Raw genomic sequence first — 121,896 nt, 5'->3', positions numbered from 1 at the left:
GTCACCCCAAGTCATAGGGCCTCTGAGGAGAGCGTGGGGAGAGCCCGTGGGTCTCATGCTGTGTGACGTCACCCACTCCAGCTTCTGCTGATCCCCAGCACGCATGGGAGCCCATGGTGGGCACTTCCCCATTTCTTGGCGTACCCTCCAAGCCAGTGTGGGTCCTGTGGCCATGCATCTGTGGGACGCGTGTTGCCCAACCGTCCTGCCCTGCCAGCGGGCTGAGAATGACCCTGCTCTGGGCTGAGATGGCTGAGGACCACATCAGCCGCTGTCTCTCTCCGCCCCACAGGGACTGTGGTTTCCCAGTGGGCACAGTGGCTCCAGGCTGCTGGTCACAGCAACTGCTGTCCGAGTATGTCCTGTACGCCTGTCAGACTCTGGCGAACGCTGGGCTGCACCAGGTATAATTTCTCATAATCTTATCTCTTGCCGGTCATGAGGTGCTTAAAATATCTTGGCAGGATGAATTAAAAATAGTAAGAGTGGTGGTGACCCAGGTCAGCAGAAGTGTCCCGAAGCGTTGGCGTTTCCTCCCTTACACTGTGACCATGGGGCCAGTCCTGGTGGTAGAGTGGGAGGTGCCAGCTCTGAGGCTATGCATGGTGGTCCTTTGAGGGATCGGAAGGGCCAGGGGCATCAGTATTCAGTGGCCGGGGTCCTGCAGTGACCGAAATGGCAGCAGCCTGGGGTGGAGTACAGTCACCCCTACTAGATATGGCACCTGGGAAGCCGCTGACCCTGGGCTAGTGAAGTGAGGTGAGCTCAGGCCTGTATCACAGAGGAGAAGCCAACACCTGCCTCGACCTTCCCATTTCATGCTTGTGACCATCCCAGATGGGTCTTGTCAGGGCCTCCTGGGGAGGAAATGAGCAGGAGGAGCCCAAGAAAGTGGCCTGCTGGGAAGGAGGAGGTCTTGGGCCGGTGCTGCATGGAGCCCAGGAGCAGAGCTGAAGCCACCAGGCGGCATCGTGGCCTCAGGGGCCGCAGGGAGATGGGACGACTCAGGAAGTCAAGTCAGGGAGCCCGACTGGTCGCTCCACACCGACGGTCCTCTCGCCGATCCCGCTCCTTCCGTGGGCCTCATCTCTCAGGCCAGCATTCAGAATTCCCTCCCCTTGGCCCGCCATGCAGGTACCGCCCTTTCCTCCTTGGCCATTTCCTGGTCCAAGCCTCTGCCTTGCTCTGTGCCTCCCTCCCACACACAGGTCGAGCGAGAAGCAGCAAGCAGCCCCCGAGGGGAAGAGAACTCCAAACTTTGTCTCATGCTGGCGGGTCCAGAGGCGATCAGACGCCAAATTCTGAGCACTCATCACCAGTTTATCACAACAGTTATGGGCTATCTAGTGTCATAAATTTTCGACAAACGGATACATAGTTGTGCGGGGATTTCAAGCAGGAAGCATGTTTACAGAGCAGAGTGAGATAAGGAGAAGAACTGGCTCCTTTTATAAATCTCCCGCCTTGGGCCTGGAGCCCCAGGGGCATTTACACTTCAAGGGAAGTAGTTAGACCCCAGGGGAAGTCCTTTACAATCCAAAGGTAGGAACAGGGTGCTAATCAAGTTCCCTGAAGCCAGAGCTGACCAGAAAAGGGGAGAGGACTGTCCCTTTCCCGGGCACTAATTCTCACGCAGTGTTCTTGATTTATTTTGCTTCCAGGTTGGGTTAGTTACCCGTCACACCCCCACCCGCAGGCCGCCTGCACCCAGCAGAATTCGAGAAGGACTGAGATTAGTTTAGGGGCACCAGTCTCTGAAGTCACCTGGCCTGCTTTGCAACTTCCTGCTTTCTGCTCTTAGGGGCTGCTGTGATAGTCAAACTTGGCTGTGCAGCCAGTGCCTGCGCAGCTCGCCCTGTGTGGGAAGCAATCGCAGCTGGAGCGCTATGGGGTGGTGGTGATGGCCGAGCTCCCTGAGGCTTGTGGGTTCGCTGGGGAAGAGGGCTCAGCCAGGGCCCTGCACTTGGGGCTACGCAGACCCGTGTGGCGCACGCAGCAGTTGCCAAACCCAGCTCTCCTGACTGCAGACAGGCCGAGGCAGGAGGAGAGGAACAGAGGAAGGGCTCTGTGAAGATTTGGTGGCAAGCCAGGGACAGTGCGGCTGCCTGCACTCGGCCTGTGGGGTGGTCGGCCACAGCACCGCTCCCCATTGGCTCCTTTCTGGGGAAAACATGTGGATTTGAATCCGGATTCTGTCTTAGAGCTCTGTGACCTTGGGAAGTTCTTCAGTGTCTGACTCTTATTCCTCAGATGATGGGCCTCAGAGAGCCGGGGTGGGTGTGGGAATACTGCGTGCCCAGTGCTGGCTGGGACTTGCTGCCCTCCTCTGGCTTCCCCTCACAGAGTGGACAAAGGTGGGTGTCTCCTGCAGTCTTCAAGTCCAGGGGTGTTGTTTGTCAGCCAGTCCCCAGGTGGGAGAGGATTTGCAATTCAACACTCTGCTCTTTTGCTGAGCCTTGTGACTTGGCCAGGGCTCGGGTCTGGTGTAAAGGGAAGCACCGCCTGCCCTGGGCTCCAGTGTCCCAGCCTCCCTGCTCCTGAGCTGGTGTGGCTGAGGCCATTCCTTTCCTGACACTGGGAGAGAAGGTGGCCTGCTCCCCACTGGCCCAGCCATGGCAGAGCAGGACCCCATCTGCAGCTCCAAGTGGGAGGCCCCACAGGGCAAGAGCTCCCCGGATTCAGCGTGGTCGTGGGTAAGGGCTCGCCCTGTGGCCTTCCGCTAGCAAGGCCTCTACTTTTCTTCCCTCCCTCTCAGTTCCCAGGTGCTGATGGGGCCACGGGGTCATGTTCCCAGGGGGTCACCTTCAGGAAGTTTCCTGCGTTCCTGTTATCTAGACAAATGTCATAAGCGCTGGCTTGCTCCTTGGGGCTCCTGATCAGGTGGCCAACTGTGGGTTGGGGGCTAGCGCAATTGAAGAATTCAAGTCTGTGCTCTTGGCCTTGGGTGGCGGATGCATAGTGGCTGCTTTGCTCCTGGGTGTCCTGAGGGCTTCCACCTCATCAGAGAGGGGAGGCGAGGGCATGGGGGGACTTGGCCATCTTATCTTGCCAACAGTGTGTGTGCTGTGTGTGCTGGGTGGCCCTGTGTCAGCAGCCTGGTTTGGACCTCGTCCTAGATGCCAGGGAAGGGGAAGGTCGTTATTTTCACCGAAAACCCTGAAGCGAGCTCCTGAGGCTGTTCCGACAACCCCGGGTGGCGAGACTGAGGGCAGGATCTGGGCTGGAATGCAGGGCCAGGGAGTTTGGCTGCAGCGAGGATGCGTCCAACTCCCTGGCCTGGGCGTGCATTCTGGACACCTCTGTGACACTCTGCTCTCAGCTGCAAGGCCGGGCCAGCAGGGAGGGAGGGTCGCGTGACGGGAGCGGCAAGAGCAGGGCTCTGCGTCCCCCAGGAGCCAACCCGGCTGCCCTGGAGCACTGCCGCCTGTCCCTTGGCTCAGCCTGGTCCTCAGGCAGCGTGGTTCCCCCCGGGGCAGGTGGCCTTGCCGGGGGTCACTCGGGGGCTCAGGCTGAAATGCAGTGAGGGAGCTGGAGGAGGAGAGGGACCTGGATTCTGCTCCTGCTTCTACCCCACTAGCTACTTGGCCCCTTGGGCAGCTATTTCCTGTAGGGACCAGATGCTTGCTGAGGTGTCACCTCGGCTCATCGCTGGCCTCCTCTGAACATTGAAGACAGGAGTGGGACCTCCCTTGGGAGCGCTGTGCTGATGGCTGACCTCCACACTCTGATTAAACAGACCTTTTGTCATTAGTCAGGAATACAGTGGCTCTGTCTCGCTCCCCTCCTGAAGGTGTCCCAAACGGCACACAGCCTTGCGTGGAGCTGACCTGCACTTCGCGAGGTAGGCGGGTGGGGGAGACTGTGGAAGATGGGCGGGGACCCAGGCCGCCTGGTGCCCAGCTGAGCCTCAATCTTTCCTCCCGTGCATCTCTACTGGCTCTAACCGGAGGAAGCTCTGGTTTAATATTGTTTTTCTTCTTCTTTTTGATTATTAGTCATTTTTCTTGACAATAAAAGCCTGATCAATATAGAACATTTGCACACGAGGAGAGGTGTAAATAAGATGAGGAAGTTTGGTCGTTCCACTGCGCAGGGAGCCTGGGAGCTTTGTAGGCAGAGGTCTCGCTACATTCCTTTTATGGTTTGGTCTTGGGGATTGAACCCAGGGGTGCCTAACCACAGAGCCACATCCCCAGCCCTTTTTGATATATTATTAGACATAGGGTCTTGCTGAGTTGCTTAGGGCCTCACTAAGTCACTGAGTCTGACTTTGAACTCAAGATCCTCCTGTCTCAGCTGCTGGGATTACAAGGGTGCGCCACCACGCCCAGGTCATACTTCATTTCTTGAGGGCTGTTTATAATTAAGCTGCAGAAAAGATTTGAATCCACCTCTTGTCCCCTTTTATTCCATCCCACCCCCACTCCCGCTTGCGTGCTGGATACGTACTCACTGTCGTGGGAAACTCTAAAACCCCAGGCAGGGCCTTTGGCTGCTCCACCGTGGTCTGGACACTTCTGCTGACCACCTCCATGCAGAAGGGGCCTTGGGAGGCTGCAGGTCTGCATGGCCTGGTGGGTATTGGGGTCACTGAGTCTGGCCTGCTTCTACTGAGGCTGCAGCACAGGCTGCCTGTGAAGGTGGCAACCCTGGGTGTGGGGCCCGAGGGGCCTGGGGCACCTGGGCTTGGCTTGGGCACTGACCACCGTCTGGAAGAATCTGACTCGCTGTGCTGATGGGCTGAAGCAAGGTGATACCAGGAGCCTAATGGGTAGCTCTGTGAGGCCAGTGGCCTCCCTTCACTGCGGGACGAGTCCTTGCAGGGTAAGGGAGGCCAGGCCAGGGTCAGGCCAAAGCAGAGGAACTGGACACAAGTCAGGAAACTGAGGCAGAAGCCCCGATGGTCTGACTGCAGTGTGGGGAGGCTTGGGGAGGCGGCGGGGCCTCTGGTGAGCAGGATGGGATAGATGGGAGCTGCAGCGCCTTGGCTGGTGGCCCAGGTGTGGCTGGCTGGATGGCTGGCTTCTGGGAAGGATGAAAGTGACTCAGCCATGAGGGCTGGGAAAGGGCAGCTGGCGGCAACATGAGCCTTCAGAGGCACCTGCTAAGTTGGCACACCCACCTGCAGCGTTGACCAGAGCCATTCTCAGAGACTCTGGGCTTAGTCTCTGGCCCCAGGCATTTCTGGGCCTCGAATGTATGCAGAGCCCAGTGGGGTGGGGAGATGGGTAGGCCTGGTCCCCCAGGAGGAGGTCAGGCAGGGTGGGAGTAGATGAGATGCAATGTAGTGGATCAGCCAGAAAGTTCCCGGAGCACAGATCAGGAGCAATTTGCCTGAAAGGGCCAGAGAAGGCGTCTCTGGGAAGCTGGCATGTGAGCCAGGCCATGGGGGAGGAGTAGGATTTTAATAACAGAGCAAAAGGGAATGGAGCCCTCTAGGCTGTGGGAGGAACTTGAGCAGAGGCGGTGCGAGAGTACAGGGTGTTCCCCTAAAGCTAAGTGTGTTCTTGGGCCACTGGGGATTCTATTCTTCCTTAGTTTGCACTTGTACAGTGACACTGATCTTGGCCAGGCACCCAGCCTATGAAAGACAGCAAGCCGTCACAGGCCAAGCAGGAGACCTGAGTGAAGGCCAAGACGTCGGAGCCAGAGGCCTGGACTGGCCCCCCAGCTGTGCTGCTTGCAGGTTTTGATATTCTGGAGGGTTAGTTTCATCTGTAAAGAAAGGGTCACACGCCTGACAATATAACTCTCACAGGTGCGCCATTAAGTGGTAGCTGCCATTAATACCAGCACTAACCCTAAGCAAAGGTGGCCTGTGGTTACAGGTTGGGCTGTAACCCAACAAACAGTCACACCCCTTCACACTTGGACACTGTCACTAACATGGAGGAGGACTTTGTCCAGATGTCTAGTGTGGCACTCAGGCCTCTCTGGCCACATACTCCCCAGAGCTGCGCCTTCCTCAGGGGCCCTCAGCCTCTTGCGATAGCTGAGGCTCAGGTAGGTGACCAGTCAGTACCCCAAATCTCCCTCCAGTCCCTGTAGGCTTCTTGGGTCCAGGCTGGTCAGAGCACGTTTGCTGCCTAGACTTCTTTGGCTCCACTGACCAGAGCTGGATAGAGGCTGGGTGATACTTTCTTGGGCTCCTTTCTTCAGGGCCATCTGATGGCCTCCGATGGTGACCAGGCATGGAAAGACGTACTCAGGTAAAGGGTACACCTCTGTCCAGAGCCTGAGTGGCCTGAAGTGCCCGTGTTGGTTGCCCACCAGGTCCTGGGAGGGCCCTTGAGGCCACCACCTTAGGGCAGCCTAAGAGCTTCCACATGTGGGCAGGTATGGGGAGGGTGGAACAGCAAAGAGAAGAACCATAGGAGGAAATGGCCGGGGCCGGGGTTGTCGGTGGGAAACAACCAAGCTTTTTGACCTATTCGCTCCCGTCCCAGCATCCTGGGCCCGCTGAGAACAGCCTCCCTGCCGGGGCGCAGCCTTGGGCTCCCTCTCCAGGTGGTACTCTGCCACTACGCACCTGAAAACCAGATGCTCTGTAAAAGGGCCGTGCTGTCTTAACTTCATCTTAACAAGAACTTGGTCACTGTGGGTGAGCAACCAGGCCAAGCCTGCTTGGTGACTGACAGATCACCTTCTGCATCTTGCATGGACCCAGGTCTTGGATCCACTCTCCCCATTTCCCCATAGCCCTCCCCCTCCTGCCAGGCCCAGTTCAAATGCTAGAGGCCTGGGGGTCCTGTCGTCCTTCCTGAATTTGCTTCAGGTTTGTCATGTTTCTGACGTAAATAGATTTTGTTTCCCTTTACAGAGTCATAGTGCAGGGGACAAGACACTGGATACTGCTTTTAGATGACCCAGCTGCTGCCTGCTTTTTGGCCTGTGATGTTCTAGAACTTCTTTATCAGTCCCCCAACCCCACCGTGAGCTCTGAGGGCAGAGAGGGAATCCCCATTGTGAGGTTCATGTGGCACGTAATATGCAGTTGCCCAGACTGCTTGACTCACAGCAGACCCTTGCTGCTGGCACGGGTGTCTGGTTTGCCTGTCCATGAGGTTTACACATGTTTTCCTGGTGTGATTATTTATAGCGTCCCCTTCAGCTCTAGAAGATTCTGGAATGCCCCCTCCACCACTCTTCCCCAGCACTCCCATATAGTTCAGCAGGAGAGTCTGGCTTTGGAGCCTCTCCCTCACCTGCTGCTTGTTCCTACCGGGTCCTTCCTCACCAGCTACTTGGGGGTCCTTCTGGTTTTCCCTGCCACCAGACTACAGAGGCCATGTTTAAGGTCCTCTCTGAGAGACTCAGTTTCCTTGCCTGTGAGTGTGAGTCTCAAATGGCTCCTTGAGTCAAAGTATTTTACAAACTGTGGTGCTCCCCATGAAGGAACTTAGCCTGGTCAGTGTCTGCTCTGCATCTCTCCAGGGCCTGTCGGGGCTCTAGAAAGAACACATAGTCTGGAATTGAAGTCACAGCCAGCAAATTAAGAACTACACGAAATAATGTAGACCACACAAAATGTATCACGTGGGTTTTTGTGCTCTGATATTTTAAAATGCTAGATTGGATGATGGGAAGCATGAGATGACATCCAGGCCAGGCATCCTTAGAGTGAAAAGGTTCAGACCTTTGAGACATGGGAGCTGTCCCAGGGAGGCCTGGCGAGCTGGCCTTTGCCGCAGAAGGCCCGGGCTGAACTCCAGGGTGGGAATGAGGGGCTATGAGGGAGGAAGAGGGCAGAGGCCTGAGATGGCTTTGATCTCAGAGTTACAGCTCCTCCCTGCTTTGTCCCTGATTCCTCCTGGACTGCTGATATGCAGGCAAGGTGACCAGATTTGCCCTGAGCTGCACCTCCCCTCCCCTTCCCTGCAGCAGGGCTGGAGTCTGACATTAGCCCGTTGTACCCAGAGACGGAGCTGGGTCTGGTAGAACCCAGGCCCAGGGTCTCTGGAGCTCAGGGTCTCTGGATTGGATCCCAGCTCTGCTCCCTATAAACTGAGCTTCTGCCCTTGTCCAAGATGATTTTTGCCTTTCTGAGATCTGGATTCTTTTTTTATTTTTATTTTTTTGAATTCATTGTACACATATGGGGCACAACTTTTAATTTCTCTGGTTGTACATGGAGGAGAGTCCCACAATTTGTGTAATCATACACCTACATAGGGTAGTGATGTTTGTCTCATTCTATTATCTTTCCTTCCCCCACCCCCCTCCCCACCCCTCATTTCCATCTATGCAATCCATCCTTCCTCCATTCTTCCCTTATCCCTTCCTTATGTATCATCATCCATTTATCAGAGAAAACATTCGACCTTTGGTTTTTTGAGATTGGCTTATCTCACTTAGCATGATATTCTTCAACTCCATCCATTTACCTGCAAATGCCATAATTTTATTCTTCTTTATGTCTGAATAATATTCTTTATCCAATCATCTGTAGAAGGGCATCTAGGTTGGTTCCAGAGTTTAGCTATTGTGAATTGAGTTGCTATAAACATGGATGTGGCTGCGTCACTGTAGTGTGTTGATTTTAAGTCCTTTGGGTATAAACTGAGGAGTGGGACAGCTGGGTCAAATGGTGGTTCCATTCCAAGTTTTCTAAGGACTCTCCACACTGCTGAGCTCTGGATTCTTGATCTTTAAAAGTGAACTGAGAAGATTCACTAGGCCAGCTCAAGCTGAGGGTTAATGCAGGGAGTCTCCTCCTCCTCCTCCTCCTCCTCTTTCTCCTTCTTCTTCTTCTTTTCTCTTAGGAAAATGCTTTCTAAGATCTTAGAAAAATTTTCTCATTAAAAAGTGTGTTAGAAGTAGTCATGGGGAAAGTATATGTTCATTGAAATCCCACGTGAACGGTGGTCGGTGAGCCCTGGGCCGGCGCCTCATCGCTTAGGCTGATTTGAGAGGAGCCCTGGATCCCAGCAGGCGCTGCGGCTGGAGCCCCACTACTTACTGCCGGAATGATCCCGACGGAGGCAGGTGCTGGAGACAGGGCCCGCGAGGCTGATCGCTCTTGGCCTTTTTTGTTTTTCCAGGACGAACCAGAGGGACACAAAGCTGGATGGTTGCGGGTGGGAGAAGGGTGGGCCAAAGCTCCCGCGGATCCACAGTGAAGGAAAACAAGACAGTGTTGTGTGGTAGACATGGGATGTGTCCCCGCCCACATCTGAGAGAAGGCACTTTCCATTTGGGGGAGGTTGAAGTGTCTTACTTTTATAAAATGATTATTATAGAAGATGTCTCCTTCCTTTATAAAATTAAAGTTGACAATTTTATGTCACTTACCACCCACTCTCCCAAAATGAATAGATGAATGTCTTTGTATTGATTTATTCACACATGTCGGCTGGCAATACAATCACGGTCCCTGAATACAGAGTTTTAGAACCTCAGATCTGGTGCAGTCCCTTGTTTTACAGATGGGGAGTCCTTTGGTTAATGTGCTCAGAGGGGCCCTGTGGGCCAGCAGTGGTCCAGGAGCAGAACCTGACCATGACCTTCGACACCTGCATTCCCCAACAGGGAGCCTCATTATAAAGGGAGATGTCCACAGTCCCCTCTCTGAATATGGAATAAAACTGGGGCAACTTCTGCAGGTGCAGGGATGGAGAGCTCGGGCCCCCTTACAAAGCTCCCTTTTCGTTCCCCACATCGGCCCGGCCACCTTCATGCCAACACCCACCACCCTCTCTCCAGTCACGTGGGCTCCGTCAGCAACCCTGGAAGCCCTGGAGGAGGCAGCCTCCCAGGGTTCCATCGCTGCATGCTGGGGTCAGAGGTCAGACTTCTTTTGGGAGCAATATGGAGTGACAGCCTCCAGACTTCAGGCTGGAGGACCGAGACTTCCCATGTGACCCTGTTTCCATGGCCTTTCATATTCTGCAGGACCTGCCTGTTCCTCATTTACCCAAGAAGCACAGCCCTGCTCAGAAATGACTTAGGAGTCCCAGCGTTCTGGCCCAGAGATACCTTCCAGTGGGCACTGTCACACCAGCACCTGGGACGGGGCACACCTGGACCTCTGTCCCCAGGAAAGGGGTGTGAGTGTTGACAAGTGAAAAAACGAGTTAATACATAAAACACTTCTGGCCAACAATAATTCTTTAGTGGTTTTTTTTTGGTCTAAGAATTCTTTTTATCAAAGAGTAAGGCGGTTTGAATATCAGTGCAATTCAAAATAAAGGAGAGAGCAACTTGGTTAGTTGGTGTCTTCACCTGATTTGACCTAGGCAGAAACTGAGTTTATTAATAGCTATCTGATAGACACTTTTCAGTTAATGGCAAAGCAAGATGGGATCAACTTTCTTGTTTCTATCCAATTGGAAATGTCCCGTGGGTGAGAGAGGTCACTAGATAAAAAGAGAAGGAACAGTAAGTCTCCTATGCTGAATGTCGGGTCTGAGTAGCCAACTCGTGAAATAGTATTTTTCAATATGCTTATTCCCAATTTTTTTGATAATTCTAAATGCTTTCAAAATGATAAATGGTCATATTTATTATTTTTGTGTACTGAATACTCTCTAAATGCCAGACATCTAAATGGCCCTGCATGCCATTTTCTATATTTTGCCCTATGAGTCCTCAAAAGAACCATGCAGGTAGATTATTCGCCTCAGTTTGCACATGGAGGAGCTTAGGGAGGCTTGTGAACTGGGCTGAAGTCTCACATCTAGCAGGGAAGCCCTAAATTCAGTAAGGGCCTCCTCCTTCCAGTGACCCTGCTCTCTCCACTGGAAATGTGTCCCCATTTCTCTTTGGACGGCACTTGTAGGATTGAACTTTCATAGAAGGTGGTTCTCCTAGCATTGATTAAAATCTGATTCTCCAGCAGGTACCATCTCCCTGAAATAATTGTCATTTTCTGGCTGATCCCAGCATTCAGAGCCTCTTCTTAGGGGTGATGGGTCGGGGGAGGGTGAGAGAAGTAGCAGAAGTGTCGTCCTCCAGGAACCCCATCTTCGGAAACTTTCTGGGTGAAAGAAGACTTGATGGCTATGGGATCCTCAAGCGTGTTGACACTAAGAAGCCTTGCCGGCTGGCCATCAAACCAAGCCTTACTCGGTCTCAAAGGTCTCAAAGGTCTGGTCTTCTCCATTCACGAGGGAATCGTCCATTGGCTCTTGGTCCTGAACATGAGGATCACTTACAGAGATTCCTTAGGTGGGGCCCAAGGCAGCTCTTTTTCTCACAAATTCCATTTGGTCAGGACTGAAAAGATTATTTGAATCACACAAGTTTTCATCCAAAGATGCCTCATGCCTGGGCCTCTTACACAGTGGTCCCTGCCACCTCTTAATCCAGTGAGTTCTTGCTCATCTTCAAGACCATGTCCCTTTTCTTTGGGAACCTTCTCTTCTACCCTGAGACCACATGAATTCCACATTGTTCTCTGCGTATCATAATTTGCCTCCATCCGTCGTAGCACTTCACTATTGTATGGTGACTGCGCAGTGTTTGGTTTCCCTACTTGGACTGAGGGCAGACGCTAAGCCTGTGTGTCTCTAGTGTCCCAGCACCAAACAGCATCTGCTTAGAGACAGGGGGGCAGTAAAATCAAGCAGGAGGTTGAGCAGCTTGACTGGAACTAGTGTAGCCTCATTAGGAAACAGAATGTGCCTTTTTGGAACCCAGCCCTTGATCCTATTTAGACTCTCCGGTGCTTCCCAGAATCCGTCTGGTGTGTGTGTGACCACTCTCCTAAGATATGCAGAAAGTGCTCATGACCCTTTCTTCTCCAGGTTTACCATGCCCAGCCCCTCTTTGTCACAGAGACATGGTTTCTGGTTCTAGTGACATCCCACTTGCAAAGTTTTGTCTGACCTATGCAGAGGAGAGTGGCCACTGGTGTTCCCCGCTGTGGAAATCAGGCATCTCCAGCGGCTTCCTAAGATGAAAGCTTTCTGGTTTTTTCACATAATTGTGCAAGTTAAGGCCGCCACATCGAGGAGTTCTACAATTGACATTTTGAGCCTTGCTGCATGTCTGAAGTGTCATCTTGTTGGCTTTAGACCTGCCCAAATCCTTTCAGATCTTGACCCTGTCATCATGCATCTTGATTTCTAAAGACATGACCGACTTGCTTTCCTCTTCTGCCTTCTGTTGAATTGATAATCAAGTGTATTTTCCCTTCCCTCTTCTCTTTTCCTCAGTGGCTTCCCTGACTATAGATTGAATTTCTTTTCTTTCAGTGGTTCTCTTCAACTTCAAAAACATACCTACAAAAATATCGTTTAATGTAGTTAAAATTATTTATCATCTCTATTCTGCCGATTAGGACCTAGGCCTCAGCCACTTCAGCAACCACTGGATCTGCTCCTATCTTGGTGCGACTGTTCAGAGTTTTAGTTTTTGTCTGAAAGGAAACCTAAAGACCTTTGTTGTTATTTTTAAATAGAAGCCTATTTTATTAAAACGCCCAGTGCCTTGTACGCACTGTCTGTGCTCATGCTGTTCGTTGTACCCCACACCTTCCATCTGGCCAATGGTTCTTTTGCATCATTTGAAGTTTCTTCTAGAGAGGGGACGTGGGCATTCTCTTTGTATATTAGAAAATGTCTTCCTTTTGCACTTTCTTTTTCTTGAATGGTAGTTTAGCTGAGTATAAAATTTTAGATTGCCAGTTGTTTTCCCCTGATATATATATATATATATATATTTTCACATTTATTTAATTATACTTATATTTATATATATTTACATATATATATTTAATTAGTCTTTTGGGAGACATTTAACTTTTATCCTTTGCCTTGTATGAGCTGATGTTTTACTATACTGTGAGTAGATGTTGACTTATTTTTATTTATCCTTCTCAGTGCTTGAAATTTCCTTGTACTCATCGCTCATGTCTTTTATCCATTCTGGAAGATTTCTGAGCATCTCTTTAAAGATCTTTGGCTTACCTGATTCTTTTTCTGGAAGGCTTGGATACAAGTTTTGGACTTTCTTTATCTTTCAAGTCTTCTAGCTGCTTTTTTATTTCTTCCTTTATGTCTTCAACTTGCTATTCTGGTTGAATTCTTTTGCTGTATTTCATTTCATTTCATTCCCTATTTCACTGCCTCTGGATAGGTTTTATGTACTATGTTGATTTATATTTTAATTTCAAGGGGTATATTTTTCACTTCTAAGATTTCCAGTTGGTTCTTTTCCCTAATGACTGGCTATTGTTTGATTTTGGTTATCTTTCTGCTTTATAATTTTTCTTCATGATGGAAGTTATTTTAAACTATGTCTCTGTGCATCCTAATCATCCTTATTTAAGAGTCATTGTCAAGTGGTTCACTGAGAAGACTAGTGTGCCTCTTGTTTGCTGTCCTTTTTGGAATTAGATGACTTCCCAAGTATAAGGAGTTTTGCTTTAGGGATCCTTTTGAGTGGATTTTTAAATTTGATATAGATTTTCCCCCTTCTTTAAAAAATTTATAATTCACACATAAAAATCCTACATATTTATAGGATTACTGGAGACTAGGTAGGTAGAGAGGAAGAGACAATGGGGAGAGGTTAGTCAATGAGTACAGTTTGGAGAAATAAATTCTGGTATTCCATTACATAGTAATATGACTGTGATCAACAGTACTGTACTGGTTGTTTTGAAATAGCTAGAACATAGTGTTAAAGGGCTTTAACGTCTCCCCAGTGCTCTGTTTCACAGTAGCAAGGCTGGGTGATTGGAGACACACCCCCAGTCTAGCATTTTTGCTGTTGCCTTTTTAGTATGGACCCTGTAAGTGATACTGAGGACATTTTCCATGCAGGCTCTGAGCAAGGCAGCCCTTGGCATGGTTCTGACCTGAAAGACTGCAGGGGCCTCCCTCAACAGAAACGTTTATGTCTCTTTTCACCAGCAGAGGAGACCTCTTGCAAAAACTGCTTCACCTCAATTGCCCTGTCTTGGGTGTTCTGCAGGGACCAACCCCTGAATTCCTCCTGCCTGGAACCAGAACCCACTGGCCTGTGACACCTGTCTCCTTCACCTCTTTACATGTTTAATCTGTGTTTGAATCTCACTAGGTCACTTTTGTGTCATCCATTTATATACTATGAGTTCTGGGTGATAGAAGTACGAATTCACAGTACATCTTGACTGTAAGCCACACACACTTTCCATTCTGACTCAGCATTGATAACGTGCTTAAGAAGCAGGAATAGAGCCAGCAGTATGACATTCGAGGCCTCTGTCTAAGCCGATTTCCACATTCTTCTGCAAAGGCAGTTTAACTAGCTGTACTCGTTGTCATATTACCCAGCTCAGGTTATCTAAACTATTCATTAGGGCCTCACGAAAGATGTCATCAAATGCCTCACTGAAACCACAACGTATTGTGTGTATGCCTGGGATACTTCTCTGATCTGCCAGCCCAGCTATCCTTAAAAACCGAGAGCGCTCTCTTTAGCCAGCTAGTTCCCTGTGACCGCTGGTGGCTGCCCCTCTCCTATAGGCAGCGAATGCACCTCGCTTTTCGACATTAAGAATGACTCAGTTGAGGACTCCCAGAATCAAGTCCACACACTGCTACCTGGGTATCCTAAGGAAGCGTTGGCATGTTCAAAGCAAAATGGCCTCTCTGGTCACTCCCCGCCACCCGGGATTCTGACTTGTTTACTCACTGTGAAAATACCACTATCATGTTTGGTTCCATTGCCTTGTTTTGGCTCTGGTGCCTCCTGGCCTTGTGGCTTTGGAGAGTGACTCCACCCTTCAGGGACCTTGTCTCTGAAATGGGCTGCTGTGAGGGAAAAAATTGCAGTACAGTGGTTCCCAAATACCAGCCACCCGGGAGCTTTGCCAAGTTTCTGGGTTCTGTCTGTAGAGATTTGCATTCATCAGATTTGAGCAAGGCCTGGGAATGAATGCTAGTGAATCCAGCAGATTTTGATAAGCAGCTGGGTTTAAGACTTGGTGGCGTAATGTTTGTAAAGTGCTCAGCAAACAGTTGGTGGAGCTTAGGAAGTGCCCTGCTCCCATGTGACCTCTGCTGCCCTCCCAGGCACATACAGCTGCGGGGAAGAGGGAAGCTGCTCAGCTTGGGCTGCAGAGGAAACGATAGGACAAAACCCATTTCAATTGCTCTTTGTGGATGTTTTCCTTTGATTAAAGTAGTCAGAAAAAAAGGGCAAGTTACCTCAGAGTCTTTATTCAAATTCCACCCTTATTTATTGGGTCCATAATATGGACCCTTTGCTGAATCCCATGATACAGATATAAATAAGATTCTGGCCTTGCACCTGATCTTGGAAATATATTGCAGTCCTCCAGCTGAAGTTAGGGAGAAACCATTTCTGGATGGGGACCAGCTTTGCCTATACATGTCAAATCATATCCCAGAGGCTTTCTCTGATTTATGTCAGTGTTGATTGGAAGGAAGCTTCTAGGATCTGGTGACAGGCAAAGTGGATACAGTAGGTGGCACTACAGAGTCAGAGAAATAGAGAAAAGGCAGAAGCTGAGATGACGGTCAACTGGGCCACACTTTGACCAAGACTGGTAATTTATTTATGCATAACTCTGGTCCCTCACCCCCTTCTTCCTCTATTTAAGCCGGAAGCTCATGTCAGTGCCTCAAAGACGGGGCTGAGACTTTTGATCTCACTTTGCCTTCCCAATATGACCAAGCTTGATCCCGGTTCCTTTCCTGCTTCTCACCTTTACTTTGTCAGTCTGGTTTTTGGGCGAGTGACTGGACTTGATTTGTTGGGACCCCCAGAGTAGGGCCTCTGGCCCAGGACTCCACTGACAGTTCTTTTCCAAAAGATCTGGGCAGTGGAACCACCTGAAAAACTGGACTTTCTGTTCTGTGCTCAAGCCTCTGAATCCCAAATCCAATTCCTATGGAATGAAAATGTAGTCAGGCTTGGGAAACACTGATGTAGAGATTCTAGAATGATCCATGTGATCACAGCACTCTTCTGAATGGTCCAGTCACCAGTCTCGCTGGCCAGAATCTAGAACCCTGTGCTATTCACTGTGTGGTCTTCAGGCCAGTGTCCACACAGACCCCCTTAGGAGCCAGATCTGCTGAATCAGAATCTGTACCATAACAAGACCCCGGTGGTTCCCAGGTAAATTAAGGTAGGAGAGGTTACCTGGCCCAGAGCTTGTCTGTGTCTGAACCATCCTAGGACGGGAGCTCCCTGAGCCCGGGATCGTATTTCATCCTTGGCACTTCTCTGGGACTCAATTTCCTCATCTTTCAAGGGGATTACAACAATCCTAGCCATCCCTCCTTTGGAAGTCTGTTAGGGGAACTAATGTCTGACTTCCATATTAGATTGTGAGTTCTTGGAGACAAAGGCCTTATATTTTTTACAATTTCTTCCCACTGCCTAGCATTGTGAGGTAGCCATTGGGGCACAGAACTATAGAACCCTGAAACAGAAAAGACTTTGTAGGTCGTGTAGATCAAGGTGAGGTTAAGCAATGTGGTCGGGACACTTGGTTACTCTCACATGACCCTCCCTGAGAGTTCCTGCAAGGGACCAGAGAATGCACCCCACGAGCTGGGCTCAGCTCCCCGGCCTTCGTGAAGCTCTCGGATCCCTCTATCCGCAGCCACCTCCGCCCGCTGAGCTGCTGCGGCACTAAAGCACTTTCGTTCCCCTTTGCCTGGGTCGCTGCCTGGCCTGGCATCCTTCCACCCCCAGTCTCTCAGCTTGCGGTTGGTCCTACATAGCACGATCAGGCTCTTGGAAGGCAAGGCCGTGGTGTCTTGTGCTTCCTGACTGCTTTCCAATGCCCAGCGCAGGACTGAACATATAACAGGCAAGGATGACTTATTGAATATCTACAATTTTAGAAGTACATATGCGATTTTTTCACACGCATAAAGTTATGGAGAATAATCGGGTGAACTCCTGAGTTCCCACTGCTTCCCAAGGAACAAAGAATATTATCAGAAGTGCTTCGGGTGCCAATCCTCCTCACTGGGTCTCAGTGATCATCTGTCATCTGGGACAATGTGGGGCTTATTCATTTGGTGTCCTGCCCATAAAATAAGCACCTAAGAGCCAAGGTCCATGGCAATCCTGAGGCTACGATTCATCCAGTTCAGCTATTCAGGAATGTTCAAGGGCTAATGGATGCCATTTCCCCTGCTGGGAACTTGGGCTGCACTGTGAACAGATCTCTGACCAAGGCAAAACAAATGAAAAATAAAGTCCCACTGAGTTCACCTTCCGGACAGCCCATAGCAACACATGCAATGAATATGTAAGTTGTACAACATGCTAGAATTTAAAAGCCATGGGAAAGAAAAAATGAAACAGGGTACAAAGACCACCCTGTGGTTAGCGGTGGTGTCACTGAGACCATGACATTGGAGCAAAGCCTTGAAGCGGTGGAGACACTGCAGGGAAAGGCATTGGAGGTGGAGGAACAAGTGCAAAGGCCCTGAGGTGGAGCACGTGAGGAAGGGCAAGGGTCCAGCGTGGCTGGGGCAGAGAGCTCTGGAGGCATCGAAGGTGGAGGCAGAGGATGAGGTTCTGCCGAGAGGGCACTGAGGGCTTTTCAGGCCTTTGTGAGGACTTTGTCTCGAGCCGTTGCAGAGTTTCAGCTGAGTAGTCATATTTTCTGGCCTCTTTGACTTTGGCATGGAAAGCAGTTTAGGGGCAAGACAAAAACCAGACATGCAGCCAGGAGGCTGGTACAGTAAGAAGAGGAGGGAGAGAGGTTCAGACTGGGCTGAGCACAGTGGAGGGGTGAGCAGGGAGATCTGGGTATGTCCCCAAGATAGCGCCATAGGTTGGGATTTTCTCATGAATTGCAAGAGAAAGAGATAATTTAAAGATGCTCCAAGATTTTTGTCTGAGTTCCTGGAAGGAAGAGGTAGCCTCCATCGAGATGGGGAGAGGAGTTTGTGTGCAGCATCCTGCACCACAGGGTCACTTGAGGTTTGGACTTGCTGAGTTTGAGATATCCACTAGATCTCAGAAACGAAGACGTTGGGTAAGCAGTTGTGCGTGTGAACCTGGAGTGTGGAGAAAACCTGGGCTGAAAGCACACTTGGGAGCCAGGAGCACAGGAATGGCATTGAAAGTTGTGAGACTGGATGAGGTCACCAAGGGAGTTCATCTACGTCAAGAAGAGGAAACAGGATTGATCCCCGAAGCCCAGAGATCTGCTAAGGACGAGAGCCATCATTTGAAGAAAAAGAAAGATCAAGAGATTTTGGTGACCTGGAACCCAGGTGAAGAAAGTATTTCAAAGAAGAGAAAGTGATAAATAGTGTTGAAAGCTGTTGATGGACTGAAAGCAAGATGAGGAGTGGACAGAACCACCTGGATGCCACTGGTGGCCTTGATGGGGACAGTTCTGGAGCAGGGGAGCGGAGACAGCACTAGCCTGGCTGAATTGAAAACAGGAGGAGTGAGTTGGAGAAAATGAGCTTGGACAGCTCTCTGGAGGAACTTGCTGGAAAAGGAAATAGCATTGGTTTGGAGGTGACCTGGGAATTGGGGTCAAGAGGTTCTATAATTTGCAGAGTCAGGCTGTGTTTTGCTGTAGATTGGCTCGATGCAGTAAGGATGAGAAACGGGTGATACACCCAGAGAGGAGAGTTGCCAGGATGAAGTCATGGAGCCGACAAAGGGCGGGGCTGGCTTTAGAGAGAAGCTCGGATGTTTCATTGACAGTGACAGACAGCAAGGCAGGTGAGAGAGGCCCGTGGATAGGTTATGGGAATCCTTGGAACTTTTCTTCTGGTTGTTTCACTTTTCTCACTGAAGTAGAGAGTAGAGATGGGAGGAAGGTGGTGGTATTTTCCAAAGAGAGTACAAGCTAAGAGATGATTGTTCGGAGAAGAAGTGTGAATTGATGGTTTATTGGGTCTCAGGTAGGAGCTTAGTCCAAGTCAATGACCTCCTATAGATTTTAGCTAACACTGTGAATGTGGTCCAAGTTTTTAAATTTCAATTAATACAACATGGTCCCTGTCTTGTCTCCCCAGTGGACAGGCGCCTTCCCCCTGCCCTGAAGTCTGCAAGAGCCTCAGGCGTCCTGTGACTCTGATGGTGGCTGGTTCTTGTATGAGCTCTGCATGGGAAGAATGGGGTACAATTCATTTCTGAACCTCCAGCTTCCCATGCAGGGCTGGGGACGTGGGTGCTCGTGAAATCCTGGGTAGAGTGAATTCCGTAGTCGATGTACATGTATAGCACAGGTTGCTCATGGTGAGGGTATGCTCTGGGGAATGTGTTGTCAAGCGCTTTTGTTGTTTGTGAACATCACAGAGCATACTTGCACAAACCAAGATGGCTGTGATGTCACTAGCCAGTAGAATTTTCTTGGACCACCATCGTAGATGCTGTCTGTCATCCCCAGGAACGTTGCTAAGTGGGGAATGGTTGTGCATGTATCTTCACCTCTAAGCTTAGATGTATATGACCTATGGAATATTTAAAAAAAAAAAAAAAAAACACGCTGAATTTGGACCTAAATTAGACCAAGATTGTGCCGGGGCCTCTGATGGGCCAGGGCTGGGTCTGCAACAGGACTGGTCAGGTCCACTGGCTGGCAAGGAGCCTTCGGGTCTGTTGTGTTCAGCAAACAGTGAGCTTCTGCCTCGCCCAGTGCTGGGGAGGCAGGCGACTTCCTGTGTTCACAGGCGGGCCGATAGCCATGGGTCAGCACAGCGAGAGCAGGCGCCAAAGCCCAGCCCCGGCTTCCTCCACGGCACCCTCCGGCCCAGCAGCGGCCTATGGGGCTCCCTCCTGCTCCCCTGCATGGGCCCCAGCTGCAAGGGACCACTGCTCTTGAGCCTTCACACCTTTGGGAGCCGCTCCCCACCTTGTGGAGATCTTCCCCCTTTAGCCTTGAAGATTCCTTTGCTGCGCTCTGGTGTCCTCCCTTTGGGCTGCTCTGTGCCTCTCCTGTCCTCTGCCAGTCTGCTCTTCTCTCGGGGACTCTGCCCTGTCTCTGGGTCCCCAGCCTCTGGCCCAGAGAAGACTGCTAGTTTCTATGCGTGGAGCGGCATCTAGTGAGAAGAGGCACGTGGCCACAAAGCTCAGCTCTGGGAAGCGGGTAGGCGACCTGGAGGCCACGTGTGCTCCCCACAGCCAGCCTTCTGGCTGCTTTGGAAAAAACTGCACATTCCAGACTCCTCGGTGCCTTTCCCAGCTCTTGTGTAGGGGGCATTCTGCTTTTCTGTCCTCTGAGGTGGAGCCGCAGCTCCTGGTGGCCTGTGGCCCAACACAGGGGGACCGGGAAGAAGCCGTCAGGCCCCCATCGTGGGCTTAACCAGGAGTGGGAGGCGCCGGCCTCCCTGGAGGCGTGCTGATCACAGGGAGCTGTGCAGGCCTGCTAGTCAGACTTAGGAAGTCGCCCCTGGCTGCCACACAGGGTGCTCCAAGTCTGCTGAACTGTGCTGACCTGCCATCCTCTGTTTGCTGCCTTCGGTAGTGTAGGACCTGGCCTGGGGCAGGGGAAGGACACCACTCATGGCAGGATTGAGGGGAGAAGTGCTTGGGAGGCTGGCTTTGCGGCCACTGAAAGCCTGAAGCATCCCGACTCGGCCTGCTGACCTTGCTAGCGCCTGGGCACCAGCCTCGGGCTGCTCTCAAGCACCCCTCCCTCCCATCTCAGCAGGCCAGGGACTGAGCCATAACTCACATTGAAGAGACACGAATGTGCTCAGAAACAGGTTCTGCGGAGAGGCACCTCCAGGAGCAGAGGACAGGCCCCGGTGTCACCCAGCCCAAGCAGGAGTGCCCAGCTTTGCCCACAAGGCAGTGGAGTCCATGGTGGTCACAGAGCCTCACTCTCCCTTGGGCCCTGCCTGCTGGAATGTGGGCACCTGAGCCTCAGTCAGCCCGGGAGGGCCTGTCCTCAGGTCCTGGCAGGTCTTGGCTAGGCTGTGGCCTTTTGCCTGCTGTCAGCCTTCCCCTGACAGGGGACCAGCTGGCTGCAGGCGGCCTCGTGCCTGACAGCGTCAGGGCCACAGCCTCGGGAGACCAGTGGCTCTCGTAGAAGGGACTGGACGTGTGGAGGTGAAGGGGCTTTCTCCGAGTTCTTTATGCGCTCCCCGCCCCACACGCCCCACTGCCCGCCAGGATCAGGCGCTGTGACTGGCTCCCCAGCACCGCCTCTTCTGAGAAATGCAGAACGTTTCAGCAGTGCAGAACAGCATCACGCGGTCTAGTGTTGCCAGAAAGAGCCATTTCTTCATGTTCTGGGTTGCTGTTTCCACAGAAAAACTCATCGCTTTTGAGTGGATGGAGCAGGGCCAGGTCATTAACAGCTGGGCTTTTCTGTGGCTGGTGTTGTGTAGCCATGTTGTGACCACCCAGCCCAGTCCTCTCCTGTGCCAGGAAGTGCCCAGTCTTGGGGTGGTGCGACTTCTGGGCTTGTCCACTGAAACAGAGGGAACCTGGGTCCCCAACTCTGCAGCTGGAATCTGTGGAATTTAGGGAGGCCAAGCTGTGCACATTTTGTGTACAGAAGGCTTGTCATGAAGCGTAAGAGCGTAAGTGACATGTGTCAGCTGCCACTCTGGGTGGCCAGCCCTATGCCAGTAGCTGTTAGTCTCACCGGAGTTCTTACTCCTTCTGTTCCTCCCGCTTTCAGGCCTTGGGGAAAATATGTAGCAGCTGTAAATTCAGAACAGATCCTCAGATACTTTTGAACCCTCACTTACACGCAAAATGGTATCTTTGTTACAGTAAATCCACATGAAGACCTTCCCAGGGGACCCTTTCTTGCTTAGGACTTAAGAGCATTATGAGTTGACTTCAGCTCTCTCCGGCACAAATTAATGTTCGACTTGATGGGACCTGTGGTGTCCGGCCATCTGGGAAGCCCTGCAGGTCCAGCCTTACCTCATAAAGGACCAGCCAACTTGCCGGGGTAGGGAGTCCCTGGGGCTGGGAAGTGCAGGGGGAAGACAGCAGAAGAGGGAGGAGACAGAGGCCAGTGCTTCCCAGCCTTGGCTGACCTGAGTCAAGTCAGGAGAGCTGCCCTCCTGCTGCAGGGCTTTGACAGCTGTGGAAACGCAGCTCCTCAGGTGGAGTCAACTCACATACACTGAGGAGCTAGAAATAAGGTCTTAACTACCTGCCAACCATATGCAGTGGGTCACCTGCTCATTTTGTCCCTTCAACGTTCGGCACTCCACCCAGTGTCATTGAGTGGCCAGGGAGCGTGCCCAGCTCTAAGGCCAGAGTCTGGTACTGCTTGCTGGTCTATCGGGGGCTGATGAGCCCTTTTCCCCTGGGTGCATGTGGGTTTGGTTTGGCCAGTGCCTGTGCCAAGACTCCCTGAACTGTTTTGTACAATCCCCTGGTTATTAACATGCTGTGCTATCCTGGTTGTCTCTGCTGAGCTCTGACTTCTGGTCTTATGGCCTCAAGATGCCAAGTGTTCTAAGGGTCCTCGGGATTTTCTTTCACGGGGTGTGGTTAGAATTGCAGATGTGGAAGTGACTGTCACGAAGCAGAAAGTTTGTGACGCCCTAGACACAGGAGGCTTGGTAGGCCATGCAGGACCCACGGGGAAGCACTGGGCCTGGTCAGGAGGCAGAGAGAGTGAGGTGAGGGAACTCCATGGACAGCAGCTGTTATGGTGGCTTGTGTGGGAAACAAGACAGGATCAGCAGGCTTGGCTTGAGTAATGCCTGGAGCACAGGGGCTGTCCCTGGCTGTGTGGTACCTGGCCTGGGCTGAGTAGGGCCAGTGAATGCCTCCAGAGTGTGAGATCCCCAGAGAGGAGGCGTTTGGGGCTGGGCTCTGGGTGGGTTGGTTTGGCCGTGAAAGTTTTGCTTGAGGATAAGGACTAGCCCGGGGGCACAGTCTTCCCAGGGTCAGCAAGGCGCTGGGTGTCGAAGCATCAAAATGCAGTAAGTAAGAAGCCGTGGGCAAGCCAGCAAGCAACTGGGATGCTTGAGAAAGACAAACGCTGCCTTAGTTGGCAGGGCCTAGCTGGGAAGGAGGCCATGTGTGCCAGGGACTTTGTGCAACAGGACCGCACAAGAAGTACAAGCAGTGTTAGCAGGCAGGCTGGGCCACTGTCCTCCTGCCCTGGCCTCGGTCCCTCTCATCTCTGTCTTTGTTTCTCCTTCTCTTTGTCTCTTCGTCGCTCTAGCTCTCTGTTTCCATCCATCTCTGCATCTCCTGGTCTCTATCTCTCCGACTCTGTCTCTCTCGGTCTCTTTTCACTGTGGCTCAAATACCTACTTTTATTTGCATCCATTTTTGCTGCCCTTTCCCCTGCTAACTATCACGGGAGTCCTTCCATGAGTCTCCCTATTCCTGGAAACTTCTGCTGTCCTGGGAGCAGTGTGGCAGCTGACTCCCAGGTTTGGCTGTGACTCCTGTTAATTCTGCCCCACTGTGAGTTAACTGGGTGGCCGGATGCCACCATTTGCTTAGTAAGAAAGGGGTTTCAGGATGGTGGTTTGGAAGATGCTACAACCTATCATCCCTGTTGAGATTGACAGTGAAGGACAGAGAAGTTCCGCAAGAAAGACCTTCATCTGTTTAACCTGATGTCCCTACGTTCATCTGACCCTCCATGGAACTGGGTCTTGTGTAACCCTGACTGCTGCCCCTTGAGGAGCCCTCTGGGGATGTCTCCTGCTGGGCCAACTGGAGCAAAGGTGGCTCTGAGCTGCCACTCACAGTGGCCTTGTAGTGACCAATCCTCATGCCTGGAGGCCAGTGCTTCACTGAGCCCAGGGGAGCCCGGCAGCTGGCCTGAGAGCACTGGGTCTAATCCTGGCTGCTTTCCAATCAAACCTGTCCTTGTGGAGACTCGCACCCGGTGTGGGCACACGTGGCCTGTGAGGGCACGCTGCCTTCATGGCGAGGAGGCACGTGAGCTTGGGGATTTGATTTCACGCAGGAGAGTGTGTCACTTTGCCATAAATACACACATACAGACACATGTCAACACACAGGCACAAACTGTCCTCTGGGCAAACACATTCAGCCTTGCAGATAGGCACAGTCACTCTACCCCCAACCCAGCCAAGCATACAGAAATGCCAATCCAGTCCCACCTCACCACCCCAACAAAACACCCTGTTCTAGCTATTTACTCCTGGGACAAACTGCTTCAAAACTTAGTGGCTTAAAACAACAACTATGTTACCATAACTGGTGATTTTATGGGTCAAGAATTTGGGCTGGGCTCAGCTGTGTGTCTCCTGCAGCCCACGATGTTGACTAAGGTGACCCTGGAGTAACTGGTGGGTGGGCTTGTTGGAAAGACTAGGACAAGTGCTCTCATATATCTGGTGCCTACCTGGGGGTGGCAGGAAGGTCTGGCTCAGTTGGGACTGTTGACAGGAATCTGCTCAGAGTCACTCAGGTGCGGCATCTCAAGGGACTGGGTTTTCTTAGCTGTTGGCTGGTGTCCCCAGAAGGAGCAATACAAGAGGCAGAGGAAGATGCTGTAAGGCTCCTTAGGACCCAGCCTCAGGATGGAAAATCCATTTGTCCTGTGTGTTATTGATAAAGCAAGTCCCTGGTTTGCTGAGATTCAGGGGGAGGGTCATCAGACCCTGCCTTTCAGTGGGAGGAGTCACAGAGAACTCGAGACCACCTTTGATCTAACACGCACACGCACTCACACAGTCTGCATAGCTCACGCGGACCTTGAGCCTTCCCTGTCCAGCATGCTTTCGGGGTGCAACTGGGTCTAAGGCAGTGGCACCTGTGAGGTTCTTAAGTGTGTTCTTAGAGGGGCCCCATCACCTATCGAAGTCCCCACCTTCACACCATCACATTGGAGATGGGGGTTTCAACATGTGGATTTGGGGGGCAGGACGAAGACAGTCAGTCTCTGGCAGTTACATCAATCTACGTAAGAAATGTAAATTAAAATAAGTGAATATGGGGAAGGAAGAAGTTGGGCAGACGAGTCCAGAGAGAGGCTAAGGAAGGTTGCATTTCATTGACTCACAAGAAGGCTCCGCTGCCTGACGGAGGACCTGAGCCACGACACAGCCATGGTGCAGCCAACCCGGGAGCCACCGGCCGCTCAGAAGCTGCTGGGCTCCTGACTCGGGGCTTCCGCTTCCTGACCATCTTCTGCTGTGGTGGCCAGGGTCTGCCCGGGATGCTGCTCTCAAACAGAGTCATCTCTTGATCTCACAGACCTGTGAGATACTGCTTGTCGCGATCCTCTCTTTGCAGAAGAGAAGGTGGAGGCTTGGAGAGGCTATCCTTAGTTAGCACTGGAGCTCAACCTAGTTCACTCCTGGCTCTCGCCATGACGGCTCACTGCTTGGTGCCCCCGGGTCACAGGTGGCGCTTCACATATAGTGCGAGAATTTCAAATGACAACAAAAAATTGTTGTGGGATGGAATGAGATAACTTTCGTCTTAACTTTGAAAGAAATGATTGAGGAAATACGAAGTCTCATCACGCTTGTGTTCTTGGGCTTAGACTTAATCTCTGAAGTCAGACCAAAGCCTCAGGGCTTCGGTCATTGCTCCGCCAGCAGGAAAAGCATGTATTTGGTATTTGATTTGAAATTTCATTTTAAATCAGGACCAAATGCAAGGCGTGTGAGTTTAAACTGCTGGCAGCCTTCCCGGTCTACCTCGTGGGTGCAAAATCAATCCAGCTATTGTCCGCGCTGAAGGCTGGTGCGCGTGTGACTTTGTGGCCCTGGAAGAATTTGAGTTGGATGGTCTAAGACATCTGTGTCCAAGATGCATGCCTTCTTGCAGCAGGCTGGAACGTTCCACAGGAACTGAAGGGGAAATGGCAACTAGACTCCCAAAGTGCTTCAAATCCGCTGCTTGGTTGAAACCAGGACTTAGCTGCCATGTGAAGCAGTCTATAGACGGAGAAGCCCACTGCTTTGTCCTGCTTTCCCAGAGAAGCTACAGACGTGGGTGGGATCCTGGAACACGTCCTCCTTCGTTCTCAGGACCTGCCTTGTAGGAAAATCTACCCTTTTTATTTTGACCTGGTTCCAGGGGGGGAGCTCTTCCTGCCCCTGGTATCTCCCCGTTGTCCTCACCTAGTTGATGACCCATCGCCCAGGTAGTCACCTAGGGCATCCTTGACCCACCCAGTCCAAGTTGCTTGCCTCGTCCAGACGATGTACTCAGAGTGGCCCTTCTCTCTGTCCCACTGTCACCAGCTCAGCCCACAGCCTGTCCATGGCCATCTTTTGTTGGAATAACCTTCAAACCGACCTCTCGGCCTCCAGCGCAGCCTCCACAGAGAGGCCAGCATGCTCTTGGGGATGGACACCTGGTCATCCCCCTGCTCCTCTGTGTCTCCCTGTTGTGTGCAGCAGATGCCCTTGAACCCTGTGAATCCCCGTGCCTCTGTCACCAAGACGGGGGACTCCAGGCCCTTTCCTGAAGAGACCCAGCCGTTCCCCTTTGGTCTGTTTACATCATGGGCTCCTGCAGAGGGTCTCCTTTGAGGAGGCATTCTTAAAAATTGATAAAAGGCCTGGGCTCCTCTTGGGGCAACTGGGCCTTGATCTCGCTGTGCCTTCTGTCCCCTCCCAGGGCCCCTTGGTGTCTGCCTACTCTTTTCTCTTTTCTCCAGACACTGTCCTCCTTGCTGTCTGACCCATGTTTGGGGCCCCATTTCTCTTTCCGGCTTGGAACCACCTTGCCCTTCCTCTTGTCCCCCCGTCCCAAGTTGACCATAAGAAGCAGCTCAGAGGGCACCTCTGCAGGTGGCACTGAAATCCTGTGTCCCTGCAGACAGAGCAATGGCTGCCCCTCTGTCCTCCTGCTGTTCCCAGGGCATACCTTGGGGGAGCTATGGCCACCACAACCTCTTACTGTCCTCTGCCTTGTGTAGATCATGAGCGACTCTGGGGGAGGCCCACCTCATTCATCTCTGAGCTGCCAATGCTCAACAAAGCATGTGGGCCCCAGAGCCACCCCGCACATGGTGACTGTCAGTGAGTCAGCCGCCGGGGGCTGGGCAGGGACCACAGGCACGGCCCACCCGGGATGGAACCCCAGGCTCATGTGTTCTGAGCACAATTTAAGACCTCGGGCACAACGGGTCCCTAAGAAAGGTGGGCTAAGCCCACATGGGAGCCCTCTGGGCAGTGCTAACCAGGTGGGCTGTGGGAAGGGCCAGAAAGAGTCCTCACGGCTGGTCCACGGGCTGGCTTCACCCCAACCTAAGGGGATTGGATTCATGCCTGTGGCATGAATCAGCTTGGAGGTGGGTTTGTTGTACCCCACTCTCTGGTGAAGAAACAGTCCCATGAGTGTCACAGCTAAGAAGCACACGTTCCAATCTCCAGTCCGTCATTCCAGGCTTCCTGGCTTCTGGGGCTTCACAGGGGCCCTGTGTCCTCTGGGAGGGGTGAGAGGAGGGAGAAGGAGTGAGTCTGAAGCTCGTCACCTGCCCTGTGTAACTGAGGCTTCACGTGCTGAACCTGTGCAAAGAAAAACTGCCACATCCTTATGACTAACTTCTTTTTGAAAATTGAGACATAATTTACACACCACAAAATTCACCACGTTAAAGGGCACGGCTCAGTGGTTTTATTCTATTTAGCCCCTGCCGTGAATTCCAGAGCACTTCTGTAATTAACTTAAAAAAAATCCTCTTTATTATTAATTAAATTTACTTTTTAGCCCATAAAGTAAAAAAAAAAAAGTGTGCATATGAATAGGGTGCCCTGGGATGATTGGATACACACGCATCACTAACTAACTTCTGATGTTTTTGTTTTCTAGATTCCAATAATGAGAGACCCTGGGTGGATTCGAAATGTGTGGCCTTCAAACATTAACGTGAGTGTGGTTGCTAGAGTGTGTGATTACACTTCCGTATTTCAAGATCGACCCACTACCCCTGGGCTCGGCGCATTTCCGCCGTGGATCTCTGCAGCTTCCAGAGCAAGATGGCGCCCGTAACCCGTGCTTCCTTGTTGCCCAGAGCACTTTCTCCAGGTTTCATAAGCTCCCCATGCAGCTAAAACACCTGGGCTGGTTCTAATCTCGCTTCTTGGGATCTGTACCCCGCCACCCCAGACAAGATTTTGTTACCTCCCTGATTAAAAAGCATTCGGTGGCTCCCTAGTGCCCCTGGTCTGGTTGCTCGTGTCTAACAAGAGCCCCAGCAGCTATTCCTGAGCCAGTCGAGGCCCATCTCCAGGTCCTGCTTCTTCCTCTTGTTCTCTTCTCAGAGCCCTTGCCCGGGAGCTCGGCTTCAAGCTTCAGTAGCATGCTACAGGTGCTGGGGTCTATGGTCTTAACCTGATGTCAGAGGTGGGAGGCGCCGATTTGGGGTTGGGAGGCTGTTGGAATATCCAGAGAAGAAGCAGTAAAGCCCGAGGCCTATTTGTCCTTTTCTGGCCTCCCCCCAAAACTTGTGGATAAAGACAAAGCTGGCCCTAAGTCTGTCCTCAAGGAGCTCACTCACAGATAGAGAGAGACTTTGAGAACATGGTGTGGACTAAAGATTTGCAGAGGAAGTTGAGGCCTAGCACAGTGCCTACAAGAGCGAGATGGATCCAGGGGCCTCTGGTTAAATGAACGAAGAAGGCTGCTGGAGAAGTTCAGGCCTGGGGACTCTGCAAGGAGCAGAAGTTCTGTTCCAGAGGGTTGGCAGGGATGGGGTCCAATGGGAGACCTGGAATCCTGGTCAGTGGGCAGTTAGTGGCAGTTGAGCCTGGAGTGAGGAGCCACCCTCTGTGAGGAGAAGGGCAGAAAGTTCTAGTAAGTGACCTATCCTCCTGTGGGAGGCAGACCGGCCTGGCAGTCATAGAGGTTGCCCAAAGCTGCTTCCTATGGCCAAGTTCCTGTTCTCCAGACCCTGGGCTGAAGCCACTACCACCAGGTTTCCAGGTCACTACTGGTCCCACAGGCAGGGCAATGTGCGGGAAAGGCAGGCGAGGAGAGGTAGCCCATGGGCATCTGCTACCACGCCCTTTGCTGAGCCTGTCCCTGCAGGACAGGAAGCAGTGGGCAGGAGACAGGAAGTGGACATTCCTGCTTCAAAGCATCATCACCTCCCACAACAGGGGCTTAGATTAGGAGTCCAAACTCCTGGTCACGGCTCTGCCACACTCACTGCGTGTGCTGCTGGTTGAATTGCCTGCTTCTCCGAGCTCGGCTCCTCCTGCATGCAGTAGGCATCCACTCAATCATCAGCACGCAGTGCTTGCTGTTTACAGTGCAAGCTGTAGAGGAAGGACAGAGGCCGGGAGCTCAGCTTGTGTGAGGTTAGGACAATTCTGGGGGTGTGGGAAGAGCCCCGACCGTTGCAAAGCACAGAGGTAGGGGACATCAGGGTGCATCGGGGAGCTAGGCATGTGATTGGAGAGAGAAGCTGTGGCAGATGAGGAGGAGTGGGCAGCAGGGTGCCAATGACCAGGAGGTCTCATCTGCTTTTCTAAGGACCTTGGAGTGTAGCCTGAGGTAATGGGGTGGGGGGACCTCAAAGGGCTATAAGTATGCAATGTCACATCAGAGCCAGCCTATGAGAGGGTACTCAGGGGATGTACCAGGAGCTGGGGAGACCAGCCAGCAGCTCACTGCTGGCCTGGTTGCATTTGGAGTCCTTGAGGACCATCCCTGTGGAGATGGCCAGCTGGTGGCTGGATGTTCAGTCTGGAACTGGGGGCAAGGTCTGATCTGCAAATACTGAGTTTCAGAGAAGTGCTGTCACCCGGGGCGGCGGGGGGGCAGTGTGGCATGCAGGTGGGATTCCAATCGAAACCTCTTTTTCTTGCCCAGCATTTGATGGCTTCTGTTCTCTGTCATCCTTAGACGGTAGATTCATAAATTCTGAAAATGTAGAGTGTCAAGAAAGCCAACAGGAAGGGTAAGTCCAACAAAAAAGAAAGGAAGACTCAAAGTCTCTCTGTCCTCTCCCTGTCCCCCTCTGCCTTCCTGGTTTCAGGGTCACTTACCAGGCATTAGGGACACAGAGCAGATGGTGTCGTGGTGGGTCTTTTCCATGGCTATGGAGGAGACAGGGTGCACTGTGGAGTCAGGGACACATGTGCCATTGTCGAGGCCCAGGGGAGCTGCTCGACACAGAGAAACCCATGACTCTTCCCTCATGGACCCGAGGAATGTTCCAGGGAAGGTGGCCTAGGAGACTGAGGTCAGTTCAAAGAATCTGTGGTTTGCAGAAATCCCAAGAAATACACACTCTTTAGCAGCCACACCTGCCTGGTGCATCTCACCAGATGCACCATGGCAGCCCACACCTGGAATTCTGGAGGACATAAGTTGAGCAATGGAATGTTCATGGAGGCTCCTGCGTCTCAGGCAGAGAAACAGTGGTTCAGTTTGTTATAGTTTGCAGCAATTCCTAGGTTATCCTGGTCCATTACTTGAAACCAGATTTGGCCCATTTATTTTTTGTTGTCTTTACAGTTGAGAAAGGACTGGACTTGAATTTTGGTTTCTTTCTGCATTTTGTAGGGGGAAGGTTTAGATTAATTTTTGAAAACTTTTATCCCAGTGACTCATTGTTTGGCTTCCGTAAGATCAACAAGGAATGCTGTCTCACAGTGACTGCCAGTCTCCCGATCCCACCCAGCTGGCTGGCGGGTCTCCTTCGCCTGTGGCCTAAGGATTTGGCCTGACAGAGGCTAGGCTGATGAGGCAGTAGGTCCTCCAGCTTCGCATGAGGGGCCTCCTTCCTTCCGCTCTGACGTTTGTGCGCAAGCTCCTCACGTCTTAGCCTCCCATACGTTCAGACTCTGCCCTTCCTGTCTGTGACGTTGGGGGCTCAGTTGTTCCAGCAGTGGGTCTTGCCTTTCTTTTTCCTTGTTAGAAGGGGGAACACATACTTCCCCTTCCCCGTCCTTCTCTCTTACCCCCTGCCCCATAAGAACCATCGTCCTTAAGCTTTTACTATAACCCATCACTTGGGGATCATCACTTTCTTATTTGTAGGCTCACTAACTTGGTATCATTGTGATCTATTTCTTCTATTTGGATGACCATAATTTTCATAGTCTTTAGAGTTATTTATTTAACAAACTTTATATAGTACTTACGTGTGATAGGGTTTTTTTTTCTAAGAGAACTATAAATATTAATTAAATTTCTTACAGTAGTCTTGTTAGTCCTATGATGATCTCTCTTGAAAGATAAGAAACACCACAGAGTGGCTGAGTCACTTACTCAAGGTCACACAGCTGATAGGCGGCAGGGGTAGAATTCAAATCACACCTCTGGCTCCAGAGACCTGCTCCTAAGCATTAGAATGTGCTGCCTCTAGAAGTTTCTCTCTTTCAGGAGTTTGATTGCACTTCTTGTTTCTTGTGTCTAGTGCCTTGTCCCATGCTCCAGATCTTCCAGGTTCTCTGCTCTCAGGCAGTGCCCTCTTCCTCCAAGACTCTCCGGGGAGCCCTTTCCTCCCTGTCCCCTCCTGCTGTGTCCAGCAGAGCGGACATGGAGGCCCTCTCTGCTCCAGGGTTTCCAGATTAAGTTTTCTTCTTTCTTATTTTGCCTTTTAAAAAATAAGTAAAAGGGGACACATTTCCAGGAAAGAAAAGACAGACTGGTGATGTGTTTTCGAATCCTTGCATGTCAGGGTCTCTTCGTTAATTTGGCGTTACATTTTGTTTAGGTAGGATTTTGAATTTGAGGCTGACGTTCTGTTTTCACAGACTTTTGGACACGTTGTTTCATGCCTTCTGACAGCTGTCTTCCCTCTGTGCGTCTGACTCCTGTTCCTTTTCAGGGGACCTTTGGCTTTGTTCTTCCCGCCTGGGAGGATTTGGAGTCCTCTGTCCCCCCTCAGTGTCCTAAAGCTCCTGTGCCGTGCAGTGGGCATTCCCTCTGCTCAGCCGGGTCTCCCATAGGACATGCTCTTTCAACTTGATGCCAGCAGCCGAGCGGTCCCAGCAGCCAACCTCAGGAAGACAGGATGGCGGGGTGACCGCAGGCAGTGGGCTGTTCCTCCACCTCATCTTCTCCTGCTGGCCGACATCTTTGATTTCAATCATTGCAACTTCGGTCATGGCTTTGGTGGCTGTTGTCCTCTATTTCTGTGTCACAGCTCTACTGTTCTGTTCTGAGTGAGACCCCTCTTCATTCCTACTGGTTTCTCTTCTGTCACCTTGTTTCTCTCTCTTCTGGAGTCATGGTTCCCACTTGTCACCTGTCCTTTCTCTTCCATGTGCAGGGTTTCCTCACACTGGTGACTGACTGTGTGTGTTTAGCACAGATGGGATCAGAGGGCTGCTTGGGGCTCCACCTGGCAGAGACCACTCTGGAATAGTTGGCCAGGAGCTGGCTGTCCTGCAGGGGACAGCACAGACGCCAGCAGCGCCTGCTGGAGGCGGCGTTGGGCACCCCCCAACCCACAGTGACAGCCCCGTGCAGGAATGCGAGGGCACCCTTGCTCCATCATATCTCTTTGGCAATTTGACTAACCATCTTTTTCAAAGAAGACGCCCCTCCTGTTCTCATTGTTTTGTATTCTGAGTGTCCGTGAGATTTCATGGGGTATCTGGCGTGAAGGAGCCTGTGCCTGTTGGTCCACTCGGCCTGCCCTGCCTGCCGTCCAGCCCTGTGCTTTCCTTCCCTGCCCAGCCTGGTAGCGAAGCCATCAGGCAGGTGTCTGCTGACAGTCATGCGTCCTTTATCTGGAAATGCACTGTGTTGGCTCTTAGAGCCAATTGCTTTTTTTTTTTGAAGCATGAATCATTGTAGCGTGGATTAGCAACAGGCACGCAGTCAGACACAACAATAATGCATTTAATCAGAATCTTACGTTGTACAGAGTGGCCATTTTCTGTTCAGTGGACTCTTGGGTTCTATGGAGAGGCCCCAAGCGCTGTCTGGCCTGTGAATAGGAGCACTGTGCTGATAATTCTCCCTTTTATCATCCCTTCTCGCCCACCCAGGGAGCATCTTGTCCTGTGTTCCTGCTACTCGCTTTCTCTTGCTGGAGACACTGTGAATCTGCTGGGCCCTGAGCTCCTTGTGGGCAGAGGTGTCTCCAAATCACACACCTGCCCTGGCCCAGCACACAGGAAGCACTAAAACAAGGCCTGTGACAAGAGCAGTGACATCCTTAACACCAGAACCTGCCTCATTTGTTTTATGATGTTGAGTGTTTATTTAGTATAGTTTATTCACTCATTTGCTTCTATGATGCTGAGTGTATTTTTAATTTTTATTGTATTTAATTAAGATGAATATATTTTTGCAACCAGATGTTATGACCCATGATATGATAACTTAAGTATTCATTAAAAAATATTTGTTGAGGGGCTGGGGAGATAGCTCAGTCGGTAGAGTGTGTGCCTTGTAAGTACAAGGCCCTGGGTTCGATCCCCAGCACCCCCCAAAAAAAAATCTGTTGAGCATCTACTGAGGGCCAGACATGGTGCTAGGTACTTAAAGAGAAAGGCGCGTTTCCCTTCTTCAGCATCCGCCTGCTGGGGAATGATTTTGCAATAACTGCAAACAGGAATGGAGCATCACAATTCCCAGGCAGTACTTGGAATTCAAGACCTACCAGCAATGAAGTGCCCACAGCGAGGGCCACAGCACTGGGGTAGATAGTGATGCTCAAGGTAAAGTTGAAGAATGGTGCCCAGTTGGGCACTAAGTGGACAGCAGCATTCAATCCCGGTATTGTGAGGGCAGCCGCAGACTCTCATGCCCTGCCTCTGCCTCCACTGGAACCTGAGAGGCTGCTGACTGAGCCTTCATCTGACTGCTGTTCTTTGCTCAGAGCCTCTACTAATTAGAGATGCCCACATCCTCCCTCACCCAGAGGGGTGAGGGAGGAGGAAGTGTCGGATGGACTACTTATTTTAAAATCACAGGAATGCACGTGAATTCCTTGTTCTGAAACGCACTCTGCAGAGGCGATGGGAGATGCCCTGGGGTATCATGGACACACGATTCATATGTACTGCTGTACTGTGTGTATGCACGTGTGGTGTGTATGCGTGCGTGCATGTGTGTGTGTGTGTGTGTGTGCAGTGCCTGTGTGTACAGGGAGAGAGGGCATAAGATGGTCTGAGCCCATGAAATCACATTGTAGACATGCAGAATATAGGTCAGAGCCAGCAGCTGCCCTGCTGGTCTCTCTACCCAAATTTGTCACTTCTCAGTACTCGGACTGAGGTCCTCAGGTAACTTGTGCAGAGTCTCACGATAATGACAAAGAAAAACAAGAACCCAGTTTCCCAGTTCTCTAGAACCACAACCTATCCAGGACACTCCAGATTCCAGAAATACCTGAGATTCCCCCCACCCGACCCCACTGGGCCTATATCCTGACTTTCTGGAAGGGGATGCGGAAAAACCAATTTGGTTGAGGCCTGTTGCTTTAGTGTGGGAATCTGGAACGGTCACTTTTCCTCTGTTAATTTACAGATGGAACCTGAGTTCTGACCCAGGTCTGGCCCAGATATAGCTCTGTTTCCCTCTGGACCCACTGGGAGGAAGCCTCTGTCACGTGTTCCTCTGTGAACATCAATCATGATGCTTCCTCAAGAGGGTCAGGGAGTGGGGAGCAGCTAAGATCCCGGAGGCACAGCCAAGGACGTGCAGCTTTCAGAAGACTGGCTTCCCATCTCCTCTCAGGACACCCTGGATTTCTGAGTTGCTCAGGGTGAGGAAAAGCAGAGCTTCACACAGAATTCTTAAATGGGTTTTGCCAAAGACAATGCCGTAGTTCAATCTGGAAGACAGAAAAGGAGGAGAGTGCTTGTTCACTGAGTCAGTCTAGTTCCACTTGCCGTGCTGTGTTCAGAACCCTCCACAGACCTTCCCCACTGGGACAGCCCAGGATACCTACACCCAGGCCGACTTACTCCAGGGCTTCTTATGTGGTTAACACAAATCGAGCCACTTTCATCCTTAGATCCTGTGGGATTGACAGACGAATGCCACCTGTCCTGGCAAGCCAGGCCTCACTCGGCCATCGCTTCTCCATCTCCCATTACTGCTTGGGGTATTTCTCTGTAGCTGAAACCTCTTTGGTCACTGTACCTGGAGACTCTGGTCTCCCCTTTCAGCATCTCCATTCTCTTCTAGACAGGTGGGCCCTCACTCTCGAGTCTGAAGTAGGATTGCCTGCACTGAGTGTGGCTCCTGAGTGTGCTCAGACCTTAGAGAGGACCGGAGAGAACTGCTTCCGGCTGTGACAGATGTGTGGCTGTGTGGCCCAATGTCAGAGGGTTGGGAAAACGCAAAACAACTCTGGCTTATTCTGCTGAGCCTAGCAGGGGTGTTACGTCAGCTGGAATCTCTGGTCTGTTGGCTACGTAGGCTTGAGTCACACCCGTTCCCATCTCAGTGGAATATTGTCCCCTTTTGAGCATGAAAGTCACGATTGCAAAAGCAAGTGAACTTAAAAGATTTTATTAGTGCATTGTGGCTACATATAACAGTTGGGATCATTTTGACAAAATCATGCCTGGAGTTTCATTGCACGTGAATATTTTTTTATCCCCCAGATTTTGGTATGAAAGGATTGACGTGACCTGGAGCTGAGACACGCCTAGTGCTTAGAAGAAACAATTCATAAACATATTTTAGATACAATCACATTCTGTTTACCAGATAACTGAATGTGCTGGATTTGCACGTGACTTACTAAAAAGTGCTGTTGTGTAACGACAAGTTAACAAAGAGACATTCAAATCCCCTACTGTTACTAGAAACTACTGCCTTGCCTTGGAACATCATTTGTGGGACTCTGCACAACTATACAAAGTACCACGACCCAAAGACACAGTCAAAAAGTCCCTTCCTGTCAGAACTCCTTCCTGTAAGAAATGCAGCTTTTCCCATCATAGTTCAAAAGCACCCTCCAAGGAGGGCCTGGGAAGGGGCAGACGAGCACCCCAGAGCTGGCTCTCACGCCGCGTGTCTGCAGAAACTGAGAAGGCCCAAGGTTCCCCTTCTATCTGATGGGACCGTCTGCAGGAGGCAGTCCGACCATGTCCAGGGAAGCTGAAGAAGACACAGGCCCGTTCTAATCCTAGGCGGCTACCTAAAGAGGAGGAAGAGGGCAGCTCGGGATGAGTCTTGATCTCCAGTGACAGGCCTGGGACTCCAGCGTCCTCACGCCGAGCCGACTCCTGATGTGCATGTGGCAGTACTATCCGCTTTCAAAGGGCTCCGTCACCACTGTCCCACAACTTGCCACTTTGGGCAGCTGGTCAAAAGCCTTCTATCTGTAGTTGACGGGTGGAGATTCCAGCTCGGTATCCTGTAATTCTTCACCGTTCCCCTCTCTGATCAGGCTCTCGAATGGCTCACGTGGAGCCTCAATCTCTCGGATTCCAGGGCTCTCCTGCTCACCCCGTCAGGCCCAGGACTCTGCACAGGGGCCACGCTAGCCGGCACCACGTGTCCATGCTCTCTGAAGACCGGGTGTTTCCTCCCTTAACCATTTGTCAGCTTGTCGGGGTGCAGTTTTCTGGATTCAGAGTCTAGGTAGCTTGTGACTTCAGACACCAGCGAGCGGTTGGCTCCCAGGAAAGGCCTTGGTCCTGCTGCGCTCCAGCTTCCTGGGCCTCCCGCGCCAGCCAGGCCCTGTGGTGAGCCCCATGCTGCTCCCTGCGTCCTGGGCCCTTCTTTCTTTTCTCCAAATGCTGATGTCATAACCCCAGTGGGGACATCATAATCCTGCCACCAAACAATGAGCTCTTCCTAGAGCTCTGGGGAGCGAGGAAGGAGAGGGAGGTGGAGGGGACAATGGGAGGGGCGGGGGTGGGCTGAGGGCAAGATCAGGAGGAGGAGGATGAAGGGCGCACCTGGGGGCACCTGCCATGCCTGCCTGGCCACAGCCGCAGAGGGGTGGCCCAGCCTGCTGTGAACTAGAGGACCACGGCAAAGAGGGCCGTCGACCAGGTGACCACGGTGGCCCAGGAAGGGGCCCTCGAATGGAGTCAATGAGAGCCAAGCAGGGTCCTCACAACATGCCCGCCACACTTCTTCTGGCAACTAAGGTACAGCGCAGCAGGGAGGGTGGCTTTGAGGAATGCGTCTGCAGCGCTCTGGTGACCTGGGTCAGAACCGCCCCCCTGCTGGCTTCTCAGCACAGACTCACTGAAGAGGACACTCAGTGACCGAATGTGGGGAAACTAGGTGGCGTTTCAGTTCCACTGTCTTCTCCGGAACAGGAGCAGCTTTGAGAAACAGGTGAAGTCTGCGCTGGCTCCTCCCCACCGCCCAGTCCCTCCTCTGTCCCTCTTCTCAGAGCCGTTGGCCACACACTAGTCGACAGCACCCACATGTCTAGAGCAGGCAGGGAGGCTGAGGCAGGAGGATCGGGAGTTCTGGGCCAGTCTCGGCATGTGCGTGGTAAGACTCCGTCTCAAAAAAAAAATTTTTTTTTGAAAAAGAAAGGGCTGGGGCTGTAGCTCAGGGTGGCACACTTGGCTAGCAAGTGGGAGGCCTGGGTTCCATCCCTGGCACGAGGGTAAAGAAAGTGCCCAGAGGAAGTGCAACGGCACTGGGGTTTCAAGAACCAGGCTGGCTTGTTTCTGGGCTGGGCAGGGTGGCGGTCAGAGGAGTCTCCCCACGGCCCCCCACACGGCCTGCAGGGTAGCCCCACTCGTTCCCAAATCACTTTCTTCTCACCTTCGCTTGTGGACGGATGACTGTGGAGAAAAATGGAGGATCAGTTTTCTGGAGTCCAGAAGGACACCTGGGGAGAAAGCCGCGTGGGCCCTCCTCTCACAGGGCAGTCAGGACGCGGCGGCCTGCGGGCCCGCTGGCCGGTCCCACCTTGAGCCCTCCACTGGCCGCTCTCACATAGACTCTGTGTAAGACACGGGCTCCGTGGGCTGCCATCGGAAGCCCTCCCGTCCGGGTTTCAGCTGCTTCCTGTCGTGGCTGCTCAACAGACTCACAGGGCTGCTCAGTCACCCTGCGAGCAAATCCCACAGCCGCGACCCGCAAGCTGGCGGCCCCACCCTCTCGCCTGCCCTGCTCGCTCTGCTCAGCCCTTCTGCCCATCAGACACTGTTCCTGTGAGCCCTGGGTCCACCGGCCCCTCCTCCTGCCAGCTCCTCTAGGCCTCGGGTCTGTAGGGATGGTCTGACATTAAGCTCGTGTGCCCATGTTGACCCAGTTATCTCTTGAGCCTTTTTAAGCTGAGCAGCAGTTTATTCAGATTTTTATCAGTTTTCCTACTCATGTACTCTTCTGTGCTGGGATCTCAGCCAGGAACCCTCACGCACGTGCTCGTCATGCCTCGCTGGTCTCCTCCCGTCTGTGACGGAGCCTGGCTCTTTCCTTGTCTTTCATGATCTCTTCCCCCATCTCTTTCTGTGGTACCAGGTATTGAACCCAGGAGTCTGCACGTGCTAGGCCAGCATTCGACCATTGTGCTCTGTCCCGCCCTATTTAACACAGAGTCTCACTATACTGTCCAGGCTGGCCTTGAACTTGCAAGCCTCCTACCTTAGCCTCTGAGTGTGCCATCGCACCTGGCTGATCACAGATTTGAAGAGTACTCGCCGGCTGCTTTGTTGGAAGGTGCCTCATCTGGATTTGCCTGATGTGCTATCATAACTAGATAGAAGTTGTCATGCATCTTTGGGAAGAAAGTCACAGAGACCGGGTGCCCATTTTAGTGCATCTGGATGTTAACTCTGATCACCCAGGCAAGATGGTATCTGCCAGGATTCTCCACTGTTGAGCAATTTTTCTTTGTAATGACCTCTTGAAAGAACTATTTGGAGACTGTGTGACTCCCCTGGCGCTCCTACCTTTGCCCACTAACCTTAGCTTCTGCCAGCGAATCCTGTCTGCAGCCGTGGTGACCCTGGCATTTTAAAGGGGGTGTCCTCCTTCACTCATTCTTTCTACACTTATTAATTGGAATTCTTTAGGGGAGGGCTGCAGCTTCACCTTTTACTTTTAATTTAGTCGTTATTTACATCAGTGGGATTCTTGGATTTTTAAATTGGCTTGGGTTGTAACCCAATGGTGTTACTATTGATTTTGTTGGACAAGGTCAACTTTGGTAACATTGGGGTGCTTTCAGGTTGGCTTCTGTGCACTACTGAGGCCAGTGCCCATCATTGGGGGACATTCCGTACTTTCTGGTAGCACAAAGTCCTCCAGGCTTCTCTTGGGATTTTTTTTTCTACTTCGACCCTGGAATTCATCCGTTCTCTGACAAACCCTTTCATTGGAAAATGACATTTAGAAACCAACCTGACAGCAGTGTGCTCACGCCCACAAAGGTGTCGCTGTCACTGCCAGGTTCAGAGCTCGGGAATCTATGCAGGGAGAGACCCCTGCACACACCCCTGCTACCCTTCTCTCGTCCATCTGTACTTAAGAACAAATGAGTCCTAGCTGACTCTAATTCAGACAAGGAACATTCTAGACTTTCCCCTTTCCTCGCTGTAATTCCTCTCACTCAACAGCAATACACCTTGTTCATATTAGCTACAATTTTTATCACCTATTTTCAATCCTATTACCCCTCCGAAAGCAGCTCAGCATTGCTCACCCATGACCTGTCAGAATCACAGTTATGGACTGGAGCAAGTGGGTTCAGGTCTCTCATTAGCCTGTTGGTATCCAGTCAAAATACTCTCTGCCGTTTACTTAGGTCAGTTCCTGTCTCCTTCCTCTAGTTATGTGAGTCACTTGTAACACAGATTGATTTACCAGTCTACTTTCCTCCTGCATTCCCACATCCTATTTAAATTTTTTAAAACTTGCATGTGGTACTAGTCTTTGCAGTGTATGGTTATATGAGTTTGGGCCAATTTGCAGAGCTATGTGTGCACATCAGAGTTTGGTGTCCTTATATTTAAAGCGGGTTTCCTATGGACATTCCATAGCCAGGTCATGCTTTTTTATCCAAGATTACAATTTCTATTTTTTACCTGGTATATATAATGTGATTTTTTTAATATGGTGGAATTTAAATCCATCTTAACTAGTTTTTTTCTGCTTGTGTCGTCTGTTCTGTGTGTTTTTTTTCCCTCTTTTTCTGCCTTTGCTTGGTTTAATTGAACACTTTTTATGATTCTGTCTTATTTCATTATTGACTTATTACTTATCTCTTAAACGTTGTCAGTGATTGCCCAAATGCTGTATTACAACTGTATTTAAAATGTACCCAAAAACATCACTATAGCACGTTTTGTTTAGGGTGAGGACCTTATAGTTGGCCAAATCTGGTCTGCCACCTGTTTTGTCAATAAAGTTTTATTGGGATGAAATCAAGTCCATTTGTTTATATATCATCCATGGCTCTTTCTGCGCTATAATAGCAGAATTGAGTAGTTGCACACAGATCATGGGACCTGCAAAGTCTGTAATATTTGCTAGCATTCTTACATGATTTCTGATGACAATTTGAGAATTTGTATCTTACTTCTCAACATGATTTGCTTTATCTGGCAGTAGCCTTCAAGATTTTCTCTTTCCTCTAATTTTTTTTTTTTTTTTTGGTACCAGAGACTGAACCCAGAGTTTCTTTACCACTGAGCCACATTGCCAACCCTTTTCTGTATTTTATTTTGAGACAGGGCCTCACTAAGTTGCTAAGGTTGGCTTTGAACTCAAGATCCTCCTGCCTTAGCATCCCGAGCCAGTGGGATTACAGGTGTGCATCCCTGCACCCTGCTTCCTCTCACTTCAGTAGTTGAAATGTGATCTATTTCTCTCCCTGTCTCTTTCTCTCTTTGTTGATATTTATCAACAGTTTGGTTGTTTTTGTATTCTCTGAGCTTCTTGGATCTATGGTTTAGTGTCTGTCATTAGTACTGGAAAATTTTAGGCCATTATTTATTTTAATATTTCTTCTGCCCTTCTCTCTCCCTTTCCTCCTCAGATTAATGTATATACATATTAATATTATATATAGTACATACATATGTCATTTAATATTGACCCATAGCTCTTAGATGCCTGTTCTTTACATTTTAATCATTCTTTTTTCTCTGTTTTGATTTGGGTAATTTATATTGCCTTCAGCTTCACTAATTCTTTCCTCATTATGCTGAGACTACTAATGAGCCCACAGGAAATAATGTTTATCTTTGCTAGGATGCTTATCATGTCTACCATTTTAATTTGACTCTCATACTTTTCGTGTCTCTGTTGAAAGTGTTCTTATGACCTTGCATATTGTATATGTCATCTGTGTCTGGAACATTGTAAACCTTATGCACTAGGGGATTCAATCTATTAATCCTAGTTTTCAAAAATATCCATGTCAGATAGTTCCAGCATCAGGTCATTTTTTTTTTTTTTTTTTTTTTTCAGTACTAGGGATTGAACCCAGGGCCTTGTGCTTGCAAGGCAAACACTCTACCAACTGAGCTATATCCCCAGCCCAGGTCATATTTTAATCTGGTTCTTATCACCGCTGCCTCTTGGAAGTGTGTTATTCTTGCCTTTTCATTTGCCCTGTAACTTTTTCTCGAAAGCCGGACTTGGTGTGCAGAACTGTGGACTTGGTTGCTCTTGTCTCTGGAAGTGGCCCTGTCTTGTCTTCTGGCAGGCCATTAGTGTGGGGGTTGAATGAAGCTAGGCAGAAGTTGGGTGGGTTTGAGGTTCACCGTGGTGGTGGCTGTCCTCAGTGTACCACAGCTTTCAGATCCCCATGGAAACACCCTGTGTTTTAGGGTGGAGTTTGGTTTTGCACAGAACTGTGTGCATGATCCTCAGCTGTGGACTTGCCCTTCGCCCTGTTCCTTGTGGACAGTCTCTGCCCATTACTGTTCTGTGACTCTTGCCTGCCCGCTGTTCTTGTTGCAGTTACTGGGTGGTATGGGATCGCTAGAGAGGGAGCTCTCTGTTGTTCTGATGAACCTCACTAGAAGGCAGGCCCTGTCCATGGGTCTCAGAGGTCTGACTTCCTCAGTTCTTGTGTCCCTTAGCAGCAGATTTGATAACTACCATAATTAAGTAAAATTGTTTTATTTGTTCTTTCTAGTTATATATGACAGCAGAATGTATTTTGACGTATGACACATACATGGAGTATAACTTAACTACCATAAGTTTTAAGTTACGACATGTGCATGTGATATTTTGTGATATTTGCAACAGCTTTGATGTGGCTTGAAAACATCTGTGATTTTTGCTGTTGGTAGTGACGCTGGTCACAGGTTCGGGTAATACTACTGCTGCTTCTGCTGCTTATTGCCTACATTCATAATTAAAAGAAACACTACTAAATTCCAGTTAGAAGTTAATGAAATTAAAATGTCATTTTCCCTCATTCAAGTTCATAGACTTCTGCTTTCTATCTACTGAGCCCCTTGACGCCTAGTTAAGAACCATCTAGTACAGACTAACATATCCTAGAAGTAAGGGGCTATCAGGCAGACCCAGGACTTACTCCTGGCTGCCTATTTTCTGTGTGACATTGAACAATTTGCCTCGCCACTCTGACATGTATCTCTTCATTAGTAAATAGAAATAATAAGAGTGCTTAATTAATGAGGTTACTGTAAAATCAGAAAGGATTAGATAATGTCTGTGAAGGATTCTGAAATTCCTACTCCAGAGCAGCATTCAACTAGGAAGTGTAAGCTCTCTTTATAAGTTGATATTAGGCCAGGCGACCTCCCCATAATGGCAATGTTGAAATAATAATCTTTCTGCTGGAGGGTCTGCTGAGTGTGGATATGGTCCGAGTGTGTTCCCCCAAAGCTCATATGCTGGAATCTTGGCCCCTGGTGAACCAGTGTGGCAGGGGGGCCTAGCAGGGGTAGTCAGGTCACTGGGCACGTGCCTTTGGAAGAGGTTAATGCTGCTATCTTGGAGTGAGTAGTTCTTGTAAGAGTGGGTCATTGTAAAGCAAGGCTACCTCATGTCTGCCTGGGGCCATTTCCCTTTCTGCTTCTCCACCATGTGGTGTCTCAGAAAAGGGGTCCACGCCGGAGGCTGAATGACAGGTTGCCCAGGAGTGAGCTTTCAGCCTCCAAAACTGTGAGCTAAATCAAGCTCCTTTCTTTACAAAGTTCCCTGCCTTGGGTATTTTGTTATAGCAACAGAAAATGGATGAATACCGGTCTTGAGATGGATGCGGTTTGTGCTAAATTACACTCTGTGGTGAAATGTCTTATAATCTGATAATGAATATAAACCTTTAGTTGAAAATGTACAGAAGAGCCAGTCATGGTTCTTCTTATGCATTGGATTTTGAAATGGACTGTCCCAAAGAATTCCAAGTGTCCATTAATGTGAGTGAGTTTGTGTGTGTGTGGCCACATATGTAGACAGGTGGCAATTCCAACTTATGAACTTCTGAACCAGTATCTCAGCATGCGTATTAAAGGAAAGTAGAGGGCCAGGGATCAGGACAGAGAGCAGCTGGTGACAGTGCTGGTCCTTCATTTCACTCCTTCCCTACGCGTGTTCTCCAGTCAGCAGAACACGTGCCCACCTCCTTCCAGCTCTGCAACCACCCAGTGCTCCTGAGCATGCTCCCTGTGGTTCCCCTCGGCTTCTCCAAGTGTTCCTCTCAACTCCCTAGAGTATTGTTAAGTTTCCAGGGATATTTGAGCACCTCGTAGAGACTGGCGCCTGGGAAGCTGCTCAGATGTAGCTGGCTTTGATGTAGCAGTATGTATGTTGGTGAGTACACCCGTGCACACAGGTTGGCTCACACGGTCCTCTGTTGGCACCCTCCTGTGCACATGCTGTAATCGTCGTCCACATGACCCTCACTGTGCTTCCATTCCTGCAAAAGGAGGAAGCACAGCTCGTGGGGCCATCCTTGCAGAGAAGCAGAAGCTCTCCAAGTTCCACTTTAGGAAAAGCGCTAACAGGGTGGGGGGAATCTAGGAAATTTCTTTTTAATTTGTTTGTTTGTTGTGGTACCAGAGACTGAACCCAGGGGCACTTAACCACTGAGCCACATCCCCAGCCTTTTTATTTTTTATTTTGAGACAGGATCTTGCTAAGTTGCGTAGGGCCTTGCTTAAGTTGCTGAGGCTGGCTTTGAACTTGCGATCCTCCCACCTCAGCCTCCTGAGCCACTGGGATCACAGGTGTGCGCCACCATGTCCAGCTGGAAATTGCCTTTTAAAGACTGGATCAAACTAAAGTTCAGATTGGTTAAGTGTCTTGAACAAAGTCACACAGCTGGTAAAGTGACAGGGCAGGGTCATAAAGCCATTGGTTCTGATTTCAAACCTTTGTTCTTTCTGTTACAGCACATTTGATATTCTAAACCAGTCTGTGGCACATGTGTGACCCTGCAGGATGGGGAAGAAGCAACAAGGGGGTTGAAGGCAAGTCCTCACAGTGCAGTCACCTTCCTGCCGACCCACGTTCCAGGTCGGCTCCGGAGAGCTCCCGACCCACTGCCTGTGGGAATGGGTGTGAGCCGGCAGTACTTGGTTCTTCGTGGTGAAGGGTGTTATCATTTTGGGGCATATTCAGTTCCTTCCTACTCTCCTCGTCTCTGTGGGGCTGACAAACGATTGCATCATGGGGCATTGTAGATCTTAACTGTGCAGAGCTTCCTCTGCGGAACCACCTGGCGGCTGAACAGACACCCTGGGGCTGGCTCAGATGCCTTAGCACCTCCTAACAGGTTGCACAGTATCCTCTTTGCAGGAACTGGATTTTCTCTGGAAGCCAGCTTCCCTCACGGAGGCCAGAGCTGGATGGCTCCGCACACTGATGCCTGAGCTTTGTGTTGGGGTTTTGTGGCTTCCCCGGTGAGCCCCTAGGAGGACTGGAGCACCAGCCTGCTTTCAGCACAGGTCGATGTGGACTTGCAGCTACCCGGTGTCCTTCAGGCTGCGAGCTTCTCTTCAGGTCTGTTTAGGAATCGTCTTAGGTTGTTGGTACAAATACCACAGACTGGTGGCTTAATGAAAGAAATTCCCACAGATCTGGAGGCTGCAAGAACAAGATGGGGCTGCCAGTGTGGGGGTTCTGGCTAGGGCTCACTGCTGGATGCAGACGGCTGATCCTCGCTGTCGTCCTGGGGCAGAGAGCCCTGTCATTATAAGAGTGCTCACCCCATCACGGGGGCTCCATCCCGTGACCTCATCTACCCCTGATCGCACCCAGGCCCCGCCTCTTGATGCTGTCACACTGGTTCTTAGGGCTTCGACCTATGAATCTGGGGGGACACGGACATTGAGTTCCTAGCAGATGCGTTTCTCAGTTGAAGCTCAGAAGCAATTCCAGGTATGTTTTCTTCTGGGGAGATTCTCGTTTGGCCTTGCCAGAGACTAAAGTATTAGGAATTTAGAAATGGCAGTTGTGGTCTCTGTCTCACGTCCCCTACGAGGCCCCATCCTTGCCATCCCTCACCTAGATATACCCCTACCCACGGCTCAGTCCATGACCCAGCAGGCCCCTGCTCTGCTGTGGCTGGCCTCTGTTCTGCCTGGCTGTTACTTATGTCCTGCCAAATCATTTGAACGTCATCCTTGGGTCTGGCAAAGGAGGTACGGCTCAGGACAAGGCTGCAAGAAGGCTGGGAAGAGGCCTGACGCGCACTAAGCCAAATGCAGACACGCAAATCTGAGGTGTACACCCAAGTCAAAACTTCCGAGGTGACAGCAGGGTTCCTTAAAGTACTTGGGTCCTGCAGTGCACTGCACGGCCATGGCCTCACTTGGTGTGGATGGTGCAGCTGCTGGAGATGGCCACTCTGGCTCTGCCGGGAGAGCAGTGACCACATTTACCCTCTTGTTTAGACAGTCTTGTTTGGACAAACACCTGAAACAACGGTCAGCGGATGCGGGACACCGGGCCGTGTGGGCCAGCGATTCCCGGGAGAGGAGAAGCCAGCAGGGGGAGACTTTCAAGGGCACCTGCCCTGCAAGGACAGGCAGCCCAAATGGTGCCCTGAGGGCTTGCTGAGCTCCAGAGACGGCTGGAATTCAAGGCCAAGGCAGCTGAACCTGTGCTGGCCTCCACAGGAACAGGAGGAAGCCTCCAGCAGTGGGACCAGAAGGGGAGCAGGTGGTATTTGCGTAGAGGGAGGCAGGACTCTCCTCTCTGCTGCACGGCCACGGCCTTGCTTCCGTGGCTCAGTGCAGTTTCCTGTAGGCAGAAACATCTCCAGAATCCACACCAGCCGGGGAATAGTTTGTGTTTGTGATAGCTTTAAAATAGATTCAAGAATCCTTTGATTCTCTTCCTTTTAAAAAGAGGAGCCTAATCCATTTTCCCTGAGTGTGGGCCGGACTTGCTCACTTGCTTCCGAAGGACAGAGCATGGTGGCGGTAATGGTGGTGTCTGTGGCTTCAGACGCCAGGTCGTGAAGGACCCTGTGGCTTCCACTGTGCCTGTCTTGGATCAGCCACCTTGGGGAAGCCGGAAGTAGCCCCATGGACAGGTCCATGGAGTTGGCCCCCAGGGTCAGCCATCTTGGAAGCAAGTCCTCCAACCCCAGCTGGATGACTCAGATCTAGACACCACCTTGACGGCAATCTCAAGAGCCAAAGCCACCTAGGAGGGCTGTTCCTGATTCCCGACCCCTGAGACTGTGGGATAATAACTTCCTTGTTTTAAGTCGTGGAGTTTTGAGGTAAACTTCTGCACAGCAATAGGTAACCGAAGCTAAGTGTCCCCCAGGTAGAGCGGGAAGACCCCCCTCCTGCAACGCAGAACAGGGAGAGGAGGGAAGGGGGTTGCTTCAGGAGAAGTGGCAAGTGGCAAGTCAGCACTGGACACGCTGGAACCAGGCCTGGCATCGGCCTCAGAGGGGTCCAGGGATCTCCGAGAACTTGACTGCATCTCAGAACAAAGCCTAGTGACAGTTCAAGGAGTGTGACAAAAGGCAGTCACCCGCAGGGCACACTTGACAAGGTGCTGTCCAAACTGAAACACCGGGTGTTAGGAGAAACAGGAGACCATCCACAATCTGGAGGACAGTCACTCAATACGAACGGACCCAGAAATGCCGGAAAGGACAGACTTGGTGGAGAAGGCGGTTAAAACAGCAATTATTTCTATAGCCACGCTGCCAATGGCATGAAATGTGAGCCCTCGGGGCTAGTCAGAGTCCTCCAGGGGAACAGGTCTGACGGGGCAGGCAGGCGAGAGTCACCATGGAAATGGACTTGTGATTGTAGAGACTGAGGGGTCCCCAGCACACCATCTGAAAGTGGGGGACCCTGGAAGCCAGCGGCAGGGCTCAGGTTCTGGTTTCCAAGGCCAGGAGAAGGGTGTCCCAGCTCCAGAAGAGAGAGCTCGCTTCCCTCTGCTGTTTCGCTCTATTCCGGTCCCAGCTATGGATGGTGCTGCCCACTGTGACCACAGTGGGTTTTCCTTGCTCAGCCCACTGACTCGAACGCCAGCCTCTCCCAGAAACACCCTCGCAGACACACCGGGAAGTGATGCCTTCCCACTATCTGGTGTCTCTTGACCCAGGGAAGCCGACCCCTGAATTTAACCATCACCTTGCTCCACTAAAACTCGGAAATTGTCAGATTAGGTAAAAAAAGAACACCCCACCATATGCGGCCAACAAGAAACTCGCCTTAAACAAAGAGAACAGAGAGAGGCACACAGTGCTAGCGGGGGGCCGGAGCGGCCTAGGGGGGCTCATGGACATCAGACCAAACAGGTGACACCACAGGCGGTGTTGGTGTGGTGAGGGCGGGAGGGTCACGCGGTGGTCCTAGATGTGGGCAGCTCTACCTGAGAAGAGGGTCTCTCCCTCTCGGCAGACTCCCGCTGGGTGCTGCTGTGCTTCATGTGGCCTGTGAGAATGTCCTGTCCTTATCCATGGATACAGGATTAAATTTGGGTCACACAAAAATGGAAGCCATCTTTCCAGAGATGCCAGTAACCACAAATGCCAGTGAAAAGTCAGCGAGATCCGTGACTGCTCACCAGAGGAAAAGTCAAGAAGACGTATTCTTCCCTGCGCGTTGGCTGACAGGTCTCAAGGCCCAGACAGACGGCCACGCCTGTCCGTAAACGGGTCTCACACTTCTTTAGTGAGTCGTGAGAGGTGCTGCACTCAGTTTGCTGATTCTCAACTTGAGGACAAATCTTCCTCAAGCCAGCGAGGACACAGGCCTGACCGATAGCCGGAGGACCTTCACAGTGACCAGATGGGCGCCCCCATGAGAGTCTCCTGACTGGAGGGCCAACAGGGGGCCCAAGTCCTGCCCCAGCTGTGCCACCGACACTCTGAGACCCCTGTGGACCGCGAGACGAGCATGGTCACTTCAATCCTCGACGGACCTTGTGGGCAACGAGGAAATTCTGCGCCTGTGTCACCTGTCCACAGGTAACTCTGTGAAGGTGAGCTGCTGGAAGTCAAGACCACCTGCTCAGTGGACGCAACAAGCGGGAACCTCATTCCTGGCACAGCAAGCAGAACTGCGCTGTAGTCTGTCACCCGCAGAGGTGCGGTGACCTCTGGTACCAACAATACGGTTTGGCAACTACCACAAAAGGAACAGCGGAAACTGGTTCTAAAAATACAGCAGCTCCGGGGTCAGTGATGAGTCAGTGTGAACATGAGTGGGGAGGGCTAGGCTGGGAAGCGACAGGGACATTCTCTTCCTCGTCACTTGGTCCCCAATGCCCTTGAGATAGGGGTGCTCCCCCCATTATCGGCCAAGGAGGCTGAGGCTTGAGCAGCCCCTGCCCCGCTCGGGCTGCGCCAAACTTGACCTCCGGCCTGTGAGCCCTAGACGTGTGTATCCCACCAGTTGCCTCTTGGTCATCGAAGGCCACGCAAGAACAAGGCCAGGCACCCAGAGGAGCTGGCCGCATCCCCCTGAGCTTCGGGAAAACAAGCCGAAGCATTTCCCTGCGGCCTCCTTGGGCTGGGCGGGGTCCACAGGCAGGGGTGCACAGAGAGCACAATGTGGCCACGGTCACCCAGCTGGGCTCTTGGGGCTGATCCAGGCCACAGGCCAGAGACCTGCAGTCCTACCTTGAAAAGAAAAAGCGCTGAGCTCAGCCCACCAGGTGGAATGGAAGTTGAAGGAGACGCCTGGAGAAACCCAGTGTGACGCCCCCTCTTCAGCAGCTGGAGCAGGGTGCACGGGGTGAGCTACTGCTACTGGCTGGGGGGCTTCAGTCACCTCTCTTAGTTTATCTATCAATAATATGGCACGTAATAATACGTGCCGTTTGTGAGGAACCAACGTCCAGGCGACGTCCTTAGAGGGAGGGTACCTGAGGCCTGCCGACACCGTCATGGCTCTGCTCCACTGCTGCTGGCACCTCTCGGGCCTCACTTTTCCTGTCCGTTAGCGGAACTTCTAGCCTTTCTCTGCCTGTGAACTCTCTTTCCTGTGGAGCTGTTTTCTTCTCAGCGCTGGGGAATATGAGACTTGAGACAAGTGCCCCTGACTGGTGACCCTTGTACCTGTTTAACGAGGTCGCAGTGACTCAGGATTGACGCAGGGGGACGGAGGGATGATTCTGCTCCTCCGGGGGCTGCACTAGCTGTCTCTGTTCCTAGGTAATGGGATGTTCTCCTCCTGTCCTGGGTCACGTTGAGGTTCTTCTCCACCGCCCCCTGCACCTGTCTCTCCCCACGTCCCCTGCTCTGTGTCCCAGTACGGCTCCTTGTGAATCTTTCCCATGAGGCCAGAGGAGAGAGGGGATGCAGCCCGTCTTGCTCGCTCACAGGGGGAGAGCGCCAAGGGGCTTGCTGTGCCCCTCCCCACCCACTGCCCACCAGAGATCAGCCCTTGCCCACCCCAGCCTGTGTGGTCCGTGACATTGCGGACCCTGACACCTGGCCTAGATTCACCTAAATTCGTGCCTAGTCAGGCCACCAGTGTCCCTTCAGTCCTCTTCTGGAACACTGGACAGGTCAAGCCCCACATCCCTGAGTACCTCTTGGGTTCCTGTGAGCAGCACCCAGACTGTGCATCCACTGGGGACAGACAGCAGGACTGGTCTGCTTTCTCGCGAAGCCTCAGTGCTCGGCACAGGACCCGCAGTGCCGAACGAGGCCACAGGTGTGCGTGAGCGGGGCAGTGGGTAGCGGCTGCTCCTGTGCGGACGGTGTGACAGGTGGCCCACGGGGCAGGGGTTACCACGGAGGGGCCAGGGTGAGCCCTCATGTCTCTGCCCTGGGGTTCACTGGGGTGCTGCTTCGCTGCTGAGTGTGAGGGTCCTATGAGTCCCCACTGCCCAGGTTGTGGCCAAGGGGGGCACACAGTGCTGTTTAACTCGTGCGGCTACTGGGACTAATGCTGAACACTGGGGACTTTGGATGACATTTTTTTCTGATGACATTTCTGTTGAGAATTGTCACTAGTGAAATTGAGCCACATGAGTAAGAACATACAGGCAAAGCCCTTATTGGGGCCTCCAGCTGGAAAGAGACCTCACGGAGATTTACTGGGCACCCGTGGGGGCTTAGGAGAGGGTGAAGGTGCCTGGTTCTAAGGACGCTCCTGGTGTTGTGTGAGGGCGGGTAGGGGCGGCACCTTCTAACGCTGTGGGCCCAGACACAGGTGCATTTGCCTTATGTTCCGACTAGCTCAGGAGGGACTGGGGGGCCTGCCCACCAAGACCCCCACCGGAGGTCAGTTGTCAGCCCTTCCCCTTTATCTCCCTTCTCTTGCCTTCCCAGATGGCTGGCTCTAATCTATGAGCCCTGCCCTGCTTATCAGGTGGGCCTTTGGCCAACCGCAGAGTGACTGTGCTTCTGTCCCTACCATTCAGTGTCCCCTCCGCCTACCTCAGGAATCAGCCAGCCACCGCGTAGTGTGCCATCCTGTCTTGGGTGGATTTCTAAGCTGCTCTCTCTCCTCCCCCAACTCTGCCCTAGTGAAATGGAACCAGCTTGCCCCTGGTTCCCACCTTGTTCTTTAGGGCCCCGGCTAGGGAGTGCCCGCAGTGACGTCACTTCTTTGGAGTCGCTCAGCTGTGGACTGGCCTATAAAGGGTCCACTTCTTGGAGTGGAATTCAGTGCCTTTCTTTGAGATCCCTTCTGCGGGGGCTTCACAGAGCTAAGTGCTGATGCTGGAGCTGCGAGGAGATCAGGCAGTTGTTCACCCCGCTATGGTGGCCCCGGGAAGAGGGACGCTCACTGTCCTGCCCGTTCCAGGCATCCGGGTCAGGGGGTAGAATCCTTTAACTGTGCAATGGTTGATTTAGGAAAGTTCAGCGTTCCCAGAATCCCACAGCTGTTGTCACCAGCTGAAAGAGGGAAGGTCTGGCTTTCCATTTAGGAGATGGTGGCTCACATCTTTCTCATCTGCAAAGGACAGCCTGGAATGGTTAGGAACAATGGAGTTTCCCTGGTTTATCCTACAGCAAGTGGTTCTCAGCAAGGCAGGGCCTTCTGTCCTTGAGGGATGACACTTGGATACTGATGCGCTCACGGCATCCCTCTTAGGAGGCGGGCAGTGGCCTGCTGGGTTGCCCTCTCTGTTGTCACTGCTGGGTTAGGCGGCCACCAGATCCTTGCAGGAATGGCCACTCCTCAATTTTAGAATTTAAAAGCCATCAGCAACCCTGCCAAGTGTTTTGGGTGATGCCCTTTTTATCCTGAAAGGGAACCTGTGCTGTGAGCAGCTGCACCCCATTTCCCAGATTGTGAAACAGAGTCTCTAGAATCCAGGATGCCAGTGTTGCTCTGCCCAGGTATCACTGGGCAGCTCCTTCCAACTCCCGCACCTGAAGCAAGTTTACTCAGCCTGCGGGTCCTTCTCCTCTTCCGAGTTGGACTGAACACACCAGGTCCTGGGATTGGCCCAGGGGATCACCTCAGCTCTAGGGCTGAGTCACAGCTCAGTCACCAGCCAGGTTGCTGACAACACAGCTGAGGGCCCTCCCAGGGGGACTCCAGACGGTGAGGAATTAGAAGGGCCAGGGGCTTCAGAGAATCCAATTCGGTTTACAGCCAGGGTGTGAAATCTGACCTAGCCAGTTCTCTTCTGATTGCATGTTTGTCAAAAATGTTCTCCTGTGAGTCTGGGCAGGGCAGGGTCTAACTCCTGAATCCAGCCAGATCCTGCTAATCAGAGCTGACCTGGGGGGACCGCAGCCCAGCTCCAGCCTGCAGGCTCATTGTTCACATAATGAGGGTCTGGGGCTGGGTTTTATGTTCTTAGACCAACCCCCCCCCCCCCCCCCCCCAGTCATCAAATTTGAGTTACTCAAGAATTTTTTCAAACATTGATTCATTTAAGTAAGCTGAAGCAGGACTTCCGGAAAGGCCTGGGAGCAAGGAGGGCACCTGAGAGCTTCCTTTTGTGGCCCTGCAACCCCAGTATCTGAGAACGGAAGAGAAATCCTTGTGGCTCCCTGCGACTTGCCCTGGGCAGAGCTGGAGCACGTGCACACCCGGCCAGGTGGACAGCGGCCTCCTTACTGGACGAAGTTCTCCAGGCAGCCGCTCCCACACTCCCTCTGGAGCCAGCCTGGCCTGCCCCTCCCACTCACCTGCCAGTCCACGCATTTTCCTCCGGAATCATCCCATGCGTCCCACCTCTCACTCTGCCCATCCTCGCCAAGGTTTCCCGCAGGCCTGCCTGTCTGCAGGTATTCACTCCTGGCTCCATTTTCCACACACAACTCCCAGGCTTAAAGCGCTTGACCTGCAAGACCCCGGTACCTGGCCCTCCCGCCCTGGAGAGGCCGCCACAGCACCCCTGCGCTCCGTTGCTCCAGCTTCCAGGAAGCCCCGTCTCCCCATCTTCGTGGGCTTGGACTTCCTCATCACTGGGGTCTCAGCCCAGATGTGAGGCTGCTACTGGTCTGACTTCCTTGCTCTGTTTGTTCGGCCCCTGCCCGCCCCCTGGGGAGCGTGCGCGCCGGGGCAGGGGGCTGCTGACCTTGGGATAGCAGTGGACCGCTGTGGCATAACCAGTGTGCACCCAAAGGTGGTCAACAGCTGCCGCTTGAAGGTTGAAGAGAGGCAGGCGGAGGGTCGGAGGGGTCAAGGATGTGCCCAGGAATTCGAGGGGGAGGCTGGGAGGGCAGTGGTAGGCTCAGGGTAGGTTACCCCAGCTGATTCCCCCCTGACCCCGCTGCCGATTCTGCACACCCACCCGACTCCACGGCGTAGTTATGTCAGTCTATGAGCTTTGGCTCTGGACAGGAGGATCAGAAACTGGGCCTAAGAGACCCACCCACAGGAAAGCTAAGGCAGGCAGCTAAGTATGGGTGGCGGATCCCGCCTTCCTCCAGGGGAAGCTTCCCGCCTCCGGCCCCGGGCCCTGAAAGCGGCCTGGTTGCCGGCCTCCCGAGGCGCCCTCGCGCCGCCCCGCTCGCCCCGCCCCCGGGCGCGCGCCCCGCCCCGGCCCCGCCCCCGGGCGCGCGGCGCTGACAGCGGGCGGCGGGCTGGTGTTTGCATACAAAGGCGGCGGCGCGCGCCGGAGGGTGAGTCGGGGCCGCGTGCGGGGCCGCGCTGCGGGGGCGGGGCGGGCCGCAGCCTGGCCGGGGTCGGGGACCGAGCATCGCGGCGGCGCTCGCCCGGGACGTGGCACGGGGAGGAGGTCGGGCCGCGCGAGCATCCCTCCGGCCTGCCCTTCCGTGCGCGCCCGGAGGCCACTCCGGGACCCGGACCGGCTCGCTCCCGCCGGAGCCCCCGGGACTGCAGCGCTGAGCACCGGCCCCGAGTGCGGAGCGTTCCAGCTGCGAAGCAGTGCTCCCCGGCCGGGCGTCAGACCGGATGAAACTCTCTGGACGGAGTTAGGATCCCTGCTTTGTGACTGAGGAAACTGAGGCTCAGGGAGGTTGACCTACGTGCCCAAGGTCACACAGCCGCCGGGCATCGGGCCGGCCGGGCCCAGGTCGGTTCTCAGATTGCAGATCTCTCCTGGCAGGCCTCCGTGCACCTTTCCTGCCGCCTATTGGGCTCTAGGCCCATTACTTCCATCAGTTGCCCTGAAAACAGTTTTGGAGAAAGGCCAGGAAAACAGGGTGAAAAGTAGTGTTTTGAAAGTAATTTTACGTCGCATGGAGCAAGCATGTAGGCTGATGTTTGTGTGGTCAGTTGCTGGAGAGAGCAGAGGTCAGCCCCGGTGTTGACCACCAGGCAGAGAACTTGACCTAACACAGCTGGCAGCGTTGATTGGGAGAGGTTTTAGAACCAGCGCCTTCTCACAGGCTAAGGTGTTCGGGAAAGGTGAGCTTGGAACAGAGCGTTTAATTGGGGGTGGCTGGAAGGTGAGGATTGTGAAATGTACTCCTCCTTAGTTTCCTGATTTGGGTGTTATAAATGAAATGAAGGGGTTGAGGGATGTGTAGTAATCGAGGAATAAATGCATTTTCTCATGAATGCCTGTTTAGTTTCCTCCCAAATGTTGGGAGGGCTAAGAGTTTGCTTTATGGTTCTGTATTTTGGTAATTCTTTGCTTTGGGCTGATGTTAGTTTTATTGTCATGTGTTTGGCGTATGGTTGTGTGCTTTTGCCTCTTGTTGCTGTGGGATGAGGGTTGTTCTGTTGAGAGACCTGAGCCTGTTTCTGGCTTGGCCCTGTGTGTCCTGTCATCCCAGGGGACAGCCATCAACAGGCTCATCACCTTGGAAAAGAGCAGCTGCAAGGGGCTCATGGAAGAGGTCCAGGCATTAGGGAGGAATTCCTGGCTATTGGGGAGTCTGCCCTGGGTGGGGTGGTGATGGCTGCTGGCCTGGCCAGAAGGAAGTCTCTGGCTCTGCTTGGTTGCCAGGCCAGCTGCCCTCAGGGTCCTGGGCCAGAGGAAGGGGGAGGTCCTGAGATCGCGAGGAGAAGCAGCTGGGGCTGCCCCGGCCTGCAGGCTGGTGTGCGGATCTCGGGCTTGGCAGTTTTCACTGACTACTGGGTGGTATGGGCTACACTTCACTTCTCGGAGCCTTAAGTTCTTCATCTGTGAAGTGAAGTCAGACCATGAGATGGCTAAGGGAACAGGCACCTTGTTTCCAGAAGACCCTGGGGGATGTGCACTGAGAGGGTGGCACTTGGAACATTTTGGGAAACCCCCAGGAGATGGTGATGCAGCTGGACATCGAGGCTGGTGGTCTGACCTGTGTGCTCGTGGACTTCTCCATGACATCTCAGGAGGGAACTTGAAGCTGTGGACAGATGGCGATGAGGAAGACGCTGTTACTGCCCACAGAGTTTCCTGCAGAGAGCAAAGCCATGCTTTTCACACTTCATGGAACCCTAGTTCAATTTCGTATAAAACAAGCCCACTCAAAATCAGAATGAGGCTTGTGGGGAAGGTCCGCCAAAGTCTGAACATCCTTTCAGTGTTTTACAGGTTCTTAATTTCTGGAAAGCCCCAGTGTCTACTGGCTGGCTGTTTCTGAAATGTTTGCTTTCTAAGCTGTGGGACCATCTGGAGAGAATCCCACCCCGCCTTGGAGCTGGACTGGAGACTCTTGGCCTGGAGCTGATGGGTTGGGGCATGTGTGCCGCCTCTCTTTCTGGGTCTTCCCTTCCTCTTGTGACTCTCCTCCCTTGCTATTCTCAGCACCTTTTATTCAGCAGACAACTGAGCAGCAGCCGGGCAGGGCTGGGCTGGGGCTGGACAGTCTGGAGCATTTGGAGGCTTGTGAGGAGTTTCTGCCTGTAGTGAACTTGGAGTTAGGTACCATTGGCCATGAGAAAAATCAGTTTAGTGAGCAGACAGCATTTCTTTTTAGAAAGTGAAATAAAATTGAACAGAAAGTATCGGGAGTGCAACATACTGATCCTATTATTTTGTACAACTTGTAGTTGTGATTTGCGTGTGTGTGTGCATGTGTGTGCTGGTGTGCACGGGGCCCAGAGCCATGGCCTGACCAGGTAGAGCTTGTGGGGTGTCAGCCACCAAAGTGAGACTTGGGGAGCCTGCCTGGCTGCTCTCATGGCTCCTTGCGGGCACCTCTAAAAGGCCTCGTGGCCTCTGCAGAGCGGTGGGGTTTCCTTATTGTGGGTCCCAGTCAGAAAGCGTCTGGCAAAATGTTGGTACACCATCTAGCTGTTCCCGTAGAGCAGAGTGTTGAGTGTTCTTTGAAACTACAGGCTTTATTGTCTCATTTCTAAAATTAGGATCTCATTTCTAAAGTTGGGCATCCTGATTTTAGGAATGTGCCCTAACCACACCTTGATTTTAACACATTGATTTTAACCAGTAACATTCCTTGCCTCTGTCTTTTTGGGAAGATACAGTTTAAATACCTAAATTTAAGTATTTGCAAAATACTGTGAGGTCCCGTTTTTCATCTGGGGCCATTTATGACCAAGGGGTTGTCACCTGGTTTTTATATGGTGTACTTTGAAAACTATTTTACATGAGCTACTTCTCAGCCCTCTGGTCTGGTGGCTATGATTGATATCATCCATTTTATAGATGTGAAACTGATGCCGCCAGGTTAGGAAGCTGCCCAGGCCACAGGATTAGTGGGAGGAGGAACAGGGATTCTCCCTGCGGCCTGTGCACCGCCCTGGGAGCTGAACCATCTCCTCTGGGCAGCAGGGCTCCTGAGCACCCAGGGGGCATTCGCCCTGTGCTAGCGCCGGGTGGGTGGAGTAGAGGCTGCAGGAGAAGAACGTGCTTTTGACCGAGACTATGTGGACAGAGGCCTCTCACAGGAGTGCGAGGAGATCCTGTCTTTGCATCCTCCCAGGAGAAACAAAGTCCTGTGATCGATAAATGAGTGAAATGGTTAAAGCAAAGGATCCGTGTCTGAACCTGGGCCATGTTGTGAGCACATGGCCAAGTGCAGCGGTCACTCTGACCCTAGATGTCTCCATCCCGCTGTCCCAGCCCTTTGTGTTCCTTGGCAGGAGCCCGAGGACATGGTCTCCTGGGTTCATAATACTCAAGCGTTGCAAAATCCCAATACCGGAGGAGCCAAGTGGTCCCCCAGCTGACTTTGGGTCAGAGCAGGGTTCCCCGGCACCCCTTTTTGTTCTGTGGTTTCAGTGACAGGGAGACACTCAGATGGAGTAGACTGGAGTTCTCCACCTCCCTCGCCCCTCCGTTCTCTGAGGTCATTAAAAGTTGATGTTAAAATGAGAGGTGTGCTGGGAAGAACCCGAAGCGGGAGCGAGCACGGGCTGCAGGGTCATCCCCGTGTTTTTGGTGCACGTCAGAAGTGTGAATGGGGTGCTGGCAATGGGTCATGTTGTGTCAGCTCCACTCCTTACCCACTCAGCGTGCGCCTTTCATGTTAGGGTTTATGGAGTGACGTCTCCCTTCCCCATTTTTAATGTCTCCATGGTATTCCATCCTGTGGTTGTTTAAATCGGCTTTTTCACTGCGGTGACTGAAAAATCTGACCAGAACCATTGTAGAGGAAGAAAAGTTGAGGGCTCTCGTGGTTTCAAAGGTCTTAGTCCATAGGAGGCTGGCTCCTTTCCTCGGGGCTTGGGAGGAGGCTGAACATCATGGCGGAAGAGTGTGGCAGAGGGGAGCAGCTCACATGATGATCAGAAGCAGAGAGAGACTCCACTTGTGGATACAAAACATATATACCCCAAAGCCATGCCCCAAATGCCTCACTTCCTCCAGCCACACCCCGCCTGCCTTCTTACCACTCAATTAATCCCACTCAATTAATCGGGAGATTAATTCACTGATTGGGTTAAGGCTTTCATAACCCAATCCTTTCTCCTCTGCCCCTTCTTGCATTGTCTCATATGAGCTTTTGGAGACACCACATCTAAACCATAACATTCTGCTTCCAGCTCCCAAAATCTCACACTCATCTGACAATGCAAAATATATTTAGTCCATTTCCAAGAGTCCCCATAGTCTCAACAGTTTCACGATTGCTCAGAGTTCAAGTCCAAAGTCTTCTCTGAGACTCAAGTCAATCTTTCATTGTGAGCTCCTGTAAAATTAAAAGCAAATTACAAGTATCCAATATATAATGGTACAGAGTAAACATTTTCATTCACAAAGTCAGGAGTATGGAAAGAAGGGTTAGGACCAAAGTGAAATTAAAATCCAGCTAGGCAGACAAGTCCCGAAGCTCCATGTCTGGCATCTGGGGCACATGGCATCTTGGTGTTCTCTCTAAAGGGCTTGCCTAACTCTGCCCTGTGGCCATGTTGGTTGCAGCCCAAGTGGCCTCTCTGTTGGCTTGCCTCTGCTTGATTCCTGCAGCTTTCCTAGGACGATGTCCCATGTTACTGGCATTTCTTAATCTCGGGGTTCTCCACTGCAGCTTTGGCTTCCTCCTCACATCTCCACACTTTAACTTCTCAGGGGATGCCCACAGGGAATCTGACCCTGCTGCGCTTTTCCTGGCCTCCCAGGCCTCCCTTTGAAATCTTAGTGGAAACCTCCTTGACCCCTAACTCCAGCATCCCACATTCCTGAAGAATCAGCACCCTATGGTTGATACCAGGGTCTGTTGCCATCCCAAGCAGTAGCCAAGCCTCCAGGGACCCTGGCTGCAGCAGCCTTTGAGTGTCTGGGTGGCTGAGCATGTTGAAAAAAACCTTCTAGGCCCCCCTTGTGCAAGAAGGATGCTCCAGTGGTCTCGACTCAAGAGAATTTTTACTTTTACTTCCTTGAGTCTTCAATGGGTGTGGTCTTGCCAGCTCCTAAGATGTCCTCAAGCCGTCTTTCTTATCATCTTGGGCAAAGTCTAGCATTTCTTTAGGGGCAGTAATATCTTTAACAACTTCAACTGCCTTAGCCCCAGTTTTACTCCCACCTTTCAAGTCCCAAGTTTTTCAGATCTTTCTGCTCTGCTTTCTGTTGCTGATTATCACAATATATTTGGCAAAAAGCCACCATCAATATCCATGCCACTGCCTGAATACCATGCTTCTTAGATAGTTCTTCTGCCAGATTAAGAAGTCCACGACTTTTAAAATAAGCTTCACAGAAAGTCTCAGGACACGGGCAAAATGTGGACAACTTCTCAGCCAGAGCATAACGTGAATGGCCTCTACTCCTATTACTAATAGTGTCCTTCTTTTCCTCTTGAGCCCTGTCTTCACTGTTCACAGTCTTTTTGACATTTTGGTCTTCTGAGCTCCCACCAGAATTGGCCATTAAGCTCCACCTACAACAATCTGAAGCATTTTCAGCTTGGCTAAACTTCTCAAAATTCCTCTGACCAATTCCAAAACGTTCCAGAAGCTTCTCAACCACATGGTCAGGTAAGTCATATCAGTGACCCCACTCCTGATACCAATTTCTGTTTTAGTCAGCTTCTTTGCTGCTATGACTAAAAGATGTGACCAGAACAACTGTAGAGAAGGAAAAGTTTATTTGAGGGCTCACGGTTTCAGAGGTCTTAGTCAGAGGCTGGCTCCACAACTTGGGGCTCAAGGTGAGGCACCTCACCTCCTCTAGTCACACCCCACCTGCCTGCAGTTACCACTCAATCCCATCAGGTGATTAATTCACCCGTTGATTTAAGGCTCTCATAACCCAATCATTTCTCCTCAGCACCTTCTTGCACGCACGTGAGCTTTAGGGGGATACCTAACATCCAAACCATAACAGTGGTGTAGGTGGTAGTTTATTAATCCAGAGTCATGTAGATATTTAAGTTATTCCTAATTTTCCCTATCACAAAGAGACAGCAATTACTGTCTTTGGCCTTGGCTCTTGCTGTGTCTAGAGGATCACTTCCTAGCAGTGGAATTGCTGGGGTTTGCTAGCACGTGTGTATGAAAGGATAGCTGTTGCCACAGAGTTGACCCCATCAATGACCCTGTGAGGAGTGGGTGTTTTTGATTCCTGCGTCCCCAACCCAGCAGTTCTTAGGAAATGCTTTGATTTTGGACCATCTAAAGGCCGTCTTTGACTTGCACACATCTGTGAATGGTGTTATCTTCTTGTATATTATTGACCAGATGTGTTTCTTCTTGTGAACTCTTTATAAATTTTGCTTGTTTTTTCCATTGGGTTGGCCTGAGGCCATCTTAAACTGACCTTGATATTCCAGAAGCAGAAGGGGATAGCAGAACTTGTGGGGCAGTGAGTGCTGTGGCAGAGCTTTTGAATTTTGGCACAGGTTCCAAGAAAGCAGTGTTTCTTGGCAATTTGTGAAGCCTGGAGATGGATTCTTCCAAGTGTGGACTACAGAATCTTCTAATGTAACAGCTAGGTGAGGAGTTCCAAGACCCTGTCCCTGTGCCCTTCTGGGATGGCGTGGGGTTGGAGTGTCGATGTCCTTGGGTGTCTGTAGTTGCCAGGAGTTGTACAGATCAATTACAGGGTGTCACCTACCATCCTGCGTGGGGGCCTCGAAGGAAGAGCTCCCTCTGCTGAGCTCCACGTTTATCTAGGCAGAATTTGCCTAGGGAAGAACATCCACAGGTCTAAACTGGAAGCTGCATGCTCGACAAGAACAAGAACTTACGTGCTTTCATAACCTCAGAGTTTCTCAGAAAGCCCACAGCCCAGCTCTGAGAACCCAGTCTGGCCAGAGGAGTTCTGGCCATGTTTGACTGGATTCACCATCAAAAAGCTTTTAAACTAGGGGCCGTGGAACCTGCCTCAAGTGGCGCCCCGTGAGATTGGAACGGCCAGGTTTTAAGGCAGCGTGGTAAGGGGGCTGCGTGCAGGCTCTCAGGCTGTGCACCGAGAGTGTAAGCATTTCGTTTTGTTCTCTGTGGTCTGTACTCACCTTCTGTTACTTTGAGGTTATTAAAATAATTTCTTCTTCTAAACAAACACTCCCCTTACTGCCTGGTCAGGTATCTTCCAACTCCAGGAAACCGGATGTAAAGACTGATGAGATCATCTGAGACCACGGCATGTTAGCAGCCAGCCCGTCTAGCTTCTTATCTTTAGGCAAATTGAATTAATTGGATTAATTTCTTCCTTGAATCTTTTACTTCACATGCAATCGGAGGAAGTAAAATTTGGGAATTTACACCCAACTGGTTTGTTCTTGTAATCTTTAACTATTTGTGGAGTATTTATTCAGAAGAGAACCTGGGAGGGGGACGGAGAAAGGAGAGCCCTGGGTGCCCCCCGCACTTGTGCACCCTGAGCCATGCAGGTGCCTGGGCGACTGGGCTCACCCTGGCCCCTTAAAGGACACTGTCTATCTTGTGCCTCCTGGGGCGGCATTACCCTCCACCCCAGGTGGATGACAAAGAAGATTTTTAGCCAAATGGTGTTCATTTTCCTGGAACGAGCTCTGGTCCATACAGTGTTCTCCCTTCCCTCTTCAGAAAACATTGTGGTGAAGTACACATAAGATAAAATTTATCGTGTGCTTGTTTAACTGTCGAGTAGGTTTCCTGCTTCCACCCGGGCGTTTTCAGATCTGCAGAGGAGCTGTCCAAAGCGGGGAGCGCTGCAGATATCATCCAGGGACTAACAGCAGTTGTGACATTGCCTTCTGGCCACTTGCAGTAGGAAAGTTCTCCAGCCTCAACTAGTGGCACCCAGAGTGGGTGAGCAAGCACAAAATCAGTCTTGGCTTGGGCTGCCACCGAGCGCTGCTGGGCACCCGGGGAGCTCTGCCCATGGCCCTGCCCGGCGAGGGCTTGTTTCCTTAACACAGGCCCCGGGAGCAGTGATGTGCTCAGGATCCTCCCAGTTTGAGATTTTTCAGATTCTGTGAGATCACCTTGAGTTTGCTCACTCCTAGGGGGAGGGATGCTTTGTTTCGGAAGACAGGAGGGCAGAGCAACAATTAGTTTATATTATTAAACACACCTCTTGGGTTGCTAAGTGTGAAGGAGTGCAGCTTTTATCTGGGACTGATTAGAGCTGAAATTGGACCTTGCAGGTCATCCAGGCCTCGTGCCCAGGGAAGCTGGGCTGCAGAGATGTGCAACACCATTCCATATGCATGAAAAACAGCAGTCCTACTTAGCAGCAGAGGCCTGGGCTGGGCCCTGGTCTCATCATTCAGTGATAAGCATAGTCTGCACGTATATAAGGTTGATGAGATTGGAGAAGTCCTGGGGACGGGAGAGGAACTAGACAGAAGCCAGTCACGGCCGCTTCAGAATCCGAAGACCCAATTTCCAGTCTCACACTGGACTCCGAGCCTATGATCTTGGTGTTTGCTGCACTTGGGCTTGTGTCCAGCTTCCTCTCTGAAGGGTCTCGTACCTGCAGAGTTCTTGAGAGAGTCACCTGGGAATGAGATGTGCAGGGCAGAAACTGTGCAGAATGCCTTTGATACTGCGCACACGCAGTGTAGCTTCTGGGGTGATGATTTCTTTTATAGAGAGATTCACTATAAGAAGGACCAGGGTTACAGAGAGATTTTTATGTTGTACATCTTTTCAGGACCCTCGCCTTCTCATGAAGTTAGGTAAACCTGCCCTGCCAGCCAACTTATAAAAGTTGTGTGTTGGTATTTTCATATACAGGGGACTTGCATTAGGACAGATTGACAGCTCTGACATTTATCTGTTTGAGAGGGAAGGCAGATCTGAGCCCCTCAGATGTGTTGGCTACAGGATCTGCTGGATTCCTCAGCGGTGGTGGGAAGCGGATCATTTTGGAGCCTCACCTAAAATCACAAAGGATTTCTGTGCTCTTTTCTTGCAGGCTTCGTTCATTACTTCTAGGTCCCTGGCCTGTTCTCAGGCAGAACTCAGTGAGCAGTTCTCTGTCCCCAGCATGCAGGGCATCTGGCCTGCCATCTCTGGGTGCCAGTTTCCTCCTCTGTAAACAGGTGTATAACTTGTACTTCTGCCCAGTTCATAGGGTTGAGGCGAGGCTTGCACAAGGTACTTTTCTTTTTTAAACTAGGAAGGCCAGGGTTTGATCAGTGAGAACAGTAAAGAAAACTATTTGCTCTCACACAGTACTCTGACTCCAGATGTGTGGGTCTCTACCATGGCAAGCATTTCTCCAGTTCTCAGCAGATACCAGCGGGTCCTGTGTCACCTGGAGCTAGCGTCACATCCTGCAAGTGACAGGCTCGGCCCATGAGACTGCACCCATGTCAGATGCCACCTGTAAACTGTGGCCTCCTGCATTTCTAAGTGACTGGCTATCAACTGGGGCTTCCAGGACCTGCTCTGGGTCTCTTTCCTAGGTCACACCTCCTCTAGCATGTAAACACAGCAACACTGACTCTTAGATATGTGTGTGTTGCTTCTCAATCCATCCCAAGTCTTCAGGTTCCCACAGGGAGCAAGGGTCCATGTCTTAATATGTATTTTTATTTTTAATTAAAACACAGCAATTGTAATGTTTATGGGCTACCATGTGACACTAGTACATGCATGTAATGTGTAATGGTCTGGTCGAGGTAACCAGCATATCTGTCACCTCAGACATGTCATTTCATTGTGTTGGGAAGATTCAAAATTCTTTCTACTAGCTATTTTGAAATACTCAGTTTTCAAAATTCATTATTTTGAAATATTCAATGAATTGTTGTGAACTCTAGTGTCGGGCTGTGCTGTCGAGCATTTGAAGTTACTCTCCCTTCCCTCCTTCCTCTGCCCCAGGGCTGCGTCTTTTTCTGTGGATATGTGCTCTGAATGTTTGCAGAGCCCTGAATGTCTGTTTGCAGAGTGGCTGGCGAGAGGCTGGTGGTGCAGGCAGGTGGCAGCATGGTGTGCTTGTCCCTCCAGCGGTGGGAGGAAAGTCCGCAGGCCAGGACCCGTCTGGGAACCGTTAGAGATGTGAAGTCGCTGCTTCCCTTCCAGGTGGAAGTAGTCATGTGTCTTTCAGCTACTGCTAGTGAGTGCCCGCCTGCCTGGCACAGTGGGGGAGCCAGCTGTCTCCAGTAGAGCCCGTTTAGTGGGAGACCTGGGCATAGCGGCAGAGCGGGCACAGGTGGTAGCACCATGAGGCTTCGCAGACCAGCCTCACGGGCCAGAGAAGACAGCCTGGTGACACCTGCAGTTCATCTTCATGGGGCTGGGGTCTCTGGGCTGGGCCCTGCCTGGGTGGAGGGTGCTGGTCTTGCTGGTGGTGGTAGGTGTGTGGAGAACATTCCAGAAACAAAATGAGCTGAGCAGTGTGAAAGTGGAATGTGTGATTTTGGACAGGGAAGCGTTCGCTTTGATTGGCTCTGGTGGCTGCCCGGGTTAACGGTGTCCTGTCTCTGCTGTCTCCCAGGCTCAGACCATGAATTACGTCGGGCAGCTGGCGGGCCAGGTGTTTGTCACTGTGAAGGAGCTCTACAAGGGGCTGAACCCTGCCACTCTGTCGGGATGCATCGACATCATCGTCGTCCGGCAGCCCAACGGGAGCCTGCAGTGCTCCCCCTTCCACGTCCGCTTCGGGAAGATGGGGGTTCTGCGTTCCCGGGAGAAAGTGGTGAGACTGGGGCCCGGGCAGCCCGGGCCCCGCCCTCCTGGAGGGCAGCACCGCACCCCTGCTGTCCCACACGCTGAGCTCCGAGAGCTCTCCCTTGGAAATGGTGGTTCCCTGAATTGACAGTCACTAATTCAGGCTCCAGTGGCTGTGGCTGAGTCGGTTACTCTGAAAGGTAGTGGCACATGCCACAGTTGATCAGGCCTGGGTTCTGTGGCTCAGGGCTGGCCCGCCTCTGCTCCCTGTGGCCAGCGGCCTCCACTGGAAGGCTCAGAGGCTGTGCTGGAGTCTCCGGGACCAGGAACTGCCTGGGGCATGTTGGTTGTGGTCTGAGGTCCAACTGAATCGCCAGCCAGCTGTGGGACATTGAGTCCAGCCCCTATGATAGAAAAGGAGCCACTGACCAGCAGGTGGGCTCCGGGGGCTTCTCCATCCTGGTCTCCTCCCTCCTGGTCAGGGGCTCTTCTGAACCCAGAAGCTCAGTGCTGGGGCATTCACTCTGGACGGGGCAGAGGTGTGTGGGAGGTGTCCTGGGGGGTCCTGTGTTCCTAACCGCGCCTTCCCCTCAGGTCGACATAGAAATCAACGGCCAATCTGTGGATTTGCACATGAAGTTGGGCGATAACGGAGAAGCGTTTTTTGTTCAAGAGACTGATAACGATCAGGTGAGGAAGGCTGGTGGTCAGGGTCATTTTCCACATTTTGAGCTTTGCCTTTTTCTTTTCATTAAGATTTTAACTTTTGATTATTCTATTTTTTATTTTGTTGCTTATGGTTTGGTATCATAGCTAGGACTCCTTTGCCAAACCCAAGGCTGCAGAGATTGACTGCTGTTTTCTTCCACGACCAACAAAACCACTAATTTTTGAAGTTTTTTGTAGGTACTAGGGTTTGAACACACGCCCCGCTCGTGATAGGCAGGCGCTCCCTCTGAGCTGTACCCCCGCCCCCTGGAACTCTTCCTCACTGATGGGGTCTGTGTAGTGATTCCTCCATGAAGTCCTCCTGGACTGATCCCTTTGTGGGCAGACGGCATGATGAAAAGGAAGGCTGCCCTGGCTCCAGGCTCTAAAGTGAACGTACCGCCTGCAATGCTGGTGTTTCTGTGAGGTCTGCCCGAGGGAGCAGCGGCTCAGGGGGTCTGAGCTCTGGTCCTGCACTTTGTCTTCTGTGATGGCCCTGTGGCCGTCAGGGACCCTGCTGCCGGCTCTGTGTGTCATGCGAAGGCCCCGAGGGTTCCTGTTGGTTCCCGGGTGCCTGGCGGGACCTCTTTCTGTTTGAGCTGTGCCACTTGCACATTCAACCTGTTCACGCCTCCTAGGCTGAAAGAAGGTTGTGGGCCAGGATGTCGCGGATGCTGCACCCCACGATGGCCTGCTCACCAGTGCCTCACTGGGCGTCTGTGGGTTCCTGGGAGGCTGGAAGCTGGGGCTGTGTCCTGCCCCACTGATTGTGGACAGTGCTGGCTCACATAACATGAAGAAAAATATAAAGAAGTTAAAAAGTTGAAAAAAGAATAAATAAAAAAAAATATTTAAAAAGCAGACACACACACACACACACACACACACACACACACACACACACACATTCTCTCTGTCTTCTGCCCCCTCCCCCACATTGACACCCACAACAAAGCGCAGAGCTGAGAGTCCCCTTCCCAGCACCGGGTGACGACCTGGAGCCCTTCCTTTTTCTCTGTGCTCTGGGTATTTTGGGTGAAGTGGAATGTTGGTGGCTTGCAATCACTGGCTCTTGCTTTATTTTGTTATAATTATGTGAATCCAGGGTTCTGTACAGAATGGCAGTTGACAAATTGTTGACCTGGCCATGATGTGTGGTCTGCCTGCCCTGCTGGGGCCCTTTCTGAATAGCCTCTGGCTGGGTCCTGCTCCTTTAGTCCAAATTAACAGGACTCTTGCAAATGTGTCCTTTCTCCAGGAAGTGATCCCCATGTACCTGGCCACCTCTCCCATTCTGTCAGAAGGAGCTTCGAGAATGGAGGCCCAGCTGAAGAGGAACTCGGCAGACAGAGTGAGGAGCCTGGATCCTGGGACGCCCACCCAGGTTGTGTCCCCCAGCGAGACCCCGTCCAGCAGCTCCTTGGTAAAGAAGAGACGGAAGAGGAGGAGGAAGTCCCAGCTGGACAGCCTGAAGAGGGACGACAACACCAACACGTCCGAGGACGAGGACATGTTTCCCATCGAGATGAGCTCCGACGAGGATGCGGGGCCGCTGGACGGCAGCAGGTGGGGCCAAGGAGGGCGGCCCGTGGGTCGGAGGGAGTAGCTTTTAAGATGGTTTTTATGAGCTCTTGTTTTCTCCTCAGAATTTCTGTTCTTCTCTGAGGCTCTTGGGACTGGCTTTTGCAATCGGGTGTCCTGAGCGGGTCAAGATTCTGTGTAGCTTCTCCCTGGGAGAGGGTTGGAGAGGGCAGCTTCTTGGCCCACCATTTCCGCTCTGCAGAGTAGAACCGGGAAACAGGGCTGAGCAGATGAGCAATTTGTGGACCAAGTCGTTTCTGCAGAACCTCGTTATTTTTTGGTGCTAGGGATGGAACCCAGGGCCTCAGAAGGCGCTGACCACGAGCTCTTAGCTCTTTTTTGAGCGTCAGCTATGCACGTGGCAGTTGGGCTGTTTGCAGTCTGGCTGACGTGTGACAGGCTTAGGGTTAAAAGGTTGAGCGCTTGCTCAGTTTCATCCATGTGCTGCTTACTTTTTAATTTAGGCTGGGCCCAAAGTTGAATGGGTGTTTTTCCCCCTATTTTTCTTTGTTTCTAAGAATGTAGTGACATTCTGTTTTTATATATTGCTGTTTTGGTGAAAAATGCCAGTTTTGGAAGAGAAAACCCATTTTCAAAGAATACTTGCTGTTTCTGATTTTTATATGATTTAGTGTTCGTTTTGATAATCGTTTTTACATCTTGTTAACATACATAGGGGATAAAGAACATCAGGAGTGTCCCTGCTTCCTTGTTCGGGATAGAATTCATTGTTTTCTGGTAAAAGATACAGGTGGGTGGGCGGTGATGCTCTTCCAGGCTGCGTGGATGCAGAGTGGGGGCTGGGCTTGCCCTTGCACCCTGGCTGGCGCTGCGTTCTGGAACTGGCTGCAGGTGTTTGGGGCCCCATCCTAGGTGCGGGCAGGTGGCCTCTGCAGGAGCGCCTCACATTCTGCAGCGAGCGTGCTCTTGCCTCCGAGATCGGGCAGCGTGGCTCTCCCCATGTGATGAAAAGATACATTTGGTTGATGTCATTTATTTCTTCTGTGCAACAGAGCGTGGTCTGTGTGGCCCTGCAGTTAGGAGGCAGCGCCACCTGCACGTGGCAAGGGTTTTGTAACTCCTGGGTCTGGCTTTGACCTGGATCTGCCCCTCAGCTGTTCATGAGGCGAAATGCAGAGGGCGACAGTGAGCTGCCCCACTGGGCCAGGAGAGCAGGGTGGGCAGTGTGTCTGAGTCCAAGTGCTCAAACAAAGTCGTTTTCAATTTGTGACTCCGCCAGACACTCAAATGCATTTATTTGTGCTTCTCTCTCTCTTTCTCTCTCCACTGCCTGGAATATGCCTGAGTGTTTATAAGATGTCCCGCTAGTCGATGAAGTACTAGAGATAATCAAGAAAAAACTTGGAACTTGACTTTAATATGAATCTGTCACGGGCAGTTCTTTGACTCTAACCTTTTTCCCTCCAGAACTCTTTCTAGTGACATACCACCATTCCAAGATGAGGTTCCCAAGGAAAACCTCCCCTCGGTCAGGCCTTATCCCCAGTCGGCATCATACCCCAATTCAGATCGAGAGTGGTCCCCCAACCCCAGGTGAGTGGCCTGTGTGTGTTGTGGTTCACCCGTCCCTGTCCAAAGAGTTAGGAGTCACTTATAGGAAGCATGTCAAAGAAAATAATGAAATATAAATAAGCAAAGAAAACAATTAGGACCAGAAAAACTGCAATGTAGAGTAGGAGGTACAGATCAAAACCAGAACATGTGCCGATCACAGACTTCCATCTCGTGCCTGAATTCATCCACGATGTGTTGCCTAGTTAGCTGTCTGCAGGTGATGCTGAAGGAAAAATGCTGGATAGTTATGAAGTGCTGATCGTCAGCAGGAGACAGGGTGGCAGAGGCTGGTGAGGTCCTTGGCTCTGAAGTCAGGTTGAGAGAGAGGTTCCTGCGGGCCTGCTGAGGTCATCCAGGCTGCTACAGTGACTGCTTACCCTACACCCAGCCCTTGCTGCTGGAATCAAGAGTGCACCGTATTTCCCTGAGCCAAACTTGCTGGCTGGCTGGGAGGCCCAGGCGGACTTGAGCTGCTAGCTGTGCAGAGGGCCTTCCTGAAGACTCCACAGACTTAATCGGGGAAGCCTAGGAGAATACATGAGCCCTTTCACCTGATTTTCCCAAGGATTGGGGAGGGGGATGGCTCTGAATTGTGTGTTCTCATAGGGGCAGTATCACCCCCGTTGGGGTGAAAACTGGTTCTTGAGTGGCAAACAGATCCTAGATATTAGCAAGACTTGTGATTTCTAAAGGGACATGGCATTGGAATGCCACAGCGAAGTCAGACTACTGATTTCTTGAATGCTCAGGGGTGTGGTGGTAATGAAAAAAAAAATAAATAAATAAAAAGGGTGAGAGGCCCCGGTCTGCAGACAGTCACATCCTTTCTTCTGGAGTAGTCTGGGGTGGGGGGTCGAGCTCCGGCAGCTCCTTGGGCTGCAGAGGCCCCAATCCAAGGCTGGACTCATCAAAGTGCCCTCCTGGTTCTGGGTGGCTCAGGGTAATCAAGAGTGAGGCAGCAGTGGGTGCTGGGTAGGTGTGTCCTGTGCCTGTCCCCAGCCAGGCCTGGCAGCCAGGGTGAGGCTGGGGCTCTGATGCATGGTGACCAGCCCTGTCTGGTGGAAATACAGTGCTTAGTTACATATGTAGTTTAAATTTTTTTGGTAGCCATATTTAAAAAAATACAGAGGTGAAATTAATTTTAATGGTAGATTTCGTTTGACCCAGTATATCTGAAATATTATTTTAACAAGTAGTCAATTTAAAGATATCATTGATGAGATAGTTCACTTTCTGTGTTCCTGCTGTTTTTAAATTCTGTTGTATGTCACCTGTGCAGCACATCTCAGTTTGAACTGGCCACATTTGAAGTGCTCCAGGGCCACATGTGACCAAGTGGCTCATTGTACTAGACAGTAGAGATGCGGGACCATTCCAGAGCCTCATGTGTCCTTTCTCTGGGTCTGCGGGAATAACCTCTGTGGGAGAAAGCAGTGCACAGTATTTAGAAACCACTAGTAGGTTGAAACATCCATGCATTAGTCTTAAGAATGTAAAATAAGTGTTTTAAATACAGCCCTAAGTATGTTTCTCTGTGTCTAGTATTTTGCTTTATGAATTTAGAATAATGATCATGTTAAATCTGACAGCGACCACTGTCAAATAGAAGTACACGTTAGGCTAAGTGGATACATTTCCACACATAGAGACAGTTAGCAGCACATGCTCAAGCCTTTGGTTTATGTAGTCTGATTAAGCACTGAACTGCAGCCAGACACAAGCCATCTTTCGTGGGCGCACGGTTGAAATGGAAAGTGAAACATGTTTTTCAGCTCCTTCCTGGAAAACAGGAAAGTTCAAGTTGAATTCTTCATGATCTGGCCCAGAGCCCTCTGCTGTCAGAGCCCGAATGTTTTCATTTTCTTACAGATGTTACTGTTGAGAGTAGCTGAAGAACTTACAAGAAGTTTCACTTAACTGACCTCTGATTTTTTCTTTCTTTTAATGCGTATCATGTGGTGTGTCCAGCAGCCCGGTAGATGGCAAAAGGACTCCCCCTCATCTTGCAGCCGCGGCCGAGGGCGGCCTGTCTAGTTCCTGCCCTCCGCAGCCTTCCCTCTTCCACGCTTCGGAAAGGTAGGGCCCGGCGCTCCCACCTGGGCGCATTCTGCAGTGGGAGTGCCCACCTAACTCCTGAGTCTATTCACGTTGACCCAGTGGCGGAGGAAGATGCCTGTCAATGAGAGGGCGTGGAGCTCTTGATCTGACGCTTGCAAATCTGTTTTACTAACCAACTTACCTCTGAAGAAAATGCATGTAGATCATTTTTATTTCACTTGAAGCATTTGTAGATTATCAGATTTTTTTTAAAGTCCTAAATTTGCCTCTCTGGAAATGATGCTTAACATATCACTGCCTGATTCTGTGGAGTGCTTTGAAAACTAGAGTAATGAAATATAGATTGGGAATATGATCTTTTGTTTTATGTCTAGGGTTGTTTGACAAATAAGCCTGCAAGCTATTTTTAGGATGTCACTTTAGGATAAGTCATCATTTATTATAAATATTTAAATAGCCTATTAGGCTATCTGAATAATGGATTCAGATTTTCCACAGCATTTCTAGAGCTGAATTTAGGAGAGTTGCGTAGCAGGGATCTGAGGACCTCGTTGGCACCTTTGTTTGATGCAGCTGTCTGGGATTTCTGCTTTCAAACCCTCAGCTTTGTCCTCACTTCGACTTCCTACTTGGTGGACGGACACGGCTTACATAGGAACTGCAGCAAATGAAGCCCTGAGTGATTTCTCCAAGGAGAAACCTATTTTCTTTTTGATTAAAGAGTCAAACCTCAGGGTGCACTTTGTTGAGAAGTTGCGTGTGAAGGAGAAAGACCGTTTTAAAATGAGGTGAAGTGGATAGGTACAGCTGATCTGCCTACCCAGGACTGGCAGAAGTTCTGAAAACTGTATAGGCTCATGAATACCTTGTTTTTGCAAATCAGCCAGAGACCTTGGAGGCTTACTTTTTTGAACAACCCTTGACTTTTTAAAGTTAGTGTTTGATAAGGGGCCATTTTGGAATCAGGTTTCTGATAAATCACGCTCGACATCATCCTGTCTCCTCCCAGCTCCTCCTCAGCGGCCTCAGTTCCTCTGCTGGTTGTGGAGGGAGAGAGAGTGTGTGTGTGTGGCTTCTGTCCAGCAGGGCTGTGGTGGCCTAAGAAGGCAGCGTTGATGGTGGTGTCCTATTTGACCTGAAGGAGGCGCCTCCAGCTTATGACTTTCACAGGGGCGGGCTTCTTTCTGACCAAGTTCACATGCCTCAGCGTCTCGTTGGGCTCCCTCCACATGGTGGCTTCCACCAAAGGCCGGAGCGTGATGGCCCCGGAGCTGGGAGGGCCGCTGAGCACGGCGGTCAGCGTTTTCATTCTTCTGGAGCAGAGGTTGGCAAATGACAACCCGAGGGCCGGTCCGGTGTGCCGTGTGCTTTTGTGGAGTTCTGTGGCGCGCAGCCAGGCCCTTGGCAGAGGGGTCGGGCTGCTTTTGTGCTGCAGGGGCAGAATTGCGTAGTTGGAGCAGACCGCGTGACCCGCAGCCTGTCGCCCTGGGCCCTTGGCCGGCAGTCAGCTGAGCCCTGCTCTAGAGAGGCCCCGCCAAGACGGGCTTCATTCACTCAGCGCAGGGGTCAGACCACTGTGAGTCCCAAGGATCGAGAGCGAAATGTAAGTGGATTTCGTGTGGCATGTAGAATGGAGGAGATTTGAAACAGGAAGCTGGTTAGGGAGGACTTCCGTGAGGGCCCCACGGGAGACGGGCTCAGCGGCACAGCCTCCCCGTTCCCTTTCGGTGGTACTGAACGTGTGATTGTGGACAGATCAGTGCAGCCGGGTGCAGGACCCAGCCTTCCTCATGGACGGCCGCCTGCAGAGAGGCTCGCGTGTGTGTGTGTGTGTGTGTGTGTGTGTGTGTGATGTGGTTTCTCAGGGCCCCCCCAGTAGACAGGTGAACTGGAACGTGGGGCGGCCCCACAGCTCGTGCCACCTGGAAGACTGTGGTCGGCCAGCACCAAGGGAGGAGGGGGCCAGCCTGTGTGCACCTCGGGGGGAGGAGCACATTCAGCGTGTTGGCTCCACTAAAGGGCCTCAGCTTGGCCAAAGGGGACGTTCTGTGCCGTCATCAGCTCTCCTTCACTGACAGGAAGGTGTTCGTGCCCAGCTGGAGTCGAAATCTACTCAGGCAGATGAAGGAGACCGAGCGTATCAATGAGAGTGCTGAAGAGGCTAGACAGGGTCGTGAGAGATGTGACAGGAAATCGTGGCCTTTTTATTTCCTGCTTTATTTAAAGACTGCCGTTTCCCCTAGAGGAGGTGATGCAGGGGAATAACTCAAGAAGTAATTAAATGGTCTTTTCTTCTTGTCTGTCTGTTATGTAGTGTGCTGTGGGGATCCAGAACTTAAGGTGATTCTTTGGATCAGTTACGTTGGTGGGACAGATGTAAAACTTTGTCTAGTTGTTAGGAGTAAAAATCTAGAAAACCTGGAGGTAACAGCCTGTTGCCTGTTGCAGCCACTTAGAAACCGACCTGAGTGAAGCGGTGAGAGGTCAGTGCAGAAGAGCCTTGGCAGGTCTGGGGGAGGGGGCGCGTCCTTCCACGTGTCCCTGGAAGAGAACTTGGGAGATGTCGACTTGCATGCTTCCGTCCTGTTATGGAGTTGGTTCTAGTCAGCTTTTTTGCTGCTGAGACTAAATGACCCGACCAGCACAACTGTAGAGGAGGAGAAGTTTATTTGAAGCCTCACAGTTTCAGAGAAGGCCAGCTCCATTCCTCGGGGCCCAAGCTGAGGCCAAACATCATAGCAGAGTGTGTGGCAGAGGGAAGCAGCTCACATGAGATCAGGAAGCCGAGAGAGACTCCACTCGCCAGATACAAATATCTACGCCCCAGGGCCCACCTCCTCCAGCCACAGCCTGCCACTCAGTTACCACTCAGTTAATCCCTATCAGGGGATTTATCACAGTAGGGTTAAAACTCGTATGACCCAATCATTCCTCCTCTGAAACTTCTTGCATTGTCTCACGTGAGCTTTTAGGGGACACCTCACATCCAAATCATATCAGAGTTTATTTGTGGGAGTTGCTATGTAACACAGTTTCTCTAGTTTTCAAAACGAGTACAGATTTGTAAATATTTTCAATATAATGTCAGAGCTGGCCAGGATCCCTCTTTAACTGTCTGGGAATCGGGACACTTAATTTAGAAATTGAGTCAGGACAGACGAGCCCAGGACAGGGCGTGGAAGGATGGTGGTTTTGGTGGAAGAATGAACGGTTTCCTTTACTTTGATTTCTCTTTTTCTCATTATCCCTTTTCTTGCTACTTCTGTTTCCCCCTGTCTACCTTGCTTGCCAGCAGGCTCCTGTGGTTTGCCCTTGAGGCTGCTCACACCTGGATGCAGGATGCGTGACCCCTGGTGGCCAAGGCAGGGATTGTCACCAGGCTGTGCTCAATAGGGAATGACAGTTTGGGTGCATTTTCTGGGTTATTTGAGCCATAGACCTGGGCAAAAAGCAATGGAAAGTTTTTTTTTGTTTTGTTTTTTTTTGTTTTTTTTTTTCCTTATCTAAATTATGGGTTTGTGTGTGTGTGTGTGTGTTTTTTTTAAAGTCCTTCAGGTTCCCGACCCTCAACTCCTAAAAGTGATTCAGAGTTGGTCAGTAAGTCGACGGACAGGTCAGCACAGAAGAGTAACCTAGAAATGCTCTGGCTTTGGGGAGAGTTGCCACAAGCAGCAAAGGTAAGTCTCTTTCCCTCTATTCTGCCCCACACTGAATATTTCCATCATGGCTAAGGGACGTAACTGTAGGAGCTATTAGTACCTGAAACCATACTGAACACCAGACTTGCTTTTTTGTGCATTACCAAGATTGTAAAAAGGTCTTGCACTTGTGTATTTTAAACATACAGGATCACTCTTGGATCTTCATTTTATATCACAACTAAATGCAAGCTATAAAACAAAGGGGGAAAAAAAAACCTTATGCAGAAACCACACTGTCTAGAAGCCACAAACAAAAAGTCCCTCCCAGTGTTACTTCTGTAAGGTCAGTGGTGACAGGAGAGGTGCCACGGGGAGAGACACTTGGAGGCTGAGCCCTCTGAATCCAGGGCTGAGTGAGCTGCGAGGGCCAGGATCCACATGTTCCTGTGTCCCTCAGACAGGTGTGGGACGGGACACTGGGCTGATAGAACAGAGAGGAAAGACGTGGGCCTCACAAACCAGGAAACTCTCAGGCTTTGATCTGTCGTTGTTGATGGAGCTCTGAATCTGGGTCTTTGAACAGAGAAACAGAAGCAGCTGCGCGTGTGGGGAGGAGGCCTGGGAGGCCAGCCAACGCCCCACTCCACCACGCGCTAGCCAGTTGACCTCAGTGTTGTTTTCTGTGAAATGAGAGAAAACAGTAGGTTCGAGGAGAGACCGCGTGCAGAGTGTCTGCGTGCAGAAGCCCTCTAGATACTTGCTTGCTTTCTCCTTGTTTGTGCCACTTGCATGCTGAGCCTGATTCCCGAGCTGCACAATGCAGTGGGCTGACATCAGGTACACAGCCGTACCAGCAGACAGGTTTCTAAAAGTATGAAGTGGACACAGTCTTTTCTTTGAAGAAATCTTATCTTGTATTCCAGTGCATTATAAACATATTGAGTTCTATCATATTGCCAGCTTTTTAGAAAAACCTTGAGATCCTTGGAAGAGGTCATAGCCTCCTGCACTCCCAGTGAACGTTGTGAGAAGGAATGGAAGGGTGAGTCAGGATTGGAGACCTTCCTTGCAGCTTCCTGTGGGCAGCTTTTTGGAGGGAAGGTCTGTTAGGGCTGAAGCTGTGGATCATCCATTAGCTTCTATAGAAATGCCGGTTCTCTGCCCATGAGCTGTAGTGCTGACCCAGCCGGTGAGCTTTCCAGATTCACCTCTGTCCGTGGCTGCTGGAGGCAGAGTGTGAAAGTGTAGGCACAGACCAGTGGCATTGCTCTCGTCTGTGGTAGACACTGTGAGATCAGATGCAGAGTGAATGCCTTCTCGTCCCTTCCTACCTGAAAACAGCATTTGGGTTTTTGTTGGAATAATGTTTTTCATAGCTGGAAATCCCTAGTGTAGTAGAATCAGAAATGAGATTTTCCTTCTCATTTGAACCAGTCACCTCCAAATCTTCACTTGTTCTCTTGTGATTTAGGTGTGAGCTTTGTATTGAAATGCAGCACAAACATACACAGATGGCAAGTGGGAGCTCAGGGAATTTTTGCAGCGTGAACTGATCTAGGCGCCCTGCTCTTGGAGGGAGAGGCAGGACTGGGCCAGCCGCGTGGAGGTCCACCCTGGCCTCTCCACCCCCACAAGGATGAGCATCCTGTCTGTAGTAGCAGAGATTAGTTTTGCAAGATTCATCCTTATCATTGGGAGTGGTAATGCATTTATTCTCTTCACTGTGAAATATCCCATCACGTGTCTGCTTCTCATTTTGCTGAGGGACTCTGGGCTGCTTCCGCTCATTGTCTGTTACTGATCTCACTTCTGTTTGGCTTCCAGGCTTCTGGGCAGGTGTGGAAGTCCCTGGGTGATTCCTGAAGGTTGAGTTTCTGCTACAGATGGCTTGTTTTCCTTTGGGAACTCAGTTTTTCTCTTTTCCCATGTTTGGACCTGTTCTCAAATCTCTCTCCTCCTCTCTCTCCCTCTCTCTTTTTCGGTCTAGTCATCTTCTCCACACAAGATGAAGGAGTCCAGCCCTCTGAGCAGCAGAAAAATTTGTGATAAGACTCACTTTCAGGCCATTCACAGCGAATCTTCAGATACCTTTAGTGACCAATCACCAACCTTGGCCAGGGGGCCACTTTCAGACCAGAATAAGCCTCCCTCGGAGATGCAGTTTGTGAATGAGGAAGACCTGGAGGCCTTGGGAGCGGCAGGCCCGCCCCTGCCTGTGGCTGAAGAGCTCAAGGCTCCCGCGGCCAGTGCGGCGCCCACAGCAAGCAAGATGGACTCTCCTTCCAGGAAAAGGGGTACGAGTCCCGCGCCCCGCTCGTTCCCCAGACTCGCACTTCCTGGGCACTTGAGTCCTTCCTCCCAGGGTCCAGTTCGCATCTGCTCTGCTCTTTTGCTGAGCGTGCGGGTTGAGTGTCCCTCAGCCTGGGAATTCGGGGGCCACCGATGTCAGAGTGTTTTGGGTTTTGGAAATAGTTGCGTAGACCCCACCAACAGCATTCCTGTCTGGAAATGGGCAGTGCTCCCAGGGGTCACCGCAGTGGCAATGTTGTCGAGCCTCATCCTTGTTCTTGGGTGGCTCTGTGCGGTTTTCGAGATCTGTCTGAACCCGTCACACAGTCCTCTCTCTGCCAGGAGTAGAGAGGAAGTCTGAAGTCCTGGCACACAGCAACTGGCTGTGCCCACGTTAGGATGCTGTGCCTCGGGGTATTGAGAAGGCGGGGATCATTTAGTCACAGCGTGATCATACCCTGGCTCCAGGGTGCCCGGGTGGGCACACCTCAGGCTGAACGCAGCCCTGGGGCTCCTCAGGGCCGAGCGGTGGTGTGTGCCGGAGCCTCCGGGCAGACCTGGGCAGCAGGCCCTGCACCCCTCTGACTCGGTTCTGGGAGACATGGGGACACTTATGCACATTGCTCAGATGCTCTTCCTGGAGGCGGGGTCCGCGGGGCTCTCTCCGGAGAGCACTTTTCCAGCTGCTTCCATTTGCTCCTTCAGATAAACGAAGCAGACACCTCGGTGCTGATGGCGTCTACTTGGATGACCTCACAGACATGGATCCTGAGGTGGCAGCCCTGTATTTTCCCAAAAAGTAAACTTTCCTGCAATTCCTCGTATCATCTTCTGTGATCTGAGCATTCGTCTGTGTGGGTCCCGCTTGAGAGGATGATGCTCCCAACAGCAGGAGCCGCAGCCCCACTTTCCCTACCTGTGCAGGCCTTCTGGGGGCAGGAGGGCTGGGGCTGGGGCTGGAGGCCAGGTTTCACCGGAGGCCGGGTTGCACCGGAAGCCAGGGACCGGCTGGGTCTTGGCAGCCAGCGGCCACAACCCAAGGAAGAGCTTGCGTGGCTCTCTTCTGCCCTTCCCGGAGGTTTTCTGGTGAGGTCCCTGGGCTGCAGGGAGGGCTGTGCCTGGAGGGTGCCAGCCGGGAACAGTGCCCGCTGTTCAGCGGGTTAGGAGGAGAACGTGACAGGTGGCAGATGGGCTTTCTCTTCTGAGGCAATTCATTTACCTTTGGGCGCATTAGTGACAAACTTGTCCTGAGGGGTCACGTGGGACCCAAGAGGAGGACCCTCAGCCATTCCTGCTTTCCCTCTTCCAGCGGAGATCCTCCTGGACTTGCCAAGCACACCAGTGACAATGGAGCCCGGTCAGCCAACCAGTCCCCACAGTCCGTGGGCAGCTCGGGCGTTGACAGTGGCATGGAGAGCACCTCGGATGGCCTGAGGGACCTGCCGTCCATTGCCATCTCCCTCTGCGGGGGCCTCAGTGACCACCGGGAGATCACCAAAGGTACCGTGGCTGTGGCACCAGCACTGCCCCAGTGGCCGCGGAGGGCTGGGCAGCTGTGATGAGCCCGTGTCAGAGGCAGCTTTACCCTTGGTGGTGGTCGATGGTGGCTCTTTGCTGCTCCTGTCCCCAAGTTCCTGGCTTGCTGCTAGCTGGCCTGGGGGTTCTGTTGGTTGCACGTGGCCCGTGTCGACCTGCGCCAGCTGGTCCTTCACGGTGGACTGCGTTCTGCCGCTCTGTGGCATCTTCCTGAGACCACACATTTAACAGCCAACCCAGTGTGTTCCTGAGATCACAGTGGGGAGGCACAGTGGGGACCTGTTGGAGGCATGGGGTGGCTGGTGTCCTGCTGGCACCCCCTCCCCAGTGTGCATGCAGCTGGAGGGGGGACAGCAGGAGAGGGACAGGCGGGTTACCCTGGGTGGGCGCTCAGGAGTGTCTTATCTGTACAGAGGAGGTCACGAGCTCTGAGTAGAGACCCCGTGGTCTCAGGATTCTCAGTATGTGTTCAGGCCAGTCTGGGTAGCTGTCACGACCAAGGTCATTTTTCTCTTGGACAGAGGTGAATTTCTGCCGGGTCTTGAAGGAGTGGACATGCATTGGGGCCATGTCAGAGCCCTGGCTAAGGCCAAGGCACTGTCCAGCTGAACTGGGAAGTCGGGTGGAAGCCAGGGCTTTGGGCTGCAGCCCCTCACGGGGCGTCCTTCCGGTCCTGCTGCCTTCTGCCTGCTCTGGGCAGTGGTGCTGCCTCCTCCCTGAGGCTGGGCACGGTCAGCACTGCCTCACACTGTCAGCTGCTCCTCCCACAGGCGACAGCAGTCAACACCACAGCTGCTCATATTGGGCACTCTGCTTTCCTGCTTTCCCCTGTGACCTTGTCCGTCCTCATGACCCCCTAGGAAGTTGTCCTCATTCCCAAGCTACAAAGGAGGGGGCTAGGCCTGGGGGAGTCAGTCGCCCCAGTCACCCATAGGGTGACTAAGTTGAGGAAGCCTGGCCTCCCAACCTCATGGCCTTCCGTCTGTGCGACACCCTCCCTGTGCTGTGCAGGCTCGGGCCCCACTTCCTTCACGTCTGCAGAGACTCTGCCCCAGACCAGCACAAGTGCCTTTTGCAGATACGTTGCAGAGGCTCGCGCGCACAGTTGGGACACATATGCTCTTAAGAAATACTTGTGAGTGAGCGTGGGCCAAACTTACTTTGTGTTTCTTTTATTCCTTCCAATGCCATCATAGATGCGTTTTTGGAGCAAGCCGTGACCTATCAGCAGTTTGTGGATAACCCTGCTATCATCGATGACCCCAATCTTGTGGTGAAGATCGGGAACAAGTGAGTACCTGTTGCAGGTTGTCCTGGCAGCAGTGTGACACAGGGTCCCTTGTGTCCTCCAGTCCAGACACCTGCCTGTTAAGCTTTAAAGTGATGATGCACAGGCTTGGTTCAGCGTTGGCAGAAGTGAGTTCCGGCATAGCTTATGGGTCGAGGCGATGATCGGCCTTGTGGGTTGTCCCATCCATCTGCACTGGACTTTAGACTGGTGCGTGAAGCTGTGGGGCCGAGTCTGCAGCCTGGACCCTGTACAGTACACAGAGTAGCAGAGTAGCCTGCTCTTCAGAAATGCCTTATGCAAGGTCTCGGGAGGGCAGGTGTTTCCGTGGACTTCCCTGAGCAGAAGTCGTGGACGTGTGGTTTATTCACTTAGACTGCCTGGCTTCCCCCTCCTTGCAGTGGGGCAGGAATGCCACCAGCATCTGGTGGCTGGTGCAGTCTCTGTTGGAACTTACTGGTGTCACTTAACACCAGGTCTGGCTGTTTATCCTGCTGCCATGGTTGCAACTGGGCTCCTTGCTGGCCACTGGGGCGGGACAGAGAAGGGGATCCCCAGTGTGACTGGGGTCTGTGGAGAGGGCAGAAAGGGAGCAACAGTATTGGGCTCTTTGAGGACATCACTGGCATTCCTGAACTTTCTATGGCACTTGGCATGATATTAGGCTATTTGTCTAGCTGGGTGTAGTGGTACATGCCTATAATCCCAGCGACTTGGGAGGCTGAGGCAGGAGGATAGCAAGTTCAAGGCCAGCCTTAGCAACCTAGTGAGGTCTCAAAATAAAAAATAAGAAGGATGTAGCTCAGTGGTAAAGTGTGCTTGGATTCAGTCCCCAGTACCAAAAAAAAAAAAAAGAAAGAAAAGAAAGAAAGGCTTTAGGTTTGAGCCTTGGTTTACTGACGTCCGTCTCGTTGTTTTGTTAGATATTATAATTGGACGACAGCAGCACCTCTACTCCTGGCAATGCAGGCCTTCCAGAAACCTTTGCCAAAGGTGAGCTGTAACCCGACAAAGAAAGGGGCACTAAATGATTACTGTATGGGTTGGGGGTGGGGGGTTGAAATGGAACATGTGCTTTTAGAACCTCCAAGCTGGTTTTGTTGTGCTCTCTTAAAGTCTGGGAGCATGCCAGGTCTCCCTTTTGCACCCTGAATGTCCTCCCTGTCCTTACCAGGCAAACCTCCCAGCTGTGTGGAAGTGCAGATGAGGATGACGGAGGGGTGGGGTGGAGGAGAGGCCGCCAGCAGGCAAAGCCACTTGCCATGGGGCGAGGGGCGGGAGCAGGCGGGGCGAGTGCAGGGCAGCAGCATACCAGACCCAGGTCTCAGGGCTGAGCCCGACAGGGCCTGGCAGCTTGCAGCCTGCATGTGAGAGTAGGTGAGTTGCTTCAGGAAAGGGTCGAGGTAGGAAGGCAGACCCCTGCCCTGAGCCCAGAACCTGTCCAGCCTGCCCTGAGAAGCCCAGTGGACATTTGGCCTGGAATTGTGAACTTTTTCCGCATTGTGTCTGCCTACTGGATTGTACTTTCATTTTGCTGTAAGACCCCATCTTAGATTCAGTTGTATCCTTGGTGTACTTAGCAAGTGCTGGTGGGGCCAAGGTGTTGTAGTCTAAAAGTTCTAATTGAGGTCCTGGAGGTCGGATCCTACTGCTGAGTCTGTGCTGCTCCTCCAACGTGCGTGCATGTGTATGCCCACGTGTGTGCCTCTCTGTGTGCACATATGCCTGCATGCATGCACATGTGTGTACTTGTACATGTGTGATGTGCATGTGTGTATGCATGTATGTGCGTGCTTATATGTGTATACTTGCACATGTGTGCTTGCATATGTGTCCACATGCATGTATACATGTGCATGTATGTATGCTTATACATACAAGCATGCATGTGCGTGCTTATACATGCATGCATGTGCATGTATGGGTGTGTGTGTTCGGCAGTGTGCATGTATGCGTGTGCATATGTGCATTCATATGTGCACACACTTGCATGCATGTACATATGCACACTTGTATGTGTGCTTATACATGCATGTATGTGCATGTGTGGAGTGTGTGCATGGTGGTGTGTGCATCTGTGAGCATTTGTGTATGCATATGTGCATGTGCATGTGTGTACATATGCACACTTTCATGTGTGTGCATGTGCATGTGTATGCATGTGTGTGGTGGTGTGTGTGTATTCTGTGTGTATATGTTTGTGGACTCTGAGGCATGGTCTACAGAGCGGTTTTTATGTTGTCCTTGCTAGATTCCTCAAGGTATCCATGGCCTGGGGTAAATTTTTATGTTAAATTTTTCAGGTTTCACAAATGCTTAAGAAAAAGATGAATGCAATAAAAATATAGTTAATTTAGTTTACAGGAAAATAAATACACATGGCTTTAAAACTTAAATTAGTCCTTGTGATATGAATACCAAACAGGTTTAGGCAGTAATTTTTGGACTGTTTGTGGTGGGTGTTTCTCAAATACAGAATTATTTTTATATGTAGAGTTTGTGTCATCTTTTATGGCTGCTGGGATTTGGATCAATTGGAATGGTTTACCTTCCCCATTTTCAAAACTAGTGACAATATGGTCCTGTGTTTTCTTCTAGTACTTCCCTTTATTTTAAATCTTTGCCCCGGGAATGAGGGAGGTTTTAGGAACCAAACCATTTTTCCCCTGGTGGTTATTACTGGCTCAGGATACTTTTCATTGTAGAAAACACAGTGGCTAAAAGTGGCTTAAATCATATGGTTTATTATGATAATTATTCTTATCATAATAAGAGTCTTCGAGGGTCTGGCTTGGGGCTTGGTTTCTTCTCTGTGCCCCCGGCTTTTTCTTGGCCATCAGGACATAACTGCTGGCCACTCTCCTTACATGCTGCGCAGAGGGGGCGGCTGCCTCCAGTTTCACTGGCCGAGGCTCCAGCACCTCCAGGGCCATTGCCGCAGGTGATGGAGTGACGGGAAAGGCGCAGAGCCGTCAGGGTTCGTCCTGGGCACTCGCCCGGTGGGGCCTGGAGTGGCACGCGCACTGTCTCAGCCTCCCGGACACGTCGCACCCTGGTTCTTGAGCAGAGTTTCGGGTCTGTTGCAGCTCACAGGGTCTGACAAGGTGGCCAAATTTCCCGATATTGGTTATTAAATAACCTCCCCCTCTGATTGGTGATCACAACTCCATTCCATCCACTTTCTCTGTGCATTTAGATTCGTTGCTAAATCTAAATTTCAGGTTTCCTGTTTCCAGGATATATTTGCTTACGGACCAACATGCATTTTTAAATTACTGTAGCTTTCAAATACCTTTAATAGCCTGAAGGGCTTATGCCTCATTTGAGTACTTCCTGGATGTTTTTGTTTGTTTTTCAAATGAACCTTAGAATCAGGGTGTCTACCTCTGAAACATCTTTTTCCTTTTTTTTTTTTTAACTGGAGGTTTGTTATATTTCCGGGTGAGTTTGCGGGGACAGGGCGATTGATGTAATATTCATGAACAACATACGCATGACTTACGTCTTAGTGTATCAGGGCTTCTTTTGGGTCTGATGAGGATCTTTAGACAGTGAAAAGGAGCAGACTTCAGGCCAAACCTGTGGATTATTCCCTGTCTACTTGGCTGCTTCCTGCTGGGCTGAAGGGCCTAAAATCATCTTTTCATGTTCCTGGCTGAGGTCTCAGCTACTTGAAAGTTCTGTAAACTGAGGAAATGAAAGGAGAGGACATTTACCTGGGTCCTGGAATTAGCCTCAAGGTAGCTACAGTCTTTGGAAATACTTAGAAGATTATTAATTCATATTTAATCTTCCCCATCAAACTTCCATATATTCAGGGTGTCAATGTGAATTTTCTCTGTAATACTTGTGATTTTAAATCATATGCATCTAAGTTCAGTTTGTCAAAATTTGGAAACTGACATTTACTAAAATGTTGTGGGAATTTTTCCTTTTGTTTTTAAAACCATTGTATCCTGTCCACATTAATCATTTCATGTTTTATTTTATAATCATATCATATTGATGGTAACAGTATCTTAATCAGTTAGTCACTTTAGTTTGAGAACTTCCGGTCTTACTAATCACTAATGATTTTTTAATGCTTTCTTTTCTGTTGTTGTCGTGTTGTATTTTATTTGTTGTTTGTTTTTTCTTTAACATCCTCTTAAGTCTTCATGCTTAAGTTACCTTCATGTAATTTTGGACGCCATTAGGTTTTGCTTCTCCAAAATTTTCAATCCACAAATAGTATGTTGTTTTCCTCTGACTTTTTTTTTTTTTAACCTTTCTTTAATTTGCATGTATGTTTCTTTTGGTTTGAATGTGCTAAGTCGATCTTTTTTTGGTTCCATTATTTATGTCACCATCCATTTAAAACAGGCCACTGTGGAATCTATCATGAGGGATAAGATGCCCAAAAAGGGAGGAAGATGGTGGTTTTCTTGGAGGGGAAGAAACACCACGATCAAAGAGGTAAGCACAGAAAGCAAAACAGCCTCCGCAGGTTTTGGTTTTGTGTGGCGAAGCTTGTCTCCATGTGCTTACGTCAGATTCACAAGCATAAGCTGCAGCTCTGAGTTTCCCAAGCTGCCTCTGCCGCAGGGCGAGGGGAAGGTGAGCAGAGGGTGAGGAGCGAGCCGGCGGGTTCCTCTGCCTCCGCCACCTGGTAGTTGGGAGCCTGGGTGCGGTCGCTCCCTGCTGTGGACGTGGGCACCTCTGCCGTCATCCCTGCCTCTCCTCAGGGAGACCGTCACCTTGCTGATTTCATCTGGCATGCTCTTCTCTTTCACGGTGTGGGACTGAGCCCTGAGTCTTGCCCATGCTTGGCCAGAGCTTGGCCGCGGAGCCGCATCCCCAGCCCCCACGTTGCACCTGATGTTGCGATTCTGAGCGCCTCCCGCTGGCGGTGTCCAGCCCTGTCTCCCATGGGAGTCTTCCGCTGAGCTCCAGGCTTCTCACCCAGCGGCTGTCTTACTGTCCACTCCGCTAGGTCCTGTGGATGCCCCAGTTTAAAGATCCAGAGTGGAGCTTTGCCTCCCCTCTGCCCGATCCATCTGTGGTCTTCCTCTAGCAGTGAGCAGTCAGCATCTCCTTCCAGTTGTTCAGGTCTGGCTGGTCATCTTGGAATCTGCTCTTTCACAGAAACCTTGTGTCCAGTCTGTAGAAAGGGTTTCAACATGATCATTTAATTAGAAGACATTGATGGTGGCCTGCTGTTGTGTGCTCGGAACAGCGGCCTGATTCCCGTTTGCCTGTCCCCCAAGAGGTGCGTCTGAGAGATGCAGCTTTGGTTTCTGTCCACATCTGCAGTTCTTTGGGTCCAGCCCTCAGCTGCTTTGTGGGCACTTTGCACTGGCTCTGGTGGGCGACCTGCTGACCTCCCCTCTCCAGCTGCTCCTCCCTCTCCAGCTGCTCCTCCCCTGGCCACCCTCTCTGAGGGTCCTCAGGAGTTGTCCTCAGGCCCCTTCTGCTTCTAGCCCTTGCCTTCCCTGGCCCTGCACCCTGCCCGTGTGGAGGACCCTTTTCATCTCCCACCAGGCATGCCCTGTCCCCTCCCCTGCTGATGAATGGCCAGCCAGCAGACAGCCCCAGTGGGGAGCTTCAAGGCATTTAAACTCATTATTTCCCCAAAATGGACCTTCTGGTACGCTAGAGAGCTCTTCCTTCCTCGGAGCCACAGATAGAAAGTGGCGTCACTGTTGGTTCTCAGGCTGGGTGCCTCCTTCCTCTGGCCCCGCTCCTGTCCCCTCGGCTTACCATGGCAGGTGCCTCTCATGTTTGTCCGTTCTTCTCCAGCTCCACCCCATAGTCTGGGCTACTGTCATCTCTCCCAGCGCTGTTCTCGAATGACCTGTGTAGTTGTTCTCGCCCTCACTTCTTGGTTCTCTGTACTGTAGCTGGATTGTTCTAGTTAGGGTACTGGTCCAGTTGACGTTGCTCCCTGCTTAAAGACTTCGGTTTCCAGACCCATATACTTATCCTCTCTGTCTCTGTCATTAGCCTTATCTTTACCCTTCTCCTCTCGCCTTCTGTGCTTCAATTTTATTGCTAAAAGTAGTCTACCCCAGGGCCTTTGAACATGTTATTTTCTCTGCCCAGTGTTCTTAGGACCCTTCTCACTCCTTCTCTTACTCAGCCAACCTCTGAAATCCCCCTACACAGATTAATTTGGTCTACTGTTCTCGTAGTCTTGCCTATGAGATTTTCCTTCATAAATTGCACTAGAGTTTATGATTATAAATTTGTTAGTCTGATTGTTGAATAGCATGTCTTTTTCCTGGTAGACCCTAAGCTCCATGAAGGCAGAGGCCATGTATAGCTTTGGCTCCGGGGGTATTCCTGGCATCCACACTGGCCTGAGGGTTTGGCCCCTATTTGTCGAGGGAATGGTGGTCACCATTGGAATGAGCATGTAATGATCAACCCCATCAAACTTAATTACCATTAAAGGCAGAAGTTCTGCTGAAGAATTGTATCCTGATCTAAGTGCGCTTTGACATTTTCTGTTAGCACATCTGAGTTTTAGTGTGGGTCCCTTTACTTCTAAGGGCTACAAACAAGGTAGAGCAAACACGTGCTTTCCTGTGGGGAACTGGAAGCAAGAAGGGCTTTCTAGTTTTCTTACCAGAGGGCAGAATGCTCTGTTGTATTTATTTATTTGTTTTCATTGTGCTGGGAGTCTAACCAGGGCTTCATGCAAGTCAAGCAAATACTTTTTTGAACTACATGGGCAGAGTATTTTAGAATTTAAGAGAGAAGTCTATTTCAAAGACCTCTTAACTTTGTCCATTCCTACTGGTTTTAATTGAGGGATGTCACTATGAAGTAAGGGGCATTTATTGAATTAAGCCTTTCTTAAAAAGTAGAAATACACTTATTTCAGACAGGTATATGTTTCTAAACTTACTTAATAAAAACTGTTAGTTGTGGTGGCCAAATTTCTTCAATAAACAAACAAAAGAAAAATAACCAGGTGTGTCATATCAGTTTTTGTGTATTCATGAAAGATTAAAGAGTATTTGAAGTGAGCGTGTATGCGTCGTATGTTGGAACAGGTACTGTGTGGTGGTGTTTGTGTTGTTCATTTTCTTTATTAAAGTGCTGCAGTGGAAGTGTTAACCTGTCGCCTAGTCAGAGGATCAAGATAAGGAGGTGTCACTGTATCCCCCTTGCATGTTTCCCTGGCCCCTTCTGACGTGGCGGGAGGTCTCTGGGGCTGGTGTCTGCGCACCACCAGGTTTCGGCTGGGTATAAGCATCTCCTTCCATCTTTGCTACAGTGCTGGGGATCAGTCACCTCACCCGTTCACAGATGGGAAACGAAGCTCTGGGTGGGTAGATGACTTGCCCCAGGATAATAGTGAGAGAAGCCAACAGCCTGGGGCCGGGCATTCTCTTAGAGATCCACGGCTCTCCCCAGTACACCAAGGAACATTTCCTACTGAGGCTGCAGTACCGAAAGAGAGAAAGATGCCTCAACATTTTCCCCAAGCAAAATATGGTGTGAAAATGTTTTCAAGCATTTCTATTGGCAATTTTAAGAAAATATTTTGAAAACCCACAGGAATCCAAGCAGCCCTTGATAAAAGCATTTGCATGCGCTGCGGTGATGATGGAGTTTGGTTTCGTGCCATGAACACTTATGGATAACACTCATTTCTGTCAAAGATATTCCTCAGCTTAATCATGTATTTCTAAGCGAAGGAGTAACCGGGACCTGCCCAAACAAACACGCCCAGAGCCTCACGGGCCACCCCTGCGCTCTGTGCCGCTGGGAGGGCCCCTGGCCTGGTCCTGAGGAGGCCGTGGCAGGGCGTGAGCTTCGGGGCAAGACTCCTTCTTGGCGTCCTTGACCTCCTTCTCTTCTTCTCCAGGAGAGCAAGCCCGAGCAGTGCTTGGCGGGAAAGGGCCGCAGCACTGGAGAGCAGCCGTCGCAGCTCAGCGTGACCACCAGGTACGGCGGAGTCCTCAGGGTGCCACTTCTTCCCAGGCCCAGGCCAGGCAGGCGCCCCCTGAACGCCGACAGGCCTCACAGCGGCTCAAGTCTCGCCCCTGGGTTTCGGCTGTGGCCTGTGGTGTCCTCGGTGACAATGACCGAGGTTGGTGTCCCGTCCATGAGGTGGAGCAGGGCTCCTGCTGACTGCTGTGTGTGAGGTCCCTGTAGCCTGAGAGGAGGTGCCAACCAGCGCATCGCTCACGGCCCTGGCAGGTGGTGTCCCCCACGTCCCCGTGGCAATGTGGCGGTGATGACGGCCACGATGGCATTCACGGCGATGGGAAAGTAAGATCCCTTTTGAAGGAAGTTGCCTTTCTGCAAAGTCCCACTGTGTGCCGGACCTCCATTGATACGGATGCCTGTGAACTTGACTTAGGAGAAATTAGTGCTACCCGTCGATGTTAGTGTTCGTGGTCGTTTGTCTTCAGGCTGAGCTCTGTGTGGGACTGAGGCAGTCCACTGGCTGTGGTGGCCCGTCAACATGCTGGACTGAGGGGTCCATGCCGGTGGCATCTGTATCCATTACTTCACCTCCGCAGCCTTCCATGTGTGAGAAGCCCAGGATGCTGCTTGTTCATGGGTAGAAGGTGCCGGCAGGTGTCGCGCCTAGCGCCCGCCGTGCTGCTGGCCCGTGGTGAATACTGCTGGTGAATGGGATTTCCCCTGCCTGTGGGCTGGTTTCTGGGAGAAGCAGGCTTGGATTTCTGAATTTTGACTTCTGGCCACAGCTCTTTGTCTCAAACTGTTCTCTTTCTGGAATTCTTTGTTGGAAGTGGGAAGCCACATCGGTGACAGGGAGGTAATGTGCTAATCCCTGTTCTCTATGGAGGAGGCTGGGGAGGGTGCTCAGGACCAGGGACAGCTATTTCTGGATTTGACTGTCCAGGGACTGGACTCATTTGGCTGGGACATTCTTGAAGGGAAACTTGCAGTTTGTGTTGGTTTCCACATGGACCCTGCTACCCTGTGCCCTCCTGTGACCCAGCCAGGCCCTAGTGGAAAGCTTGGGGACGCTGGGGCTGCTGTTTGTCCCCCTGACCCTCTGGCTCTGGCTCTTTCCCTGGAGACAGGCTCTTAAGCACACTGGAAGTATTTGGATACTTTCCCAGGAACCTTGAGTTTGGCTGAGTGAACTTGGAAGGCAGGTGTATTCAGGACAGAACCCAGCAGTGCATGACTGTCCTTAGAAGGGACATGTCCAGCAGCCAGGGAGAGGCCAGCCGATCTTCAGCAAGTGGCGTTCATTCCTCTTAGTGGCAGATTCTGGCAGAAACAGCAGACTTTGGAGTCGGGTCCATCTGTTGGGAATCCTGGTCCTGCCACCTAGTGGCCTCGGGCACAGTAATTCACATATCTGGGCAAAGGCGCCCGTGGGGGTTGGAGTCCAGCTGGGCTGGAGGAGGAAGCGCAGGAGGTGGTGGCCCCCAAAGAGGGGACACAAGCAAAGACACTCAGCTGCTAGGCTTGAGCCAGAGGGTCCGCTGCGCTAGCAATGCCGTTTCCTGGAATTCTCACACGTCTGCTGTCCCTGTAACGATTTCTAAAGAGCAGCTGCCAGAGGTGGCGCAGAGCAGGACGAGGGGCGGGGCGTGGTCAGCCTCTGTGTGGTCTTTGCCACATCAGTCCACCTCTCAGCATCTCCATTGTGGGGGGCGGGTAGAGCGACCCCGATCCCTGCCTTCTCCCTCCCGGGCTTCCATTCGGGGCTCAGGAGCCCAGCACCTGCCTTCTTCCCGCCTCACTTAGTGTTCACGAAGGCTTCGTGACAAGGTAACCCAGGACGCTCAGGCCCCTGGGCCAGGCGTGGTCGCCTGGGGGTGTGCGCCACAGTGTCTGCTCTCCTGTGGGCCAGACCCACCCTGAGGTGCACCAGCTTTCCACCTGGGGAGACGGGCCCAGGCTCAGGGAGGTCAGTTAGAAGGGACCGACGGGGACAACCACTGACAGGCCCCGGCTGTCGTCCCCACGGTGGTCGTTGCCCTTTCTGGCCGTGGTTGGACACCCTAGGAGGACGCTGGGCAGGCAGGGGCGGGTCGGCAGGACACTCTGGTACTCTTCCCAGGTTGGAGGTCCGTGTCCTTCCTGGACTGAGACGGACCTCCTCACTGCCACGCTGGTCTGTTGACAGGAGACGCTGTTCCCTTTGCGGAGCTGCAGTTGGACCTTTCACGGTTCTGAATCAGTCAAATGTTCCTTTGTCAAACCTGAAAAGTGAGGAATTAACTCTTGTGCGATGGAATTGAGATTTCATGGAATGTAAGGCTCCGAAGTCCTCTTGAGAAATATGAGCCTTTTCCTTTATGCTGGCGTCTTAGACTTTTAGTCTCCCTGTTGGAGTCGTGCAGATAATTTTAAAAAAAAAAGGCGTTGAAATGTTTTCCTAATTGACAGACTTGATTGACAGAACAGTCCCCAAAGTCCCATAATTGAGCAAACAGCTTGTCACCACACAAATAATTAAAGCACCATTTGAGGAATGTGCACTGTGAGGAGTGACGTGGCGGCTGCTCACAGCCACCCCGGGCAATGGGAGCCCTCGCATTGTCCTGCTGCTGCTCGCAGGCCCCCTAGGAGCGAGCGGCATTTAATGAGGCATTGCGGAGGGGCGCGGGGGCTCTGAATGGGAGGCTTTTTGTTCCTGGTGGGGCGGCGAGGGGTGGCGAGGGCCGGAAGCGACAGCCGTAAACCGCCGTCTCCGCAGCCCCGGCTCGCCGTGCCGGCAGCCAGCTGCACAGTCCCGTGGAGGTTGTGGCCTGTGCTTTCCTCTCCATGTTCCTTCCAGCGTGGTGTGCTGCGTGGCCGCCGCTTCTTTCAGGCAGCAGATGGAGACCGCAGCTACTCCGCCCTGCCGCTCTTCTCCAGCACAGGCACACGCCAATCTGTTTTCACCAGGCGCTTCATTCACATTTGGATCTCATTTCAGTCCACACTGTTTGGTTGGAACATACAGGTTTTCAGAGAGGGCCCATAGCCGTGTCCTCCTCCGGCTGAGGAGGGCGTCTCTTAGGCCTGGCTGGCTCCAGGACTGAGTCCACCCCACTGGAAAACCTCCAGGTTATTGACTGAGCAGAGCCAGTTTGTCCCCCAGATCTGGGGAAGTTAGAAGGGAAGGGACTTTGAAGGGCGTCATTTTACAGATGAACTGACCGAGGCCTGGAGAGGAATCCTCCCCGTGAGGCCTCTCCTGGGGCTGAAGTCTCAGTCTGATTCTTTCCAGGCGGTTCCCTGCCTGTGCCCTACGGTTTCTGGTAGGCTGGAGGCGGTGTGCTCTCTGCATCTCAAGGTTAGGGGAAGAAAGGCTGGAAGCAAAGACATGGTCTGTCCAGGGTGCTAAGCCTCAGACGCGGGGACTCCGGGCCTGGGTCCCTCTGGTTCTAAGCACTGTGCCATTTCCCCTTACCACCCACATGGGCCCAGCCCTGCCGTGGACCAGGCAGGATGCTGGCCTGCGTCCTCTGTGTCCCAGGCTGCTACGCTGGGCTGGACACAGACCGGGAGCACAGGGGCCCGGTTGTTTGCTGCATCATCAATGCCGGTGATGTGGACAGGTGTGGTGGAGGGTCAGCCCATGGCCAGAAGCCCACAGACCTCTCCTGAGCCCATGCCTGGGGAGGGGCAACTCACTCGGGACTGCAGAGCCAGGTCTGCCCACTGCGAGGGCACTCCTGGTGGCAGGTGGCATTGGGTCTCCAGTACTGCCTCTTGAATGAATATGCAGGGTGAGGACGGAGGCGGCAGGCCGAGGGACATCAGCACGGGGCAGTCAGCGCCCCCTGGTGGAGCCTGGGTGGAGCTCTGTATGTGGAGTCCTGTGTGGGTGGGCGGGGTGGGCGGGGCCTGCTCTGGGGGTGCTCAGCCTGTACCTCTCGGTACTTCATGTGGCGTCAAGATGTTTTTAAAAATCGCGGTCCTGGGAGGCAGAGCTGATGTCATTGGGTTGGAGATGATGTCATAGCAGGATTTTAATCTAGGGAACAGCAAATTGCTGATCTACTTTCTACGAACTGATCCCCTCCCTGCTCCTCCGACCCCCTCCTCCACCTCAATAGGAGGGTGTGGAAGAGTTGGGGTATTGGCTGTGGATTCTGGCAGCTGGTGTGGTGGCCTAATGGGGTCCTGCTGGGGTACAACTGGACCATCTTCCCTGTTACACTGGCACCTGTTTGGAGGTCCCCAAGTGCCCTGTGTGGAATCATGTTTGAAGAGGCAGATATAGGGAACAGATGAGTTTGAACTTGTAGCAGTTTGGACTCTTAGTTTGGCCTGTCCCTCAGACAGGTAGAGAAGAGGGGCAGAAGAGTGTTGGTGTCCTCTAGGTCAGGAGGGACGGGACGCTACTGATCAGGAGTGGAAATGCAGTGGTGATAACAGTGGTGATAGCTAGAAGGTAGCAGGTTGAACGAGGAGAGGCGTCCCCACAAGAATGAGGAGGAGCTGTGTGAATGGGGTGCAGCGAGGGTTCATTGATAACTCTAATGCCACGTGGTAAATGACCACCCAGGAGACAGTTCTCAGGAGAGACCCAGTTGACTGAGTCACTGACTCAGGGCTAATGCATTTTTAATGGCTGCCCAGATGCATTTTCTAATTGGTGATTACATCACTGTGTTCCAGAATAAAGCATGAATCATCCTCCAGTGATGAAGAGCACGCGGCTGCCAAGCCTTCCAATGCGGGCCACCTCCCTCTTTTGTCTAACGTCAGCTACAAAAAGACTCTCCGGCTCACGTCGGAGCAGCTGGTGAGTCTTGTGGACCTAGTGTGGCCCTGTCTCGAGGTCCTCACGGGCCGTGGCAGAGCGGACTCTGGGGTGTGAAGGCCGGATGCGCCTCCCACTTTCAGGTTCCTGCTTCTACTTCCTGGCACCCTTCCTGTCCCAGTGCCCCTGCTGCCCTCTGGCAGTCTCCCAGCCCTCGTTTGGATACCGCATGTTTCCACCCAGACTCCAGCACCTGTTGAGGCAGCCCCCTTGGGACTTGCCCCAAGTGCCCTTCCTTCTGACCCAGCAGAAGGCATCCCGATTGAGCTCACTTATCCCAAGTCATCAATGGCCGGTAGACTTCTAAAAATCTCTCAGGCGTGCTTAGGAGAGATGATTGTTAACTTAAATGTATCTCTTAAATTGGTGGAAATCAAGGAGGGATGATGGGATTAGGAGGACATCAGGTAGCAAGGGCATCATCTGGTTGTGGTGTCGTGAAAAAGTGTGTGTGTGTGTGTGTGTGTGTGTGTGTGTGTGCGCGTGTGTGTAGACCAGCTTTAGTCAGGCCCCTTCTCTCCTTCGATCCTATTTCAAACCATGACCAGTCAGTGAGCAAATATCCCTGCTAATTTGTAAATAAAGTCTATTGCATTTGACTTAGTTGTGAACAGTCTTAGTTGTGGTATTTAATTGGAAAAGATAACAGACAGACACGGTTACCCACTTTAGCCATGGGTGGGGTCCTGTGGCCTGTGAGTCATTGTGTGACATAGGCCCCTGCCAGCATCCCAGGGACACCTGAAGTCAGCCCTGTGGGTCTGTGCAGCCAGCTAGCATGCACCAGAGCATCCTAGTAAAGAGACTCAGAACACCCAAAAGGTAATTTTGCTTTCCGAATTCATTATGATTTCTTTAGCTCTACACTATATTCTTTTGGCGGATAATGACTGATAACTGAGCCTTCTTTTCCACTTTGTGTCAGTATAATAACGATTAAAAACATGTTTTTAATTGCATTAAAACATGGTTATTTAGGGAAACATATTTCATACTCGGGTTAGACTTGAGTCTCTGCAATCCAACCTTCACATTTCTCTCCTGAAGCTGCAATTTATTCTGCCAGGCCTGGTGGCGGGTGGCTTAGCCCTGCCTCGCCATTCTCTTCCAGAAATACGGGGTGGAGTCAGCATTACCCTTGGAAGCAGGATGCTTTGCAGCTAGTGGGGGAAGCTGCCCTGGGAGTGGCCCGGGAGAGCTGAGGTTTAGGTGCCTGTCCAGTCCCAGAAAGACCAAGAGCAAGAGGCAGCGGGAGAGGACTGCATGGTGGCCAGGGCCGCGATTGCTTTTCAGCGCTTGGGCTTCCTTCTCCCGGACAGAGGTCCATGTCCCTCACCCTGGGCCTTCTCTCAATCAGACAAAATTATTTGTATTTTTCAGAAAAGCTTGAAGTTGAAAAATGGCCCCAATGACGTGGTTTTCAGTGTCACCACGCAGTATCAAGGCACCTGCCGCTGTGAAGGCACCATCTATCTGTGGGACTGGGATGATAAAGTCGTCATTTCTGATATTGACGGCACCATCACGAGGTAGGACGGCTTCAGGGTGGGAGCCTGGGTCTTACGATGGACTTTGTGCTGCTCCTCGGGCAGTGTGCTGGGACTCAGAGTTCACTCCTTGGCCTCAGCAGCGTCCGTAGGGCCTGGGGATTGTTCCCATGGAGTGTTGTCTTATGACTTGGTTGCTGACCTGGATGCTTCTGGAGAAGGCCTGTGTGGGATGCTCAGTGCCTCTTCACTTGGATTCAGCAAACCCAGCTCTTGGCCTGTGATCAGACTGAAGGGGCCCTCCTGTGGCTGCCACACCCCTCCCTGCCCAGGCTCACTCGATTGTTTGGGTCTTGGGCTTTGTATCCACAATGTCTTGGGTCTTGTTCATATTTTTAATGAGGTACGGATGTTACGTTGAATTTGAATAGGTTTTTTTTTTTTTTTTTTAATTCCCTTGCACTTACCTTGTTATTTGTCTCATTTCTGTTTTTATTTAGATCAGATACCCTTGGCCACATTCTGCCCACACTTGGGAAGGATTGGACCCACCAGGGCATTGCGAAGCTATACCATAAAGTGAGCCAGTAAGTGCAGAGTGCTCGTCTCCCATGTCCTGTGCACGCAGATGGGGGACCTAAACCGAGAAGGGCCAGCGGGGGTGGGGGGTGGGAGTGGGGAATTCTGAGTGCACGGGGAATCCCGACAACGCCAAACTTGACGTCAGGACTGAGAAGCAAGGAAAGAAGGACAGGTGAGTCAGAAATTGCTAGGAGAGAGAAGGTGGCAGTGTTAGCAGAGGGTCTGGGAATGGGTTCACACTAGGGCAGGTCAAAAATAACCAGATGAAAAAATGGTGCACTTATACGTGCCAAGTGATTACCTCTGGGCTAAAAAGTTGTAGACTCCAGGCAAAGTTTAGTTGTGCTGGTCCCAAAGCCAGCTGCCTGTGCGCTCCTTGTCCACCTGGTCTGCGGAGTGTGCAGTGAGTGGGATGGCCAGTGCTCACTGTAGGACCTGCACCTGGGGTGTCAAGTGGGGACTGGTTCTCAAACTACCATTGTATGGGGCACGTGTGCTGCTTCACTTGATCTTGATCTACACTTGATCTAAAAAGCAAGGGACATCATTTCTGTGTTAGTATAAGGGAAATTAACTTGAAAAGTTCAAATAATTTGTCCAAATCCCGTAGCTGCCAATGGGCAGGATTCATCCAAACCCTGATTACCTGGCTCCAATGCCACGGTTCCTACTCCGGGGGTCGGAGCCCTTCAGTGATCCTCCACCTGCCAGGCTGGCTTGCTGGGACCACACCTCTGATCCCTGTAGTTACACTTTCTCTAACTTTCTGTGGACTCAAGTTCCCAGCATGAGTGGGACTCTTCCTCCAGTGTCATCTGTGCTCCATCTGATGAGCGCTGGAGGTGTGTCTGAGTCAGAAGAGACCCATCTTCTGTCACATACTTAGTGAGTGTCCAGATGGGTGTCTCAGGCCTGGACTCCCAACCTGATATGCTCACCTCTGGTCCACATGGTGATGAGGAGTGGGGGCTGTGGAGCTGGCCAGAGTAGCTTCTGGAATTCTGTGCACAGATGAAGGAAATAGTCTTCCCTGCCTCATATTCTTCCATTTATGCAACATTTGTGGAGTGCCTGTTAGTGCCTGGTCAGTGGCAGGTGGCCAGGGTCGTCATGCACCAGACAGTCACGGACTCTGGACCTTGTGACCCTGCGGTAGAGAAGAGGACCTTGTGTCGTGGTGGATCGCAAGGCTCTGGTCTCCTCTTAGATGCCCAGCCCAGTGGCTTGACCCTTCCTACATTTCATCTTTTAAAAAAATCACAAGAGTAAAACATGCTTCTTTAAAAAGATTTTTAGAGGTCAAGGGTCCAGAAATTTAAAGTTCCAAGGTAAAGGTTATAGCTGCCTCCTCCCTACCCTACCCCTGAGTGAATCTGTTCCCAGAAGTACTGTGGACAACCAGTTCTGTCGTGCTGTTGTACTTAGAAAGAAAGGAAGAAAGGAAATCCATTCTCCTCCCTATGTCCTCACCTTGTTTAATTGTATGCCATGTCTTTGGTTTTGTTGCATGTGAGGTTTACCTTATTCTTTTTTGCTGCTTCACAAAATTCTGTTATGAACATACCATGCTTTATTTAACTTGTACCGTATTGATGAGCATGTGGTGTACTTTTTTTTTGTTTTTTACCATTTCCAACAGTGATGCTGTGGTATTCACGTATCCTGCTTATAACATGTGTGTAGAAATGAGTAAAGGAGACACCCTCAGTGAGGTCCTGCTGTAAGGCAGAGCTGGGTGAATGACGTGCACCTTTGCAGACCTGAAGCTGCTGCCAGGTTGCCTTCCACGAAGGCCCGCGCTCTTGTGGATGGTGTGTGCACCCCTCCGCACAGCCTCCCCACAGCTGGCCTTTCCCTCAGGCTTCAGCTGCCCCTCAGCTGCTGCGATGGGTGTGACACTTTGGTTCAAGGAAAGATGCCCTCATGGGTCAGGATACCGAGTATTCCATAGCCTGATTCATTTTGACTCTTAGAGCATGAATCTATTTCTGTTCTGATAGTGACATTAAAAAGAGCCCATATTTCTTTTCTTTCTACTTTTTTTTTTTTTCCCCCCTTTTTGGCCTTGACTTGTGCCTTTCTTGGGTTTTCCCGAAGTGACATCTTGAAACATGAAGTCTTGTGACTTATCAAAGATACTGGCTCGTTCTTTCTTTTGAGGGTTTAGGAGAGTGAAGTCTGTTGGTCGGGCTCTGAGGAAACTGCAGATTCTTCTTAGTCCTCATCTGGGTCGATAGGCTGGAGCGTCCTGTGCTGTGTGCTCGTTGAGTTTGGTGTGTGGCACCCGAGGACAGTTAGGCTGTGGGATTTGCGGTGATGCTCAGGGCTCCCAGGGCAGCACGCCGGCCTGCAGGGGCACCACACCAGCGCCTCCCGGGTGAAGTGCCAGTTCCTGGGTGGCTCAGCCTCCTGTTTCCCAGCAGGTCCCCAGCCTCACGCTCGCTCCTCCTCTGCTGCTCGTGGTCCTTGGTGCTCTGATCTCGCTGTGTCCCTGACTCTGCTCCTTTCTGTCTCTGACCTTTGCTTTTGCAGTGGCCTCTGCTTGGCATATCTTTACCTCTGATTTTTCCTCTCAGCCTATTTATCAGCCTTTACCGTCTGTCTCTAATGCCACAGGCCAGAGTCCGTGGCCCTGGGCAGCTGTTATCTCCCACCTTCCCTGGCTTCGCAGCTCTTCCCTGCTGTCCAGGGGCGTGGGCCTGGATGGCTGGCCAAGTCCCCATCATGGGGCACCGGGCCGGCCACAGTGTGAGGCTTCTGGAGCTGACCATCAGCCGCAGTGGGCTGCCATCCAGGCGGAACCACAGGCCAGGCCCACACAGGCCCTAGTCAGCCTGTGGAGCAGAGGCAGGACCGAGCACTGGCCAGGGCTCACGTCTCTCTTCTCATCTCTTCTCATTAGGCTAGGCCATTCTTTTGAGATTTTATTGTGTTACCCAGACAAAGACCTAGAGAAATGTTCAGCCTGCTGGAGTACCAGGAAAAGGGTGCCATTTAATGTAGGATTTTTGGACTCTCTACTCTTTCTTGACATTGCTGCCCTTGAATGTGAGTACCACTTAAATTTCATTCACTGCAGTAATTGCCTAATGAAGGAACAGTCTTATAGTGAGCCGCTTGCCTAGAAGTAACCGAAAATAAGGACGACTTATTTCTTTATTTTTAGCTGAGTTTAATTACTTGTTTAAATACGGGTAGCCCCTGAGGAATTATCTGTGAGACTGATTATCATCCTGCTCATAGGAGGGGTATAAAGCTTGCTTAGTTAGTATTGAAAAAGAACTAAAGAAAATATAAATGGAAGATAAATGAACCTTCAGGTTCAAATACTTTCAATAATTAGAAGGAACATGAAGAAGGACTATTTCCTAAAATATCTAGATCATTGAGCTAATGGGTTTTTGGGAGCCTAAATTTGAATAATGATTGCTCTAATTTTCTACCTTATTTGATATGTATTTTTATATTCGTGTAACCTGGAATCAGTGTCTCTCTGACTCAGCGAGAATGCATTCTTACTGTGTTTCCATGGGCAAATGGGTTTGTTTGTGGCTTATGGACATGCCATCTCAAGCCAGCGTACCGAAAGGGGGACAGTCGTTAGCAGACTCATTAGGGCCTTCTTCGTTCGTCTCCTGCCCACGGCAGTTACCTCTTTCACCTCAGCTCGTAGTTCATTGCAGTCATTACTCTCTGCCAGTAGGAGAGGGTGGTGGGCAGATGCAGGTCTGGCCGGGAGTCAGCAGGGCTGGATTCCCGCAGCGACAACCGTGACCTTACCCGAGGCCCTGAAACCCAGCACGCACCCTGCTCTGAGCTCGGGCTCCCTCCCCTCAAACAAGGAGGTCAGGCTAGGTGACCCCTGGGCAGTTGCCTTCCGCCATGTGCCCTGTTGCTGTTGTGCTGCTGACCCGCACACCAGCGTGGGCTGCAGTTGAGGGGCGCTTTTTCAAGCCAGCCTGGGCCCAAACTTGGGGGCTTTTAGCTGGATTGCGCCTGCCTGCGCTGGGGACCGCCCTGCGGGGCTCGGGATGGTATACCTGCTGTGAACTGGGGCTGCTGTGGGGCTGCAGGGCTGCGGAGCAGCCTCTCCTTCCAGGAGCCCATGATGGAGGAGGGGGCATCCAGAGCTCCTTGTCGGAGGCAGAGAGTGGTCAGTGCCCGGAGATGCTGTTTGTGAAGGACATGGTGAAGGGGAGACTGATTCCGATTGACTGGAGGTGCCACAGGAGGCTGCAGTGAGAGGGTGGCAGCAGGGTTTCGAAGGAGATGACAGGTCATCATAAGTGGACGTAGGACGAGAGTGGAGGTGGCAGATGAGCCAGTGCATAGTGGCCTGGTGCCTAGGGAGGGTAGGTGACAAGGGAAACAGGGAAGGAGTGGGCACCAGGACAAGACCAGTGGGTTTGATGTAGAGTCCTCCTTAAGGGGCAGGGGTTTGTCCCTCCTCAGCCTGCACATGAGGCCACAGGGTCCCTGAGGTCAGGGGTGCAGCAGAGTACCCCCCCCCCCACACTGCAGCACCGCAGGGGCCCCAGTTGACCCAGGGTTGGGGGCTCCAGTCTGGAGGTTGGTCCTAGAAGGCCCTCCTGGTGTGTAGACTTGAGACTGTGGAGCTCTCTGAGGGTCAGAAGATTGAGGTCGGGACCGAAGGAGAAACCCTTTTACCCACCTGGACTGGACCCGGGCCCTACTGTGCTTTGTCACCCACCCCTTTTCTTCAACTTTGGTTCCCTGCCAGTCTTTGCTCCTGCAGGGCAGGGCTGCCTGGAGGCTCAGCAAGCATGGTCGAGGGTGGCAAAGAGCCTCATGGCCGAGGGCTGTGTCCTGCCGTGGCTGCCCTTCTGAGTGTGGGTCTTATTCTGAAGGGCACCATCCAGACCTGGGGGCCAGAGCGTTTGATGGCGCGCTTGCCAGCAGCTCGGACGACTTCCCTTGGGGCTGGGAATGGCTCTGAAAGGGAAATCCTGGTTGCCACCGTCAGTCTTTCCCGTGAGGATGTCCTCCAGCTGGTTTTCCGTTCAGTTTGGTAATGGCCTTTGAAGCAGAGTGCCTGGGTGGTGGCGGCAGCTCTGCAGGCGGCTCTGACTCTGAGACGCGTTTGTTGAAAATCAAGTTTTGAATGAAATTAGCATCCTGCAGGGGCAGCTTTAGGACTTCGATATGAAGAGCTGTACACAGAACTGGTGATCATTTTAAAAGATTGCTTGTGTTAGAAACCAAAGTACAAAGATGCTCGATTCAAAAGCCCGCTTGGCTTTGAGGTGCTCTCTGTTCCACACACGCTCTCCTTTTGTCTTAAAATGTCCTGCGTCTTGTTTAAGAACATATTGTGGAGCACTTCTCGAGACCCTGGCCATCCTGGCAAGTTCCCGCACATCAGTGAGTTGGACAGGAGCGGGTGGCCTGTACCCACCTACTGGGCACCTGAGCTCCCCATTGGCTCTGCCGTCACAGCAGGGGCGAGAGGGTCCCTGTCTTCCTGGGGCTTGTGGATTAAGGAGAGAGGCAGTCAGAAGAGGGGCGATGACAAGGACATCAGGAGCAATGAGGCAGGACTGCGGTCTGGGGGCCAGTAGAGTGAGGGGTTCACCACAGGGTCGAGGGCCCGTGGCAGGTGGGACGGGCCTGTGTGAGGTGAGGGTGCACGCTGGTCCTGAAGCTGGGGACTGTTCCAGGCAGAAGGCCCGGCATGGACCCGTGCCAGCAGAGGTGAGTGTGGTGGGGCAGGTGGGGCTCTGTTGGCCCGTGGGTCGTGTAAGAGTTGGGGTTACATCTGAGAGGTGGCAAAGCCTGGGGGGTCATTAAAGCCCGCAGACTGAATTTCGCATTGTCACAGAGTCCCACGGGAAGCCTTAAGAGAAGCAAGACCAGGGCAGCTGTGGGGCCGAGAGGCCGTGGTGGTGGGGACAGGTGCAGTCCTGGGGTGGGGCTGGGCATGGCTTGGGGTGGGTGTTGGGTGGAGGGGTGGGGCGGGGTGAGGAGAGGGGGGTCGGGGGAGGCCTCTGAGGTGTGGGCCTCACCTGGTCGAAGAGGGGGCCTTGCCACGGCAGGGACGACCTGGAGGGTCACTGGGTGCGTGTGTGAGGAGAGCCACCTTTGAGATGCCACTGTGTGTCTGGTAAGTAACATGCTGCTTGCATTTTTTAAACTGCCCTGGAGCTTTAGAGGGGCTGAATTAGAGATGTGAATTTGAGAGATGGCGATGTATAGGTGATGTTTCAAAAATTCTTCATAAATATTTTATTTAATGCAATATATTCTAACTGATTATCATTTAGACATGGAATCAGTATGAAAATTATTAATAGGCTGCATCTTACTCTCCCTGCTTTTATAGTGAAACTTCAAAACCTGGTATATATTTTGTGCTTTTTAGCACATTTTATTATGGAGACTAAATTTTTAAGAGTTGAAAACAGTGGTGTCCAACTATAGCAGTCCAGCTGTGCTTCACAGAGAACTGTCTGGTGCTGCTTCAGACACAGCACCAGGGCTCTGGGGAGGGAGGAGACAGGAGTCCCGGGCCCTCAGGGCACTGTGCATCTCCAGGCTGGATAGAGGACATGGAAGCAGCCTGGGTGACCGAAGTCCTGGAAGCCAAGTGGCCATGGTGCTCGAGGACAAACTAAGCACCTGGCAGAGGCTCCTGGGAAGTCTCTTCCCATAAGAATTGAGAGTCATTGCTTGCATTTGGCAAGGTGGCCTCAAAGGTGACCTGGCAAAGCCAGTGGGGAGGGAAGGAGAGCCTGCTTTGGAAGCAGGTGGTGGAGAGGAAGTGAGTCAGGGTCTGGGTCCAGCTCTTGGAAAAAATTTGGCCCAAAGGGGAAGAGGAGAGGGGTCTTAGCTGGAGAGAGCCTGCGGGCCCAGGAGGACCTGGGCATGGTGGCTGGTGTGTCTGGGGGCATCACATGCTGGTGGGAGTGAGCCTGTAGACGGGGGCGTTTGACAGTGTGCGGGGAGCTCAGGGCTGGAGTAGGGCCGTGCGTGGGCAGGTGGCTGCCCTGGGCCTGGCGCAGTGGGTGGGCCCTCGCTGGAGCAGGACACGGTGCAGGAATGCTGGCCAGTTTGGTCCCTCTGAACTTCCGGCTCTGTAGCAGTAAAGCCAGGGGAAAATACCCACCTAAGCATGTTCTTCAAGTGGATTAAATCACATGGGGAATGTGATCGAGCTTGGTAAGTTACAGTGAAGGCATTTGGGTTCATTTCTCCATTGAAAATAAGGTTTCACAGAACGCGGACCGACCTGTCGAACGTGGACTTTCTCATGTGGGAACTTGCACTGAAGCCATTCTTCACAAAACAGAGTGTGTGGGAGTGCCAGAAAGTTCCCTCTGGAATTGCCATTGAGCGTGGGTGCTTCTTCTCTTTCAGAAACGGGTATAAGTTCCTCTACTGTTCTGCACGCGCCATCGGGATGGCCGACATGACGCGGGGCTACCTGCACTGGGTCAACGAGAGGGGCACGGTGCTGCCGCAGGGGCCGCTGCTGCTCAGCCCCAGCAGCCTCTTCTCCGCCTTGCACAGGTACCGCCACTCGGATCTTCGGGCCAGCCACTCCCTCTCTTCTGCCCTGGAAGTTTTGCAAGATAAATAGCCTCTCACTCGGTCCCTTCCAACCAATGCCCGTGCTCCACGGGGCACCTGGGAGATCATGGGCATGCCGTTCCTCGGGCTCACATGGCTCTAGGTGAAGTCCAGTCAGTAGCTTGCATGGGGTGGCTCTTTGTGACCTGCCCCCCGACCCCTGTGTCTTGTTTCTAAATCTCTCTGCTGTCCAGACGGTCCTGTCCACATGCTGCTGTTTGGGGTGGCTCTCCCTCTCCCTTCCTCCCTGAGTGGTCAGGCTGAGTCTTCGTGGCCATGGGGAATCAACTTGCATCTCCTCTCACTTGCTGGGGTGACGTGTCCCTCCTACCAGCTGCCCCATCCACCTGGCCTTGGACCCTCAGGACACTTGCTGATCCCTCTTGGACTTCTAGACGTACTACTTCTTATAGTTACCCTCTCAGAGACCACTAACCAATTTCAGGTTGCCCTCCTCTTCTCTTCCTGGCCATATTCAAGGCAGCCGGTCACCTCTGGCTGTGGAAGGGGTGGGGATACTGCACTCCATATAGTTGGGGTGCTCACTTGGCTTCCTTCCCCGACTCCCCTTGGAGCATCACCTGTTGTGTTCCATTTGGGTCAGGTCGTTGGTCTCTGCTGAAGGTAATTCAAGGTGTCATGTCCTTGGTCTTAAAGACCAGTGAAAGGCTTTGGCATGATTCTGCCCCAGTTAGAGGAGCAGGTTAACTGCTCAGGCTGCTAGTGTGAGCAGTTAATTTTTTCCGCACAGTAAAAGGTCTCAAATTGAAGCTCACTTATTCTTGCTTATTCTTGGGGAGAAAATTCAGGCAAAACCACGTGTTTCAAGTCCTATGAGTTATCACAACAGCGTAGCGCGCAATGAAATCCAGAGGCTTTACTGAAATTGTGTCACTGAGCTATATTGACAGCTTGCGACTGGCTGCTCATTAGCATATGCTGAGCACCAAGGCCGTGCTGGGGAGTGGGGAGAGTGGACATTATTACCCGACATCCTGCTGTTGACGTTAAACTGAGCTTTCTCATGACCTTATTTACATATCTTTGGGTGAGATGTATTGTTCGCCTGTGGGGAGTTAGTTATTCTAAAAACTCTCACATCTCATGGTTTGCATGGTGTTCTGGGAGGTGGAAGTGCCCGGGTGGCAGGTAGCCAACACCCAGTCCTGCACTGTAGCCAAAGCCGTTCCATGGTCAGCTGTCCTGCAGATTTCCTAGAACTGATGGGGGAGCCTGCCAGGAGCACAGATGACCGTCCTCAGCACGGTTCGGACTAGCTGGTTCCATCCTGATGGCACTGCTCGGCTTTAAACTGGATGAAGAAGAAGTGGAGGAGGGTGCGGGGTGGCGGGGAGACCTGCTGATGCAGTCTGTAGGAGTAGGCTCCCGCCAGGGCAGGGCAGAGGGGGCTGCCAGGGGAACAGAGCCACCAGGTGACCTGGTAGACTGCAGTGTGGCCAGAGGCACCCGCCTTCCAGAGGCCAACGAGCAGCTTGGCTCAGGTGCTCCCAGGGGGCCTTTCCAGCTCTGTTCTGTGATTCTAGGAAACACTGAAAAAGGATTTGGGGGCTGGGACTGTGGCTCAGTGACAGAGCACTTGCCTAGCCTGTGTGAGGCACTGGGTTCCATCCTCAGCACCACATAAGAATAAACAAAAGCTTCTGTCCTTACTATAACTACAAAGAGAAGTTGGGGGTGGGGGTCTGCCTTTTGGTTTATTCCACACTCCCATCCATTTGCTCCCATTAAGATAAAAACTGGAGTGGAGGCACATGGTTGTTCCCTGACCGAGCCTGTCCTGTGGGGGAGACAGCTGCGTAGCTCATTGTCATTAACTCCCATCAGCACATCCTGCAGCGCGGCTCCAGGCTCCCGGCCCCGAGGCGGGTGCGCACGTTAACCCTGGCTGGTTCCCGTGACTCTGGGTTATGGGGCAGAGTTGAACTTCTGGAGTTGGGCAGCAGTGGAGGCTGGCCCAACAGTGGAGGCTAGTCTCTGGGGAAGAGGTCGTTCTGAGTTGTGAGACTAGGACGTTGACACTGTGTTTCAGAATAAAGTCAGCTCTGCCGTGCAGTGAGTGACCCGTCCCTGTTTGCAGATTCAGACAATCAGAGATGGGATGCACCGTGGAGCTTGTGGGCTCCCCTGTGGTCACACAGGGCTCCCTGGTGTCCTGCACTGTCCAGCCGAGGGGGCCTGGGGCCACAGTGTCTCCCTGCTGAGCACCACTCCCCCCAAGCTGTTGCATGTGAGTGGGGAGGAGAATCACGTGGTTACTCACGTGTGTACCCACAGGGTCCTGAAGTGTGGACGGCCACTGGTGCATCTGCACGCCAGGGTCCTGGGCTATAGAGAGCAAGGCCCTCACTCAGTGCCCAGCAGGACCCATGGCCCGGGACCTGCGCAGAGCCAGGACCAGCCTGGGGGCTTCCCGTGCTTCGTCTGGGCCCCGTGGTCTTCATTGTCATCCCTGAGTTATATTTTTCAGGAGGTACACAGGAGATGCTGCAGTGTCTGCAGGACACAGCGGATGATCAGATGGTGAGCACAGGGCAGCTGTGTCCACTGAGTGGCAGCCGCTGGAGGCGTGCCGTCCTGCGGAGTCCGCGCCTCCCCCTCCGCAGCGCCTGCCCCCTGAGTTCTGGTGGCCGTTCCCCGTGGTCTTACTAACCTCCTCACGTGTTGGTGACCCTGAGCAGTGTATTTACCGTGCGTGTTTGTGGGTTTTATGTGAGTGGAATTCCGTTTTCTCTCGGAACACGTCTTTTCACATTTTTAGCTTGGTGAGGCTCCAGGATTGCGAGCGGAGCTGCGGTTTGCCCGTTTACTTCTGCACAGTCTCCGCTTGCGTGGCTCTCGTGGTTTGTCCACTGTGCTGTCGGTGGACACTGGAGTCGATTTCTAGCCGTTTGCTGTTGACAGCAGTGTTCTTGTGTGCATCCCTGGGGCACGTGTGCCGGATCTCAGGCAGACTTTCGCATTCATGCCGTGGGTATAAAACACCTCTCTCTTCTGGCTTACTGGCCCTTTGGGCCTGTCCTCCAAATGCCTGTCCAGGCCTTCCCACGCCTTCTTTGTGCTTCGGAAAAGCATGGTAAGTATCTGTATACACAGCATTTGCTGCGAGTGTGCCAATCTCCTTTTCAGTGTATTGCTCTTGATGAGCAGAAGTTTGTCCTTGCGTGGAGCTGTGTGTCGTTGGCTCTGGGGCTCAGGCCTGTGAGCACCGAGAGTCCTGCATTCTGTGGACAGGCGTGCTGTTCTCATTTAGGTCTGTGTCTGCTAGGAACTGGTTTATGTGGATAGCAGGATGTGGAGACCCCTTCTGTGGATCGTCATTTGTCCTGGCACCATGTACTAAAAGCAGATGCCCTTTCCTGCTGTTCTGGGGTGGTTTTCTGGCCATAAGCCAAGAGTCCATGAATGCATGGTTGTTTCTGGGCTCTGCTTTGTTCCCTTGGCACGGGGCTGGACATGTGGACCCGCTACTACAGTGTCTCGGCCCCCAGAGCTTTGTAGGCCTCTCACCCTCCCACCAGCAGGGGTGTCCCGGCTTTGCTCTGCTGTGTGGCTTTTAGAATATAAGAGCTGGCAAAAATCTTTCATAACTTTGATTGAAATTGCAATGGCTGTAGGTCAGTTTAGGGAGGATTAATATCTCAGTGCAATATTTAATCTTCCAATTCCAAGAATATAATCTATTTCTTCATTTACGTAGGCCTTCTCAGTGTATTTCAGTAGTGTGATAGCTTTAGCTAGAAAGGTCTGTCACATCTGTCAGGTTTCTAGACATTTGATGTTTTAAGATTCTATTTTAAATGCTGTTTACACAATTCCATTTCCTACCTGTTTCTGATACATGGAAATGCATTGATTTTTTTTTCTTTGTACGTTGACTTGGTAATTCTGATAATTCATCTGGATTTTATAAAAGTGTAGGTGGTGGCTTTTTGTGCATAAGAACACATCCTTTCTAACTCTTACGACCTTTATTTATTTTTTTATGTCACTGCTCTGGTGGGACTTGAGGATGCAGCCCTGAACTGCGGTGGCTTTCATTCTGATTTGATGTTGAATTGTATAATTGCCCTTTTTGTGTCAGACATTCTCAATCCGATAATGTGTGGTGTAAATATCATGTTGCTCTTGCATTCCTGGAATGAGCCCAGTGTGTGGATTTTGCTAGTTTTGTGCGTCTTTGCCCTTAGTACTGGACTAGGTTGGCCTTTCCAGTAGCTCAGAATTTTCCCCAGGTTCTGTGTTTGAGGCTGTACCCGCCTCATGAAGTGGATATGGAGTGCTCCCCTCAGTAGACCCTGAGTCCCTGCCCCTTGACTGTGCTGGAAGTCCTCCTTCCCCCGGGCGCCATCCCTGTGCGGGACTGGCAGGTGGCTCCTGGTGCTCTTCTGGGTTGGCTTCACTGACTTCGCAGCTTGGAAGTAGCTTAGGGCTAATGAAGTTATTCTCCTGCTGATCTATTATTTACTTGTTTGTTTTAACAGAGAAGTGATTGAAAAGAAGCCAGAAAAGTTTAAAGTCCAGTGCTTGACAGACATCAAAAACCTGTTTTTCCCAAATACGGAACCCTTTTATGCTGCTTTTGGAAACCGGCCGGCTGTGAGTATGGGTTGGGTTCCTAGAGCGCTGGATGTTGCTCCCTGGCAGTGGTCACCAGAGAGCCCTGGCCCGACCCTCAAGTAAAGCCAGCCCTCATCCTATGAGACATAGCCTGGCAAATGGCCGCATTTCGAGGCAAAAGATTTGAAATCATGTGACTTGTGGCCTCCAGCTTTCTGTGAAGGTTGGCTGGTGGGTTTGACCTTGAGATGTGGGACTATAAACTTGAAATTCCACATCACTTCTTCAGTTGGTAAAGCAAGGGCATTTCACAGCATTAGATCCTTTCTCACAGAAGGGTGGGGAAGTTCACATCTTGAGCCTTCAGGGTGTAGTGTTTAAGGGTGCGGTCCGGACGGACTTACAGGTAGAGGACATGCTTTGAGGTTGTGTGTGTGTGGCCCAAGTTCAGCGGAAGGTTCAGAATTCTGGGGAATACAGCAGATACAGTGCTAACTGCTAAACCAGAAATTTCACCTACTCTTAAACATCCTGACAGATTTTCCTGCGACAGGAAAGTGGGTCAGAGAGAAACCCCAGAGCGTCAGGATTGCGGGAGGCGTGGGAGGTCCCTTGCTCTCCAACTTGGTTCCTGAACACAAGAGGGAACCACGACTCAGGAGGAAAGCTGGCTGGTGCCCCACCCCTGCAGGTGTGGCTCTGGTCAGTGTGAAGTGGACACTCATGCGTTAAAACAGAGGGTGCTCTCTTTTAACCGTGAACTCACTGTTTTTCTGATTGACGTTCTGAATCACCTTCCCCCACGCAGGACGTGTATTCCTACAAGCAAGTGGGGGTGTCCTTGAACAGGATCTTCACCGTCAACCCCAAAGGAGAGCTGGTGCAGGAGCACGCCAAGACCAACATCTCCTCGTGAGTACCGGCCCGTGCCACCCGGTCGCTCCCATGTCCCGGATGCCGCTCTGCTGTTGACGGTGGACCCTCGAGGCCGCTGCTGCCTGTGTTTTGATCTTTAATTACTCTAAATCATGTGTTTTAATTCCTATATTTCTTGTCCAAAATTTGATTTTTAGACAGCTTGAATCAAATCAGATTCCCCTCTAGGATTAAACTTGAGCTAGATGTTGGATTCTGCTACCAAAAGGAACTGAATGAATTCAGAACTTCGTTGTTTAGATTTGCCAAGTTAGGTTTGGGAGCCTGGAATGTGGATTAGAAATGTAACCAGACAGAAATATGTGAAGCAGTATTTAAAGACCAGGAGCTGTGTGTCTTCTCAAATACCGAAGCTCCCTGGTCCCGTGCAATTGTTAAGAAATTATAGGGCTGGGGAGATAGCTCAGCTGGTAGAGTGCTTGGCTCCCAAGCACAAGGCCCTGAGCTCGATCCCCAGTACTGCAAAAAAAAAAAAAAAAAAAAGAAATTCTCTCGTATATTTTGGTCATAACTCAGATTCTTCAAGTCAGTGGACTAACCTTGATTTGCTTTCTCACTTTCTCTCTCTATTTTATTTTTTTTTGTAGTCCTGGGATAGAACTCAGGACCTTTAACATGCTAGGCAAGTGATCTACCACTGAGCCAGATCCCTAGTCCTTTTTATTTACTTTATTTGAGACAGGGTCTCACTAAATTGTCCAGACTTGCCTTGAACTTGCAATCCTCCTGTCTCAGCCTCCTGAGTAGCACAGTTGGGATCACAGGCCTGCACCGTTACGCCTTGATGCTTTGTCTGTTGTCGATTAGGATCTTGGTGTTCATTTCTCTGAACTCATAATATAATATGGAGATTTTGGAAATTTCCGATGAATTGTTGGTCCCCTTGTTCTGAACGGCTGCCCTGACAGTGCTTCATTCTTCTCCCTAATGCCCAGAGCAGCCTGTGCCCATGTGGAAGGGTCCATGGTCTAGAGATGATCTAGTGGATTTTGTTCAGGTTTACAGAGAACTTTCCTGCAATGGCGCCCTGCCCAGAGACGGGACAGTGCGGGTCTTACGTGAGAAGCCTGGGTAGGGATTCCGGTTCCTAAGACTGCATCGCTTGTCTGCTGAAACTTGGGTTAGACTGCTGTAACCCCTTGCTTGCTGGTGGCTGGGCCCCAGGTGAACCTTTGCCAACTCACATCTTGCCAGATAATGTTCTTCCCTGACACCTGCCTGGCAGTGGGACTGACTGCCCCTGCGCGGGAAACTCTCCAGCCGCGTTGCGTTGGCGCTGAGCTTCCTACAGCCGTTTCTAGGCCATGCAGGTGCCTGGGGCAGTCGTTTGAAATGTCCTCAGGGATGAGTTCTGCAGGGCAGGCAGCTCACTGCTCTCCTCTCTGTGTCTGAGTGTCGGCGGCTGCACTCTGCCTGCTGCAGGCAGCCCAGTCACGGAGACTGAAGGCACCCAGTGGCTCTGGCCTGCCACCAGAGCAGGCGGGCTGGGTTCTGGTGCCTGCTGCAGCAGGGAACTGCCCCAGCAGGGCTCCTCCTGTAGCCATAGGCCTTAGAGCTGGGAGGTCTTTAAAAAATTTGTTTTAATCCCCAGGAAAGGCATAATTCCTGGTTTTATATTAAGAGAACTTTTCCCATTTGTGCAAGCCCTGTTTCTCACGAGTCCTTTGGAGGCCCCTTATTAAACACACACCCTCGTCTTTATTTAATAAGTTATTTTATGCCTCAGAACATACTAATTCCTGGAGTTTGGATTTCAAAAGCCCTTTAGGTTTTCAAAAAGCAAAATGGAACTGGAAGGAGGCCCTGGGACTCAAGGAGGAGTCCAGGGATGTGAGGGAGAGGGCTGGGCATGTCTGAGCCTCGGGTGAGGTAACTGGAGGTCTGAAAAGCAGATTCAATATGGCAGCTTTCTTTTTGTAGTGCAGACCACAAAAGCTAATATGCAACGTCCTCTTGGGAATGCAGAGAAACTAGAGTGAGAGAATGTTGTAGGAAATGTTGAGAAACCTCATCTAGTCCAGCTCCACACACTGTGAAGATGCAAGGCCTGAGGCTCAGAGAGGGCAAGAGGCTAACCCAAGGTCCCTCAGCAAGTAAGGCAGGAGCAGCTCCCAAGCCCCTGACCCACGTGCCAGCCAGGGTTCTTTTTCCTGAGACATGGTAATGGTTTGTCGATTAAGTTTGTTGAGTGCCCACTGTACAGTGTTTTCTCCCTGCAGGTCTTGTTCCATTTAACTCTACTGGGAACGCTGTGGCAGTTCTCACTTACCCCACTCTCCAGGGGAGGAGATGGTGGCTTAGATTCAGCCCTTTCCCCAAGATCACAGAGCTGGAAAGTGGCAGGACCCATGGCCAGGCCCGGGACTCCCCACTGCAGGGCTGTCTTCATCCCACAATGAGGCAGTCTCTGTTCTGTCTTCCTGGAGGTGCTTTGCCTGGTTCTGCATCCCCTGTCCCAGGTGCCTCTGCTGCAGGCAGCTGGCCTCGGCCACGCTGATTTCCTCCTGTCCTTTGTGCGACGTCAGGCCCCCCCACCCCCGAAGAGCCCTTGGATCTCTTGTCCTCCCTCTTGACTCCAGGTAATTAGGGAGGAGCCTCCTAACATGACTCCCGTCTCCGTGGGCAGGTGGAGTTGCCGGTCCCGCCCACTCGAGGGTGCAGAGCTGTGTTCCCAGCCGGGTGTGGCTCGGTGGCAGAGGTGCTGTCCCTTCTCCTTGCAGGTATGTGAGGCTGTGCGAGGTGGTGGACCACGTCTTCCCGCTGCTGAAAAGAAGCCATTCTTCAGATTTCCCCTGCTCGGACACTTTCAGTAACTTCACCTTTTGGAGAGAGCCACCGCCACCTTTCGAGAACCAGGACGTTCATTCTGCCTCAGCGTGATGCACGCCACGCAGCCTCCGCGGTCGTGTGGGAGCCTGTCACCCATTAAAGGATGGGTTGTGGGGACCCTGGAGCCGGCACTGGGAGCCCCCGCGTGCTCATTTTCTTAGGACTGGGGAGCATTTCTCCCCTCCCCGCCCCCCAGGTGACGTTTCTAAGTACATTGTGGAGGGTGGACCTTCTCGCCAGGAGTCAGGGTCTTCCTGGGGTGCCAGGCATCCTGCTGTGGCCTGATGCCCACAGCAGCGCTATGCTCCCAGCCTGCTCCAGGGTCAGTGCTTGGTTAATGTGCGGTACGGGGCTGTGGTGCCCGAGCAGAGGGCACTGTCCCAGGGCTGTCCACTGACGAGCTTCAGCTGAGGGGTGCCAGCTGTGCATGGCTCGGGTCGTGAGGGGGCACACTTCCACGGCATGACGTTTGAGAGGGCGGCGAAGGGTCACGTGACCAGACCCAAGGGCTCCAGTGGAACCCGGCCCTCATGGGGTCTGAACCTTGGCCAGGCCTTTGTCCTGGCCCATGGATGTTCCCTGGCAGCATTTGCTGACTGACCTCATTTTTGGGTCATGAGTTCTTGATTCCTTTGGTCAGAGGCAGCCTGCACCTCCCCCATTCTTTCGGCTCCAGGCTGGGACATGTTTGCCTTAATGCGCCCGTGGGGGACGTTTTACTTAGGATGCGCTGCCCGGCTCTCAGTGATTTGTTTGCATTGCCTTCAAGGAAAATGCTAGTGACTTTTTTTACGGTGCATTTTGAATTGGTTCAACTTCCTGTCGGCACCCTTTACCCAGTGAGGTGGTGCAGGTAGCGGGCCCTGCAGGGCTTATCCTGAGGGGTGATGATGTCCAGTTTTAGTGGGAGCTCAGAAGAAACTGGTTGGTTTAAGAAAATAGTTTCAAGCGGTTAAATTATATTCTTCGTAGGTATTATTTATTACTTCACCCTGATTGGGTTTCTGTTATAAGCATCCTAGGCATATTCTTTCAATTACATCTGTTATTAATACATTAAAAAATGAGTGTGCTAGACATCCAAAGAGCCTTATTCTGTGTATCTCACCAACCAACCTTGTTTTGGAAATTATGAATAATTTATTTTTCTTAGCTTTTTCCACTCAAATGAATGGTAAGGTTAAAAGTGATAATTTGAGCGACATTCTTGAAGCCACAGAAGATGGTTCTTGCTTATTAACCTAGCTGATGGAAAGAACAATGTGAAAGATGAAAGAGTTATTTTGGTAAACTATTTTGCTTTACATTTTTGAAGTATTATTTTTTTAAGGAGTGTTTTACTGTGATGACTGAAATACTTTCCAATTAAATTTCATTGTTAGAATCGCAGGCTGCAAAGCATGGAGCAGTTGAAAGAAATGTTACTCTTTCTGTGAAAGAAAACCTGGGGTCCTCGCCTTTGTGGTGGTTGGTGGGCTGTCAGGGACGGTGGCCCACTGAGCGGTGTGCGGGGAGGCGCGGGGTCTGGCAGCTGGTCCGCTGTGGATCGCAGACTTGTGTGGCAGCATGGACATGCATGTGCAGATTCCCTTTTGGAGGTCTTAAAAATAATTAAAAATAGTCCTGCCTTAATGAACTCTGGGCTTGTTCTCTGCTGACCTTTAGAGGGCACATAATTCTTCTGCCCCCGGGTATGTGAATGAATTTCCCAGCACACCAGCCTGCAGAGACCCATTGCTTTCTGCCTTGTGCCCTGTGGAGCCTTGGTTGGAGGGGTGGATGCAGCCTTCACCCACCCTTCACCCACCTCTGTAGCTGCTCTCCAAGTGGCCTGAGAGCATGCGACTCGGGACACTGAATTCTGATGGACCTTGAATTTCCACCGAGTCCCATCCTGAACCTGAGCACACCCTCCACACAATCACTCTGAGGTCTCTGTCAAGTTCAGCCTGAGTCCTGGGTGGGCTGTGTATGAGCACCTGCCTTACAGCTTCTGCAGACAAGGTTTGTGTGTGGGCTGCAGCCAGTGAGCTGGTTTATCCGTGTGTACACTGTAACCTGCTGACCCCAGGGGCATGTGCTGGAAAGCTGTATTTGGACCACACGTTTCAAATGGGCCATGGAAATGAATCACTCCATTGTGAGAGGTCTCCAAGTGTCTGTCACACATGAAGAAGAAAAATGTACGTATCTAGAGCGCTAGAGAAAAATGGTTATGCCTTCACGAAGAATTCCCCTTTCATTCTGAGGTTCGGATCACCACTTTATTTTATTACAACATTTGATCTTGTTTGTATGTGCTGGTGCAATGGTGAAAATCACTGTCATACTTCATTATGTTGTGCTGGATGCAAAGCTAGAAAATATCGTGATAAATGAGATGGGTGAAAGACTTCTCTGAAAATCAGGCATGTGGATTTTAAATAGTTTTCGGTAAGTCATCGTTTGCTGTTTTTTTGATGTATTATCAAGCACAGTATTTTCTACTTCAAAATAATCCTGAAGGCTATGGCCTGCTCACCATTTAGAGTGATGTTTCAGAGTTCCTTCTTCAGAGGGACAGAGGGATAAAGAGAGAGAAGGGTGGGTTGCCTCTCAGGGCTCCTCCCTGTCTTGGTGGGGCAGTTGAGGAACCAGGAGCTTCAGTAAGATGTTGATCACCACGTGCTTCCCAGGGCCTGGCCCCAATCCGTGTTTAGCCCCCACCACTGCCCTCCTGTGCACGTTTGACTTCTCTGTGGTGTACTCCAAGTTCATTTTTTATTTGAGTGAATGAATCACAGTTCCTGACCTGTTTGATTATTTAGGCTAAGAATTGCCTAATCCTTAGTCAACCAGGCTGGAGACTCCTGGTGATCTACCTGTGTGGGCCTTAGCATTTCTGAAAGAAGTGGAAGACTCTTGGTGCCCAAATGTGAGACCAGAGCTGCACAAGAACCTAGGCCGAAGTTCTCACACTGCCCAGATCCACACGGTTCGATTTGCCCCCGGCATCTGTGGAACTAATGCCGTTTGTCTCAGGCGGCAAAGCCAACCTCCCATGGTGTCGAGCCTTATCACAGGTTGGTGCCACCTCCGATCCAGTCCGTAGCCTCTTGCACCAGTACCCCAGCAGTTAGCCTAAGCCATTCCTGTGGCACATCTGTGCCCTGTACTCCCGTGGCAATGCCCTCTGTCACCCTCCCAGGGGCATGGCAGGCTCTGCCGTGTCTGTGTGGTTCTGTGCCAGCTCACACAGGTATCCGGGAAACGTCCAGCAGCCTGATGCCCCATGTCTCAGGTGCGATCTGACCATTTGGGATGCTTTATAGTGTGGTTTTCAACACCGACACAGCACCACCCTGGCATCTGGGGCTGAGGGGTGTAGATGGCGGGGTTGCAGCCACCAGCCTTGGGCCACAGAGTGCCCTTTCCAAGCAGGTAATGCATGCCACCCTGGCATAATCCAGGAACAGAATTGTCACAGAGGGACACCCAGGAGGCTGGATTTGAAGGGGTTAAAAACAAGCTCCTGGAGTCTAAGTACCCTCCTTCTGGCAGGAGTGCTGTCTAGCCAGCTGTCTGGAGGTCTCTGGCCATCTCCCTCCGGCGGCCTGCCTTTGAACATCTGCATTTTGTCTGCACACCTAGTGAGAGCGGTGCTCAGTCCCAACTTCACCTTAAACTTAGAGGAGGTGGTTAAAAGGCCACTGGGGTTTCTGACTTTCCTCTTCTAACCACCTTTCAAGTCCAGCATCAAAGGTGGTGATTGGAGTCTCTTCTGTTGCCAGCCAGGCAGGGGGCTTGGTACCCAAGGAAGCCAGGGTAGGACCAGACAGAAACTGGCCTCAGAAGTCAATGGGCCCAAATGGCCACCTGGGGGCACAATCGGTTTTGTTTTGGCAGCACAATTTATAAAAAGCGTTTCCACTGTGTCAAAGGCCCCCTCCCAGTAGTGCTTGGACTTGGAGACCAGACAGAAGTGAACTGGACTTGGAGGGGGAGGGGGGAGTGTCTTGTGGGGACTGTTTTGGTACCAAAGTACATCCCGTTGGCACAGCCTGAGGTCCAACCTCACTAACTGGCTTCAAAGGGGGAGTGGGCTGTGGCCGTCTGTTAGGCCCAATGCCCCTTTAAGTTTCTTGTTCTCTAAGTTAGTCTCATGCCTGCAGCTCCAGCAACAGGGAGCTCGTCAGGAAAGCAGATTCTCGGGTACTGAATCAAGCCGGGGCTCGGGCCCTGCCATTTGTTTGAAGTCCTTCAGGGGATCCTGGCGCTCAGCTCCTTTGCATGATCAGTGCAGGGTCCTCTGCTATTCCTCTGACTTCCATCTGGTCAGACAAGTGAAAACAAACTGCCCAGAGCTCATGGACCTGCCCACAGGGACATCCCTGGAAAGACCATCTTGCCTTGGCTACTCTCCTGAGAAGGAGCTTGACAACCAGTCCAGGTGCTCGCTTGAGTCACGAGGTGCTGTGGTGACCTTGTGACACACAGGATCCAGGCTAAGCACCCGTCACAGGGACCTCTGATGTGAGCCATCGTCAGGGCTGGGAGGGGACCACAGGCTGGGCAGCCTGGGGCAGGGTGGGGGCTTATGGGAAGGAGCCTGGCGGGCTGTGCCCAGATTCCTAATGGCTCCCTTCCTCCCCCAAATTGTTGGAGCCTCGAGGTGCCTGTCGTGATGCCAGGGACCTTTTATTTGGTGCAGGAAGTCCATTCAGCCTGCATTGCTTTTAATGAGTTTTGCAAGCAAGTGGCCCCTTCCTGTGACTCACTCTGCCTTTTGTGCACCGGAGACTGTGGTTTTAAGTTTCACTTTGGAAAGTAACCACCGCTTCTGCTGCTTTCTCTGCTGCTGGAACCCGAACAAGTCACATTCATTTTGCAACAAAGAAATGTAAATGTCGGAGCGGCCAGTCATATTTCTGCCCTGATTGTAAAAACATCCTTTTCCGAGATGGTCGTCAGAGCCAAACTGAGAAGAAATGGTTTATATTTTCAAGTAACACATTCATTTGGGAACTTTATATTTTTCCTTACAGAGTGATTTGGTAGTTTCACTTTTGTCCTTTGTCCTTTTGATTCACATTTCAGGGGTTATCCTAAAAAACACACAGTGCTCGGTAATTGAGACAGTTAACCTCTGGGTTATTGAAAGGGACTTAGTTCTGAACGAATTTTGGGTTCTTGCTTTTGGGCAGCACACAACGGACAATCAGGGTAACTTCTTGTACACAAAAATGTTTTCCATCTGGACCTTCTCCAGATACCAGGTGGGACCCTGCGAGATGAATTTCTTGGGATTAGCCAGTATGAGTTAAGTAGACAAATACCACACAGCATTTTTAACCCAGGTAGTTATCTTCAAAATGTTACAGTGGTAAACTAAATTATTTTTTAAATATGCACAGACATAAAACAGTGGCTCTTTTGCAATTGCAAAGCCGGAGTGCATTTAAAGTTAAGTGCAGATAAACTAGAGCACTAACAGAATTCCAGCTAACGTTAACGTTATGTGCTGGGAGATGGACGCATTGGAACTGGTGAAACGAGGTTGGATTTGGGTTTTTGCCAGACGCGTTGGTGTTTCATGTTACACTTGACGACCAGATCCTTTCAGCTTGAAGGATGTCACCGAAGTCACCATCAGCACTGACTTCTACAAGACGTGGCAATGAAGAAGAATTCTTGTTCCCTATTTACACACATCTGCACTGACTGCTAATGAACTGGTGCAGAGTTTTACATCAGGGATGGGTCCCCCCTCACCCATCATCTCAGTTTGAATGTGGCACTGACTTTGGGTTCAGCCAGGGACTTTGCCACCCAGGCATTGTTCTGATTTTAGGTGCCACAGAAACTTTGTTTGGACTTCTGTGGCTGCCGGGCCTACTCACACCATCAACACACTTAGGGGTTGGTTGTCCTCCTTCCTTTCCTGTGGGACCGACAGCTGAGCCAAATAGGACCCTCGTGTTGGCTTAGGACCTCAAGTCCTGGCTCCGCGGTAAATTGCACTGGAGATAGCTTAGGCCTGAAACCACGCCGGGGTATTTTAAATCTCTCCCTTCACCCCCAGAGTTGGAGGATTCCTCCCCTTTGACTCCATGTAGGCGAGGGACTTTCCGAATAGTCTCGATACTCGTACCTAAGTAGTCAGAGAGCCAGCACCTTGGATTGAGGTAGTTTTGCACCTAGCTGTGCTGCACTCTGAATCTGTGGGCCAAGACTTAGTGTCCCCACCTTAGACAGAGTCTCTCCTTCCAACGGGCAAGGAGCAGCCCAGGAGTGGTGACTGACTTCGGGGGGCTGCTCACACACCGGCCCAACTGCTGACACCTGTCAGTCAGTAGAGGGGCTCACTGGTCAAAGGAGGTGCTGACGCCTATTAGTAAAGAGGTCCACTGGTCAAAGGAGGTGGGTGGACAGGCCATGGTTAGAGAGCTGTAGGTTTTTTAAAATCTCTCTTCAGCTCCCTTTGGGATCCAGCTGGCGGATGGTGCTGTGAGAAATGGCTTGGATTCGGGAGTCCTGGGATGGAAGGAGGCTCTGGGGACTGGCTGCCTCTCATTCCCAAGAGCACCTTCTGCTCCAGGAATGGGGGTGGGCTAGCTGAGCCTTAAGATCTGTCCCTGCCCACCAAGTCCCTGGTGGGAGGATCGGAGAGGGACCTTGGCATGGCACCTTGGGACGAGTGACCTGTGGTGGCCTCTGTCTCCCCTGCACACTCTTCCCCATGCCTGTGGCCCTGGGTTGATCAGAAAGCTCCAGACCCTCTGTGGCCCTGAGATACCCTTGGCGTTTGCTGGGCGGAAGGAGATAAGACTCTGGCCTCAGGGGAGGCCTTTATTTTTCCCTGTTGGCAGCAGCCGCTCTCAGCGTCTGTTTACAGTAGTGTGAAACCTTCAGCTGATGTCTACCGGCCGAAATCCAGACCCGGAGCCCTTGGGGGTGTCATGCACTGGGTACTGCAGTGTGAACTGCGAGAAGGGAAAACGTTAACCCCACACTGTCCTGTGTCCCCGGAGCATCTTGCTGTGCCTGTGGGGATAGCATGGCTTTCTGAGGCACTCGTACTACTCCATGTGCTTCATTTGTTCGTTAAGTCCCCTAGGGAACTGGCCCCATGGTATCTCAGCTGACTACACTGATGCATCCTCCAGTGGCTCCTCCACCCACAGGGTACCTTCCAGGTCTTCAGCTTGCTGGGTGCCCGCCTCTCACGGGTGCCAACCTCAAGTACGCTTGGGCCCAGCGTCCGCTCCGTCTTTTGTGGTCTCTTCCAAACTGGCCCGTTTGAAGCTCTTGGTGCTTTGGAAACTAAAATGTGGCACATCTGTCATTTCTGTCTCCAAGTCCTTTTCCCAGTAGTTTCCTCCATTTGGTTGAGAAGTCCAGTGAAAATGGAAGTTCAGAGAGATTTGTCCAAGATCTTCCAAGTTAAAGGCTGAGTGTGCCAGGTCTCCAAATTCAGCACCACGTCAGGGTCCTCCCACTGTCCCACTCTTCCCAGAAGTTAGTGCTGCGTCTCCCAAGAGTGACTCAGGCGTGTGGCCACCGGGATAATGGAAACGAAGTGGTAAGTATTGAGTGATGTCCACATGTGCCCAACCTAACACACTCTGCATCCCAGAGAGGGCCCAGTGTCCGTCCTGGCTGCGCTGATGACAAGGAGGGACCGGGGCAGGGTCGGGCTATGAGAAGACTGAAGCAGCTCCATGTTACTCAGGGCTGAATCATCATGTGCACCATGCTGTATTTGCTTTTTAAAAAAGCTGTTTGAAATATTTGCTTTTTAAAAAATGGCGTAAACACTTCCTGTTTTGACCAGGGACAAATGCAAACCAGACCGGCTCCTCTCACCACGCAGAGCTGGCCCCGGGTCCTTCCAGAAGTGTGCTTGGGTGGGGAAGGGAGCAGCTGCGGCTGAGCCCCTGCCGGCCACCCCATCCCCTGCTGAGCGAGTGAGACCGGCCAGTAGGACGTGCCAGTGTGAACGAGGGATGCATGGGGGCAAGGACTGGGACGCTGAGTTCCTCTGCTGCCTCCGCTCTTCGCTCTGGTGTGTCCCCGCCAAGTAATAACACAAAGGCATGACACTGGCATTCAGTTGCAGGGGTGCGTAACGTCCTCATGGCAACGAGGACGGGTTTGAGGTTTCCTGGATGAGGGGGCAGCGAGGGGGCGTCTGGAGGCCATGCGCCTGGGAGGTGTGGTGGGGTGGCTGGTTGTCCCCTGAGGAGTTTGCTTTCCTACATGTTGTAGTTTTGCTGCCCAATGGCAGCTGCCTGCCAGGCACTGTGCCCGCCACCTCTGTCCCAGGAGGGACCACGCCACCATATCTTGCAATGGGAACATCAGCCGTGGGGACTTGTTTTGCTTCCGGGCCACCCTCCCTGTGCATCTCTGAACTGGAAGGACCGCCTCTCAGGGAGGAGCCCCAAGAGAGAAGGGGGCCGGGTCCCCAGATGACTGGCGCCCATGGCGGCCTGCCAGGCACGGAGAGGAACCTCGTGTGAGCCGGAAGACTCCCAGGCAGTGAAGCTCAGGGGTTCATTTGTGACGGCAGCTGCCATTCCTGACGGAGGAGGGAGTGAGGAAGATGAGGGAGGGGCCGATGCAGCAGAGCTGGGCCGCAGCCCGTGTGGCTCAGCAGCGCGTCGTCCTGGGTTTCACGTTTTCTTCTCTTGTTTGTGTTTCTCCACGCCATTTTCAAATCTTCAGCAGCGACCTCATCCTGGGTTCCCTCTGGGTCAGTTTTGGGGACACAAAGGGAGGGGATGCTTGATGGTGGGGCAGGTGTGAGGGGAGGGCAACTATCTTCAGGAGATGCTGCAGACTGACCTGGCCAGCAAGCGGGATCCCCTGGGTCGCATCCCGTGGCACAGGCCACCACCGCCTGAGACACGAGACCACGGGGCGTGGGCGTTCCCCACGTCACGGGAGGGGTGCAGATGCTGGTGCTTCGGGTGCCAGAAGTGTCCCCAGCTGCTGGCAAGAGGGCGGCACAGAGAGGACGCCGTTGCGACTGTTCACATGGTTCATGTACATGCAGGACACTGAGCGTCCCTATTTCCTTGGATTCAGAAGTCACACTGGCCTGGGACTTATTCTAGGGGATTTCTAGAAATCATGTCTTAATTGAATTAGTTAGTCGTTCGGATTCTTCAAAGGTTTTCAATTGCTTGCCTCAAATCTGTCATTTCCAGGTGCCCTGGAAAGGGGACGGACTGAGCATGCCATAGGGACAGGGGCAGGTGTGATAGGGACAGGGCTGGGTCTTTCAATATCTCCCTTACGGACATCAGTTCCTCAGATCCCCTCCCTCCTGACATTGTGTTGGCCACACAGTAGGCCCTCGAGCTACTTTCCTTCTCCAAATGCCTTCTTTATCCTCTGGTGTGACGCAGCCAAGCACCCAGCGAGCGCCACTCAGACAGACAGACATTGTTCCACATGCTGTTCCAGGAGCTCCCCGGATCCAGGAGCCACCGAGCGAGTCAAAGGGCGGCTCAGGGGAGTCTGACTGAAGACACCTGCCCTGGGGAACACAGCAGGACGCAGAAGACACGCAGAGGCTGCCCTTCCCCTGACCCACCTCCCCTACTCTCCCCTCCCTTCCCACTACTGCCCTGGTCTGCGTCCTTGTTTTCTGTTGGCTTGCTTTTTACAGCTGTTAGTCTCTAGTTTTTCCAAATCCAAATAAGATGATCACATGGTTTGAAAAGTCGGAGTATTTCCAGAAGACTCGAGTGAAACCCACCCGCCCCTCCACGCGCACCCTGCGCTCCCCAGAGATGCCCATTCACCCCTCCTCGCCCTGCATTCTGCTGCTTATAGTTCAAAATAATATAAACGTACTGATATTTTTTACTAGCCAAATTCAGTCATTCCTCATTATCTTATGACAAATGAGGTTTCATCTTTCACATACGATCTTTCCCATGCCGGAGCCTCCTAGAATAGCAATCTATTAACTTGTACTTCTATCATTTTGGGTTTTCCTAGGGTTAAAATGCTGCTTTTGTATTGCTCATTATTTTTTCAAGCTATTACTAATTCCTCCCCCACACCACCCCCAAAAATGTCATGGGAGGAAAGGTCTCCTAGTGTTTCCCACATTGTTAAATATGTGTCTGCTATTTACCCCTGGAAATCTTGCCACTAAGGGCCAGCTCCGCCCTAACAGCCTGCTCCTGAAGTCCTCTTGCCTTGCTCCTTGCTTGGAGACCCCATTTCCCAGATCCCGGATGGATTGTCCTCTTGGTTCGTTTGTTTGGATGGTATCCATTTCCCATTTCATGAACACAATATGCTGCCCTTGTGAAGACATTAGTCACAGTGTTGGACATTCTCTGCTGATCCCTCAACTATCTTGATGGTGATGATGATGATGAAGATGGCAGTAATGATAATCCCATATAGCCGACTTGCAACTCCATTTCTATTGGAGACATCCCCCAGACATCTGGGAAGGCACTTGTGTTTATTCCTGAAGAGGCACACCAAACACTGTGTGGGGTGTGCTGGGGGATGCAGAGGGTGAACACGGGCACGTGAGCATGGCCGCTCTAGGAATCTGGGTTTCTAACACAGAAGCAGGAACGCAAGGAGGACCCACTGCAGAGTCCAGGGCCAGAAAAAGATTGCCTGGCAGCTTTGGAATCAGCTTGAGCCCAGGTTGGCTGGGGGACCACATGGGAGACCCGTAGGATGGCCAGTGAGCAGCAGGTGTCCCATCTGGGCAGACTCTGCTGTTCCAAACAAGGTGAACAGGAGGGTTTCAGACCCAGATGGAGAAGTTGCCGGAGAAGGTCTACTCTGGAGAGCTCCAACATGGCGCCAATTTCTCATGGTCCCTTCCCACCTTTCCCCCCAGGTCAGACTGACCTTTGCTGCCTTTTCAGAAAGGCACAAGGCTCAGGGTGGGGAAGGCCTCAGCTGTGTGGTGAGATGCTCCTGGATCCACATCAGGGCCTCATCTCTTTCTAAGACTGCTGAAGAGCAGGTCTCGTCCCCTCTGGAAGACCCCGAGGTGCAGCTCTGACAGCACCGTTGCAGACTGGTGGCCTTCTGCTCTCTCTTCTCAGCTTTTTGGCCCAGGTCTGGTTGAGTGGGCACCTGCTGTTCTTCTTTGCACCTATGGAGAAGTAGGTGAGGAGCCTCATCTGGCCTCAGCGCCAAGGGTGACCTCCATTCTAGTTCTTCTTGTATTCTTCCTCGAGGGTTGTGGGGACGTGGGGGGTGTTGACAAATGTCCACTGAATAAAACTGACATTTGTTTTCTATAACCCATGAGTTCTTTTACAAAGAATCTAATTTACTATTTATTGACAAATGAAAAATTATATATATTTATGGTGTGCAACATGATGCTTCAATATACATTGTGTAATGCGCCAATGCTTTGTATATTTGAGAGTTGCTCAGTGAGTAGATTTTAAAGATTTTCATCACAAAAATGATAAGCATAGGGGAAGGATATGTTAATGATTTAATCCTTCTGCAACGTAAGAAGTGGAGAAGGGACATTGAGGGGGAAAACCAAAGCTCTCTCACTTACGTTGGCACAGCAGAGAGACAGAGGGCTTCTGGTGGCTGACAGCACCGTGGATGTCCACTCTGCTTTCCATGGCCCTCCGGACTTCTTGTTCAATGAGAAAAAAAAAAAAACCAAAACAACTCTATTTGAATAAAAAGATCCTTCCCCAGTGCACACTTACGTCGATGCTGCTGGTCTTCGGAGCATAGAAGCGGGAGTGGGGAGGCCACTGGTACATCCTGGCCGGGAAACTTTGAGAACTCATTGAGTGAGTTTTCCATGAAGGGAAGGAGACTCCGGGGCACGCAGCCCACCTGACCCTTCTCTGTGGGGCCTGGGGCCACACTTGTCCAGCGTGGGTCACAGCAGCTTGAGCCCCATCAGAACGGCAGCAGTGGCTGAGGCTCGGACCAGGCCATTTCTGGGTCTCATTAGCAAGGATTTAACTGGTGCAGGGAGTCGACTTTAAAAATTATGGGTGCCTGAGTCCCATCCCAGACCAACTGAATTGGGTCTGAATCTACACCCCCAGAAATCTGCACTGCCAATCTGACTGGAAGCGCTTCCACCCTGAACTCTGTCATGGCAGATCTAAAGGACCTTGCCCGTGGGTTTAACCACGGCAGTTTGATGGTGGATTTTATCTATATAAAGATGAAGACTTCTGTGGCCCCGGGAAAGGGGTTGTTTTACAAGGGATAGTCCAACTTCTTGAGTAACATAGAGGAAAAATCAAAATAGAATTACCAAGAAACAAAAAGATAAACGTAACCCTGGCCCGCTCCACCAACAGGAGGGACGGGCCTCAGAGCCGAGGCTGCGGTTCAGCCTTTGGGTGCCAGGGACACCTGGGGAATCAGAAACGAGGAGATTTGTTTTCAAAGGCAGACAGTAACCTCTCGTGAAATATGGACACTTGAGATTTCTCGAGCATGCAGGGGAGAGCAGCTGGTGTCTGGAGAGTTGTCCATCTGCCACCGTCACCAGGAGCCTCCTAGA

General features: G+C 51.6%; 1 protein-coding gene across 7 annotated transcripts; it reads left to right on the top strand.

Annotated features, from left to right (window-relative positions):
* The first annotated feature begins 851 nt into the window (after positions 1-851).
* LPIN1 (lipin 1) lies at positions 852-111,009 on the top strand. 7 transcript variants are annotated; one of them, XM_079111541.1, is made up of 22 exons: positions 852-1,134; positions 27,670-27,726; positions 63,790-63,990; positions 64,557-64,652; positions 65,929-66,236; positions 67,680-67,805; positions 69,795-69,902; positions 73,432-73,561; positions 75,513-75,819; positions 76,520-76,613; positions 77,124-77,314; positions 78,547-78,640; positions 79,562-79,631; positions 83,001-83,093; positions 86,494-86,573; positions 91,230-91,356; positions 92,755-92,903; positions 93,362-93,448; positions 100,818-100,970; positions 105,533-105,647; positions 106,417-106,520; positions 109,265-111,009. In XM_079111541.1, the coding sequence occupies exons 1-22, from the start codon at positions 1,129-1,131 to the stop codon at positions 109,422-109,424; spliced, it is 2,856 nt and encodes a 951-aa protein (XP_078967667.1). In that variant the 5' UTR covers positions 852-1,128; the 3' UTR covers positions 109,425-111,009. The 7 variants fall into 7 exon arrangements, with proteins under 7 accessions (XP_078967667.1, XP_078967668.1, XP_078967666.1 ...); XM_079111542.1 differs by lacking the exon at positions 852-1,134 and adding an exon at positions 2,114-2,354; XM_079111540.1 differs by lacking the exon at positions 852-1,134 and adding an exon at positions 2,485-2,693 and having other exon boundaries at positions 69,798-69,902.
* The last annotated feature ends 10,887 nt before the right edge of the window (positions 111,010-121,896 follow it).

This window comes from Sciurus vulgaris (genome assembly GCF_902686455.1).
Source record: "Sciurus vulgaris genome assembly, chromosome: 14".
In the NCBI taxonomy this organism is placed as follows: Eukaryota; Metazoa; Chordata; class Mammalia; order Rodentia; family Sciuridae; genus Sciurus; species Sciurus vulgaris.
Note: the sequence above shows the minus strand (reverse complement) of the source record. Positions and strands in the feature narration are given on the sequence as shown.

Excerpts from the sequence above, each read along its gene's own strand:
- LPIN1 (XM_079111539.1), top strand. The coding sequence starts at position 2,613 with ATGGCAGAGCAGGACCCCATCTGCAGCTCCAAGTGGGAGGCCCCACAG. Across the intron at positions 27,727-63,789 it reads TGTGGCCTTCAAACATTAAC|GCTCAGACCATGAATTACGT; the intron begins GTGAGTGTGGTT and ends GCTGTCTCCCAG. Across the intron at positions 93,449-100,817 it reads CTATACCATAAAGTGAGCCA|AAACGGGTATAAGTTCCTCT; the intron begins GTAAGTGCAGAG and ends CTTCTCTTTCAG.